This window comes from Sus scrofa, chromosome 18 (assembly GCF_000003025.6).
Source record: "Sus scrofa isolate TJ Tabasco breed Duroc chromosome 18, Sscrofa11.1, whole genome shotgun sequence".
NCBI classification, from domain to species: domain Eukaryota; kingdom Metazoa; phylum Chordata; class Mammalia; order Artiodactyla; family Suidae; genus Sus; species Sus scrofa.
The window spans coordinates 50839305-50961188 of NC_010460.4; the positions used below are offsets into that span (position 1 = coordinate 50839305).

At 57.8% G+C, this 121884-nt stretch overlaps 1 protein-coding gene across 15 annotated transcripts; it reads left to right on the forward strand.

Annotated features, from left to right (window-relative positions):
* On the forward strand, positions 22921-116959 carry CAMK2B (calcium/calmodulin dependent protein kinase II beta). 15 transcript variants are annotated; one of them, XM_021078635.1, is made up of 24 exons: positions 22921-23215; positions 58536-58630; positions 75427-75486; positions 82954-83008; positions 86653-86718; positions 93105-93177; positions 96023-96125; positions 96213-96296; positions 96922-97016; positions 97182-97304; positions 97834-97917; positions 98930-98972; positions 99891-99965; positions 104881-104921; positions 105085-105156; positions 106468-106512; positions 108039-108087; positions 109422-109535; positions 109866-109946; positions 110739-110852; positions 115677-115752; positions 115879-115973; positions 116240-116474; positions 116705-116959. In XM_021078635.1, exons 1-23 carry the CDS (start codon positions 23151-23153, stop codon positions 116470-116472), a joined length of 1941 nt encoding a protein of 646 aa, XP_020934294.1. In that variant the 5' UTR covers positions 22921-23150; the 3' UTR covers positions 116473-116474; positions 116705-116959. The 15 variants fall into 15 exon arrangements, with proteins under 15 accessions (XP_020934294.1, XP_020934295.1, XP_020934296.1 ...); XM_021078636.1 differs by having other exon boundaries at positions 104884-104921; XM_021078637.1 differs by lacking the exon at positions 106468-106512.

A 121884-nucleotide genomic window follows, 5' to 3' on the forward strand; every position in this document is an offset into this window, starting at 1 on the left:
GGTCACCCACAGCACATGGAGCTTCCCAGGCTACGGGTCGATTTGGAGCTACAGCTGCCGGCCTACGCCACAGCCACAGCAATGTGGGATCCAAGCCGTGTCTGTGACCTACACCACAGCTCCCAGCAGCACCGTATCCTTAACCCACTGAGCGAGGTCAGGATCCCGCATCTTCAGGGATGCTAATCGGGTTTGCTAACTGCTGAGCCACTACCGGAGCTCCGGTCAATGGGAGCTTAATGCTACATCGCAACCTCTCCTTCCCTCCCCTCACTTCATCTCATCATGTAGGCATTTTATCATCTCGCATCATCACAAGAAGGGCGAGTACATTACAGTAAGATATTTTGAGAGGGACCACAGTCATACAATTGTCATGACAGTTTTTTTCGTTGGTTGGTTTTTTTTTTTTTTTTGCTTTTTAGGGCCAAACCCACAGCATATGGAAGTTCCCAGCGTAGGGGTTGAATTGGAGCTGTAGCTGCTAGCCTACACCACGGCCACAGCAACATGGGATCCAGGCCACATCTGCCACTTACACCACAGCTCCTGGCAACGCTGAATCCTTAACCCACTGAGCAAGGCCAGGGATCGAACCCTCAACCTCATGGATACTATTTGGATTCGTTTCCACTGCACCACAACGGGAACTCCTATTACAGTACATTGTTGTAATTATTTTATTTAATTGTTGTTGATCTCTTACTGTGCATAATTAGTGAATTGAACATAGGTATGCCTGTACAGGGGAAACACGTATATATGGTGCTCAGTACTCGCTACGGTTTCGGGCGTCCCCGAGGGGCTTGGATCAGGAGGTCCTACTATACAAGCTGCCACAGGGATGAAGCTCGCAAACTGTATGCAAAGGGAAATAAGCCAGATGCGGAAAAAAAGACAAATTTGTATGATTCCACTCATCTGAAACATCTAAAACAGGCAAATTCATAGAGACAGAAAGTAGATTCGAGGTCATGAGCAGCTGAGGGGGGTGGAATGGAGAAGTACTGCTTGACGGCTGTAGAATTTCCTTCTGGGGTGAGGAAAACGTTTGGAAATAGTGGTGGTTGCACAACTTTAAGGGTACGGAATTGTACACTTATAAACAGTTAAGCGTGTACATCTTATGTTACATATATTTTATCACACTAAAAAACAACTTGAAATTTTTTTCTGTGTATTTTGGCTCCAGGGGATAGACTGCCTGGACAAGTTAATTTGCCTCCTTATGCTTCGGTTTCCACATCTGTAAAATGGCAACAGGCATAGTACCTATCCCCTGAGATTGCTGTGAAAGTGAAAGAAGGGAGTTCCCATCATGGCTTAGTGGCAACAGACCTGACCAGCATTCATGAGGATGTGGGTTCGATCCCTGGACTTGTTCAGTGAGTTAAGGCTCCAGCGTTGCTGCCAGCTGTGGGGTTGGTTGCAGATGTGGCTCGGATCCCCAGTTGCTGTGGCTCTGGTGTAGGCTGGCAGCTGCAGCTCTGATTTGACCCCCCAGCCTGGGAACTTCCATATGCCATGGGTGCAGCCCTAAAAAAAAAAAAAAAAAAAAAAAAAAAAGACATAACCCATGTAAGAACTTAACACCAAGCCTGGCACATACGGGCTCCTGAGGTGGGAATCTGTCCTCATGATTTCACATGGGAGAGAAACACGGTCAGTTCTGTGCCGTCCTTTCCTTGAACTTCACTTCTAGCTCTGGCGGGGGACTTGGGCAGACCACTGTTCCCACCGAGAACAACTAGAAAATCCAGCTGGGGGAAAAAAAAAGGTTTGAAGGCATCAGACAGCTGCAGAAAACCAGGAATTGAGGAGCCAAATTTCCAAAGAAAAGAGACTTGGACAGATGTGGGCTGATACTCTGCATACCACGTACCCTTCCAAGTATTAACCAGTTATGGGCTTAGCGTGGCTAGGAATCTGAACATCGGGCTACCGCTGCCAAGAGACAAAGAAGCTAAAAGAACTTTCAGCAAGTTCATGGAGAAGGGGAGAGAGGTTTTTTTGGATTTTTTGTTTGTTTGTTTGCTTTTTAGGACCACACCCGAGGCCTATGGAAGTTCCCAGCCTAGGGGTTGAATTGGAGCTGCAGCTGCTAGCCTACGCCACAGCCACAGCAACACTGGATCCTTAACCCACTGAGCAGGGCCAGGGATCAAACCCGAGTCCTCATGGATCCTAGTCGGGTTTGTTACTGCTGAGCCATAACAGGAACTCCAGGGGAGAAACTTTTACTTATAGTGCTGACAAAATAGCCAGGACTCAAGAGGCTGGAATTCCCAAACTCAGAAGCATCTGCCTGTATATTAAATACACGTGGTGAGAGAGGCTACATGCTAGTAAGAGCTGAGCGGAGTTTTCAACAAGCTTGTGGTTATGAAGAGACAAAAATTGGAATTTAGGATCTGAGTTGGGGCCAGGGGAGGGCTAGAGCCTAGGGACGGAATGAACCAGAGACAGAAGGAGGACTGCAATCCTGCCTCCTGTCACTTTGGATTAAGGGAGTGCTGCCTGCAGAGGACAAGGGGACCGTCTCTGGAGCAAAGTAAAGGACCGGAACCTAAGAAGTTGTCACGGGCTGTGTTCAGTGTTCAAGGATAAATTATAGACATGCCAAGAAACCCTCGGATGACACAGATTTTGGAGTTATCAGACAGACTTAAAATAAGTTATTAAGGATTTCCCACTGTGTCGCAGTGGGTTAAAGATCTGGCTTGTCTCTGGGGAGGTGTGGGTTCGATCCCCAGCCTGGTGCAGAGGGTTAAAGACTTGGTATTGCCACAGCTGTGGAGTAGGTTGCAGCTCCAGCTCAGATTTGATTCCTGGCCTGGGAGCTTCCCTACACCACAGGTGTGGCCAAAAAAAGAAAAATAAGATAGTTTATTAATATTTTGAAGAAATATTAAAGATGTTATATAAGGTGCATTTCACCAGAGAAATATATATTCTAGAGTTTCAACACAATAATTGATATTTAGAACACAATCAGTGGGCTTATGATGGGACACAAGAGAACAGAGAATTAATGAGATTTTATTGATTGGATTAGTAGAAGGTAGGGCAGTAGAAATATCCAGGCTGATGCACAAAGATGGAAAAAAGATGGAAAATACAGAAAAGGGCAGGAGAAATACATAGGACACGCTGAAAAATTCGAAAATATGTACAATCGAAGTCCCAGAAGGAAAAAGATATTGGAGCAGAAGAAATGAGAGGACATGATGGCTGATAATTAAAAAAAAAGAATGCCATCAGTCCACAGACTCAGGGTAGTCATGGAACCCCAAGCAGGATAAATACAAAGGTAATCTTAACAGGTATCAGAGTGGAGTTCCCGCCGTGGCGCAGTGGTTAACGAATCCGACTAGGAACCATGAGGTTGTGGGTTCGATCCCTGCCCTTGCTCAGTGGGTCAAGGTTCTGGCGTTGCCGTGAGCTGTCGCAGACGCGGCTCAGATCCTGCGTTGCTGAGGCTCTGGCGTAGGCTGGCAGCTACAGCTCTGATTCGACCCCTAGCCCGGGAACCTCCATATGCCGCAGGAGCGGCCCAAGAAATGGCAAAAAGACAAAAAAAAAAAAAAGGTATCAGAGTAAAAAATAAGCAACTACAAAGTAACTTCGAACACAGCAGGGTTGTCAACACAAATAAGTAATCAGAAGACAAAATATCACTTTTTAAATGCTGGAAAAGAAATAACTATCAAACTAGAAAACTGTAGAATTTGGTAGCAAAAATATCCTTCAAATGTGAGGGTGAAACAAAGGTATTTCAGGAAGAATTTTTAAAAAACTTTAAGAATGAGAATCTTTGTTGGCAGAATAGCTGCACTTAAAAAAAAAAAGAAGAAGAAGACAAGGGAGTTCGTCATGGCGCAGTGGTTAACGAATCCAACTAGGAACCATGAGGTTGCGGGTTCGATCCCTGGCCTCACTCAGTGGGTTAAGAATCTGGTGTTACTGTAAGCTGCAGTGTAGGTCGCAGACGTGGCTCAGACCTGGCATTGCTGCAGCTGTGGTGTAGGCTGGAGACTACAGCTCCGATTCGACCCCTAGCCTGGGAACCTCCATATGCTGTGGGTGCAGCTCTGGAAAAGACCAAAAGACAAAACAAAAACAAACAAAAAGACAAGGAGTTCTTGGTGCAAAAAGATAATCCTACATAAAAAGATGGAAATTCAGGAAGGCATAAAGAGTCCTGAGTGGAAAGGGTAAATCTAAATGGATATTGACTCTATGCAACAGCAATAATAATGCCTTGCGAAGGTCAAAATTTACATGAGCCCATGGGACTACAGGTTAACAATTCTGATACTACTACACAAGCGTGTTGGAATTGAGCAAAAAAAGTACTAATTTATGGTAGACCCTAATACCTGAATAAATAAAGGAGGCATGTTGTCATCAAGGGTAACCACCGAAAGAATAATAGAAGAGTATAAATAGTAATAAAACAATAGTAAAGGAATGCTTACAACACGGGGTCCATAGCCAGTATTTTATAATAACTATAAAGGAAATACCACCTTTAAAAACTGTGCATCACCATGTGCTGCACCTGAAATGCGTGGACTCTTGCACGTTGACTCTACCTCAATAGAAATCTTTTAAATTGTAAAGGAATGCTTGAGTTTCCACTGTGGCACAGTGGGCTAAGCATCTGACTGCGGCAGCTTGGGTCACTGCACAGGTATGGATCCCCAGCCCAGGGCAGTGGGTTAAAGGATCTAGCGTTGCCACAGCTGCAGTGCAGGTCAGTGTAGGTCACATGTGTGCTCGGATTCAACCCCTGGCCCCATATGCTTCGTGTGTGGCCATAAATTTAAAACAATAAAGGAATGCATAACTAACGGGCTAAGAGATGAGGGGATGAAATAATAATAAAAATGCTTAATTTTTGGAGTTCCCATTGTGGCGCAGTGGAAACAACTCCAACTAGGAGCCATGAAGCTGCAGGTTTGATCCCTGGCCTCGCTCAGTGGGGTAAGGATCCAGCGTTGCCGTGAGCTGTGGTGTAGGTTGCAGACACGCTTGGATCCCGCGTGGCTGTGGCTCTAGCGTAGGCGGGCAGCTGTGGCTCCGATTCGACCCCTAGTCTGGGAACCACCCTATGCCACAGGCGCAGCCCAAAGAGCAAAACAAACAAAAAACTTAATTTTTCTTAAAAGATGGAAAAAAGGAAAGGATTAAAAGATGATAAAACAGGTGAGATAAGTAGAAAACAAGAACTCACATAGTGAATTCAAATATATCCCATAGTGATGTCTCAGAGGGAATAACTATATCAGAAAGTACATTAAATGTAAGGGGACTGATTACTGCAAGGTGAAGACTCAGACGGAAGACTGGATCAAAACAAATAACTGAATGTTGCCACAAGAGGCATATCCTAATAGAAGGATACAGAGAAGCTGACAATAAAGGGACTGGCAAATATAGACCAGGTGCTGAGGGCTGGGCTTCCAGATATGGATCTGGGGGGAATACAGCTCAGTTCATAGCCCTGGTCAAATGGACAGAGCCTGGCTCAAGGCCTCGGGAAGAGCAAAATACTCTTTTTAGGCAGGCCTTTCTGAGAACTCAGAAGCTATTTCCCAGAAGCCAGTTAAGGTCAGTCCTGGCTTGGAATGTGCAGGGTTTGGACAAACCAAGCCTGGTGTGTTAACCCTTTACTGCCCACACACCACGCAGGCCCTAACCACAAGAAAGCTAATGTAGCTCTACTGTCATTAGATAAAATAAACACTAAGAACATAAGGGTAACTGGAGAAATAGAGGGACCTAACGATTACAAGTTACACTTGCCAGAAACACGCAAAAATTAAATTTGTATAAACCTAGTAAGTTCAAGAGTTATAAAGTAAAAATTGGCAGTGCTAAAAGGAGAAATTAAAAAAGTCATCTATTAGGGGAGGGAGTGGGATGACGGGGAGTTTGGGGTTAGTGGATGCAAACTACGCCCCTTAGAATGGATAAGCAATGAGGTCTTGCTGTATAGCACAGGGAACTATGCACTTGGGAGAGAACATGATGGAGGATAATATGAGAGAAAGAATGTATATATATGTATAACTGGGTCATTTTGTTGCAAGGCAGAAATCGACAGAACATTGTAAATCAACTACAATAAAATTTAAAAAAAAAATCGGTAGGGAGTTCCCATTGTGGCTCATCGGAAACAAATCTTACTCGTATCCACGAGGACGCGAGTTCTATCCCTGGCCAAGTTCATTGGGTTAAGGATCCAGTGTTGCTGTGGCTGTGGTGTAGGCTGGCGGGTATGGCTCTGACTCAACCCCTAGCCTGGAAACTTCCATATGCCGTGGGTATGGCCCTAAAAAGACAAAGAAAGAAAACAAGAAAATCAGCAATTGGAGTGGGAGACTTTAACTTACCCCCTTCACACATGAGGAAACGAGCAGACAAACATCTCGTAAGGACAAGGTCTGAATGACATGATGAACAGACGTGAGTCCTCCTGTGGCACAGCAGGTTAAGGATCCGGCGTTGTCACTACAGCGGCCCAGGTGGCCGTGGCACCGGTTCCATCCCTGGTCTGGGAACTTCCACGTGCCATGGGTGTGGTAAAAAACCCCAAGCTTGGCATATTTGACATACATAGACACCATACCCAACAATGACAGAATGCAGCCATTTCCAGTGTCTATGGAACACTGTAAGAATTGATCATAGGGTTGAGCCGTAAGTTTCAACACATTTTAAAAGATTTAAATGGCTCAGATCCTGTCCTAGGAATGGCGGGGGGCTTTTGTATTCTGTTAGAGGAGAGCTACGAAACCCTTTCTTGGTGCTGAAATATTGAAAACGTTCCCCCCGAGATTAGAAATGAGGCAGGACAGCCATCATCACCACTCCTGCTCAGCACTGCACTGGAGAGCTTAGCCGGCGCAGAAAGCAGTAGAAAAAGACCGAAAGGGTGGAAAGGTAGGAACGGGGTAGACATTACTTGTAGGTGATGTAATTGTGTAAGCAGAATGTCCGAGAGAATTCAGGCAAGTTATTAGAATTAATATGTGAAATTAGCAAGGTTGTTAGCTATAATGTCAACATTTTTAAAATTGTATTTTTATGTACCAGCAACAATTAAAATAGCTCAAGATCATCATTTAGGAGAGGATTAAAAACACACCAAATGTTAGTAATAAATCTAACAAAAGACAGGCAAAACCTCTACACAGAAAATTATGAGCTTGATTAATAAAGTGCACCTAAATAAATGAAAAATGTGTACCATGCTTGTGGATTGGAAGACAATATTGAAATAACTTCAGTTCTCTGCAAGAGCTGTTTTTATTTTTGTTTTCTTTTTAGGGCTGCACCTGCAGCATATGGAAGTTCCCAGGCTAAGGGTCGAGTCAGAGCTACATCTGCTGGCCACAGCCACGGCAATGTGGGATCCGAGCCACGTCTGCGACCTACACTGCAATTCATGGCAATGCCGGATCCCCAACCTGCTGAGCGAGGCCAGGGATCGAACCCACATCCTCATGGATCCTAGTCAGGTTCATTTCCACTGAGCACTGCAGGAATTCCTGAGCTCTGTATTTATTTATTTATTATTTTTTTTAATTTTTAAAAATTTTTTTGTCTTTTTGCCATTTCTTGGGCCGCTCCCGCGGCATATGGAGGTTCCCAGGCTAGGGGTCAAATTGGAGCTGTAGCCGCCGGCCTACACCAGAGCCACAGCAACGCGGGATCCGAGCCGCGTCTGCAACCTACGCCACAGCTCACGGCAACGCCGGATCATTAACCCACTGAGCAAGGGCAGGGATCGAACCTGCAACCTCATGGTTCCTAGTTGGATTCATTAACCACTGCGCCACGATGGGAACTCCTGAGCTCTGTATTTAATGCACATTACTCCCCCCAGATATCAGCGTGTGTGTGTGTGTGGGGGGGGGTATTGATAAACTAAAATCTACCTGAAATGGCAAAGGACCAAGACCAGATAAAGTGAGTTGAAGGAGGAGGAGCAGAGGAACAGCAGCAAAGCTGGATGACCGCGTCATTGCTCACTGCAGTGCTGAAGGAACCATCCGGTGGTCTAGTGAAGGCTGGCGAGGACAACAGAACCGAGCTGAGTCCAGAAACAGGCCCACACGTGTAGGGCAAAATTAACACTTGCTCATAAACCTGGGGAAGAAGAGTCTTTTCTAAAGTTATTCCTGGCTGGAGTTCCCATCGTGGCGCAGTGGTTAACGAATCCAACTAGGAACCATGAGGTTGCGGGTTCGATCCCTGGTCTCGCTCAGTGGGTTCAGGATCCGGCGTTGCCATCAGCTGGGTGTAGGTTGCAGACACGACTCGGATCCCGAGTTGCTGTGGCTCTGGTGTAGGCTGGAAGCTACAGCTCTGATTTGACCCCTAGCCTGGGAACCTCCATATGCTGCAGGAGCAGGCCTAGAAAAGGCAAAAAAAAAAAAAAAAAAAAAAAAAAAAAGACAAAAAATAAGTAAATAAAATTATTGCTGGGTGAAGTGAACACGTATGGGAAAAAAATCCTGATGCTTATACTACACACGCGCACACACACCTCTAAATCACAAGGATCACAGAACTAATTTGGAGGGACAAATAATAAAACTGTAGGAAACAATAGGAGAATCTTTTTATCTTGGGGGTAGACAGCAATTTCTTACATAGACTATAAAAAGTACAAAGCCACTGAGAAAAAAATAGATCAATTTAATCACATTGAAATCAAGAGCTTATATTTGTCAAAAGACAATTAATAAGTGCAAGAAGGTGAAAAGGCAAGCCGCAGAGAGGCAAAAGACACTTTTTTTTTTCTTCTGTCTTTTTAGTCCTGCACCCACGGCATATGGAAGTGCACAGGCTGGTGGTTGAATGGGAGCTGTAGCCGCTGGCCCACACCACGGCCACAGCAACACGGGATCCAAGCCGCGTCTGCGGCCTACACCACGGCTCATGGCAACACTGGATCCTTAACCCACTGAGCAAGGCCAGGGACTGAACCAGTATCCTTATGGATACTAGTTGGATGTGTTAACCACTGAGCCATGACGGGAACTGCTAATTGATATTTCAATAAAAGTACTTATTAAAAAGATTTCTCCTTCCTGAACTCTGATCCATTCTGTTGCCTTCTCTTTTTTTTTTTTTTTTTTTGCTTCTTATGTAAAAAAACCTTTTTTTTAAACCCTCAAATTTACTCAGCAAAATAGTACAAAGATTACCTACATACTCTAACTAAATTCCCCAATGGTTCAATTTTACTACCCTTAGCTTGTAAGTTTTTCTATGTATTTTTTCTCATTTGATAACGAGCTGTAGGCATGCTTCTGTATGACCCCTTCATGCTCCTGTGCAAAACGAGAGCCTCTCCTACATCAGCCCAGGACACCTGTCCAAGTCAGGAAACTATTCTTGCTCCAACATCACCACCTAATCCACCAACCCTGCGCAAAAGCTGCCCGTGGAGGTAATAACATCTTTACAGGCCCGACATTCAGTCCGGGACCCCGCGTGGCCTTTCGCTGTTCAGCTGCTTTGCAGGATGTCTTTTTCTTTTCCTGCCGCTCTGCTCCTCATACATGATGCAGAGGGAGCCCTGCAGCGTCGGTCTGTCCCACTTCCCGCAGGTCCGCGTTTCCACCGGGCGTCACTGCCTCTGACTATAGCGTGGGTCTTCTGTCAATGGACTCTGGTTTTGTGTATGTGAATTTATTTCAACTTTTTTTTTTTTTTGGCTGCCCTGTGACATAGGGAGTTCCTGGGCCAGGGATTAGATCCCAGCTACGTCTGCAACCCAAGCTGTGGCAACAATGGGTCCTTTAACCCACCAAGCTGGGCCGGGAATCAAACCTGTGTCCTGGTGCAGAGATGCCACAGACTCATTGCTCCACAGCAGGAACTCCTCAACTTTTTTTTTTTAAGGATATTTTTACTGGATAAGAATTGGGGTGGGTAGGTTGACGGATTTTTCTTAGAGCCCTTTGATGAGGTCATCTGTTGTCTGGCTTCCATTGTTTCTGGTGAGAAAGCTCTTATGATTCTTACCATTTTTTCCAAGGTAGGTAACGTATCTTTTTTTCTCTGGCTGCTTTCAGATTCTCCTTGGTTTTCAGAACTTTGTGTGTCTGAGTGTGGTTCTCTTATCCTGACTGGAGTTTGCTGAGATTATTAGATATTTTCATCAAATTAGGCAAGTTTTTGGCCATTGTGTGTTCAAATATTTACTCTGCCTCAATGCTACCCTCTTTCAAGACTCCAATTATATGTGTGTGAGGCCATCTTATATTGTTCTACAAGCCTCTGAGGCTCTACTTATTTTCTTTCAGCTTTTTTTACTCTCCAATCTTCAAATCCGACCATTTCCATTGATCTGCCTTTACATGTATTTTCCACTTAGGGTCTGAGATTTCCAATCCATTCACTGATTAAGACATATCTCTCTTCAATTCTTTGAGCATGGTTGTAATAGCTACCCCAGAGTCTCTAAGTTTTTCTTTTCTGGCTTTTTTGCAATTGAGCGAAAGATTCTTTAAATTCTACAGTGCTTTACAGTTATCCAGTTTCACAACCTGATTTCATATAATCTGATGAGAAATCTTCTTTTTCATCCTCTCCCCTGGGTTAACCCTCTTCCTCTCCTCTCCTCGCTGGTAACACTAGCTTGTTCTCCAGATCCATCAGTCCGCTTCTTTCCCGTTTTATTCAGTAGTTTGTGGTCTTTTTTAGATTCTATGTGTAAATGATACCATCCCACACAGAGTGTCTAAGATCAACAACTGGGTCATTCTGTGTTCAGTTTTTCAGTTTCTGTGTATCACGTTTTTCTTGTCTGGGAATCACGTTCCTGTTTCTCTGTATATGTGATGCTCATTTTTTTTTTTTGGTCTTTTCGCCTTTTCTAGGGCCACTCTCGTGGCATATGGAGGTTCCCAGGCTTGGGGTCGAATCAGAGCCATAGCCACCGGCCTACACCACAGCCACAGCAACGCGGGATCCGAGCCGCGTCTGCGACCTACACCCCAGCTCACGGCAACGCCGGATCGTTAACCCACTGAGCAAGGGCAGGGACCGAACACGCAACCTCATGGTTCCTAGTCGGATTCGTTAACCACTGCGCCACAACGGGAACTCCCATGATGCTCATTTTTAACTGACGACTGGACATTATGGCTGATATGTTGTCAAACTCAGGAGGCTGTTGATATTCTCTCATGAGTTTTGACTCTTGCTTTGTCGGCACTTCAGTCACTGGCTAATGAGCTCGGTTTTGCGCTCCGCTGTGGCAGATCCTGAAATATCCTAAGTGTTTCCCATGGCCTCTAATTTGGCACAACCCCATCCCGCGTGGCCTCTATGCACAGCTGGCTGCTGGCCAAGGACTTGCAGGTCCCCTCCCCACGCAGAGTTGGGAGGACCCGAACCCAGGGCCCTCTTCCCTGGCATCCTGCCTTCCACACTCCCACTGCTCTGCTGTCCCATCTGGCCTCTACCTCAGCAGGTCCGTGTGACCTCTGGGCTCCAGCAATCTGTGCCACAGCCTGTCGCTCAGCGAGAGCCGAGTGGTTACAAGCTGTCCTTCTCTTGGGGATTCCAGCCTGGCCTGTCTGGTCTCCACGGCCTGAAAACAGTTTGGCTCCTACATTCCGTCCAGCTTTGTGGGTAACCGCGCTGGAAAGGCTAGTCTGGTCCTAGCGAATCCATGATGTCTGGATGCTGAAGTCACAAGCAAGCTTCTCGATGGGGAAGGGGATGCTTGGCTCCACCCACTGCCCCCATGCCCTCCCTGAGACACTGCGCCAGCCACGGGCCCCACCCCCCGGTGACATTTCTCTGCCTGGACATGTCTCAACCCTGACTTCCAGGAGGCGCCCCTCAGCTTGCTACGTCTGCTCTTTGACTGCCCCCCTCCTCAGAGGCTCAACGCAGGCCCCCCGAGACCCAAGATTGGCCCTTTACGCTCCTCTGGGTGACATTCACTGGGCAGCGGCTCCCACCCTCCTCCTGACGATCCGCTGGTCTGTATCTTCCGTTTTCATCTTTGCTCCGGCCGTCGAGCCCATTTTCACCTGGCGCTGCAGGTGGTGGTGCCAGGAGGCCCTTTTTGACCCCCTCGGGGCCTTTATGAGGGACCCCCAACATGCACCTCCCTCCAGTGGTCTGCCCTCAGCAGGGGTGTTCATGCAGCCCTGCCTTCCGAATGGGTGCCTTCCGGGCCTGCCAGTGACAGGAGCTATGGTCAGCAGTGTTGATATTAACACCACGAAGCTGAGAATGCGCAGTCTCCGGGGTGCGGCCCCAGCAGTGTCTCAGGAGTTGGGGCCAAGGGGAGGCTGAGGAGGGTTCAGGAGGCCCTGGGTCCTAGAGGGGGACCAGCATCAACCCGGCCCCCTGTAGAACCCAAGGAGGAAGCCTTGGGTAGCAGCTGCTTTGACGGAGACCCAGCCCGGCGGGAGCGAGGGAGCAGCGGTACTGTGAGGGGTGGCCTGCCTGGGACCCAGCCGAGCTGCTGGCAGCACGGGCAGACTGCCCCGAGGAGTCCGGGCCCATCGGGGGGTCTGCCAAGACCCCAGCCGAGGTCCTGCCCTGGAGCTGTTCGGAGAGGGATCCCCTCCTTTTGTGACAGGCGTGTCAGGGAGCCCCCAAGCCCTAGTGGCCTGCCAGGTGGGCAGTGTGGTGCAGGGGGGCCAGGGAGTGGGCAAAGGGGCAGGAGGGCTGTGTCTGTGGTGTGCAGCTTCCTCTGACCTACCAGGAAGGCAGCAGCTGCCACAGGCCAAGGGACCCTGGGCTGGGGCCTGGGCCGGAGCTGGGCCACTCCACTCCTCCAGCCTCAGGGTGCCTCCTGCTGCCCTCAGCACCTGTGGGTGGAGGAGGGCCCAGAAACCTGAGGACCCCCACGTGAGGACGGTCAGGACAGGAGACCCTGCACACCAGGGGTGGGGGCGGGGGCTCAGAGGAGGCCGGAGGCGAGTGGAGGCGGGACTCTGCCCCCGGGATCCCGCTTTTGTCCTGGGAGTGGGGAAGGAGGCCACGCACAGAGGTAGGGGTCGCATCCCTGGGGCCTGTGATCTTAAAGTTCTGTCCCCATCCTTTGGTCCCTTTTCCGGTGGCATCGCTCGACCCGCTGGATCACCTGCCCCGGGGCCGTCGGAGGGCTGGCCTTACCCTCTCCCTACGGCTGTCGCCGCCCAGCTCAGAGTCCAGTGTCCTCATTGGCGAAGGGGCGACGGGACCGCGTGTCCGCCTACGGGGGGCACAGCTCGACTAGACGAAGCTGTTGCCGCCGGGCCGCGGCCTGACACCTGTGAGGGAGCGCCTGCCCGCAGTGTCCCCGAATTACGGTGGCTGTGTGCAAACTGCGTTATTCTTGGCTCCCCCCACGCACGAGGCGCTCGTCTCCACGGAGCTCTCCCCCCCCCACGTGTCACGTGGCCCGGCATCTCCATCCCCTCCTCCGCGTATCTGCCGGGGCCAGTCCCAGCGGGGGGCGATTTGGGTCGTTTCCAGTTTTCTGGGTTATAAATAGCAGCGCTGTGCATGTCTTTATTACAAATCCTTCTTTCCTCCCAAACCCTGAATAGCTGAGCGCCACGAGGCAGCGGTCCCCGGCGAGCGCATCCTACCAAACCCTCCCTGCTGCCTGGCGCCTCCCACCTGTGCCGTGTGGACCCTCGCTGTGGACGGTCGCCTGGCAGGTGGACGAAAGGGCACGAGGAGGGCAGGGCGGCGGCCTCTTCCAGCTTCAAGGGCATGAACCAACCAAACAAAAACTAAAGGGAGGTGCGCCCAGTATTTCCGGGTGTTTTATTCCTTTCAATTTACAAGGAGCTTGTCGTGCACCTGGTCAGAACTGTTGGGTTTGCTTGCTTACCTTTTTTTTTTTGTTTCATTCTCTTGTTGATTTTTTTTCCCCCCTCGGCCACGCCCAAGGGCATTTGGAAGTTCTGGGGCCAAGGTTGAAACCTGTACCACAGCAGCTAGAGCAGCCACAGCAGTGACAGCGGCAGATCCATAACCTGTTGTGCCAGGAGAGAATTCCCGCTTGTTGACTTTTTTTTCTTTTTTTTTTGGTCTTTTTGCCTTTTCTAGAGCTGCACCCACGGCAGGTGGAGGTTCCCAGGCTAGGGGGTCAAATCAGAGCTGTAGCCACCAGCCTACACCACAGCTCGCCGCAACCTGGGATCCTTGACCCACTGAGCAAGGCCAGGGATCGAACCTGCAACCTCATAGTTCCTAGTCGGATTCATTAACCACTGGGCCACAGTGGGAACTCCTTTTGTTGACTTTTTAAAGTACTACAAATAGAATAAGTGAAAGCATTCTTATTGTGCAGAGTTACCATCGTTTTTGCAATTCTTCCATGGTATTTTACTCTTTTTTTGAGTCTATATGAGTCATTTATATTTTCCTACAAAAATTTCCATTTCAACTATGTTTTTCCATTTATTGGTAAAATGTGTGTAGTGGGTTTTTTTTTTTTTTTTTGGTAAAATTTTGTTTTCTTTTCTTTTCTTTTTATGGCTGCACCTGTGGCCTATGGAAGTTCCCAGGCTAGGGGCTGAGTTGGGGCTGCAGCTCCTGGGCTACGTCACAGCCACAGCAACTCCGGTCCAAGCTGCATCTGTGACCTACACCAAAGCTTGTGGCAACGCTGGATCCTTAACCCACTTAGAGAGGCCAGAGATCAAACCCGCATCCTCACGGACACTAGCCAGGCTTTTAACCCACTGAGCTACAATGGAAACTTCTTTTTTTGGTAATCTTTATCTCTTTCTCATTTTTGTCCCACTTTTTGGATTTATTTTGGTTACTGACCAGACTTGTCAGAAATCTGCCTATTTTACTATAAAAGTTTTTTTTTTCAGCTTTTGGTATTACTGGTTAGTTATGTTATTGGTTGCTTTTTATTTCACCAATTTCTGTTTGACTTTTTCAAAGTCATCCTTTACCTTTTTCAGGGTTGTTATTGTCTTCAGCTGCTTCAGCTGTAAACCTTAGTTTATTCTTTGTGTTGCTTGTTTGCTAGTAAGTCAGGCTGGCTTATCTCCTTTGAACACTGTTTGGCCAAATCCCACAGCATGAGAGGCACGGTGGTTTCACTTGTGTCCATTTATAAGTTTCTTTTTTGTAGTTTCCGTAGTTTGTAATTTAAATTTCCTGCTAAGTGGATTTATTTGGCTTTCTTTAGTTATTTATTTTTAATTTTATTGCACTGTTGTCACTGATTCCTGCTTTTCTAGAATTTTTAGAGATGCCCCTTCCTCCTGATACTTGGCCAATAGCTGAGATTCTTCCATGTCACTGAGAATAATTCGCCATGTGTAATGCCAACGTTCTGTGTTATTTTAAAGTTAGGGAGAATTTACATACATAATGACATGTCACTGATTTGTAAATTACATTCACATAAAAATGCATTGAGGGAGTTCCCGTTGTGGCTCAGCAGTAATGAACCCAACGAATATCCGTGAGGATGAGGGTTCCATCCCTGGCCTCGCTCAGTGGGTTAAGGATCCAGCGTTGCTGTGAACTGTGGTATAGGTCACAGAAAAGGGTCGGATCTGGTGTTGCTGTGGCTGTGGTGTAGGCCGGCAGCTGTAGCTCCAATTTGACCCCTAGCGTGGGAACTTACATGTGCTGTGGGCGCAACCCTGAAAAGACAACAACAACAAAAAAAGCATTGATGTGTTTAAGTGTAGAGTTTGCTACGTTCTGGACAAATGTATACACGTGTGTAACCCCAAAGAATTATAGACCATTTTGGCCATCCCAGAAACTTCCCTCAGGCTGCTGGGAGTCAATCCTGGCACTGCCAGGGCCTCCGCAGGGCAGTCACTTCTCTGATTTCTGTAACTTCGGATTCGTTCTAGAATTTTGTAGAAACGGAATCTGGCAGTATGTATTCTTTGTGTCTGGCTTCTTTTGTTCAACTTTAGTTCCAAGGGGGTTCACCCTTGTTGTCAAGTGTATCAGTAGTTTTTCTTCTTCTTCTTTTTTTTTTTGTAATTTTTATTGGGGTATAGTTGACTTATGATGTTGCATTAGTTTCAGGTGGGCAGTAAGGTGATTCAGTTATTCATATACGTTTATCCATTCTTTTTTATATTCTTTTCTCAGATAGGTTATTTCAGAATCTTCAGTAGATTTCCCTGTGCTCTATAGTAGGTCCTTGCTGACTATCTATTTCACATATAGTAGTGTGTATATATTAATCCCAAACTCCTAATTTATTCCTCCCTCCTACGTTTCCCCTTTGGTAACCATAAGTTCAATTACAAAATCTGTGAGTCTGTGTCTGTTTTGTAAATAAGTTCTTTTATTTATTTATTTATTTTTTGGCTTTTGTCTTTTTGGGGCTGCACCTGTGGCATATGGAGATTCCCAAGCTAAGGGGTCTAATCAGAGCTGTAGCTGCCGGCTTACGCCACAGCCACAGAATGCAGGATCCGAGTGGCGTCTGCAACCTACACCCCAGCTCACAGCAACGCCGGATCCTTAACCCACTGAGCAAGGCCAGGGATGGAACCCACAACTTCATGGTTCCTAGTCGGATTTATTTCCGCTGTGCCACGATGGGAACTCCCTGCTTTGTAAATAAACAAGTTCTTTTGTATCATTTTAAAATTAAATCCCACATATAATGACATCACATGATAGTAGTCAGTTTTATTTACGCCCGCTGATGTGCCAACCTGCGCTCCTGTGTATGTGGACATTTACTCTGCTTGCAGGTTCAGGTGCTGTGAAAAGAGCTGCTATAAACACTGTTGTGCAACTCTCTTTTTCCTCGTTTGACGTGCATTTTTATTTCTTTCGGGTAAATACCTATAAGAGGAATTAGTGGGTCATAGGGAAGGTATATGTTTAGCTTTATGAGGGGTTCCTATTGTGGCTTTAGCAAGAGTTCCTGTTCTGGCTCAGCAGGTTCAGAACCTGGTCGTATCCATGAGGATGCAAGTTCAATCCCTGGCTTCGCTCAGTGGGTTAAGGATCCGCTGTTGTGGCAAGGTGAGGTGTAGGTCGCAGATGTGGCTCTGATCTGGCGTCGCTGTGGCCGTGGTGTAGCTCAACAGCTGCAGCTCCAGTTCTACCCCTAGTTCCAGGAACTTCCACATGCTGCGGGTGCGCCCTAAAAAAAAGAAACTGCTAAACATTTCTCCAAAGTGACTCTCCCTAAGCTCTGTACGTTTTCTTTTTATAGTGTTTTATATCTGTTAATAATAGTAAGTCTTTTTTTTGTCTTCTTAGTGCCGAACCCGCGACATATGGAAGTTGCCAGGCTGGAGGTTGAATCGGAGCTGCAGATGCCAGCCAATGCCACAGCCACAGCAATGCGGGAACTGAGCCATGGCTGCCACCTACACCACAGCTCACGGCAATGCTGGATCCTTAACCCACTGGGCAAGGCCGGGGATTGAACCTGTGTTTTTTTGCCTTTTTTTTTTTTTGTCTTTTTGCTATTTCTTGGGCCGCTCCCTCGGCACATGTAGATTCCCAGGCTAGGGGTCCAATTGGAGCTGTAGCTACTGGCCTACGCCAGAGCCACAGCAACTTGGGATCCAAGCCGCGTCTGCAACCTACACCACAGCTCACGGCAACGTGGGATCATTAACCCACTGATCAAGGGCAGGGACTGAACCTGCAACCTCACGGTTCCTAGTCGGATTCATTAACCACTGCGCCACAACGGGAACTCCGAACCTGTGTTCTAATGGATACTAGTCGGGTTCTTAACCCGCAGAGCCACAATGGGAACTTGAACAATAGTAAGTCTTAACACCTATTAGGTATTAGCTCCTGTCCCAAAGCAAACTCCCAGCTAGGGTTAGAATTCGAACCCTGAGCTGGCGTGGACTCAGGCCCCTGCTCTTTTTTTTTGGCCGCACCCATGGCATGCAGAAGTTCCTGCACCACAGCCTCGACCCAAGCCACAGCAGTGACTATGCTGGCTCCTTAACTTTGTGAGCCACCAGGGAACTCCCCCTGCTCTTTCAGTGGCAGTGGGCTTGCAGACATTGGCTCCTTTGGACTGATAGCCAGAGAACTGGTGGGCCACATGCACAGGCAAGACCGCAGGGACCACCACTTGTCCCCAAGATGCATTCTCCCCTCTTCTTCATTGATGGAGAAGATTTTAGCTGGTTCAAGGCCTTTTCCCCAGCATCCTCCGTATCTAAGCGACGTCATGTGATAGAGTCTAGCCAATGGGTCATCAGGGGAGGGTCATGGGGCTGAAAGCTGACAAGAGCCCTCTGTCCACCCTCCCTTTTGCTGTCTGACCACTAGGAACGTGGACGTGATGGCTGGGTCTTCATGTTGGAGCAGCGGGAGGAGGCCCCCCCACCCCAACCAGAGGTGGAGAGAGAGCTGGAGGCAGCTGGGTCCCTGAAGGCTACATGGAGCCCAGCAGCCGTGACCATGACCGCTGGGAGGGCCACCTCTGGATGCTTGGGGAGAAGGGAACACACGTCTGTTTCAAGTACATCCCTGGCCAACGCACGTGGATCCTCTGTACTGGCGCTGGGGACCCCAGGCCTGTAGCCCCTTAGCACACCCTTCATGCTGGTGGGCAGAGGGTGAGCGTGTGAGCCAGGGAGGGACCTGTGACCACAGTCTCCTAACTCATGCCAGGAGCAGTTTCCCTATGACCAGTCCCTGGTGTCCCTGGTGAAGGAAGGAGGGACTGGGCATGGCTCCTTGGCCCTTCCTGGCCATTTGGGACACCAGTATCATGTTGCCTAGCCCTGCTGGCCTGAGCAGCCCTGGGCAACAGAGACGCCTCTGTGAGCACGTGGGGAGGGCGCCCCAGCCAGCCAGAGGCCTGGGAGTGGGCTCAGCAGGGGTCCTTGCACCCTAAGAGTGTGACTCACCTGGACAGACCGAGCTGCCCACCTCGGACCCCAGGTGAGAAAGAAGGGGGTTGGGACAGTCTGTGCCCTCATGTCCTTGGGCTAAGCCCTGGGACAGGCTGGGGGACACTGCCCATGTCCTGGGCCCTACCAATCAGCTTTATTACTCTGCTCGTTAGTCATTTCGGTGGCTCACACCCCCTTCCAGGTCTCAGGTGCCAAGCAGAACACGCAGCTGAACAGATGGCAGATGTGGTGGTGACTTTGTGGGCGCTCTCTGCTCCGTTTTGCATTCCTTAAACACACCCGTTGGTTCCAGCCACAGGGCCTTTGCACGGCTGCCTCTTCTGCCTGTGATACCCTTTCCTTTTATCCTAATGTCTGTCATTCAGAGCTCAGCTGAAATGTCACCTCTTCAGAGAAGTCCTTCCTGGGCACCCCCTCTGAAGTCACCACCCTGTCACCCTCTTTGTTTTAAATCTGTGCAGAGCACATATCACCATTCCATGTTTTCTTGTTTGTTTCTTGGTCTTGGGTGGAAGCCCTGTGAAGGTGGCAACCTCGCCCACCTTGTTCCCGGGTGTGCCAAGTGCCTGGGCAGAGCTGGGCACGCAGCTGGCACACAGTGCATGAACAAGGCCAGTAGTCATCCTTGAGTGGAGCGTAGAGGTTAAAGGCACCAACTATAGAGTCAGGCGGATCCGAATCCCAGTACTGATTTCTGAGTCCAGTGGCAGATCTGCGCCTTGGTCTCCTCCTTTGTAAGAGGAGGCGAGTGATAGCCAGTACCCTGCAAGGTTGCTATGGAGTTTATACCAAGTGGTGGGTGTTGGATCTTTAGAGGAGCTTCCGGCTTGCAGTGGCTGCGTTGTAAACTGCAGCTCCGGCCTCCATCACCGTCGCCGCTTCCTTCCCGCCGTCACCTCCACCACCACCACCGTGACCGTCGTCATTGTCCACCAGCGTCGCCACCACCACTCCCGCCCTCATCTTCCCCCAGGGTCCTGCGCGGGCTGCCATGCCAGGGCCAGGTGACTGGAGACTGGAGAGCCAGGGTCTTCCTGCTGTGGGGCACTGCCGTCTGCTCTTCCAGGCAGATGGCTTGGCCTGGGAGAGGTGGTGGCCATGACACCCCTCCCAAGACAGCAACCCCTGCAGGCCTGGGGATAGGCAAGGCCGTGGCTCTCCCTGGGAGAAGGAGCCCCAGGTGCAGCACTTTTGGCTCTGCAGATGTGATGCCAGTTACCATGGTGACCGTCCTAACAGCAACCTCCCAGAACCAATCTCCCCACACCCGCCCCAGCTGCCACCTGGAGGGAGAGCCCCCCTCCGGGAGGAAAGCCAGCCAGAAAGGAGAAGGTGGGAGGTGGAGATGACGTGGGGTGAGGGTGGAAGAGGGCCCTTCCTGAAGGAAGGCTGGGAGGCCAAAGCCAGATGAGAGGGCTTCTGGGGTCTGGGGGTCCAGGCCTGCTCCCCTCCAGCTTTCACTCTCACTGGGGAGGAACCCTCTAGGTCTGGAGGTGGGGAGTTGTCCTGTGAGTAGGGGTGAGGGGGCCAGGGTGTGTAGGCAGGGACAGTTGGGTCCCTTTGGTGGCTCACTCATTCCCCACGTGGTGTCCTGATCACCGTGCCCTCCTCAGGGTCCCCCAGTGCCATGCCTTGAATGTTCTAGCCCAAAGGAGGGGCTGTCCTGTTGACCTAACAGGTGCTAACAGGAGTAGAGTGGGGGCCTCCAGCCACACCCTTAATGACCCCGACTTCTCTGGTGAACTTGATCCTGGGCAGCCTCCCTATCCAGGGAAAGGGACCTCCAAACAGATGCCCAGAGGGTTGCTGTGTCCTGTCCTGGGGCCGGAGGACACCACACATGTGAGTGTGGCTGTGTGTTGAGTGTGTAGGTGAGTGTGCGGTTTCTGAGTGTGTGTGCATATGTGTGCAGGATGGGCGTGTTGGCCTGAATGTGTATATGAGTGTGTGTGTGTGCATGTGAGTGTACGTTTGTGTGAGTGTGTAAGCGTGGGGTGTGAAAATAAAAGACGACAGCGGCTTAATGGGGCAGTACAGTTCGAGTCCCAGCCATTTCTGGCTGCGTGACGTGGGGCAAGATGCTTCACCTGTCTCTCTGCTGTCCCACCCAGTAATCCCCCTAACAGCGTATGCCTCTTAGGGCTGCTTGCGGATGAAATGAGATCGCCCATGTAGCATGCATACAGCCAATCGGCGTCCGCGGTTATGGTTTTAATGCCACTTTGTCATGGCGTGGAAGGAGTGTATGTGACCTTGGCAGCACTCCGGGTCTGCCGGTAGCCTGGAGAGAGCCTGACTTACCGAGGGGTGCAATTTTGTTTTGTTCGTTTGCTAACTGTATTCTATTGTGCCGAAGGCCTCCTTCTCCTTCCGGGGAGCTCGGAGCTCGGGAGGATGCAGATGGCCCAGCGTGTGTGGGGAGCGGCGCCTGTGGGGCTGAACACAACCCCGAGAGCAAGCCTCGGTGGGTCTGTGGGGGCCCCGGGAGAGGTGGGCGTCTGTGCATTAGGAGGCCCGTGGGCCTGGAGGTGCTCTCCGCTCCTGCCCCGCCCAGCGGCGATGAAAGCCACGCCCTGCGGAGGTCAAAGCCACGCCCCCAGGAGGCCCTCTGTCCACAGCGGCCTTTAGCCCCAGGGTTCCTTGGCCTCCAGCCGTCTGTTGGGTGCGAGTTCCGTCTGACCAGGGCTGGAGCTGGTCTCCACTTGGTCTGCTCATCTGCCTGACGGCTGTGTGCCCCAGGCAACCTGGTCGGGGAGGCCCTGGCATCTGCCTCTCCCTCTAGACCTTTCATTCTAGCTTTTATCCAGGAAGCGTGTATTGTGGCTTCTAGGGCCAGTCCTGGGCTGGCCACCGAGGTGAGAGAGATGAGCAGGACAGGCCCCGACCCTGCCCCTGGGGACCCGTGGTGCGGTAAGTGGCTCCGGTCAGGGCAACCGAATGGCCCACACCCAGGGCTGGCGGCTGGAAACTGCCTGTCCTCAGGGCCTGCCCAGGGTGACTCTGGCCCTTTCCTCTCCGAGGAGGAGGCGGGGGGAGCTGGAGTCCAGCGGGTTGTCCTCGCTGGCTTTGAAGCCCTGGTTCTAGGTGGCAGCTGAGCTGTAGCCCTGAGGGAGGCTCCACTGTGGGAAACGGGTCAGCCCAGCCTCCGCTGCTCCCCGCCCCGCTCCCTCCTCCTCCTCTTCTCCAGGCCAGAGGGGAGCAGGCTGGTGGACTGGGCCTGGGAGAGGGAGAATGTGCCCCTTCCTGGGCAGGGGGCTGTGAGCTCTCAGGACCCTTGAGTGCTGTTCTCTTGATTCCAGGACCCTCTGCCTAAACTCCACAGTCTGTTCCTGAGGCCTCCATTCCAGACCCCTGCGTCCAGTGCTAGGACAGGGAGGGAGGGGCCAGGACCATGAGGGAGGGGGCAGCCTCCACCCTTTCGACTTCCACTCCCAGGGTCCTTGTGTGCAGCCTGGCCTGGGAGCTGCTGCCCGGGGAAACCGGACCGAGCTGTGTGAGTGGTGGAGAGCCGGGCCGGAGGATCTGCTCCTGGGGGGGTCGGGCTGAGGGCTGAGTCCTGTGGAGGGAGGGCTCTCCCCTCCCCCTTGTGCACTTGGGTCTTCTCTCTTGAGGTCCAGGGCGAGGTCGGCCTTCAGGGGAGCAGGGGGCCGGGTTCATTATATGCAGTCCCGTGTGTGTGAGTGTGTGTGTGTGTGTGTGTGTGTGTGTGTGTGTACGCGGGTGCAGGAGAGTCACCAGGAGGCAGCGGAGAATCTGGCTCCGGGAGCCAGCGGTTCCCCGAGTGCGTGGCCCCAGGCGCATGGGCGCGGGTGCGGGTGGCAGCGCAGCGTGTGCAGGGCGAGGGTTGCAGGGCGCGGGTGCGAATGCTGGGAGCGGGAGTGGGTGCGAGGGCGCGGATGCGGGTGTGGGTGCAGGTGCAAGGCTCAGGTGCGGTTGCGAGTGCAGGGAGCCGATGCGGGTGCAGGGCGCGGATGCGGGCGCGGGTGCAGGGCGCGTGCAGGGGGCGGCGGGCGGGGCGGGCGCGGCGGCGGCGGCGGCGGCGGTGACAGCGGCGCCCGCGCTCCCCGCGCGTAGGTGTGCGGCGCGCTCCTGGCGGGGACGGAGCGCGCAGATCTCGCGTGCGCTCGCCGCCCGGCGCAGCCCAGCCCGGCCCCCGCTCGGCGCCGCGAGCCGAGGTGTCGCCCGCGCCCGCGCCCGTGTCGCCGCCGTGCCCGCGAGCGGGAGCCGGAGTCGCCGCCGCCCGAGCGCAGCAGAGCGCACGCCGAGCCCGTCGCCGCCATGGCCACCACGGTGACTTGCACCCGCTTCACCGACGAGTACCAGCTCTACGAGGATATTGGCAAGTAAGAGCCGCGGCGCGTGCGGGCCGGGCCCGGGGCCCCGGAGGGCGCCGCGGGCTGAGGGCCGGGACCCTGGAGACCCAGACCCTCCGCGCCGCCGGCCCCGGGCGCACTGCGGCCCCGCGCGCCCCCGGCTCCTCCTCGCTCGGGGCCCGGAGCGCACGTCCTCGCGCGGCCCCGACCCCCGGGACCCGGGGCCCAGCCACGGGACCTCGGCGCGCGCGGCCCTGCCGGGCCCTGTCCAGCGCGGTCGCCTGGTCGGAGGCCTGGGCTCCGGCCGCCGGGCGCGGGGCGGCGGGGGCGGCAGCAGGTGTCCCCGGAGCGCCCGGCAGACGTGACGCATTTGGCGGCGGGAGGTCAAAGAGGAGCGGCGTGCGGGGGCGGCCGCGGGGCCTAGAGCGCGGGGGAGGGGGCGGCCCTGGCCCGGAGGGTCGTCCCCGCGCGGGCTGTGCGGTCCCCACCCCCACCGAGCGGCCGGGCGCGGGGGCGGCGGGACCTGCTCTGCGCCTGCTTCTCCGCGTGGCTCCATCCGCGAGGGGGGTGCCCGCTGCACTCCGTGCCTCTTGGGAACAGCCTCTGCTGTGGGTCCCCGGAGGAATCGGGGTTCTGGAGGATTTTCCCCCAGATCCTTCTGGAAAGAGGAGTCTGGAGAGCTGGGGCCGAGGTCAGGGAGCTTGGACCAGGTCACTGGGGCGGAGATGAGGGGGTGAAGCGGCACTTGATGGGCTTCTGATTTCAGGGTCCTCGAGGCAGGAGGGGGTTGGATTCTGGAGAGTTTTTTTGGGGGGGCAGGGGGGAGGTACTTCGAAGGCTCGTTTCGGGTAGGGCCTCACCGGGGAACAGGTGGCTCCTGGGCTCTGCTAACCAGCATGAGCGATGCCAGGCCCTGGACCTGACTCTGCCGCCGGGGTCTGCCTCAAAGCCGGTCATGGGCTCCTCTCTGGTCTGGGGTCTCCCCTGTGCGAATCAGGGTGGCTGCCCTGGCCTCCCTAGGTCTGGCTGCAGAACTCCTTGCTCAATCCCCGGGCTCCAGCCTGGCGGCAGCCAGAGACCCATCCTCCTCCACCCTCCTCCGTCCCTCCCGCGTGGTGGGGGCCCTGGCGAGGTTTCCTCTTACACATCCAGAGGCAGCTACCCCCTCTTTATTAAAAAAAAAAAAAAGTCTGTGGTGATACCTTGTGTTGGCGAGGGATGCTGATCATTGATAATTGTGGGTGTGAGCTGGGAGGAGTGTGTGGGTGTGCGAATTCCCCAATTCTCCCTGCACTGGAGGAGGGGGGATGCCAGGCAGGCTTGGGGGGGCTGAGGAGTGAGTTGGAGTGGAGAAAGCCCATGGTGGGGGGCCCTGGGGACACAGGAATTCCCTTCCCTCAGGTGGGGGCTGATTGGGTGCCTGGCCCCAAGGCAGGGGGCCTTGGAGAGCAGAGCAAGGGGGGCAGCCAGCACACAGGCTGTGTGCACCCCTGAGGCCCGGAGGACACAGGCCTGGAGGAAGCTTCCAGGGCCTGCCTGGATCAGGCCTGTGAGGATGGGGTGATGCACTGGCAGTCCTCAGATGGCGGCAGGTGGTTCTCTGAGGCAGAGGGTGGCAGTGGGAGAAAGGCCACCCCATTCTAGGGGACTTTCTTGTTGCTCCTCTACTTCGTCCCAGGCCCTCCTGCCAGGCGCCTCCAGGTCTCTTTGCAGAAGCGCCTCTTGTCATTTCACCCCGTTTCCTCAACCTGAAGCTTGCACCGCTGACCCTGCCTTGACCTTTCTGTGAACCCGCCTGGACCAGAGGCCCCCCCAGCGTGGTCCCCCTACCGCCGCAGGCCTCCGGTTCCAGCAGCAGTGACTGGTTATCCTGGCTGCTGCCATCCGCACCCACACTGGGCAGAGAGGTCCCTGCGGCTGCCCTGGGGGAGGCCCACAGGGGTGGCAGATGCTGCAGTGGAGGCCAGGCTCCTCTCCCATCAGCACAGACACGAGCAGTTTCAGGAAGCGAGCTGCAGGCCTCGGGCGTGAGTGGGGGCAGAAGTCTAGCCATCGAGGGGGACCAGGGAGAGGAGGGGAGCGTGTCCCTGTGAGTGGCCCAGCCCTGCGGAGCCCACAGGGCTTCAGCTCGGCCCAGCACCCCTCAGTGGAGCCCCCCAGGTGCCAGGCCCAGTGAGGGGCACTCAGGGGCCTGTCCTAGCCCCTCTGGGGGTCCTGGGTGGGGAGCAGGCAGGGCCAGGCAGGGTGCGCTGCAGTGGAGCAGGTGTCAGGATGGAGAGTCCGGCCCTCCGGCCCCCCACCGCCTCCATCCAGGGCTGGGGTCCACAGTGGCCATGTTGGCGATTGTTGACAGCGCCTGGCCTGTCCCAGCGCAGTTGGTGTTGCTTCCCGGCCCAGGTGGATGCGTCCAAGTTTATTTAAAGCTGCAGCCCCTGGCACCAGTCAGGCGACACCAAGCTCCCTGCCCGGCCTGGGCCGGGCCACAGGCCCACAGCTGCTTGTGTGAGTGACGTGGCCGCTGGCTTCTGCCCTCCCTGCCTTGTCCCCTTCTCTGCCTCGCCCCACCCTCCCCACTGCTTCCTCTGCTTGGGATCGTTCCCTGGAGGCCGGGACATTGGGTCTGAGGCCCAGGAGAAACTGTTTTCTGGGGCTCTGGCCTTCCTTGCCCAGCCAGGACAAGGAAGCCCTAGTCCTGGGTCAAGAGCCACCTCGAGCCCCAGGCAGTCACAGATCAGGGCAACAAAGCCCTCGGCCCAACGTGGGACAGCCAGCGATGCGATTTGAGCGTTTTCCACATTGGGTGGATTTTTTGAAGGGAGAGAAAACTTTCAGGAATAATAAACACTTGTATCTCTTCCACGGGGAATTGGAAACGGTTCCTCTTTTGTCGTCTTGGCTTTAAGTTCTTTTCTTCACTTGTGAGAAATAAAGAATTGCAAGGACCTGCTAAGCAACCATTCTCCTCCAGCCACGCTCAGCCTTTGCAGGTTACCCTTCCCGACTCTTTTTGGTTCATTTACAGAGAGAAGTTTCCGCCACTAAAACATAGGCCTCTTTGGAGTGTTTTCTTTTTAACTTTCCGTCAAACCCCGGAAACTTGCTCTCTCTCTGGCTCCGTCTTGGCATCTGTGCGTGGGGACGCGATCTGACCATAAGTCGCTTGTGTGTAGGGACCCCTCCTCGTGGCCATCTCAGAGCTGCCAGCGTTCCTCTCTTCCCATCCCGCCCCCTGTTTGCTGGCGCGCAGGTGCAAGGGTTTCCGTGGGGTTTGTCTGCACCCCCCCGCCCCGTGCGCACGCCCACCGGTCCGCCTTACTTGTTGGCTCTTTGCTGGGTAGGCTGAGATCTTGCATTTTGCGTTCAGACTCCCAGATCTTCCACTTTGGAGACTCGTCCCCTTTAAAATACTGGGGTCTCTCTGGAAGACAGCAGCCCAAGACATGGCTTGGGCTAATTCAGGGGTTCTGGACCCCCTCCCCTTCGGGGAAGAGGACCCTCGTTATAATAACCTCGCAGGGTTATCATGTCACTTTGAGCACTGGATTTTATCTGAGTCGAGTTGCCCAGGAGTCCTCACCCCCACCCCCCTGTTTTATAGACACAGAAGCACAAGTCAGGGAGAGTGGGCAGCTGGCCCCAGCGGCCAGGAAGGCTGCCACCTCCAGCCCAGGGCACCCCCACCCCACCCAGCTCCCCCTGAACCTCAGCTTGGCCCCGAGCTGACCTTGGTGAGTCCTTGACTCCAGCCAGTGGCCCCCAGTCAGGGGAGAGCAGATCCTGTCCTGGGAGTGACCCCGGGCTGGGAGGATGGCCGCGGGCCTCCCATGCTTTCTCAGCTTCTCTCCACCACTGAGCAGCCTGCTCGGTGGTTAATAGATAAGCCCAGGAAATTCAGAGCAAATCGATTGTGAGTCTCCTGAGCGCCGAAGCCTGGTTGCCAGGGAGGAGAGGACGGGCTGGAGGAGGCCTCTGTGTGTTTGCTCCCTCCCGCCCTCAGGCCGGCGGGGCATCCTGCCTCAGGGCCTTTGCCAGTGCTGTTCCCTCCTCCAAAGGCCACACAGCTCATCCCCCTGGCTGCTCAGCGAGGCCCCCCCGTGCCCCCTTCCCGCCTCCTCCCCTCCCCAGCCTCTCCCCACTTTTGTCCTCACAAAGGTGGGGTGCCAGGGCTGCAGCCTGTCTCCTCCAGCGCCTGCACATGTGGGAAGGGCTGGCCCCCAGGGCTGGAGTCTGGATTCCTAATGTAGGGTATTTAGGGAAGAAGTCGCAGATGTAGAGGCTGCTGTGAGCTGCACATGAAGGTGAGGCTGGTTTAGTTACTATTGAACGGTATTTTTATACCATAACCTACTTTGCCGAGAGCTAAGAATATATCTCGCGCTTGCTACCTGCACTCTCTCCTGGTAACAGTCGCGAGCAGTTAAATGGTGCTTCTTCTTCCCTTAAGGTGCTTGATCTGTGACACAGGTCCTGTGATCACACCCAGTTTGGAGAAGAGGTGCCCGAGGCCCAGAGAAGCTCCACCCCGGGCCAAGGCCACGTGCTGGGCCAGGGTTTGAATCCAGGCGGTGGACTCTGGAATCCACCTTCTGCTGATCGCAGAAGCTCATGCCCCTATTCCATTCTGTGCTTTAAAAACTGCTGTCACTCCGCGGGCTGACTCATGGCCCGCGTGTGGTCTACTCTGGCCCCGGGCTCCTTAGAGCCTCCCCTGCCTTAACAGGCTGTTCTCTGTGCTGTTCCAGCACAAGGCACTGCCCTGTGGTTCCTTTTTGTGAAAACATCACTTCCTTTGACGGTCCCTCTGTGACAACCAGCACTCTGCCCACCATTTGGAACCAACAGGGCTCGAATTTTTATTTTTATTGATTAAACAGACAGCAAGGATGATAACTTATAAAGAGAAGTCAGTACGTAAGTATGTGCACTGGATGTGACTCACACACACGTTGCCTCCTTCCCCAGAGGAACCTGGACTGTCTATTTCAGCATCAGTCTCAGGCTGGATACGTGTGTCTATAGACACAGATACCTGGTGCTCTACAGATGATGTTCCAGGCACAGACAGAGTCACCAGCTACGCGGTTCTGCAATTTGTTTGCCTCTAACGCTTTTCCGTGACCGTCCTTCCATGTCAGAGAGACTTTGCTTACAGCGGAGGGCCTGCCAGTTCTCTTAGAAGCAGAGATGGGGGTTTAGGAAGTAGTCATATTTTTAAAACCGCAGACAGGGCCTGTTCCCTGACAAGCAGGACAGAGGGAAGAAGGACGCTGTCCTTGAGGGCGGGGGGGCCCCCAGGGGTATCAGGAGGGCGCGATCCTGGTGGGTGGAGGAGCACCCTTTGTTCTTGGTGGGGACCTGGGGTGGGGCATCGGGGTCTTGTTCAGAAAGAACCCAAGGACATCGTCCTCTCTTTTTGTTGGTTTTTTGGGTGTTTTGAATTTGGGGAATCCTCCAAGAGCCTGGGGGAGAGAGATGCAATGTCGGATTTTCTCTCTTCCACCGAAAATGAAATTCTAGCAGAGATGGTTCCCTCCGAGAGTCCATATTGAGTTGCCTGGAATTTACCAAGTGCTTTAATAAGAAAGACCAAGCGGAGGTGACACCAACGGCGTCTGCTCCTTGGAAACGTCCCGTCCCTCCCACTGCTCTCTGAGGCCACCTGGTCCAAGGCAAGAAATGTGGCCTTTCTGGAGATTTCAGATATATTTTCAAAACTGTTCATTCCCTCTCCCCCCGCCACCGTGGAATCTGATTTGGTTATTTTTAAAGCGTCTTTCACAGCTGCAAGTCACTTTGTTAGTGGAGAAATGTAAAAATGCATTATGTATCAACTTGGTTTTCCAAAAATTATCATATTGGCATGTTACATAGAAATGTATATTTTATTCAAATAAAGACCCGAGTCTGTTTAAAAGGAACACTTCCTTATTGGCAGCTAGGGGTGTTCCTAGGTGCCTAACTCTGGGTGGCCTTTGTCTCCTTAGGTCACTAGCTCGCTCAGTGGCTGCAGCTTGGTGGACATCGTTCTTTTGGCATTGACAAAATCATCCGAAAATAACTAAACTTAGGATTCTTTGTTAAGCCAGATACAAGCTTTTGTTGAATTCTGCAACAGATTGGCAGTAGCTGGGCATAGCTTTAAGAATCTTTTTTTTTTGGAGAACGCATAATCTACACTGGTCTGTGGGCCTAATTTGAGAACTACCATCTTTGCCCACTTTCTGAGCAGCCGGTGAGGACTGGGGGAAGGAGATGCTGTGACTGTGACCACGAATGTCCTGTCTCCCATGGCGTCAAGCACGTCCACACCGGTGCTGATGGCCTGCGAGGAGCTGAGGGACAGCCCCGGACTCTCTGTCACTCAGGCCACACTGAGTTCCAGGGCTTAGATCCCACCCGGCGTGCAGTGGGTACCCAGCAGAGTGGCCTTGAGTCACTCCGTAAAAGATGGAGGCCTTGCAGGTGGGGTAGGAGGTGCTGGTGGTCTCCTGAGTGGCTGCCTGTCCTGTCACCTGGAGAAATGTAGTGGCAAGGCTGGCACGCATGACTTAGGTGCTGGCCAGGGAGCTTGGTGCCAAGGGCTTTGCAGCATTCTGCCTGTCTCTTAATACAATTCTTTGTGTGGCTTTGGTTCTCGTACATGGAGGTGCAGCCTGATTTTCAAAGTTGTTGGTTTGACCCGGGCCATCTGTCAGGTGCTTTCTGGGCAGAGTACTGGTCTAGCCGTCGAAGGAGGTGCTCAGGGCGATGGATCTCAGCCCCCCGGGGACCCCACCCCAGGTCAGCTGAATCATTCATGAGGGATGATGGCGCCGCACAGATGTGATCCAATGGGCAGCACAGATGTGGACCCAGCAGGGGCCTCTGCTCTTGGGACCAGACCCTGCTCCCTCCCTGGGCTCTGTAAGAGCCTTGCCGAACTGTGCATTGGAATGTGCCTTCCTTTTTCTGTACACTCAGTGACATGACCCTCTGACCCCATCCAGGTCACCCTGGAGCAGACCCACGCAGAGGAAACAAAACTTGAGCCACAAATGTGAGGCCCATGTGTAATTCAGAATTTTATAGGATGTAAAAAACAAAACAAAGCTAAAAAGAAACAAGTGAGGAGTTCCCATATGGCTCAGCAGGTTAAGGATCTGGTATCGTTACTGCAGTGGCTTGGGTCACTGCTGTGGTGTGGGTTTGATCCCTGGCTCGGGACTTCTGCATGCCATGGGCACAGCCAAAAAAAAAAAAAAAAAAAAAAAAAGAAACAGGTGAAAAGAAAAGAACTTAGAATAGTATATATATTCAACTAATAGATCCAAAATATTATTTCAACATGTAATCAATAGAAAAATTATTAAGCTGTTAAGCTTTTTATATTTTAAAAATATTGTGTTTTTGAAATCTCTGTGTTTTACATTCATGGCTCATCTCAGTGTAGATCAGCCACATTCAGGTTCTTAGGGCTACACGTAGGCCGTGGTCACTGTATTGGATGGTGCACGTCCAGAGCTTAAGGTCATTTTTCTTCTTTTAGGATTTTCTGCAACTTTTCTGCTTTCTTTTGCCCTCCTGCAAACCCCATCACTCATTCAGCAGGTATTCCTGCACACTAATCACTTCCCGCACATTCTCTAGGTGTTTAGAACCAGTGAACCACGTCAAAGGGTGCTTTTGCCCTTGGGGAGCTTATCCTGATGGGAAAGGCAGGGAATAAGCACGTGTCGGGTCGAAGGTAAGTCATACTTCTGCTCTGGCAACAACTGAGGAATCTCCAAGAGGGAGTTTGCGGTTATAGGGAGGGTGGTCAGGCCGAGGAAAAGCAGAGGAGCCTCATTCTGCTAAAATCAAGAATGAAAAAGGGGACATTACAGCAGATCTCACAGAAGTAAAAGGAGAGAATTCTCTGAACAACTGAGTGCCAAGAGATGACCTGGACGAAGCAGACCAATTCTTAGAAAGACACAAATGACTAAAATTGACTCAAGAAGAAATAGAAAATCTGAATAGACCTGTAACAACTAAGAAGATTAAGTAATAAATTAAAAGCTTTAAAGTATCCCGCAGGAGTTCCCATTGTGGGTGCAACAGGATTGGCTGCATCTCTGCAGTGCTGGGATGCAGGTCGGATCCCTGGCCTGGTACAGTGGTAATTTAAGGATCTGGCATTGCCACAGCTGTGGCATAGGTTGCAGCTGCAGCTCAGATCTGATCCCTGGCCTGGGAACTCCATATTTCATGGGGCGGCCAAAAAAAGAAAAAAAAAAATCCCACCAAGAAAAGTCCCTCAGGCCCAAATAACTTCACTGGTAAATTCTTTCAAACATTCAAATAAGAATTAATACCAGTCTTTCACAAATTTTTCCAAAAAAAATAGAAGATGAGGGAATTCTTTCCAATTCATTCTATGAACTAGTAACTACATGGGTACCAAAACCAGACAAAGATGTCTTAAGAAAGCTACAAACCACTATTTCTTATGAATATAGATGCAACATCTTCAACAAAATACTAACAAAACACATCTAGCCCCATGTAAAAAGGATTATATAGTATGAGCAGCTAAGATTTATCCAGGGAATAAGAAGTTGGTTCAGGAGTTCTTACTTTGGTGCAGTGGGTTAAGAATCTGACTGCAGTGGCTCAGGTCGCTGCCGAGACATGGGTTTCATCGCTGGCCTGGCCCAGTGGCTTCAAGTATCCGGCATTGCCACCTGCAGCACAGATCGTAGCTGCAGCTCGGACTCACTCCCTGGCCTGGGAACTAACATGTGCAGTGGGTGTGGCCATTAAAAAAAAGGTGGTTCAAAATACAGAATTCAGTCCATGCGATATACTGGGTTAGTGGAATAAAGAAACTGTAGATCATCTCAATAGATGCAGACAAAATCGAATACTCTTTCCTGCCAGAAACACTCGACAAGCTAGCAGCAGAAGGGAACTTGCACAACTTGATAAAGGGTTTCTATGAAAACTCCACAGCAGCATATTTAACGGTGGAAGACGGGACGTGCTTGCCCTCCGACCAGGAGCAAAATCATGGTGGTCACAGCTCTCTTGCTTCTGTTCACCATGGTGCCAGAGGTTCTAGCCGGGACTCTTAGGCAGGAAAAAGAAATAAAAGGCACCCAGATGAGAGAGGAATAGGTAAAACTCCCTCTATCTTTTTACAGATAACATGATTTTGTATGTAGAATATCCTAAGGGATCCCCTGAAAGTCGTTAGAACAACAACAACAACAAAAAAACAAGAACAAACAAACAAAAAATAATTTGTCAAAGTTGCAAGATACAAACTAGAGATAAAGAAGATCCATTATATATCATTACACTAGCAATGTTCAATCCCAAAATAAAGTTAGGAAAAAACTCTTTTCACGGTGGTATCTAAAATAATAAAATACAGGCGTTCCCATCATGGCTCAGTGGTTAACGAATCTGACCAGGAACCATGAGGTTGCAGGTTCAATCCCTGGCCTCGCTCAGTGGTTTAAGGATCTAGTGTTACAATGAGCTGTGGTGTAGGTTGCAGACGCGGCTGGGACCCTGAGTTGCTGTGGCTCTGGCGTAGGCCGGGGGCCACAGCTCCATTGGACCCCTAGCCTGGGAATCTCCATATGCTGCAGGTGTAGCCTTAGACAAGACAAAAGGACAAAACAAAACAAAAAATAAATAAAAAATAAAATAATGACATACAGAGTTCCCATTGTGGCTCAGCGGATGAAGAACCCAGCTAGTCTCCATGAGTATGCAGGGTCTATCCCTGGCCCTGTTCAGTGAATGACGGATCCAGTGTTGCCACAAGCTGGGGTGTAGGTCGCAGGTGCAGCTCAGATCTGGCGTTGCTGGGGTGGTGGCATGGGCCGGCAGCTGCAGCTCTGATTCCACCCCTAGCTGGGAATCTCCATATGCTACAGGTGCAGCCGTAAAAATAAAAAATAAAAGTAAATAAAATACATAGTAATAAATTAACAAAAGATAGTGCAAGACTTCAATGTTGAAAACTATAAACTACTGTTGAAAGAAATTTTAAGATCTGAATAAATGGAAAAACATTTCATGTTCATGGATTGGAAGACCTAATGTTTTTACGATGGCAGTACACTCCAAATCGATGTATGATTCAATGTAATGCCTGTCAGAATTGCAGCTGTCTTTTTAAAAATAAAGAAATAAGGGAGTTCCCGCCGTGGAGCAGTGGTTAACGAATCCGACTGGGAACCATGAGGTGGCGGGTTCGGTCCCTGCCCTTGCTCAGTGGGTTAACGATCCGGTGTTGCCGTGAGCTGTGGTGTAGGTTGCAGACGCGGCTCGGATCCCGCGTTGCTGTGGCTCTGGCGTAGGCTGGTGGCTACAGCTCCGATTCAACCCCTAGCCTGGGAACCTCCATATGCCGCGGGAGCGGCCCAAGAAATAACAACAACAACAACAACAACAAAAAAGACAAAAAAAAAAAGACAAAAAAAAAAAAAAAAAAAGAAATAAGAATAAAACTCATCCGGAAATGCAAGGGACCCAGAAGAACCAGAACAATCTTGAAAAAGACCAAAGTTGGAATTCCCTGCTGGCATGGTGGGTTAAGAATCTGGCTTGTTGGGAGTTCCCTTTGTGGCACAATTGGAAACAAATCGGACTAGGAACCATGAGGTTTCGGGTTTGATCCCTGGCCTTGCGTCAGATCGAGCAAGGATCTGGTTAAGGGGGTTAAGGATCTGGCGTTGCCGTGAGCTGTGGTGTATGTCGCAGACGCAGCTCGGATCCTGTGTTGCTGTGGCTATGGCTGTGGCCGGCAACTGTAGCTCTGATTCAGCCCCTAGCCTGGGAACCTTCATATGCTGCGGGTGTGGCCCTAAAAAGCAAAAAAAAAAAAAAAAAAAAAAGAAGGGAATCTGGCTTGTCACTGTTGTGGTGCAGGTTCGATCCCTGGCCTGGGAACTTCCTCATGCTGTGGTCATGGCCAAAAAAAAAAAAAAAAAAAAAAAAAAAGAAAAAAGAACCACGTTGGAGGACTCACACTTCCTGATTTCAAAAGTAACTAAAAGCTACAGCAGTTGAGACAGAGTGGGTATTATCTGGCATAAATGTGGCGTGAGGACAAACACATGGATCAGTGAAAAAGAATTGAAAGCCTGGAATAAACCCACACATTACGGTCAGTTGATTTTTTTGACCAGAAAGACAAGACAATTCAATGGGAAAAGAATAATGGTCCATCCAACCAACGGACAATTGAGGACTTAAGTGGAAAAGAATGAAAGCTGGAGCCCTGCCTAACACCAGATAAAAAATTATCTCGACATGTGTCATAGACCTCATTGTAGGAGCTAACGCCATACAATTCTTGGAAGAACACAGAGGAGTCAATCTTTGTGACCTTGGATTTGGCAGTGATTTCTTAGGTAAGACACCATGAAGCATAAGCAACAAAAGAAAAATAAGCCGGACCTAATTAACCTTTAAAGGACATCATCAGGAGCACGAAAAGACAATGCACAGAATGGGAGCAAATATTTATCTGCTACGAAACTTGTCTTTAGAATATTTTAAGAACTTACTGCCTAACAGAAAAAAAGACAAAGGACTCAGTTTAAAAATGGCAAGGGACCTGAATCGAGATCTCTCCAAAGAAGATATGCTAGTGGACAGAAAGCACATGAAAAGATGTCCAGTGTCATTCAGGAAAGGCACATCAAACCCGCAGCGAGATACCCTCTCACGCCCGCTAGAATGGCTCGAATCCGTGAGACAGACAATGCCAAGTGTTGGTGAGAACGCGCAATTGGAGCCCTCATTCGTTGCTGGTGGGAATGCAGAAAGGTACAGCTGTTGTAGAAAACAGTTTGACACATCCTCAAAATGTTCCTTCGCTGGGTGTGTACCCAAGAGAGATGGAAACATTATCCGGAGAAGACACGCAGATGGCCAGTGGACGCATGAAAAGATGCTCAACATCACCGATTATTAGAGAAAAATACAAATCAGAACTACACTGAAGTAGCACCTCATGCCAGTCAGAACGGCCATCGTCAAATAAAAAATGTCTACAGATAATAAAGACTGGAGAGGGTGCAGAGAAAAGGGGGCTCCTCCTACACTGTTGGTAGGACTATAAATTGGTGCAGCCACAATGGAGAACAGTATGGAGGTTCCTTAAAAAACTTCAAAATCAAGTTACCATACGATCCAGCAATCCCACCCCTGGAAGGTGTCTGGAAAAGATGAAAACTCTAATTCAAAAGCTACGTGCACCCCAGTGTTCATAGCAGCACTATTAACGATAGCCAAGACATGGGAGCCACGTAAGGGTCCCTCAGCAGAGGAATGGATAAAAAGCATGGGGAAGTATATTTAGTATCTTGGTCATATTCAATATCATATGAACACGTGTTCATAGAAGCTTTGTCCACAACAGCCGAAAAGGAGAAACAACCCAAATGCCCATCGGCTGATGAATGGATGTGCACACGGTGGAGTATTACTCAGGCGTGAAAAGCAATGGAGTACTATGTGAGTGGACTCGTGGTGCCCAAGGGCAGTGTCTAGAGCGCCATGGCCAAGCTGCAGTGCACTGACCCCTTGGGTCCCTTGGCCCCGACCTTCGCTCATTCTCACATCGGGGTGTCTGTCACTGCGCCCAGAAGTCCCGGAGAGCCGCCTGGGAGCCAGAGGCTGGAGGCTGGAGGCTGGTGTGGGACAGACCGCAGGGGACGTGAGGCCTCGCCTCCCTCGGCTCCAGCCCACTTCCTTCTCCCCCGAATCTTGGTGTTCCCTTTACTGAGGCCTGGACTGGCTTTGGGTCTGGAGAGGTCTCAGAGTGGACACAGTGCCATGATGGGGAACAAGAGGCTGCACCCCTACCCTGCCCCCCGGCCCAAATCATGTGCCTGGGCGCAGTTCCAGAAGGTATCATCCTTGCACCCTTCTCCTGGCTCTGACTTGGGGGGGTTGTTCCAGGATGGGTGCTGGAGGGTGGGGCCCCTCTGGGAGCAGGGAGGGTGGGTCCTGGAGGTGTGGTGACAGGTGTGGGTGGAGGAGGAGGACAAGCTGTCACCGTGATTGGCAGTGATGGCAAGGGCTGGAGTGGGGGTGGGGGGAGCCCAAACCCCGAACCCCAGGCTCTGTTATTCTGGGACCTCTGGTCCCTCCTCCCCAGATCTGCCCTGCACCCCTTCGCCGCCTCAGCGGCTGCTCGCCCTTCCTTCTCGCTTCCTTCCCACCCCAGCTCCGGTCCCTCCCCTTACCCCTCCTCTCCTCCGCGGGGACCCTTCTCCAGGCTGCCTCGACTCCCACCCCTTCTGTCCTCCAGGCACCCTCCGGGGAGGGCTGAGAGCCTTGCGGGCCTCATCCTCAGCTCCCCAGCGGAGCAAGGTCCTAGGAGGAGAGCCTGGCCGGGAATCCAGCAGCCAAGTGCCCCCCAGGGTGAGGGTCATCCAGCCCTGGGGAGGCCCGGGGCTGGGGGCTGGAGGGGACACAACACCACGGTCATGCCTCAAGTTCAGGCTTCCCTTCCAGGCACCTAGGAGAGGCCTTGCCCCGCACTCTGGGGCTCTCCTTACTTCTGCCCTGAGTGGCCCCTGGGACTGTCGCATCCAAGATCCCTGGGCTGGGTCTTGGGCGTTGAGGCCGGGGCTGGGGTGTCCCTGTCATTCCAGTGTGGGGCCCTCATCTGTACTGTGCCCGTCCCCGAGGGTCTGGACCCTGGGTGGGGCCTCAGAGCAGCAGTGAGACCTCCGGACCTGGGATGCGACCCAAGGGAGCCGAGCGCTTCCGTGGTGCTTTTGACGATTCCAACGCAGGCTGGAGACCGAGCGAGTTTGTATGCTCACATTTTAATTTTCTGATCAAATGCTCGCCTCCACCGATCTCCCGACTGACTGCCTAGGGCGGCCTGTCTGGGGGGAGTGAGAACCTCTCTTTTCCCGCAGGGGCTCCAGGCACCACCTTGCCCGAGTCAGCCTGGGGCTCCTGGGCAGGCAGACCTGAGGCCTGGGCTCTGTGTGGTGGGGCGGGGAGGCGCATCCTTCCAGCAGGACTGTTCCTTGATGGGGAGGGTGGGTCGGCGCTGCGCCCCCCCCCCCCCCGGGCAGAGCCTTCTTAGAGCCTCAGTCTTCTCATCTGTGGAAGGGGAGTGTCATCATGGGATGAGTCATGTGGGCTCGCAGGGCAGGGCGGGGAGGGCAGTGCCCATGCTCGGCTCCCTTGGGTCCCATCCCAGGTCCGGAGGTCTCTGGTGCTTCAGCGAAAGCTGCACAGTCTCTGGGGTCTTGGGCTTGGGAGGTGGGGGGCAGGGTGCCAGGGGGAGGGGCCAGGGGTGACCATTAAGGAGGACACAGCTCAGAACAGAAGAGGGGGCCCTTCAGGATGCCCAGTGCCCTGTGGTTGGCACTGTGGACCCATCACTTTTCTGTGCCCAGACCAAGCAGGGTGGCTTTGGGCTGGGAGGGGCGAGGCGGGCACCCATGGGCAAGGTAGACTTCTCCACCATGGTCTCTGCCCAGGCCTGACCTGCGAGCAGTGGACTCCACCTGTGTCTGGCTGCGCTGGGGCCATCGCAGCTGCTCATTCCTTTCAGTTTGTGGTTTTCTGTCTGAGATTGTTATGGATTTTTTTTTTTTCCCCTCTGAATGTTTCTTGTGTGTTGGCAGAAGTTAAGGTTTGATTTGTTCTGTGATCCTCAAGAGCTCTTTTTTACAATTCGATTTTAGGGAGTTGCACCTGTGGTGCCGTGGCTCAAGAATCTGAGATTGTCTCTGTGGCAGTTCGCCTCACAGCTGAGGCATGGGTTTGATCCTTGGCCTGGGAACTTCCATACGTTGTGGGTGTGGAAAATAATTTTTTTTAAATCTGATTTTAAAGTCAGCATGACAAGGACCAATTTCTTTGATTTTTTCTTAATGATTTCTTAGAGATACGGCTGCATATCCTACCTACCAGGACTTCCTGGGTGTGTGGCGAAACACACATATAATTTACCATCCTGACCGTTGTTAAGCGTGTGGTTTAGTGGCATTACCACGCTTGTGGTAGCATCACCACCCTGCGTCTCCAGAACGTTCTCATCCTGCAAAACTGAACCTCCGTCCCCATTAAACACTAACTCCCCATCCCTCCCCCCAGCGCCTGGCACCCACCATTCTGCCTTCTGTCCCTGAATTTGACTGCTCTGAATACCTCCGGTAAGGAGAAGCACACAGCATTTGTCCCTTTGTGTCTGGCTTCTTTCATGTAGCATCATGTCCTCAGATTTTATCTGTGTTCTAACATGTAACAGAATTTCCGTTTTTTTCCTTTTTATTTTTTCCTCTTTATTTGGCTGTACCCAAGGCATATGGAAGTTCTTGGGCCGGGAGTCATATCTGAGCTGCAGCTGCGACCCACCTGCAGCTGCAGCAACACCAGACTCTTTAACCCACTGTGTGAGCCGGGGATTGAACCCGGGCCTCTGCAGTGACCTGAGCCGCTGCGGTTGTCTTCTTAACCCACTGCACCTCCTTCTTTTTAAGGCCGAAAAGAATTCATCGCATGGATGGAACACATTTTGCTTCTCCGTTCACTTGTCAGTGACACTTTGGCTACTGTGGTTATTTTAAAGGACACAATACATGGTTTTAACACACCCCCCGGCCGTGACTTCTCAACACGGGGCCTTGGGCCTCCCTGTAACCTCTCTGATTTCACTTTCCCTGTCTATAAACCAGGAGGGTTGGGTCTGATGACATTCTGGGGTCCCTTCTGTCTCCATGCCTTGGCTCTGTGGAAACCCTGCTTCCCTCCTCTGAGACTTGCCACAAAGCTCCCCCGGCAGGTGCTCAGGTGTCTATAAGCCGATCACACAGGTATTTGCGTTCCCAGAGAATAAACTCAAGGGGGACGAAGGCCGATTGACCTGAGACATGAAACAAAGCCCCTGGAGCTTTGATTGATGCACGCTTTGCAGGAAAAGAGAATTGTGTGGCCACGAAGCCCCTCGTTCTGAGTTCCATGTCCCCTCTGGTCTGGGCCACCGTGGGTGGCGGGTCGCAGTCTGTTTGGAGCGCCTGCCCTGGCAGGTGGCGCTGCCTGCATGCCAGCCCACACACCGAGCTCCCCCCCGGGGCTGCCGAGGTCTCTGTCCCTCCTCAGATGCCTGCTCCTGCTTGTCCTCCGTGCACGGTGCAGCCTCGGCAGTAATTTCAGGCCCCCGGGGGGTTGACTCAGCTCTGTCCCTGTCGGTGACTGCCTGGCACTGTGACGAGGGGGGCGGATGCGGCTTTGAAGAGCTGTCTTTGAAGGTCGCTCTGTGGGGCTGGTGGCGCACAGACCCAGGCTGGAAAGGGAGGCCCAGCTGGCGTTTGGTGGGGCTGCAGCCGTGGCCGTGGCCGTGTGTGCGTCCAGTGGGCCCATGGTCACTCCAGGGGGGCAGCCGTGTGGATCACTTTTCAGGGCGTGCCAGCCCTTAAAGCTGCGTTGGGGTCCCTCCCAGGTGCAGAGCTGCGGAGCTGGGCGATGTCAACCTCCAGCGTGGCTGCTGAGCCTGAAGCTGGCAGATGGAGGTGCAGCCCGGGAGGACCCGCTCTGCGGGCCCCGGGCTCAGGTCCTGGGGGGCTCTCTTAAGAACGCGGTGGCCCGGAGGTGATGTCAGTGGCACCACTTCAGGACGGCAGCCTGAGCCTGCGATGGGCAGGCGGGCGGGCTGCCTCGGACCTGAGCCTTGGGCCCCAGCCGACGAATGTGAGCTGCTGCTCCTTGTTGGAACCTCTTGTGTGGCTCCCTCGGTGCCTCTGCTGGGCCTTCCCATGCCCACGTGGCCTGGCCATCCGTGGGGGGCAGCTGTCCATGGACAGGCTCCTCCGGGACATGCGTCCCCAGCCTCTGGCCTTGGGGGTTCTCTCTGACACCCCCAACTGTGGTTTTCCTTTTGGATCAGAACTGGGGGGTGAGCCTTTCCCCTTGAGGTGAAAGACCGAGACCCAGGCGGGGCCACACCTCCGTCGCCACCCAGTTCCGTCGCCTTTGTAACTCAGGTGGATTTCACTTTCTTCCTGTAATATATTCATGTTTGTGAAAATATAAGTGTTCACAATTATTTGCTGGTGAAATGGCTTGGCCCTCTCTGTCCAGGTGTCAGTAAGAGGGAGGCCCGCAGTATGACACCCTGGTTTTGTCCAGAGCACCCAGACAGCTGCAGTGAGGGCAGGTGTGGGGGTCCAGAGCGGCCAGGGCCTCCCTGAGCCGGAAAACAGATGACAAGTCAATACTGGTTCCGGGTCGTTGGTCTCTGGTAATTCAAGGTGAGTTGACCTCAGCGTGATGGGCAGGCGAGGGGGGCGGGCAGGCACCCCAGGCGGGGTGAGGGGCCTGGGGAAAGGAGAGGAGGGGTGGAGATCCAGGACGAGGGCCTTGTGTAGGGTGCCCCCAGCTCGTTGCCAGCCAGCCCCCTTCGATCAGCTAGACCCCTGGACCGTTGGGATTCTAGGGGCAAACAGGAGCGGACGCAGGTGCTGCCCTTGAAGTGTCCATGTCTATTTTAGGGGACAGCAAAAACGTGTGTTGCCACCTCTCTTCCGAGCAGGTAGCAAGCCTCCTGCTCCTTGCAGACCAGCCGCAGGGGCTGAGTGGCAGAGTGGGGGTCGCCTTCACATGTGAAGAGTGCCTGTGGGTCAGTAAGAAAAAGAGCCCAAATTCCAGTGAGACGTGGATGAAGGACGTGAGCAGGCAGGTCACAGGAAACGAAATCGAAACCCTTTCAACCCAGGAAAATACAGAGATTAAATCAGAAGAACAGAGGTTAAATCAGAGCTGGTACCCCTGCCCCTGAGATCACCTCGGGCTGTGGATTTGGGATGGCTCTTCCAGGTGGCCCATGGGCTGCTGAGGCCACCTCCGTCAGCGCTCCCGAGGCTGATGAATAGAGGCCCAGGGCGTGGGAGGCCCCGGGACGGCCGGGCCTCTCTGTGTAGGCGGGAGAGGAATTCCAGAGATGCGGTGGCCTCCTCCTCCGGTCCAAGCTGCGCTGTCCAGCTGCAGGAGGTCCTGCTCACCCCTCCTCCTGCTCCCTTCCCCATTGTCCTCCCTGCAGGGGGCCCTGCGAGCCAAGTGGGGCCGCAGTCTCCCCCTTGGCCACCCCCAGCCTCTGCAGAGGTCACCTGGTGGGAGGAGGAGGTGCTGGGCGTGGAGGGGTCCAGGGCGGGGCTGCGACTCTCACCTTCCTTATTTTGGTCTTTGTTTAATGCAAACCCACCTCTTGGGTCATCTCTGTGGCTTCTGGGAAGGGTGGGGCGGGTCCCCACGTGCTTGTGCTGAAGATTGTTCCTGAGAGAAGGGGGGAGAGTGAGACAGACAGACACCCACACGGGGTGGGGGAAGCGGGGGGGTGAGAGTGAGGAGCACATAGACTTGAGCCGGACCCCCCCAGGGAGCCCAGGAATAGCGTGTGCACAGGGCAGGCTGCATGTGAGGGGCGCTGTGACCAGGTGTCGCCCAGGAGCCCTCTCCTGGTCCCCTGGGACAGCAGGGACGATCCACCCTCATGAAGCCTCTGGGCTGGCCAGGATCTCCTCCCCCCTCCCCTTCCCCCACCCGCTGCCCCATCCGCAGTGGGGGAGGGGAGTGGTGACATTTAGGGTGGGCAGAAGAGGCCACACTGTCCCCTGTTGTGGTCCCCTCTCTAGTGATGTCTGGTAAATGTTAATGACTGGGCAGGGCGGGGGGATGCTGATGCAGAGTGCTTGCCCGTTCCTGTGCGCCAGACCCCTGGGAGCCCCAGCCCCTGAGCCCCTGCCCTGGCTGCAAGCCCCTAGCCCGTCCTCTCCTTGCTGGGAGAGAAGCTCTGCCTCTGCTTGGCTCCCCTTCCCGGACTCAGCTTCCCTGCTCTCCCCCTGCCCCCCCCCACCAGAATATTCCATCCATCCAACCCCGCCTTTGTCCTGAGCCAACAGAGGGCACCTGCCAATTGAAAATAGGCCAAAGACCTTAACAGAGACTTCACCAAAGAAGATACACAGATGGCAGATAAGCACTTGAAAAGATGCTCCATATCATGTCATCAAATGCAAATTAAAACAACAAGGAGGTACCACAACCTATTTGAATGCCCCGAATTCAGAACACTGACACCACCCCAGGCTGGTGAGGATACGGAGCAGCAGGAACTCTCACTCATTGCTGGAAGCTCGCTCTGGTCGGTGGATGAGCAGGAAGGTGGGGGTGTCTGCGTTCAGGTCCCGGCTCTGCCACTGACAGAGCTATGAGCTCAGCAAGGCATTTGGTGCCCCCAGCCGGCTCCGTCTTTCACGGGGGTCCCGAGAGCCCAGCGGGAGAGTTTGGAAACAGGGTGTAGTCCCAGGTGCTGTCGGATCTGGAGCGTGTGTGACACCCCCAGCACCACCTCCTCCCATCGTGTGGGTCCTTGGTCGCACCAGAGGTTCAAGGTTTCATTGTGAGTCTTATATTTCGGTATTTTTCTTATGCTTTTCTGCATGTGGTTAAAAAAAAATCCCCCAATCCCCACCCCGTCATAAAGATACTTTGTTTTCTTTTTCTACTTTAAAAAACACCTAATGGACTTTATTTTTTAGAGAGATTTTACGTTTACAGAAATATTGGATGGAAAGTAGAGTTTCCACTGGAGTTCTCACTGTGACTCGGCAGGTTAAGGACCCAGCGTTGTCTCCGTGAGGATGCGGGTTTGATCCCTGGCTTTGCTCAGTGGGTTGAGGGTCTGGCATTGCTGCAAGCCGCAGTGTAGGTCACCAATGCGGCTTGGATCTGGTGTTGCCGTGGCTGTAGCGTAGGCCTCAACTGCAGCTCTGTTTCAACTCTTAGCCTGGGAACATCTGTGTGCCGCAGGTGTGTCCATTTGAAAAAAAGAAGAAAACAAAGAAAGTTGACCTCACAGCCTGGCCCCAGTTCCCTTTCCCGTTAACGTCTCGCATGCAGGCGTGGTACGCTTGTGGCAAGTGACGGCCACTATTGCTATGTTAAAGTTAACTGAAGTCCAGCTTCCACAGGGTTCACTCTGTGTCACTCAGTTCTGCGGGACCGACAGAGGCATGATGTGCATCTGTCATTACAGGAGTTCAGGTCCTCTGGGTTCCGCTAGTCACCCGCTCATCCTCCAGAGCTCCAGACAGCTGCTTTTTACTGTCTCTATAATGTTTCCTTTCCCAGATGGTCATATAGTTGGAATTACACAGTATGCAGCCTTTTCAGATGGGCTGCTGCTGCTTCTTTTATTTTTTTTGTCTTTTTCTAGGGCCGCATCCACGGCATATGGAGGTTCCCAGGCTAGGGGTCTAATCACAGCTATAGCTGCCGGCCTACACCACAGCCACAACAACGCAGGATCCAAGCTGCGTCTGCAACCTACACCACAGCTCACGGCACCACCAGATCCTTAACCCACTGAGTGAGGCCAGGGATCGAACCTGCAACCTCATGGTTCTTAGTCAGATTCCTTAACCACCGAGCCATGACAGGAACTCCCAGATTGGCTTCTTCCCCTTGGTACCACCCATTTAATGTTCCTTCACATCCTCTGGTGGCTTGATAGCCCATAGTGCTGAATAATATTCCATTTCTGGATGTTCCATAGCTTATTTATCCATTCAGTCTACTTCTTGGGCATCTTGGTTGCTTTTAGGTTTTGGCAGTTTTGAATACAGCTACTATAAACATCTATACGCAAGCTTTTGCATGGACATAAATTTTTGACTCCTCTGAGTAAATACCAAGGAGCATGATTGCTGGATCATATGGTAAGAATGTGTTTACTTTTGTTAGAAAGTTCCAGAATGGCTATACCATTTTGCATTTTTTCCAGCAATGAGTGAGAATTCCTGCTGCTCCATTCCTCACCAGCCTGGGGTGGTGTCAGTGTTCTGGATTCGGGGCATTTAAATAGGTTGTGATATCTTGTTGTTGTTTTAATTTGCATTTGATGACATGATATGGAGCATCTTTTCATGTGCTTATTTGCCATCTGTGTATCTTTGGTGAAGTGTCTGTTAAGGTCTCTGGTCTATTTTCAGTTGACTTTGTTTTATTATTGGTGCCCTTTAAGAGTTCCTTGTATATTTTAGATAGGAGTCCTTAATCAGATATATGTTTTGGAAATATTTTCTCCCACTTGTGGCCAGTCTTCTCATTTGCTGAACTCATCTTTCAAAGAGCAGAAGTTTTTATTCTAATGAAGATCAGCTTACCACTTCTTTCATGGATCATGCTTTTGGTGTTGTATCTGAAAAACTTATTGCCAAACCCAATGTCATCAAAATTTTCTCCTATGATGTCTTCTAAGACGTTTACATTTTGCATTTTTCATTTGGGTCTATAATCCATTTTGAGTTAATTTTTGTGATAGGTGTAAGGTCTGTGTCTAGATTCTTTTTTTTTTTTTTTCATCTGGTTGTCTAGTAGTTACAGTAGTGTCTTATACTATTTAGTCTGCTGTAGTTGAAATACCACAATCTGGGTGATTTATAAACAACAACAAACATTTATTCCTCACAGTTCTGGAAACTGGAAGTCCAAGATGACGGCTCTGGCCGACTCAGGGTCTAGTGAGACCTGCTGCCTAGACGGTCATCTTTTCTCTGTGTCTTCACGTGGCAGAAGAGGTGGGAAGATTTCTCTGGGGTGCTTTTTTGTAAAGCATTCGTCTTCCTCATGGAGGCTCTTCTCTCATGACCTAATCACCTCCAGAAGGCGTCACCTCCTAATACTGTCCCATTGGGGTTAGGATTTCAGGATATGAACTTGGTGGTAGGGGTGGAGGTGAACGCAAACGTTCAGTCCATAGCAAGCATGACTTTTTTTGGAAAGACTATCTTTCCTCCCCAAAATTGTCTTCCCAAAATTGTCTTCTCTTTTGTCAAAAGTTGGTTGGCTGTATCTGTGTGGGCCCATTTTCATGTTCTCTGTTCTATTCCGTTAATCTAGTGTCTGTTCTTTTGCCAAACCACACTGTCGTGATTACCATAGCTTTATCGTCTTGAAATCAGGTAGTGTCAGTCCGCGTCCTTTTTTCTTCTCATCAATACTGTGTTGGCTATTCCAGGCCTTTTGCATCTCTGGATAAACTTTAGGATCAGTTTGTCCATAGCCACAAAATAACTTGCTGGGATTTTGATCAGGATGAATCCACAGAGAAGGTGGAAAGAACAGACGTTCTGACAATAGCGAGTCTTCCTGTCCATGAACGTGGGATATCTCTCCATTTATTTAGTTCTTTGAGTTTTTTTCATGAGGATAGATTTTGTACATACTTTGTTGATTTATACCTAAGTATTTCATTTTTTGATGCTAATATAAATAGTTTTATGTTTTTAATTTAAAATGCCATTTGGGGAGTTCCCGTCGTGGCACAGTGGTTAACGAATCTGACTAGGAACCATGAGGTTGCAGGTTCGGTCCCTGCCCTTGCTCAGTGGGTTAAGGATCCGGCGTTGCCGTGAGCTGTGGTGTAGGTTGCAGACGCAGCTCGGATCCTGTGTTGCTGTGGCTCTGGTGTAGGCTGGTGGCCACAGCTCCGATTCGACCCCTAGCCTGGGAACCTCCATATGCCGCAGGAGCGGCCCAAGAAATAGCAAAAAGACAAAAAAAAAATGCCATTTGCTCATTTATGATATATAGAAAAGCAAATGACTTGTATATTAATCTTGTATCCTATAACCTTCCTATAATCACATTACTTCTAGGAGGTTTTTTTGGGCAGGTCTTTGGGAATTTCTACATAGATAATAATATCATCTGGGAAGAAAGACAGTTTTATATTTAACTTTCTTTTCTTTTCTTTCTTTCTTTCTTTTTTTTTTCCCCCGCTTTTTAGGGCTGCACCTGTGGCATATGGAGGGTCACAGGCTAGGGATCAAATCAGAGCTACAGTGGCTGGCCTACACCACAGCCACAGCAATGCCAGATCCGAGCCATGTCTGCGACCTACACCACAACTGTTGACAATGATGGATCCTTAATGCACTGAGCGAAGCCAGGGATTGAACCTGCAACGTCATGTGCACCCCGATGGGAACTCCTATATTTTATTTCTTAATCTGTAAATTTTTTATTTCCTTTCCCAGCATTAGCTGGAACTTCCAGTATGATGCCGAAAAAGAGTGGTGAGAAGGGATATTCTTGCCTTTCCTTGTTTCTGATCTTAGTGGAAAAGCACCTACTCACTCAAAAGTATGGTGTTAGTTGTAGTGTTTTGGTAAATACTTGTGGATGGAATTGTGTCCCTCAGAATTCGTAGGTGAAGCTCTGACCCTCAAAGTAACTGTATTTGGAGAAAGGATTTTTTGGAAGGTAGTTAAGGGTAAAAGAGGTTGTAAGGGTGGGGCCCTGATCTGATCTTTGTAAGTCACTTGATGCGATGGGTTACATTAATCGGTCTTCAAACCATCAAACCAGCTGGACTTGCATTCCTGGGATAAATCCTACTGGGTCATGGTGTATAGTTCTGTTCGTATGTTGGCGGATTCAGCTCACTAATGCTTTTTTGAGGATTTTTGCATCTGTGTTCATGAGAAATGTTGATCTGTAGTTTTCTTTTCTTGTATTTATTTTAAAATTAATTCCTTTATTAAAGTATAGTCGATTTAGAGTGTTGTGCCAATTTCTGTTGTACAGCAAAGTGACTCAGTTATACATATATAAACATCCTTTTTTATATTCTTTTCCATCATGGAGTGTCCCAGGAGACTGGATATAGTTGCCTCTGTTATATAGTAAGACCTTGCTGTCTGTCCTTTCTAAATGTGATAGTTTGCATCTACTAACCCCAGAGTCCCAGCCCGTCTCTTTCCCTACCTGCTCCCCCTTGGCAACCACACGTCTGTTCTCTATGTCTGTGAGTCTCTTATCCTGTATTTATTGATTCAACTTCTTTAATAAACAGGTCTATTTAGATTGTTTCTTTCTTTCTTTCTTTTCTTTTTTTTTTTCTTTTTGCTATTTCTTGGGCTTCTCCCGCGGCATATGGAGATTCCAGGCTAGGGGTCTAATCGGAGCTGTAGCCGCCAGCCTACGCCAGAGCCACAGCAACGCAGGATCCAAGCCGCGTCTGCAAACTACACCACAGCTCACGGCAACGCCGGATCCTTAACCCACTGAGCAAGGGCAGGGACCGAACCCGCAACCTCATGGTTCCTAGTCGGATTCGTTAACCACTGCACTACGACGGGAACTCCCTAGATTGTTTATTTCTTCTTCTTTTTACTTTAAAAATTGATGTAGAGTTGATTTGCAATGTAACATTAGTTTCAGGTGTATAGTATAATGATTCATAGTTTGAATAGATTATACTCCATTTAAGGTTATTATAAAATTTTGACTGTATTACCTGAACTGTACAAAATATCTTTGTAACTTGTCTATTTTATACATAGTAGTTTGTAATCCTCTACCCCTATGTTACCCCTTCCCTCTTCCCTCTCCCCGCTGGTAACCACCAGCTTGTTGTTTATATCTGTGAATCTGTTTGTGTTTTGTTATGTCCATTTGTCTGTTGTATTTTTTTAGATTCCACACATAAGCGATAACACACGTTATTAGTCTTTCTTGTCTATTTCTGCTTGTGAGAGTTTTGGCAGATTGTGTTTTCAAGGAATTGGTCATTTCATCTAGATTTCATCAAGTTTGTGGACATAGAGTTATTTAACGTATTCTTTTATTATCCTTTTAATTTCCAAAGGATCAGTGGTGATGGCCCCTCTTTCATTTTTGATATTTGTGTCCTTTCGCTTTTTTTCTTAGCTTGGCAAAAGGCTTATCAACATTATTGATCTTAAGAATGAAACCAAAGTACCAGCTTTTGGTTTCATTGATTTTCTCTGTTGATTTCCTGTTTTCAATTTCATTTATCTCTGCTCTTTCATATGTCTTTTCTTCTGCTCAGCCTGAATTTAATTTGCTCTTCTTTTCCTAGTTGGCTAAGGCGGAAGCTTCAATTATTGATTTTAAATCTTCTTTTCTAACACATGCGTGCAATGGCATACTTTTTCCCCAAGCACTGTTTTTTTTACTACATTCCGCACATTTTGGTAAGTTTTATTTTCATTTTTCATTCAGTTGAAATATTTAAAAATTTCTGCAGAGATTCCTTCTTTGAGTCATGTGTTGTTTAGAAGTATGTTATTTAATCTCCATGTATTTTGGGGTTTTTCCAGCTGTCTTTTCGACTTTCATTTCCAGTTTAATGTCATTATGATCTGAGAGCAAACTTTGTATGTTTTTTTTCCCTATATTTATTAAGGTGTGTTTTATGGCCCAGAATGTGCCCTACCTTGGTGAAAGTAGATGTGAGCTTGAGAAGAATGTGTGTTCTGTTGCCATTGGATGCGGTTGTTAATGACACCCAGTTGATAGATGGTGCTTTTCCGTTCAGCTGTGTCCTTCCTGAGCTTTGGCCTGCTGGCTCTGTCCATTTTTCTTTTCTTTTTGATGGCGGCATGTGGAAGTTGTGACATATGGAAGTTCCGGGGCCAGGGATTGAATCTGAGCCACAGCTGCAACCTACGTCACAGCTGCAGCAACGCTGGGATCCTTCAACCCACTGCACTGGGCCAGGGGTCAGACCCGTATCTCTGCAGAGACCCGAGCTACTGCAGTCTGGTTCTTAACCCACTGGGCCACAGTGGGAATTTCTAGGTCTGTCCATTCTGATCAAGTGGTGCTGACGCGTCCAACGCTAAGAGTGGATTCATCTACTTTTCCTTACAGTTCTGTCAGTTTTGCCGCATGTAGGTTGACAGTCTGCTGCCGGGGGTACACATGTGAATGATTGCCAGTCCTTGAGAAATGACCCCCTTGTCACCATGAGACATCCTGCTTTATCCTTGGTAAATTTTCCTTGCTCCAGTCTGCTCTGTCTGAAATCAGTAGAGCTGCTCCTCCTTTCTCTTGATTGGTGCTAGAATGGTATATCTTTCTCCATCCCTTTACTTTTTACCGTAATGTAAAACGGACCATTTTAACCACCGTTAAAGGACTCGCTTAGTGGCATTCCGTATATTCTCAGTGTGTCACCGTCACCAACCACTGACCATGTCCAGAGCTTTGTCACCACCCCAAACGATAACTCTGCACTCATTCAGTATTCCCAGTGCAGCCCACTTCCTTCAGACGCCATCAGGTCCCCTGGGGTGGCATCCACCCTCTTGTGCCCCTTGAGCCCTCCAGGAAACCTCTCAAGGTCATCTGTAGCCAGAGGACCCCAGTACGGTGGGAAGGGGTGGGGAGCCTTGCTGGTTTTGAGGGTGATGGTGTGAGGTGTGAGACCTGCAAGAGTTCGGTGGAACACAGTCTCATGGACACGTGTCAGAGTCGGGCTCGCTCCTCCGTGGAGGACTCACGAAGCGTGATGTGACTGTACAAAGTAATGACATTAATTCATGTGAAATGCCACGGGTGACCGTTTGTGGTCATTTACACCTAAATCTCATTAGGATGCAGGGTGCGTTTTGTCATAAGCTATATGGGGTCAGGACACACATGGCTCTGCTCCTGCGGGTGTGCCCTCTCCTCTCAGTGTTGTCAGAAATGTAAAGGAAGTGTCCTCTCTGCATTCTCATGCTAGGTGAATTAAGTCAGAAAAAGACAAATACCGTATGGTATCACTTGTATCTGGAATCTAATATATGGCACACAGGAACCTATCTGCAGAGCAGAAACAAACCCCTGGACGTAGAGAACAGACTTGTGGCGGGGGATGGAGTGGGATGGACGGGGAGTCTGGGCTTGGTAGAGGTAAACGGTTGCATTTAGTTGGATAAACAGTGAGGTCCCAGGGTACAGCACAGGGAACGACATCCAATCACTTGTGATAGACCATGGTGGAAGATAACACGAGAAAAAGAATGTATAGGCGTTCCCGTCATGGCTCAGCAGAGGACGCAGGTTCGATCCCTGGCCTCGCTCAGTGGGTTAATGATCCGGCATTGCGGTGAGCTGTGCTGTAGGTCACAGAGGCGGCTCGGATCCTGAGTTGCAGTGGCTGTGGTGTAGGCCAGCGGCTGCAGCTCTGACACGCCCCCTAGCCTGGGAACCTCCAGATGCTGCGGGTGTGGCCCTAAAAAGACAATAAATACATAAATAAGCTTCAAGTTTTTTTTAAAAAAAAAGAAGACAAGAATGTCTGTATGTAGAACTGGATCCCTTTGCTGTACAGCAGAAATTGACAGAACATTGTAAATCAACTCTAAGAAAACATTTTAAAAAATAAAAACACTTTTTCCTTTAAAAAAAAAAAAAGAAACTGTCCTCTCTGAATTGACATTCTTGGCTCCTCCAGGTGAGGCCCCGCCTCCCAGGGCATCTGGGAAGAGGTGGGACCTGGCCGTGTGTGTGGTTGGGGAGGGGGTTCCCGTGGGAGGGGCGGCAGAGAGAAGGGAGGACCACGCTGAAGTTTTCTCCATCCGAGGTGCACCCCTAAGCCTCCATGGGCATCCCTGCTTGTGTTTGGGGGCGTCCTCAGGTGGCCCTGACCAGGGCTGTGTCTGTCCTGCCTTCCCCGTTTGTTTCTTTGGGGTTGAGGCCCTGGACTCGAAGCCCTCCCTGCCCAGACTCTTGACCCTCATGAGCCTTCTGTGGATAAGGATTTCTCTGGTCAAATAAGTTAGGGAAAGGCCGCAGCTCACATTCACTAGTTAGAAATTCACAGTATGGATTCCCCTGTTAAAGGCCCTGAGAAGTCCTGCAATTAAAAAAAAAAAAAAGAAAAAAGGAAGAAGGAAGGAAAGGCAGGAAAACACTGTTTAACTTACTGGTTTCCAGACTTATCCGCAGCCCCCTTTGTACCGAACATCTGTCGGCATCCTGTGGAGCTAATATTTGAGGGTGGCAGTTCGGGAGCGGTTTGCCTGGGACACCCAGTGGCGCATTCATTAAGGCAGAACTGGGAGTCAGCATGTGCTATGGGGTGAATCGTGTCTCTGCAAAATTCATATGGAGTCCTAACCCCAGGACCTTGGAACGTGATCTTATTTGGAAATAGGTCGTCGTAGATATAAATAGTTAAGATGAGGTGGAGGAGGGGCCCTCACCAGATATGACTGTTCCTTCTAAAAAGGGGACACTTGGACAGAGGCACACAGGGACAATGCCCCGTGAACACGAAGGCGGAGATGGGGGTGATGCGTCTGCAAGCCGGGGAGCCCCGCCGACGGCCAGCAAACCCCCAGAAGCTGGGGAGAGACCTGGAGCAGATTCTCCCTCGCAGGCGCCAAAGGAACCAATCCTGCCAGCACCTCGATCTTGCACTTCTCGCCTCCAGAACTGTGAGACACAGTTCCTGTGGTTTAAGCTGCCCAGTCTGTGTACTTCGTGGTGGTGGCCCCAGGACCTTCGCACAGCCTGGATGAGTTAGGATTGCGTTTCTGGCGCAGGCTCAGAGGGCTGAGCCGAGGAGCTGTCAGGGATTCCAAGGAAGGATCGTGGAAAGGCCGGGGCGGGATGCTGGGGTGATGGCAAGCGCAGGCGTTTTCCTCGCCGGTGCGGTTGTAAATCACCCAGCCATCGTGCCTTTGGAAATAAACTCTCCAGAAATAACCGAGATGTTTACGGCAGGCATTTATGAGAAGGGAAACTGGAACCATCCCAAATGCCTGCCGATCGAGGAAGCCCTCGGCGGTCTGGGGAGGGAGCGTGCGCTGCTGTGAGGTTGACAAGTATGTGATCTATTAGGTCAGAGAGCGGGAATTGCGTGAGGAGTGGTGTGAAATATAAAAGGCAACGCACAAAGCGGGGACTCGCACGCCCATGAAAGGCACGCCGCAGGGCTGGCGGAGGCCTCGGGGCTTCGGCTGTTTACAAAAAGGACTAAATGTTGTCCAGCTCTAGTCTTGAGTCCTGCTACTTCAGGCCGTTTCTGGAACCCAGGATGTTCCGGACCCTGGCAGGCGTGGGGCACGGTCCTCTGAGCTCTGTCTCCCCGCCTGTTGGTGGATGATGGGCGGCCCTCATCCGCCTGCGCCCCGGACGTCACGCCTGCCCTGGGGCCTCATGTTCCTGCCCAGATCCCCTCGGAGCCGGCACGCTCCCCATGGCTCCACCCCCAGGGCTGGGGAGCCTGGGGAAGGTCACAGACCCTCCCGGTGTCCCCGGACGGGCGTCCACCAGGGAAGCAGGGTGTAGCTGCCAGATGGTGCTGTGGAAGAGGTGCTGGCCGTGCGGGGAAAATGGTGAGAAGGAAAAGCAGTTTATACACTGCAAGAGGCTCCTGAGTGGGGGGGGGGAGCCTTCCTGTGGTGTAGACCTCAGGAGGCACATCGGAGCTCCGCGGGATGCCACCGACAGGTATCAAGGTGGAGCCGCTTCAGCTTGCTCTGTTTAAACCACCTCATTTTACTCCGTTTTCTGCCATGAGTGTAGATTCTGGTTTTAAAACTGTTACGGAGCTCCTGTTGTGGCTCAGCGCTAATGAACCCGACGAGTATCCCTGATGATGGGGGTTCGATCCCTGGCCTTGCTCAGTGGGTTAAATATCCGGCATTGCTGTGAGCTGTGATGTAGGTTGCAGACAAGGTTGGATCCAGCGTTTCTGTGGCTGTGGCACTGGCCAGTAGCTGCAGCTCTGATTCGACCCCTAGCCTGGGAACTTCCATAGGCCGCTGGTGTGGCCCTAAAAAAAAAGACAAAAACAAAACAAAACAAAACCCCAAAACCCAAAACTGATATTAGAAGCAAGAGAAACCCCCAGACACCCTCCTGGAGAAGCCCTGTTTCCTACCAAATTGCTTCGGTCTAGATTAAAAATCAAAGGTGGAAAACAGTTTATGCCCACCCGCAAATAAGCGGCAGTTTGATTTCGTTTAAGTCCAAACATCCCAACAAGCGAAGGGCCAGGCGTGGTGAGTGAGCTGGGCGGGCCCCGCCCTGAGTGCTGCCCCAGGCCCTCCTCAGCTGAGCCCACGGTGGGGGGGCACCAGGCTGGGCAGGGTGGAGGCGCACAGTCCTCAGGCTGGTTTCAGAACATCCATTTGTTGAGTTACGTGGGAAATAAAACTGTTGGACCAGCCAAGGGCATCTGCTGCCTGTTCAGCCTGTTCCAGAAAAATCTTGGGCGGATCTGCCTGGGGAGTGGGGGCGCCAAGAGAGCCGTTTTGCCCCAGACCTCTGTGTGCCTGACTTGTGCAGAAACCTTTACAAAACAGATACACAAGGCCGTGGCCCTTTTCTTTTACTGGATGCTCCAGCTGTTTTCGGCTCTAAAATTTAAGAAGCTTCTGGAGGCTAGAGGCCTCTTCTAGGGGCTGTCGTGGGCCCTTGGCTCTGGCTAGTTGGCAGGAATCCTCAGTCCTGAGCATCTGAGTTAGCAGAGTGTGGGCAGGACCTCTGGGTGGTTCAGCCGCTGGGTGTATCTGCTACTGGGCGGTGCGGTCTCAGGGGGCCCACAGCCCTGATGGCAGCCAGGACAGCACCTGTGAGGCCAGGATGGGGCAGAGAGCCAGAGTTGGGGTGCGGGCCCCGTGCTCCCCTGGACCACAGGGATGGGGATTGTGGAGAGAGAAGCAGAGAGGAGGTGGTTCCCTAAAGCAGGTGCAGTGGGGGCTCCGTGGGGGCTCCAGGTAATCCACGTCTGGGGCAGGTTCCAGGTGGCAGCTGGGAGTCCGGCAGGCATGGGGGCAGCTCAGAGGCTGGCGTGTGGAAACCTGGGGCCAGACGCTGCCCCTGAGGGCCAGCAGGCTGTCTGTCTCTGTGGGAGGTGGCAGGCAGAGGCCACAGGTTGGATGGGGAGGAAAGAGAAAGTAAATGCGACAGGAAGCTGCTCTCTGGTCCACGTCTGTCTGGCGTGATGTGCAGGTTTGGCCGCAAGCTTGGGGGTTGGGGGGGGGCGGTCATCCCCTTTGCTGGTGAGAGACTGACCCTTGAGTGTCACCATGGGCCCACGGGGCCACAGCAGTGCTTGGTGTCTGCACAGCAGTCCAGACCCCACGCAGCTCTAGAGTGAATCCCCTGTCTGGTGTTACGCTCCGGTCCGGGTCCCACCCCAGACGAGACAGCTTCCAGAGCCGCCAGCCAGCAAGGACTGAAAGAGTGTTTCTTTCTGTAATCAGTTTGGGCGCCTCCTGACCCGCACACATTATGCAGATCACTTTTTCTTTTTTCTTTTTTTCCTTTCCTTCCCCATTTTTGGCCGCCCTTCGGCATATGGAGCTCCCAGGCCAGGGATCAGATCTGAGCCACAGTCTCGACGCAAGCCACTGCCTTGGCGACACCAGATCCTTAACCCTCTGTGCTGGGCCAGGGATCAAACCCGCATCCCCGTGCTCCTAAGACACTGCCGATCCCGTTGTGTCACAGTGGGAGCTCCACGCAGATGACTTTAAACTGGAGTTCAGCAGCACGGGCTGTAGGGGGGCATCGCGTGGCGACCTCAAGGTCCAGAGTGGTTCCCCAGCCAGGCCTGCCTTCTCCCCAGCCCCCCTCCCTGCTCTTCTTCCCCACCCAGGCCCCCACCTCCCCTGAGTCTCCCCTACAGGCTGCGCTGGGCCGTCTTGCTCTAGGTGGCCTTCCCGACCCCGCAACTGGGTGCCACCTGCTGTGCCATCCAGGGACCGTTGGAGCAGTGGGCATTGCAGGCCGGCCCTACTTAGATGCAGTCCAGGCATCTGCTCCCCACTGCCTGGCCTGCCGTCTGCTTCCACAGCAGCGCACTGTCTTTGTGCGGGGTGGGGGTTCTGCCAGGCCCTGGCCACACCAGTGCTCTCCTGCTCTGATCAGGGGGCCCCAGGCCTCAGCCCCACAGAAGGCGCCCCCATCCTTCCACAGACACTGCCACCACCCAGCAGATGCCTCTCCAAGGAGGTCCCCCTCTCCTGCTAACTCACACTCTGGAGTCTCGTCCCATCCCAATCCCTCCCTGTCTTTCCAGAAGCCTCCCCCTTCTCATCCCATTGGCCTGATGTGCTGAGGCCCAACACCCGCACCCTCACGGTCAGCTGGTGGTGCTTGGAGTCGGTTCTCCTCCCATATCACAGTCTGCACACTGCCTGACACCAGCATTGCCTGTGGAGAGCCTCAATGGAGGGGCAGAAAGGAACAGATAAATAATTGTAATCAAGTGGGCAGAGTGAGTCTAGACGCATGTAGAGTGCAGAGGAGACCGAGCTGACTCTCCGCAGGAGCTGGGGAAGATTTCCAAGAGGAGGTATGGAATTGGGTGTTGAGGGATGCATAGGAGTTTGCCTGGTGGCTGTGCTAGGATACAGATCTGGGCCCTTTGTCTGTGTTGTTGACTCTCAATGATTCTAAGTTTCTGGTGGGCAGATGCTGTGAGTTCTGAGGCGGGGTGGCGCTGGGGCGAGCCTCATGGTTGTTTGTGATATCCAAGATGTTAGGGGCCCCAAGGCCGGGGCCCACAGGGCACATGCTCAGTGCGCTGGCACTTCTGGGGGCTTCCTTGTGCTGGGTGTCAAGCAACTGGCTGAGCTTCCAGGAAGGGGGCGGATGCCTAGGGCGGGGTCAGAAGGCGACTAGGCGATGGTGGTGACCAAGAGGCTGGCTTCAAGGTTGGGAGAGGGGTCCTGAGGGCCTCCCAGCTTCCTTGTGCTCTCACGGCCGCCACCTCTCCCTGCGGGTAAGTCGCAGCGAGTCCTCTAACCCGGGAGCTGCTCCAGGCTTTCTGGGCAACGTCCACGCCTCTTCCATTGGAAAACTGAGGGTTCCTGTGGGGCCCTGCTCCAGGCACGGCCTCACGGTGCATGGGCATTGGGTGCAGATGCCTGGGCACAGACTAGAGTGGGGCGGGGAGCCAAGGAGTAGGGCAGCTCTTTCTAGAACTTTTCTTCAGGCCTGGCAGTTAGGGCAGGAGGAGCCCTCCCCCAGCGGGGTTTCCAGAGCTGCCTCCGCCCAAAAGCCCACAGGCAGGACCCCGGAATTGGGAGGCCTGTGTCCTAGAGCAGCTCCTTCTCCAGACCGGGTGCTCCCTGTGAACTCCACTATTGAGCGCTTGCTGGATGCTGAGCCCCATGCCTGCCGCCTTCCTCATTCCCCCCAGCACAGAGCATCCCTTGAACCTGTCCTGCTCCTTAGATGGGTGGGGAAACAGGCTCAGAGGGTGCAATCCAGGAAGGGACAAAGCAGGACTTGAACCCAGACCTTTGCTTTTTGCTTTTTAAGGCTGCACCTGCGGCATTTGGAGATTCCCAGGCTAGGGGTTGAATCAGAGCTGCAGCTGCCGGCCTCCACCACAGCCCCAGCCCCAGCCACAGCACCATTGTATCCAAGCCACATCTGCGACACCACAGGTCACAGCAACGCTGGATCCTTAACCCCCTGAGCGAGGCCAGGGATGGAACCTGCAACCTCATGCTTTCTAGTCAGATTCATTTCTGCTGTGCCACGACAGGAACTCCTGAACCCAGACCTTCTTGGAGCCTGTTCTTTGTCCCTCGCCCACTACATCCCAGGCCAGAGTCACGGGTCGAAAAAGAAATCATCCTTTCTTTACTTTTCTTCATTTTCTTGCGTTGACTGCGTCTGCAGCATGCGGAAGTTCCTGGGCTGGGGATTGAACCTGCACCACAGCAGTGGCAATGACAGGTCCTTCACCCACTGAGCTACCAGGGGAATTCCCTTTACGTTTGTTTTCTCACAATAAAAGAATATTTTGAGAAGGGAACCCATGCACAGAGTGAGAAAATGACAGAGGGCAGAGGGTGTGGAGTGACTAGTGCACCCCCAACCCAAGCCCGGGCCTCCCCGCCCCCAGGGGCAGCCACTGTCCCTTCTCCTGCCAACACTGAAAAAGCGAAGACAGGAGTTCCTGCTGTGCCGCAGGGGGTTAAGCTAAGGACCCGTGTGGCCGCAGCTGTGGTGTAGGTTGCATCTGCGGCTCAGATTCAATCCCTGGTCTGGGAACTTCCACATGCCTCAGGTGCAGCCAGAAAAAGAACAAGAAAAAACAAAGATACATGGCTAACGACCTGGGTCATTAAGAAAATGTTCAATTAGGGAAGTTTGTGTTGTGGCTCCGTGGGAAATCTGACTAGTTTCCATAAGGATGCGGGTTTGATCCCTGGCCTCTCTCAATGGGTTAAGGATCCAGCTTTGTTGTGAGCTGTGGTGGAGGCCAGCAGCTGTAGCTCTGATTCGACCCCTAGCCTGGGAGCCTCCACATGCCGCGGGCACGGCCCTAAAAAGCAAAGAAAATGTTCAATTAGATTTAGTGTAAGATTTTTTTTCCAAGGAAGTGAATTGTACGTCTTAATGGAATTTTTATTTCAAAAAGGATTAGAGCAAAGAAATGTTCTCTGTTTAAGATGCTGCTTTCCGGCCACCCAGAGCCCGGGCTCGGGGCAGCTGGCGGGCTTCTTGGGCTCTCTGGGCAGAGGAGAGACTGGCTCCCAATGAGGGCTGTGCCTGCGAGGCCTCTGGGGAGAGAAGACAGAGGAGGCGCCTGCAGTCAGGGCTGTCCCCAGCCTTGCAGGCTGCGTGTGCTCAGCCAGATGTGGCTTTTGTGTGCCCACCCCTCCCTGGCGGCCTCCTGTCTGGACTAAGACCCTTCCCAAGACATTTCCTGTTGCGGCTGTCTCACATATGCCCGCTCTGATGTTCTTCGAAAATGACCTGAAATCAAATTAAACCAAGGGTGGTGACAAGTTGAATACCGAGGAGGACCGTCTGATGGACCCCAGGCTCCCTCCGGGCTGTGCCCCACACCTGCCCCGGACCCACACAGGCCTGCTCTCTGGGCGCCGTCTTGCTCTGTCACCTCCTGCAAAGCTTCCTCTCAAGGACCAGAGTTTGGGGGTCACCCTCAGGACCTCTGCATGGCTGCAGTAACCCCGCTCCCGGGTTTCTTTCTTGGCCCTCCAGGGTGCTCCCCACCTCTGCTTCTCTCTGAAAAGCACTAACGAGGTGGGCATGGAAATGTCTTCTCAGCGGTGGGACGTGCAGCCTCCGACGGAACTCGGGACAGCGGTGCTGGAGGTTCTGGGAGGGGCCCTCGCCTCCAGCTTTGCAGCTCAACCATGCGAGGCTTCTCCCTCCCTCCAGACCCTTCACGGAGCCCCCGCGGGCTGCACCTGTTTGTTCTGCCGTCTGGAGCCAGACCAGCATTCCTTGCTCTGCGAGGGCTCGCTGGCTCTCACGGACTTGGCGTAGAGTGGGGGAGCATGCAGGCTTAGACCACCCCGGAGGGCCCTCGGTCCAGCAGGCCCAGGAGGATGCGGAGGCCAGGGGCCTCCCAGGAGCAGGGGTGCCGGTCGGCGAGGCTCTGACAGCCGCCAGGAGAGGGGGGCCCCTGTCGGACTGGCGCCCCGTGGGGTGGGCTGGAGCCGTCTGGGAGGGGCGCCCCTGCCTTGTGCAGATCTCTGCCTCGTGCCTGGGTGCTGGGGGTTCACCGGGGCATTAATCGGCTGTCTCTCCTCCTGTTCTCTCCCAGGGGGGCTTTCTCTGTGGTCCGACGCTGTGTCAAGCTCTGCACCGGCCACGAGTACGCAGCCAAGATCATCAACACCAAGAAGCTCTCGGCCCGAGGTAGGGAACACGGGCTGCGGGCTGGGGCTTGGCCGTGGCTCATGGGTGGGCACAGAAGGAGCGGGATCCGTGGCTGCAGTGGGATGTGACTGGAGCCTCTAACCGAATGGGGCCGAGAGGACCGGGCACCTGCACCCCCTCAGACCCAGAATGGTACTTTTGCTCTGGTTGGGAGGCTCTGGAAGCCCCAGCCTCGCCTCCCCAGGGCTGGAAGGGGGGAGGCGTGCAGCAGCCAGGTGGCAGAAGTGGTCAGATGATGTCACCTGCCCAAGAACTGTGGGCCAGAGGAGGGCTTGGTGACCTGAGGACTTTGGGTGACCAGGGGATGCTTGAGGGGCAGTGTGAATGGCATGTTTCCTAACTCAGCCCCTGCTGGTCCTCCAGCTGCGGGGAGGCACGCGAGGACTCACCTGCCTTTGCTGGGGTTGGGGGCTCGGTGGGCCTGGAGGGGTAGGCGTGGTGCTGGCCCTGGGCATGTGGCCTCACCCTATCCAGCGCCTCCTGAGCCCTTGCCAGGCGACAACCGTGCGATCTGACGTGTTCCAAGTGGTGCGGGTGCAGCGGGACCTGGGGGCAGGGGATGACGGGGGTGAGTGACTGTGACGGGGCCACGGCAGAGATGCCACCCTGAGCAGTGACGTTAGAGCACAGAAACGAGGGGCAAGGGGCAGGGAAGCAGGGGGTTGGCAAGGTCCCCAAGGTGGGGGTGGAAGGCTGGGCCGTCCCAGAGAGGTGGCAGCACTGCCACACCCTAGTGCCTTGCGGATCCCATGGGTCTCCGACCCCAGGGTCAGACAGGAGGGGCGGGTGACCCCTGGGCAGGGGAGCCGAGCGAAGCCCTGGCCTGGTGCCCTCCCACCTCCCAGACCCCAGTTAGTGTCGACACAGATCTGAGCTATTGAGAGGCTCCTGGGCAAAGAGGCCCTGCCTCTTGGCAGTGCTGGCCTGAGTCCCTCCCCGTGGCGGGTGCTGAAGATGCCCCATCTGTGGGGTCTGCGGTTTCCAGCCCAGCAGCTTGCAGGGGCGGGTGGCTGAGCCCCAAGCCCCTCACTGAGCTGTGTGTAGGTGTTCGGGTGCCTGCCCTGTACCAGGCAGGCCCTCAGGGCTGAGTGCCTGCAGGGGCAGGCACATCTGTCCCAGCTCAGGTCGAGAGCCTGGTTGTGCCCAGGCTGGGTCAGTCCTGCGTCCTCCTTTTTGCGCTGGTGTTGGGAGAGGACACTGCGGAGAGAAGCCTGAGGGCCTGGGCATCCCTGGGGCGTGTGTGTCCCACAGCCAGGCTGGGATAATAGTGATCGTGCAAAAGCTAATATTTACTAAGCGCCTGCTGTATGCACTGTGCTGCCAGAACAAAGGGAAGCTTCCATGTCCTCTGATGCTGTGTGGGTGGCACTGGTAGGATACGGGAGTCGGATGTGTCCGTATATGTGGAGCTCCTAAGGCAGGAGGAACATTCCCTCTCCTTCCACAGGCTTGTGTCAGGCTAAAGGGGGAGAGAGCCCACCTTCAGATGTCCCCTAGACCAATGCGGGAGACCCTCACTCAGCCACCAGGTTTACCCAGCCCCTCCCACGTGCCTGGTACCAAGGACAGGGTGATGGGCAAACACATCCAAACAAGCCTTGACAGCCCCAGGTGCAGAGTGGGAGCACAGGGGCAGGCACAGGGAGGTCGAATGGGCTTTGAAGGATGAATAGGAGTTTGTGGACTCAAGCAGAAAACCACCTGGTATGTTTTGGTGGATTCATGCAGCTCTTTGCACGTAACCTCAGGCTCCCCTGTTTATAGCCCCGACGTGTTCTACACAGTGGGAGGGTCAAGAGTAGTGGAAGTCTGAAATTCCCGGCGTGTTCCATCATTACCATCTGCTCTTTCTTCCGCCCCTGCAGTAGCAGGCCTACTGCCCACTTCCTGACAGACAGCCTGCTTTCTGCCTCTGAGGCCTGGAGGCAGGGCCCCTGGAGACGCCTCTTAACGCGCCACTGCGGAGCCGTGCAGACCTGGGGCTCTGGTCAGCCCTGCTCCCGGCCCCAGTTTCCTTGCCGGGCACAGCCTGGGTTGGATGGTGGACGGCAGGGCAGCCAGCCAGGACTGGTCTGGAATTGAAGCAACGGGCTCTCGCCTGTTGTCACCTTCTTGTGGGACCATTTCCTGGGCCAGGGAAGGCAGGACCCTCCCGGCTTTGCCTCCACACCTGGGCCTCTGCGCTGCCCAGTGCCGCGGGGGTCTAGGGCATTCCCCCCTTGCCGTTTAACTTGCTGTCATAGGAAATGTCAAACGTCCCCAAGTTCAGAGAAAACGATGGCTCGAGCTCCCAGCTTCACCACCACAGTGATCAACTTTCTGGCCATTCGGTGTCCTCTGTGACCCCCGCCTCCACCCCGACATCTCGCAGCGCATCTGAGACCGTCCTGTTTTCCCCCGTGGCCCTCGGCATGGCTCTCTAAGAGGAAAAGCTTCACGATCCACTGGCCACTTCCCTGTAAGGGGCCCAGGGATCTTCTGACCCTCCCCTGCTGCTTCGGGGCCTTCTGAGCCAGGTGAGCAGCAGGGGGGTGGGGGGAGAGGGTCTCGGGCCCCTGACGCTGGGCCTCCACGCTGACCACAGGCCAGCAGGGGGGCAGCCAGGCGGGTGACTTTGGTTTTGCCGCTACATAGCTCTGACTCTGCCTTGCTCATTGTATGACCCTGGCCGTGCTTCTTAGTCTCCCTGGACTTCAGTTTCTGCAGCCGTAAAATAAATCTGGCGTCTAGCTCAGAGGGGCCTTGTGAGGGAGAAAGGCGGAGGAAGGGGCTTGCAAGGAGCCAGCCAGATGTAGCGCTGCCAGAGGCCTCCCCTCTCTGCCTTCTTCCCCGCTTTCTGGCCAGACCGGCCTGCCCAGCCTTCCTTCAGGTCCCAGGACTCCTCCTCCAGGGAGCCTCCCTGGGTCCTCCCACCCAGCTTGGAAGCACCCAGGCCCTGAAGTAGTCACCTTAAGCATTTCTCCATCCTTCACTTGCCCCTTGCAGGCAAATGCAGTTGGTTCATCTCTGAGCCTTCCCAGCTCCCCGCCCAGAGCCTGGGAAACACACACAGGAACCTCACCCTCTCCTTTAAACCCTTCGGGGGTTGGCTATGCAAAACCCCAAGTTCTCACCTGGCCTGACACTCTGCCTTCTGGTTCTCCCTCCCTCCCAGCAGCTCTGCTCAGGCACTTGGCTACTTCTGGTTTTGTATACCCCAGGGCCTTTGCACCTGCCTTCTCTCTGGAAATGCTTTTCCTGAACTCTGTACCTGCTTAACTCCTGTTGATGGCACTTTCTCAGGGGGGTCTTCCCTGAGCCTTCAGTAGGAATCCGGGACCCAGGCACTCTATGTTGATTTTATGGCTGTCTCTCCCACCAGACTGGCAGGCCGTACGGGCAGGACTTCATCTGTTTGGTTCACCACTGTATCACCCCTGCCCTGATAAGGGGTGAGCGCTCCATACATGTTTTTAAATGAATGCATGCATGGTTTGGGTGAATGGATTCTGAAAGAGCAGACACAGAGTCTGTGCTGGAGTCAGGTTAGTCTCCCAGGCACGATGCTGGGGTGGGGACTGGGTGGAGCCAGGTCTAGAAGAAGAGGGTTTTGTGCTGCAGGCTCAGGTTTGTAGGGGAGGCCCCTGGTCACTGAGCCCCGGAGCACTTGGAGGTCCAAGTTCAGGAGAAGTTCCGCTGCAAAGCCTGAGGGTGGTCGGGAAGCAGGGAGGGGAAGCCTGGAGCCCACTGCTCCCCCCTGGGTCCTGGTGATCACTGTGCAGGGTCAGTCATGCAACAAGCAGAGTGTCCTGATGCCAGACTGGCTGCCCCCAACCCCCAGGAGGGCCACTGCAGAGATGCTTGCTCTAGCTGTTGTCCTGGAAGGCGGGGGTGGAAAGGGGGCCCATGGATGGGAAGGAGGATGCCAGGCAAGTGCCCTAGAAGGAGGGAAAGTGGGGAAGTGGAGAGGACCCAGAGGCTGGAGGGGAAACACCCCCCCACCCCCCGCTTCATTTTCAGGGCAGTGTGGAGGGGCCTCGCTCAGCCCTGCAGGGAGGGGCGTCCACTCCTGGGCCGAGCAGACAGGCTCAGTCCAAGGCTTTCAGTGATAAAGAAAAGAGCAGGAGGAGGATGCTGGACCCGGAAACCCGCCCCACCTGATATGCCAGTTCTTGGGGCCATGAGGACACTGCAGGTTGCAGCCAGCTTGTGCCAAAGGCTCTACGAGTTCGATTTTTAAAAATTTAACACTTAATTAAATAGAGGGTTGAGAGTCATTCAGAATCTGTGAATGTGCTCAATAATTAGAGATTATTACACGACTGTTAACAAAAGCAGTCAGAGGACAATTAATTGACGGGGGGCTGGAGGGTATGGAGATCATTAGGCACATGAGTCTTTAAAACATTTTTGGGAGTTCCTGTTGTGGCTCGGCAGAAAGGAACCTGACTGTTATCCATGAGGATGCGGGTTTGATCCCTGGCCTCGCTCAGTGGGTTAAGGATCTGGGGCTGCTGTGAGCTGTGGTGTAGGTCACAGATGTGGCTTGGATCTGGCGGCTGTGGCTGTGGTGGAGGCCGGCAGCTCCAGCTCCCATTCGACCCCTCGCCTGGGAACTTCCATATGCGAGGGAGCAGCCCTAAAAAAAAAAGAAAAAAGGAACTTTCTTGTTCCTGCCTCCTCCCTGCCCCCCATCTTCTTCTCTCCCCCGCTTCTTTCATTCCCTCCCACCCCCCATCTTTGGAGCCAGTTTGGTAGGCTTTAGAGAGCACCCTGTGGAGTGAGTGCTGTGAGTCTGGGATAGGTGTCCCAGAATGACCCCGGTCCGTGGCTGAACTCGAAGGGAGGGAGGAGCCTGCACAGGAAGGGAAACCGAGTCCCACAGAAACAGAGAGACCCACAGCCTGATGAGCAGAGCCTGGGACATGGGCGGCTCTAGACCTCAAACAGCTGGGGGGGGGGGCGGGGAGGGCTGCGATCAGGTGTGGGGCTCATCTCACAGGTGCCCGGCCGACCTCATGGGTGGGGGACTGAACTTCTAGGTGGGGCACTGACTTCACAGGTGGGGTTCACCGTGCAGGTGAGGGACTCACCTTATAGGCGAGAGGTTCCGGCCACAGATAGAGATACAGGGGCTCGCTTCTGAGCCTCCTCTGCCCCCAGGCTGATGGCCAGTTCACCCCGGCCCCGTTCACCTGGAGCCACCCTCTCCGCAGGGTCTGTGTGGCCCCTTCTGCCTTGGGGACACCCTTGCCTAGGGTGTGAGAGGGAGGAGCTCTCTCTAGGGGGCTCTGGGGCTGAGCCTGCCCCCGACCCCAGACGAGCTCTGGACCCTTCGCGCAGCGGGAACCAGGGGCTCCCCGGATGCAGTCCGCCCGCAGCTTTCCTGTCTTCCCCTACGTCCTACAACCGGGAAGACGACCCCGACTCAGAGGATAACGGGCCCAGGAATCCGCGGAACTGGGTTACGAGAGGACGCGGCGCCGCATTGCAGCGGCGGCTGAGCATGCGCACGAGGCGGCGGGCGCCGGCCGCCCCTCCCCTCCCCTCCCCTGCCCTCTCCCCCCTTCCCTCCCCTGCCCTCTTCCCCCTCCCCTCCTCTCTTCCCCCTCCCCTTCCCCCTCCCCTCCCCTCCCCTCCCCTGCCCTCTCCCCATCCCCTGCCCCCTCCCCCTCCCTCCCACTCTCCCCTCTCCCCCGCCCCCCGAGGGCACTACCCCCCCCCCCCCGCCCCTCCTGGGCATCTCCCAACGCCCCAGGGGCGGAGCCAGGGCTTCACTGTGTAATGTCCCAATTTCAGATAAAAAATAATTTTTTAGATTATGTCTCAAACCTGAGTCAACTTTTGGTCGACCCTGCCCTTGAGTTGAGGCTCCAGGGGACCCTGGGCCGTGTGGGAGGGGTCTCCCTGGCGCCCTGGACGGTGCTTGGGGTGGGGATGCCTTCCTTTGCCCCAGAGTCGGTCCGAACCCTCCTGGGTTCTGTTGTCTGGGCTTGGGTGTATGGGGAAGCTGGAGGTGCCATGGCGCAGGTGGAGAGGGAGCAGGAGGGAAAGTTGGGGGAAGCCCCCCATTCCCATCCCAGGGGGAGGATGGGGGAGCAATGAGAGAACCAGGCTGGGGTTGCCAGATTTAACAGCTAAATTCGAATTTCGGATGCACAATGAAAAATATTTGACAAGTGTATCCCACCCGAATGAGATGTACTTATACTAGAAAATGATTTGCTGTTTATCTGAATCTGGGAGATACTTATACTAAAAAATTCTTTTTGCTTAGCTGAAGTTCAGATTCCTGGCCATTTGTGTCTTCTCAGACAAGGATGAACAGAGCTGTTGCGAGAACAGGTCTTTGTCATTAATTTGTCAGTCGAATAGGCTAAGGCAAAGCTTCCTCAAACCGGAGAGAAGACAGGGCAGAAGGAAAGGGGTGAGGGCCAGGCTCTGCGGCTGGGGATCCTGGGGAATACCCGCGCCGTGCTCCTGGTGGCCTCACCTGTGGGTGTGCAGCTCCGTGGCCCTGCTCACGGCTTGGGGAGGGGGGTGGCTGGTCTGGGGCAAGGCTGCCCTGTGAATGCTGAGTTCCATGGCCTTTGGGGCCTAGTGGCCCAAGTGACAGAGATGCCCTGTGAACTCAGGCCACTGCAGCGCCCACTTCATTGGGTCGTGGAGGTCGAGAGAGGGTGGGGAGGTGGCAGCCCCCAAAAGGTGGACTGCTCCCGGGTGACTGAGAGGAAGCGTCCAGGAGCCCCGGGGCCTCATGTGGCTGTTTTATCAGCCATTCCTGTCATTTCCCTCATCTGGAGGTTCCTCCCACCACCCCTGCCCATGCCATGTGCACCAGGAGCCCCCTGGAAGTGAGAGGAGGGTCAGGGGGACGGCTGCAGGATCCGGGTTCTGGCCAGGTGGCCCACCCTCTGGCTCCCTGCAGGCCACCTCCCCGTCTCTGCACAGCGTCTCAGAGCTCGGGGGCGGGGAGTGGGGCTGGTGCGGGATTGGAGAGGGGGTAGGCGGGGTGCAGACCCCTCTTGTTCTCCCTTCCTGAGCCCAAGCCTGTGCTTTACACATAGTAGGTCCCTAATGAACCGCAGGGATGGAGGGAGCAGAGAGCTTTCACCTTAAGAACTCAGCCGGGCGAGGGGCTGGTCCGGGTAACCAGTGACTGCAGACCAGCAGGAGGAGGCTGGGGCAGGAAGGGGAGCACGCGGGTCCCGGGGGTCTTGCTGGGTCTGTGTAGGACCCTGACAGGGTGAGCCCTGTACCCTCCGGGGCCCATGCCCTAGCCTGGAAAGCACTGCCAAGAGCATGTCTGGGCCCTGGTGCTGCGGCAGCGTCACGGGCGCTGTCTTGGGATGGATGAGACCCTACCCCAGGCCTAGGACCTAATGCACTGGGACGGGGCAGGAAGTAGGAAACAAGGCCGCCACGGGTGGGATCCATGCCCTACTGACCCGTTTCACAGTTGGTAAAACTGAGGACTGGAGAGGATAGTGCTTTTTGGTTCATATTGCCTCTTTTCTACCCATTAGTGAAGGTAGAGCCTGCCCTGGGCTCATGGGCATGACCAAACACAGGACAGGGACTCCAGAGAGCTGGATGGTTAGTCGTGGATATGACACAGGCTCAGAGCCGGGGGAGGACACACATGGCACACGGGTGCACTGGGGACAGAGTTGGCAGTGGACTGAGAGAGGCAGGCTTCGTCATGTCGAGAGAGTGGGGTGCCCTGGTTCCTGCAGGGGGGTGTGGTGGGCTTGTTGGAACAGTTCTTCACTGGCAGGGAACAGAGGCTGCTACGTGGGGCTAGACCAGCTCTGCGGGGGTGACAAGGGCCGCTGGGCAGGGGGAGCGGGGTGGGGAGGGGAGCCTATGGCTAGGCCTTGTCGGCCCTCGCCGTTTCCCGGACGTCAGGGTAGCATGCCACATGCAGCCTCAATTTCAGGCCTTGTGTCTTGAGATGCCACCTCTCTTTCAAAGCGGAGCAGTCTTATGTTGGGTGGTGATGGCTCTGAGCCTGCAGAGGGCGCCTCTGTCCCCCCGGAGGGCCAGCTGAGGTCCCACAGGGACCTGGAGCGAGGGCTCTGGGACCACGCGACCAGCAAGTGGCTCCGAGGCCTCAGAGCTGTGGTGCGGGGAGAGGGCAGCAGCGGGATGCTCCCCAGTGCACCTGGCAGCAGGTCCGGGCCCCTTGCTTTGTTCCTGCGCTGCGGCTGCAGCTCTTCCTGGGCTGGTGTGGCTGCCCGTGACGCTGCTGTGATAATTGCTGGTTGCCATGCTGCCTTTTTAAAACAAAACAGGCACAAGAAGCTACAGTGGGAGCCGCTCTCTTCATCGTCATGGCTCTGCGGGGCTGCAGCGTGACCCTGGGAACCCCTGAGCTGGACCAGAGCAGGACGCGATGCCCCCAGGGCCCTAAATGCTTCCTGGGCGGCGGACTGGGGTCAGGCACATCAGCCCATTGAAGGCGACGGGATGGCAGGGGCCTCCATGCCAGCCCCCCGGGTGGTGGCCCAGCTCCACTCCCCGCCCCCCGGCCTTCCTGTGCCCATGCTCCCTCTGAAAGTGGGGGGTCATGTTAATAACAGCTCTACCTCTCAGGGAACCCGTAGCAGCTCTTGGGCCCTCTCAGGAGCCAAAGAGCCAGGACTGCAAACAGCAGGTGCTAATCGGAGGTGGACCCGCAGGCAGGTGCTAGTGCTCTGGAGCAGAGGACCCACCAGGATCTTAGGGCAACGCTCCCCTGTGACCTCCTCCAGCGCCTGAACCAGCTTGTTCCCTGTGACAGTGACATGATGGCTAAGGGACCCTGCACTGGCCCTGGGGTTACGCTGGTTTGTCCCACGTGCTCCGGCTCCGTGAGCCCAGTCAGGAGACAAGAGCTGACGACGGCCTTCCTGGGAGCCGCATCCTCCCCTGTAGCCTGTCCGTCCTATGCCCAGAAGGGGGACAAAGGCGGGATCGGAGCCTCCAGGGTCAGCAGGGACTGGTGCTCACCTTGAACTGGCCTCCGTCTGGCCCTGGGCCACCCCCCAGGCCTGCCCAGCCCCTTCCTGGACTCTGAGGACAGGACTGTAGGCGGTGGGGTGAGGTGCCCAGGCTGGAGGTCGCCGTGGGCTTGGCCCTGGACTCTGCTGGTGGCTGTGAATGGCCAGGATGTTCTTTCAGATTCTGACCCAGCATCTTGGAGCCACGAGGGCTGCCAGCCTGGGTTTCCATGCTCTGTCCCTTGGGACTTTGTAAACTCTGGGACCCGTGAGTGAAGGAGTTGATGGGGGGGAGGGCAATGATTGGCTTCCGTGGATATCTTCTGTGGATATCCGTGAGCGTCTGAAAATTCTAGAACACTCTCTCATGGCATCCAATGGCATAGGTGGTGGAGATGGGTGGGAAGGAGAGGAGGGAACCCCTGGTGGTGCATCCCAGGGCCCTGTGGGGGGCGTCACCTGGGGACAGCAGGTCCCCGTCCTCCTCGCAGCCACTGCCCCCACTTCCCTTTGGAAGAATCGAAGCCCCAGGAGGGGACAGTGGAGACAGCTGCTGGGGGCCTGAGTGCCGTGTCGGCCGGAGGCTGGAGGAGAAAAGCAGGATGGCGAGGATGACGGGCCGGGTGCCCGACTCTGCAGGGCAGGCTCCTGGGGGGCCCGGCAGCAGGGTTTCCTCTCTTCCATGGCTTCTCTCTGGAACACCGCCCCCCAACCCCTTCACACATGGGCCCCTGAGACACGGGTACCAAGGCTTGGCCCTGTTCAAGGCCCTGTGTTCAGAGTCCCCATGGCCCCTGAGCCCGGCCCACAGGCGAGCCTGCCCTCCTTCAGCTTGATGGTGTTGGTTTGGGTTCACTGCTGGTGTAGCCTGGAGGGAAGGGGAGCCTGGACAGTCCCCACCCTGTGGAGCCAACAGCTGGACACACAGGATAGGACGTGGAAGCTGGCGCCCCCTGCAGGCTCCAGCCCTCCTGAGCTCTCCCAAGGCAGTGGGCGTGGGCATTTGGCCTCCCCCAGACAGAGGGGGTGGGGGGCAGCTCTGCCTCTGGCTGGTGCAGGGCCCCCAGCCTTTGGTCACCAGCACCCGAGGTAGGACGCATGAGGCAGTGGAGGGCGGGCAGCTGCCTGCACTTCCCACAGCTGCCATCCTCCGCCCGCATCCCCCCATCGCTGCTCCGGGTTCAGGCAGGTGATCCTATAGATGTGTCACCCTCCGGGGCCTGGCCACATGCACACCCCCATACCCCACCAACTGAGGGCCAGCTCTCCCCACCCCTGTTCTCCTGTGGGGACTCAACCACATGGGCAGGAGTCTGTGCTTTGGGGCAGAAGTGGACAATAACCCTGGGGTGGGGGCCTGACCCCAGTATGATGCCCAGAGCCCTCCTGGCTCAGTGCCCAGAAGCTGCATGTCTGGCGGGGTGTCCCAGGCAGCAGGTGCAGTGCCCACCCCCCGCCACTGGTGCCCACCCCTGTCCCAGGCCAGAGCCCCAGCAGATCCTATGCCACCCCCTTGTCGCCAGCTCTCCCTGGCCAGGTTGCCCTCCGGCTGGGGGTGGGAGGGTGTGTGGAAGCCAGCAGAGACCCTTGCGTTGGTTGGCGCTCCCCAGTGAGCACAGCCCCCCCAAACCCAGGGGTCTGTGGGGGTCCAGGGCCACCCTGGGAGGAGACAGCGTTCCTGAGCCCCTTGCACGTGCGGGGGACTCACTATGTAGAATTTCCTGTTGGGGACAGTAACCTGTCCTTATTCTTGACTTCCTGAGACATCGTGGCCTCACTTGTCCCAGGCAGCGCCTCGGGGAGAGGATGGCAGCCCCTCCTGCCCAGTGGGCTTCCTGTCCCCCACCCCCGCCCCGTCCCTCTCCACCCCCACCTGGCACCTTGCGGGTGTCCTTCTGCTGGTGACAGCACTATTGCTGCTCCTGGCAGCTGGCAAGGGGCCAGGCGCCCACCCACGTCCCTCCTGTCGCCCTTCTCCTGGCTCCTTCCACCACTGCCCCCCCCAACCCTGCCATTCTGCTGTGAGTCACCCACAGCCAGGGAGCAGGTGGGGGCTGGGAAGGCGGCTGTCGCTGGGCGGAGGGGGGAGTCTGCGGGGGAGGTCACCAGCCGCGAGTGGAGTTCTGGCCTTGGGACCTCTGAGCTTCTCCGGCTGCCTGTTTCCTCGACTGCGACTGTGCTCCACCCTGCAGGGTGCAGCGGGGCCCACGAGCATCCTCTCCCACCTCTGCCCTCAGCAGCCTTCTCTTCATTCTGGACTTAGCTTGGGGTGCCCCTGTCTCGGGGAATCCGTCCCACTGATGAGTTTGGGGAGGTGAAGGGCTGGCTTAAGTGTCCCACTGCCATTCCTTAGGGCATTATTCCAGTTTGACATTTAATGCCTGAGCTGTGCAGACAGTGCCTACACGTGGTCATCTCTTTCTGCCCCTTGGGGCTCCCTGCTTATATCCTTGGTGGTGTGGATGCCAGCCATGGCTCGGCACAGTGACAGTCTCAGGCGGGTCCCTCCCTGGCTCCTGTAGGGTCCTGGGGTCTGGGATCTGCCGTCCCGTCAGGAGTGTGCACCCGTGTGGAGTGTGCAGGTTTGCACAGGGCCACCTGGAGCTTGGGGACCCCCGGAGTACAGGGCGGGCCTGGCACAGAAATCAAAGCAGAGTCACCCAGAAAGCTTCCAGGCCCCGTGTGGCCCCGGGTGTAGGCTGTGGGGCTGTGGGATGGAGCCTGCAGAGCTGTGGCTGGAGCTCAAGCAAGGGGCAGGCTGGTGATCGCAGGCCCAGGGTAGCTGGTATCTTTGAGTAAAGGTTTTTTTGTTTTTTTTTTTGCCACCCTGTGGCATGTGGAGCTCCCAGACCAGGGATCATATCGGAGCCACATTCGTGACCTAAAGCACAGCCGCAGCTATGCTGGATCCTTAACCAACTGTGCCAGGCTGGGGATTGAACGCGTGTCCCAGCGTCTCCTCAGATGCCACCAATCCCATTGTGCCACAGGGGGAGCTCCAAATAAAGTTCTTTTTGTTTCGTTCTGTAATCATTTTTATGGGGTGTAAGTGAATGGTGTGTTTTATTTGCAGGGTGTTTAACTGGCAGGAGAAATTAATAGCTTGTTTTCTGCCTCTTTCGGCCCCTTCTTGGGCGCAATGGAGTGTCACATGATGTGTCAGGTTGCCCCAGACTCAGCAAGCCAGTCACCTTTGGCTATGGGCCCACACCCACTTGGGCTGGTTTTCTTGTGGGGGTGCGGATCCATAAGAAGGCTGAGCATTTAAGAGATGGCTGACCGCGGGTCTTCTGTGTCAGAGCCTCATGTTGGAGAGGGTATGAGATCCGAGTTTGTCCCCCCATGAATGGCGGGTTCCTCCACAACCTGACTCTGGTGTCGCCTTGAGTCTCCCACAGGCATCATCAGGGCCCCCGACCCTGCTCTCCTTGGGACCCATAGCACTGCGGCACCTGCTTCTTGGGACCCAGGACTGGTGTCCCCTGGGTCCCTAGGAGATGGTCACTGCTGGCTTCAGTTCTGCAGGTGAGAGGAAGGCAGAGGCCTCCCCTTGAAGGGGTGGCATTCTGAAGGCTGAGGGCGGGGCTCGGCTAATGCCCTCACTCCCTGCCCCCCATTCTTCCGCACCCCATTTCGGAGGTCACCCTCAGTCCCCTCTGTGGAAAAGTCCCTGGTGCCAATGCATGCAAGGGTTGATGCAGGGACTGACCCTGGAGAGGGGACCCAGTGCCATCTGGAGGCAGGATACCTGGGGGTCTCTGCGGGTGGATTCTTGGGCTCACTCGTCCTTGGTTTCAGGCCTGCACCGGTGGGCATACCTTCCAAGACACATACTGATGATCAGTCACAAAACCTTAGCCGACATGGCAGCAGGGCCACAAGCAGCAGGTGCCTGGGCCCCAGGGCAACTCCAGGCACCGGGCCACAGCCCTAGGAGGGCCTTTTTGAGCCTCTTGGCAGGGTTAAAAGCCCCTGGGGCCTCCACAGCCCTGGAAGGAGCTCACTTGGCCCCTCCTGGGGTCTCCCGCTGCCCACCCAGTCAGAACATCGCTGTCGTGGGCAGGGCAGGGTCTGGCTGCTCAGGAAGACTCTTGGAACCCCCCCCCAGGAAGGGTACTGGGCTGGGGGCCTCAGGTGCTGATGGGCCCTGGGAAGGGTGGGCAGTCTGACTGAGTCCCCCCGACATGCCAGCCCGGTGGTTACTGCCCTGGTCTTCTGAGTCCAGGCAGGTCCTTGGGGCCAGAGCCCCGGGAAGAAGGCAGACTGGCAGGGAAGAGCAGATGAGCAGCCCCGAGAGGTCCCAGACCCTGCTCAGCATCGCTGGCCTGTCCCATGTCCTGCTGCCCGTCGGGGACGAGGTGGGGGGAGTGATGTCCTCCCAGGTTCCCACTGACAGTTTAGGGCCGGGACACACTTCTTGTGAACTGGACTGGGGTCAGTTTGACTCCCTCACCGTGTCTGTGATGGGTTTTATGATGTTAATTTGAAGTTCAGAAATAATTTCTCAGCTCTGTAGAAAGAAAATCACAGGGTGGGGCAAAGTGAGGGTGCTGGATTCTTCCTCCCATGGCCACGTGCCTGGATGGGCCTCTGGGCCGGAGAGGACCCGCCTCGTCCTCCAGCCCCTCTCCCGTGGCTTCTGGTTCCCATCCGAGCTCCTGGAATAGCAGCTTCGATTTTTAATTCCGGGGCAGGTGTTACCAGCTTTCGGACACACCCCCCCCATCATATTTACCCAGCAACTTTGTGCTCACCAGAGACAAGATCAAACTTAACGAAAAAACCCAGTGTTTTGCCCTGTTATAAAAGTAACACAAGTGGGGGGAAAATATAAAGAAGAAAAATCACCTGTAATTGTGCCACTCCGAGCGAAGCAGTTACCGTCTTGATGTGACGAAGCCTTGCCAGCTTGGAGAGCGTGTCGTGCTGCGGAGTTTCAGAGCCACTCTGGCCGAGTGCTGCTGTGCCTGATGGAGAAAGGGGACAGCCCGAAAGGTCGGTGACCTGGGTGGCCGTGGGTCGGACACTGACAGGCACCTGGGCTGGGCAGCCTTGTGTCCCTTCTTGGTCCCACAAAAATAATGTATCTCCCCAAACACACTCAGGAGTAGGTCAAGATTTGGGGGGATGGGGCTCAGCCCTTGGTGATGAGTTTCGGTAATAAAACAGATGTTTGAGTCGTCTGCTTCCCAAAGGTGGCTTCCCACATGGATTTTTCTCGTTTTTATTTGTGACTGCCCTCAGGCAATTTCTCCAGAGACAAGTAGCCCTTCTCCCACCCCTTTACCCTCCTGGGCGCTCCCTGACCTCAGCCTGGCTCCAGCCCCGCCCACATGCCCACTTGCTGTCCCCCTGGGGGCGGGGAATTGGGGATGACATTATGGGGACAGGGACCAAATTGGAATGTGGACGCCAAGTGAGACTGAAGACCAGATCCGCATTGGATTTAGCGAGTGGGGCAGCTGCACGGAGATTACGTAAGCGAATGTTCTTATTCTTACAAAGCGCACGCTGAGCTGGTCCCCGGTGAAAGGACGTGGGGGGGGGCTTACCCTCGAAATGCGGCAGAGGAAGTCCGTGTAGGTGTAGGAAGGACCATGCTGTCCGTTGGTACTTTGTATTATTCTCACAGCTCGAAGTTTGAAAAATGTCAGGCAAACACAATGAAAGAAGACGACCCCGGGACGCCGTCACCCGCACCTCCAGCCCTCCCGGGTGGTGCCAGGACCACTGCCCTGCTTCTCTCTAGAGTGGGCCTCACGTATATGCACACACGCTACCCCCATCGTTATGTTTCGTGTTGCCTGTTTTTGAGCTTCATCCTATGGAACAGGGGAACCCATGCTACTTGGGCTATTTTCCACTTATCCTTCCTTTTTTTCATTTTTGGCTGCCCCACGCCATATGGAGTTCCCAGGCCAGGGATCAGATCTAAGCTGCAGACCCAACCTAAGCCACAGCTACGGCAGTGCCGGATCCTTAACCCACTGTGCCGGGCTGGGGATCGAACCTACGTCCCAGTGCTCCCAAGATGCCGCCAATCCCTTTGCGCCACAGCGAGAGCTCCTCCCCTCGTCCCTCCTAATGGTGACTCTCGGGCTGCTTGGTGTCACTGACACGGCTACTTCCTGTCTGCTGATGCCTTACCTCCCTCCCCTCCAGCAGGATGGCCCCACGAGTGCTTGCTGCGTTGGGTGTGGGGGTGAGGGGGCCAGGGAGGGCGTGAGGGACTGTCCCGAGGGACCAGCCCCTGCCCTGCAGTACTGCTGGGGCCCTCCCAGTGCCAAGGGGCCTGGCCTGACAGGCGGGAGCCAGGTGGGCAGCTCAGGGAGATGATAGCATTTTCGGGAAGCTTGAGTGCCCATCCTGAGAGGAGGAAGAGCCAGCTGGGTGCCCGACGTGTTCCCAGAGAGATTCCTGTCCGCAGGCATGACTTTCCCACTCACACGCGATCGCAAGTAGGCCCGGGTTCAGGCGGCCCAGGGGGCGCTGACCACAGATGGGTTGGCAGGCTCCCTTCCTGCAGGGGGACCTGTTGGTGGCTGGGTCTCTTGCCCCAGCAGAGGCAGGGATGGCCTTCGAGGGGCTCTACTGCCTCGGAGGACACTTTGTAATTAACGCATTAACCGTGTCCAGCAGTGAGGGCTGCCGGGAGTTCCCGGGGGAACCCAGCGGTCCTGTGGTCTTGTCTGGTGTATAAATGTTCTCCCCAGGCCCTTTGCTGTAAGGGGCTCAGTGCAAGCAGGGGGGGTGTGGGGGGCCCCAGGCCGCAGGCGCCCCCCCTCTCCAGTCACATCCCTCTTTGGGGCCGCCGCCGTCCTGAACTCAGAAAACCCCCTCCTGTTCTTGCTGTCCGGCCACACGTGTGCCGTGTGCACTGACCTCGACCTGAACGAAGCGGAGTTTGGCTCTTCCTCTGTGTGCGGCCTTTCCCGCTCAGCCTCCCGCGGGGAGGTTGGGGTGATGCACACGGGTGGATGGGTGTGTTCCACGGTGTGATGAGAGCCACACTTATTTCTCTCTTCTCCAGTCAGTGGAAATGTGGTTTTTTTTCCAGGTTTTTTTTTTTTTTTTTTGGCTGTAACAATCTTCTAAAACCAGCCAGCTTCTAAAATCCTCCTGGCACCTCTGTTTCTTTGAAAGGTACACTTTCTGGCGGATAAGTCGCTCAGGCCTTGAGGGGGCAGCCTCTGGAACCCAGGGCATGTGCCTCTCTTGGTGGACGGGGGACGCCAGGTTTTAGGGGCTGAGGCTTGCCGATGTTGCATAAACTACCAGGGCCCCTCCAAATGCAGGCCGGTGTTTTGCAGGTTTGTGCATGGGGCGAGGGGCGGGTCGAGCACCCTTTCCCCACGTGTCCAGCCAGAGTCGCAGACCCCGCACGCTGCTCGGCCGGCCCCACAGCCGCCTCCAAAGAAAAAACTAGGCCTCTGCTGGAAGCTCCGCTGGAGTCTAGAATGAGGACAAATAAGTGAAGGATGAAATTGGTGCTGTCCGTTCTGTGGCTGCTGGATGGCCTTTTCCTGAGTCATCTGGGGAAACTTCCATTCCTGCCTCTGGAGGTCCTCTCCTCCAGGCAGGGGCAGCTGTTTCTGACCCCAGCGCTGCCCGCCGGGGGTCCAGGTCGAGGCAAGAGGGCACCCCCTGATGGGTCCACGGGGCAGGCGCCTGTCAGCCGGGGCCACGCTGTGGAAAGTGGCAGCCACACCCTGGCTGTGAGCCCCGTGGTGGCGGCCTGTCCAGCGTGCAGTCGGGCACTGGGGTGCTACTGGCTGCAGGGGCATGAGGTGATGCCATGTCCCTTTCTGTCCCCAGATCACCAGAAGCTGGAGAGGGAGGCTCGAATCTGCCGTCTTCTGAAGCATTCCAACATCGGTGAGCGGCCCTCCGAGGGGGGTGGGGGCGGGGGCCCAGCTTTCCTGTACAGCCGGCAGAGGGACCCCAAAGGTGTCCCAAAGGTATCCCTTTCCTTCCCCACAGAAGGGTCCTACCCCCAGGGTCTCTGTCTCCTCCTTCCTGCAGAGGCTTTGGGGCAGCCCCCTGGGGCGGGGGATCAAGGCTGGGCTCCTCCTGGCCCGGTCCCCGCCCACCGCTGTGTAGCTCTGAGCCCTGATTCTGCTGAAGACACACAGGGTTCTCACGTTCTTTGGCTTCAGAAGAGCCACAGGGAGCTCCCGTCATGGCACAGTGGAAATGAATCTGACTAGCATGAGGACGCAGGTTCGATCCCTGACCTTGCTCAGTGGGTTAAGGATCCGGCATTGCCGTGAGCTGTGGTGTAGGTTGCAGACTCCACTCCGATCTGGTGTTGCTGTGGCTGTGGTGTAGGCCAGCGGCTACAGCTCCAATTTGACCCCTAGCCTGGGAACCTCCATATGCTGTGGGTGTGGCCTAAAAAGCAAAAAAAAAAAAAAAAAAAAAAAAAAAAAGAAAAGCCACAACAGTCTGATTATGGAGAAAAATGTTTGTAAAGCAAAGACTAGGCAGAGACCATGCCAGGCGCAGTTCCAGCCTGAGGTCTGAGGTCTGAGGTCTGATTCTGGGGACCATCTGTTGTATCCCCAGCCAGGGGCCCCAGAACTGCTGTCTGGGGCAGGGATCAGCTGTCCTCTGGGGGCGCATGGAGCCCCGGGAACGCGGGTCTTGGTTGCCCTGCCCGCCAGTAGTTCCCTTCTTTTGAAACCCCAGGCCAAGTCCCTATGGGCAACACAACGTAGGAGCTGCTGGGACCCCAGACCCCGGAAGCTGTGCAGATGTCCTGGGGCCTCTCAGCCTCCACCCGTCCCTCTCAGTGTGAGGCCCTTGTCCCCACTGTACAGCTGCCGGTCCTTCTCCACCTCTCTTCCCTTTGGGGACTTCAGGGACCCAGACCTTGCTCATGTTTGGAAGCCACCAGGAGGCACAAGGGACAGTGGGCAGCTGAGGAGCTTGTCAGGGTGGATTCCTGGGCCCCTTCTGCCAACATTCGGGTTCAGTTGTTCCCCGATGGCCCTGGGGACTCTGTTTAAAAGGAAAGCCAGGCTGTGCTGAGCAGCCAGATCCAGGCCACTCCCATCCCAGGGCCTCGGCTGCGTGAAGGGGCTGGCGGCCCTCAGAGCTGGTCATGGGGAGCTGGTGCCCTCTGGCTGGGACCGCACCAGTCGCTGGTCTTCTCCAGCTGTCCTGGCCCGGACGGCAGGTGCAGGGGAAGGCAGATCTCCTGTTTCTGGGCAGGTCCCTGGGTCAGGGCCACGGGGCTGCTGCAGCCCTGGTGCCTGGGCCCACACTCTGTAATCACAGCCCACTCAAGGCTGAGTCTGTGGGAATCATGGCCTGTGGATGCCTGCCCTGCCCCCAGAAAGTTCAACTCAGAGGCCTAGAGCAGGCCCAGGAGTCGGAGTCTTAGCCAGCACGCCAGGCAATGCTGAGACGGGGGTCCACAGGGACCCCCACCCACTCTTCACTGGCTGGGGCGTGTTTGGCAGAAGTCAGGCTCCAGTCTGCTCCCCCCACCCCCCCGGGCCTTTGTCCCTCTGCCCGTCCAGGTCTAGCCCCCAGGCCTGGGATGACCCTCTCGCCTGGTGCTTCCGGCCGACACCACCCCATCAGCTGCTGTACCCACAGCCCCTCCTGGTCAGCCCTCTCCTCCGCGTCCGCTGAGCACCGAGCGGGCGTGGGGCCGCCTTCTGAGTGACTTTCAGGAGCCCCTTACTTAGTGGAGAAGACGCAGGTGTCCTTGGGTTGGTGTTTGGGGACAGTTCTTCAACAAGAAGCCCCTCCTCCGCCTGGGCGCCCAGTGTGGTTCTGGCTGGGTCCTGAGTGGTCCCAACTAGTATCCGTGAGGATGTGGGTTTGATCCCTGGCCTCACTCAGTGTTGTCATGAGCTGTGGTGGAGGTCGCAGACACGGCTCAGATCCAGCGTGGCTGTGGCTGTGGCGTAGGCCGGCAGCTGCAGCTCCGATTCGCCCCCTGGCCTGGGAACCTCCATATGCTGTGGGTGTGGCCCTAAAAAGACAAAAAAAAAAAAAAAAAGACTTCCTAATTCAGTGTGTATTTACGGACACCCGCCCTATACTGGAGGGCGCCCAGAGTGGAGACGCAGCTCCACCCTCACCTCACTGGGGGGTCAAAGGCACCTGGAAAGGTTGCTGCTTAGCAGGTGAGCACGTCCCAAACTTCCGTCACTGCCCCCAGAGGCTGAGGGTGACAGAGATGAAGCAGAGCGCACTGTGAGCAGCGTATTCCACAGCGCTGTTAAAATGGGCCCCGCTGGGAAGTAAGCAGAGCCTCGATTCAAATAGTAGCCTTCAGCCTGCCTCCAGACTCCCTTCAGCCTTCCTTTGGCCCCCCTTAGCCTCCTCCCAGCCTCCCCACCTCCCCTCAGCCTCTGTCCAGCCTCCCCTCAGTCCCCTTTTAGCTTCCCCTCAACCTCCCCTCCAGCCTTCCTCTAGCCTCTCCCCAGCCTCCCTTTAGCTTCCCCTCACCCTCCTCTCAGCCTCTCTCCAGCTTCCCCTCAGGCTCCCCTTAGCTTCTTTGCAGCCTCCCCTCAGCATCCCTCCAGGCTTCCCTCAGCCTCCCTCCACCCTCCTCTCCAGCCTCCCTCTAGCCTCCTCTTCAGCCTCCCTCCAACCTCCCCTCAGCCTCCCTCCAGCCTCCCCTCAGCCTCCCTCCAACCTCCTCTCCAGCCTCCCTCTAGCCTCCTCTCCAGCCTCCCTCCAACCTCCCCTCAGCCTCCCTCCAGCCTCCCCTCAGCCTCCTCTCAGCCTCTCTCCAACCTCCCCTCAGCCTCCCTCCAGCCTGTCCTCAGTCCCCCTTTAGCCTCCCCTCAACCTCCCCTCCAGCCTTCCTCTAGCCTCCTCCAGCCTCCATTTAGCTTCCCCTCAGCCTCTCTCCAGCCTCCCCTCAGGCTCCCCTTAGCTTCTCCTCAGCCTCCCTCCACCCTCCTCTCCAGCCTCCCTCTAGCCTCCTCTTCAGCATCCCTCCAACCTCCCCTCAGCCTCCAAACAGCCTCCCCTCAGCCTCCCTCCAGCCACCCCTCAGCCTCCCTCCATCTTCCCTCAGCCTCCCTCCAACCTCCTCTTCAGCCTCCCCTCAGCCTCCCTCCAGCTTCCCTTCAGCCTTCCCTCAACCTCCCCTCAGCCTTCCCTCAGCATCCCTCCAGGCTTCCCTCAGCATCCTTCCAGCCTTCCCTCAGCCTCCTTCCAGCCTTCCCTCAGCCTCCCTCCAGCCTTCCCTCAGCCTCTCTCCAGCCTCCCCTCAGCATCCCCTCATCATCCCTCCAGCCTCCCCTCAGCCTCCCTCCAGCTTCCCCTCAGCCTCCTCTCAGCCTCTCTCCAGCCTCCCCTCAGCCTCCAAACAGCCTCCCCTCAACCTCCCCTCCAGCCTCCCTTTAGCTTCCCCTCACCCTCCTCTCAGCCTCTCTCCAGCTTCCCCTCAGACTCCCCTTAGCTTCTTCGCAGCCTCCCCTCAGCATCCCTCCAGGCTTCCCTCAGCCTCCCTCCAGCTTCCTCTTCAGCCTCCCTCTAGCCTCTCCTCAGCCTCCCTCCAGCCTCCCCTCAGCCTCCAAACAGCCTCCCCTCAACCTCCCCTCCAGCCTCCCTTTAGCTTCCCCTCACCCTCCTCTCAGCCTCTCTCCAGCTTCCCCTCAGGCTCCCCTTAGCTTCTTCGCAGCCTCCCCTCAGCATCCCTCCAGGCTTCCCTCAGCCTCCCTCCAGCTTCCTCTTCAGCCTCCCTCTAGCCTCTCCTCAGCCTCCCTCCAGCCTCCCCTCAGCCTCCCTCCAGCTTCCCCTCAGCCTCCTCTCAGCCTCTCTCCAGCCTCCCCTCAGCCTCCCTCCAGCTTCCCCTCAGCCTCCTCTCAGCCTCTCTCCAGCCTCCCCTCAGCCTCCCTCCATCTTCCCTCCAGCCTCCATCCAGCCTCCCCTCCAGCTTCCCCTCAGCCTCCTTTCAGCCTCTCTCCAGCCTCCCCTCAGCATCCCCTCATCATCCATCCAGCCTCCCCTCAGCCTCCCTCCAGCCTCCCCTCAGCCTCCCTCCAGCTTCCCCTCAGCCTCCTCTCAGCCTCTCTCCAGCCTCCCCTCAGCCTCCATCCAGCCTCCCCTCCAGCCTCCCTCCAGCCTCCCCTCAGCCTCCGTCCAGCCTCCCGTCAGCCTTCCCTCAGCCTCCCCTCTGCACACTGACCCTCTCTCTCCTTGGCCTGGCTCACTGATGGCAAATTCCCGCCTCCCGGTTCTGGGGCCGGAACTGCCCTCCCCTGCAAGACTGTCCACCCAGGAGCGGGCAGTGGGCACATGGGGGAAGATGGCCCTGGGAGGACTTCCCCCAAGGAGGCCAGTGCGGAAGGGGAAGGGGGAGGTTTCCAGTCTCCAAATGTTCAGGGCCTGCCGCCGCCCCGCAGCGCCTCTTTCTCGAAGCTAATCATATTCTGGGGGTGCAGGGACGGGCTTGGGGCTGCCGGGGAGGAGCAGGAGGACCCCGCAAGAGTCCTTTGGCCTGGGGTCCTGTCCCTGGAGAAGCCATGGCCCCAGCAGTGGGGGGCACGTCCCCCCCCGGCCTCTTGTGGACGTCGTTGTCCCCAGCGCAGGGCTCCCCGGGCAGGACCCTCTCAGGTACTCCCGGGACTCCATTTGCCGCCTCTGTGCCGCCCGCGTCCAGAGTTATGAGTGCTGTTTCCCTACTGCTTTTGCTGTCGTAGATGCCGTGACAATTCGCTTTTTACTGAGCCCTGTCTGAGGTCATGGGTCTGATGTGCTAAGGAGGTTCTCTTCATTAAAACTATGCATGACTTTTTTAAACGTTAAAAACATTTAAGAAAAAAAGAAGGGTGTCTGTGCACCTGGCCTTGACCCGCATGTCTTCCAGGGTGAGGGGGAGGGCTCTGCCGCAGGACCTGGGAGCCTCACCCCTCGCCCCTGCACTGGGGCAGGGGTGGCCTCCACCTGGAGGAAAGCCTAGCAGGACCCCAGATTTATGGACCCCTGGGGCTCCCAGGGAAAAGAGAGTCCCCTGCATGGGAGGAGAGAGAGGCCCCCGGAGCGTCCCTCTGTGGGTGCTGTCCAGAGGGCCGGCAGGGTGGTGGAGGGTGGACCCCTCCCCTCCGTGCCCCCTGCCCACCTGGGGTTCTTCTTTTAATCCTTCCTTTCTTGGCTGCGCCCTGGCATACAGAGCTCCCGGGCCAGGCATCAGATCAGAGCCCTAGTTGTGACCTAAGCAGCAGCTGCAGCAATGCTGGATCCTTAACCCACTGTGCTTGGCCAGGGATCGAACCTGCGTCCCAGCGCTCCCAAGTTCCTGCTGTGGCGCTGATCGCATTGCACCACAGCAGGACCCCCACCAGGCGGGGTCTTTCTTTGCTTGGAGCTTCAGGGCAGGCAGCTGGGGGCGGGGGATGCTGCTCAGAGGGGCGGACCTGTGGGACCCCCGCCACCAGAAAGGAGGGAGGAGAGATTTTGTTCCCTCCTGGGGCTTGTTGGTGGGCCCTCGAGGAGGCTGCACCAAGCTGGGGGTCTGCTGTCCGTTAGGCAGATCTTCTGCCTGGGTGGAGTTGGGGTCCCGGCTGGAGGGTGTGAGGTGTTGGGCCCAGGCCTGGGTGGGGCGAGGGCAGAAGGCTGTGACCCATCGGGCCCTTGAGACCGAGCAGGCAGCGGGAGGGAGCCAGCGAGGGAAGCAGGTGTGTGAAGTGAGCCACTGCAGGGACCTGAGGCCCTGACCGCTGCTCAGGGCAGGTGTCTGCCCCTGGGGGCCGCTGCGGCCACGCTGGGGCTCCTGGCGTGGGCTCCCTGCTGGCCGGGCCCTTGGAGGACCAGAGCTGGGGCGGGGAAAATGCTGGCAGCAGCTAGAAACGAGGGCAGCTTTGAGGAGCTGGGGGTCGTGGGGCCTGGGAGAAGCCCCATTCCTGACCCTTTCAGCGCCGGCAGCCCCATCCTGTGGGGTGGGGGAGAGGGAGCCCCCCCAGAGGAGAGGCCCAAGGAGCGGGGGGCCAAGCGGGCCGAGGCTGGCGGAGCGGCCGTCTGTGGGGGGTTCCGAGCCCCTGTCCATGCGGCTGCTCGGCCTCTCGCGCGAGCTGTGTGACCATCAGCCCGTCACTTACCCACTCTGCGCAGCGGCTTCAGCTTCGTAACCTCTCGGGGTGGTGGGGATGGTTCCGGAGGAGCGCCCCGCGGGCTCCTGACACGCACGGCAGGCTCCGTCTCGTGGGGGGCGGTGTCCAGAACGAGCCGTTCCTAGAAGTCCCTGCTGCTGAACGCGGGCGCGGCTCCAGCTCGACAGAAAGGAGACGATGGGCTCGTGTTCTTTGTGCTGAAGTCTGCCTCGCTGTCCACTCCTCGTTCCTTCCCTCACTGATCAAACCCCAACCAGCACGACTCTGGCCCGGCCTCATGCTGGGCTCAGGGAGATGAAGAAGAGTGATTAAGAGTTCCCGTTGTGGCTCAGTGGGTTATGAACCCGACTAGTATCCATGAGGATGCGGGTTCGACCCCTGGCCCACCTCCATGGGTTAAGGATCCGAGCGCTGCGGTGTAGGTCAGATCCTGCGTTGCTGTGGCTGTGACATAGGGTGGTGGCTGTATCTCCTACTCCACCCCTAGCCTGGGAACCTCCATATGTCGTGGGTGCGGTCCTAGAAATAAAAAAATAATGATAAATAAATATTTTTTTGGTTTTTAGGGCCACACCCATGGCATATGGAAGTTCCCAGGCTAGGGGTCGAATGGAAGCTGCATCTGCCAGCCTACACCACAGCCACAGCAACACCAAATCGGAGCCGTGTCTGCGACCTACACCACAGCTCCCAGCAATGCAGATCCTTAACCCACTGGACGAGGCCAGGGATCGAACCTGTGTGCTCAGGGACGCTAGTCAGATTCATTTCCAGTGAGCCATGATGGGAACTCCAATAAATAAATTTTTAAAAAAGAAAAATGACTACAGCAGGGTGTGTGTGGCCGTGGCGCGATCCTGCTGACCCTGCCGGGTCTGGACTGGGAACCCAGGTCTGAACCTTTGGAAGTGACGCCTCACTGGGCCCTGGGCGGGTGGTGCTCCATCCAAGGGTCCTCCCTCAGCCTGTGCCCGGAGGCTGGCGATGGAGCGCCCTCTCCCGTGAAGCCCCGCAGCGGCTCTGCTGCGTTTGGGAGCAGGGCGCGTGGCCCCGAGTTGAGAGGGGCCTGGGTCTCCCTCCGGCAGAGCAAAGGAAAGGCCAGACCCGCAGGCCCCTGGACGCTCCCCTGGGGTCAGTTCCCCAGCTCGGGGAGGGGGTAGGTGGGCTCCTTCCCTGGCCGGGGGCCTGGACGGGTGTGGAGGCCAGTGGGTGGTGTGGGTGGCCGGCTGCTGCCCTCGGCTCACAGCCCCTCCTGTCCCCGCAGTGCGACTCCATGACAGCATCTCGGAGGAAGGCTTCCACTACCTGGTCTTCGACCTGTAAGTGCCCGAGCCCAGGGGCCCCACCCTCGTCTGCTCCCCACGCCGGGCCCGGGCTGGGACCCTCGGCCAACGGTCCCCCGACTCCCGGGTCGCCTCACCCCCAGCCGCATCCGGCCAGTGGGGGCTGGAGGCCACAGGCGGGGGGTGGGGGAGGCGCCCCAGGAGGACAGGCCCTCGTCCCTCACCTTCCTCCCCTTTGGCATTCGTATCAGAGCTGCACCGGGGCCCACTGGCCGGCGTGAGCATGTGCGTGTGTGCATGTGTGTGTAAGAGTGTGTTTATGATGGTGTGTGCGCACTGATAAGGAGGCTGCATGGGTGTGATTTGTGAGGGTGTGTATGTGTGTTCACATATGGGCACATGATTTGTGGGAGTGTGTGTGTAAGAGTGCCTGTGCTGTGGGTGCCTGTGTGCACATGTGTGTTTATGAGCATGAGTGTGTGGATTTCAGTGTGTGCGTGTGACTTATGAACACATGTATTGTGTGGCTTGTGCTGTATTCACCCATGTATCTGTGTGGTGTGCATGTGTACATACGTGAATGTGTGTGAGTTGGGCGTTGTGGACATGTAGGGTGTGGACGAGTGTGTATGTGTGTGTGTCAGCATGTGAGAGTGTTGTGATTGCCTGAAGTGTGTGAGTGTGCAGGTGTGACTTGGGACGTGTACCTGTGTGCGTGCATGTCCAGGGTGCATGTGTGCACACATATGTGGCTTGCAGGTGCACACGTGCGTGCGTGCCTGTGTGTGATTTGTGAGAGTGTGCACGTGTACACAGGTCCGCGTGTGGTTTACGGGAGTGGATACACTGTGGTGTTTTGTGTGTGCGTGTGTGTTCATGTGCACGTGTGTACATGTGTGTGCGTGCCCGCACAGTGCTGAGTGAGAGCGCGGCTGGGGCCTGTGCCGCCTCTCACTTCCTGCTGGATTTAGAAGCGGTGATGTCATCCCCTCGGCTCCCCGCCAGCTCCCGCTGAGCGGTGCTATATTTAGGCCATCTCGAATCATCGGGACCCTGGGGTGGGCAGGGGCCGTAGGTCTTGGGCGGCTCCGTGTGGCCTCCAGGAAATCCAGCCTGTGGCCGTGGCCGTGGGGACGGGACATGCCTGCGTGGGGCGCCCCCCTGTCAAGGACAGATGCATGAAGGCCTGAGGAGTCCCCAGCCTGCTTGGGATCCCCTGGTCACAAAAGGCTGGAACTGGCCCTGCAGGGGCTTGGCCACTTCTCAGTACCCTGTGTCCCACAAGACACCACTTCAAGTCATCATCCAGGCGGCCAGGGCTGATCCGTGATGCAGCTGCCGCTGCCGGGCCGAGGTTGTGCCCTAAAAAGTCTGTCCCATCGCCCCTGTGGAGGTGGCAGGCTTGCTGTCACCGCTGTGTGCCCCTAGACCCACCCAGCTCCACCAGCCTCTTTTCTGGGAAATACAGAAGCCACTAGGCTGAAGGGCGGCCACGCCCCAGTCCCTGAGATCCCTGGCAGCCAACAGGTGGGTGTGTGTGATTCAGAAGCAGACAAGGGGAGAGACGTGTCTGTGTGTGAGTGTGTGCGCGCGCGCACTTGTGCACATAAGTGCCTGCACACGTGTGAGAGGGTCTGGACTGTCCTGGCCCACGCAGGAGGCAGGCGTGGGGAGAGGCTCTGAGAGGCACTGGCAAGAGGAAGTTGGCTGGTGGTTTTGTTGGGAGGGGGAGGACCTGGGCCTTGCACTGTCCCCCTCAAACCTCTGTGCTCCCCGGGCCTGTTGAAGCTTCTGCTTCGGGGGCAGCCAGGACCCTCCTAGGCCTCAGTGGCTATTTTGAGGGGGCAGGGAGGGTCTGCGCAGGGGCTGCAGTGGGAGGGAAGGAGCAGAGATGCGGCAGGCAGGCCCTGCAGCACCCCCGCCCCCACCGCAGCCTCCTGGGCCACGTGGCAGACCCTCAGCGACTCTGTGGCCCCAGGATAGGGGAGATGTTTCTGGCCTGGGTTGGCATCACCTCCAGGAGGCCCCAGGCCCTTTGGCTGTTTGGGGGCTCTGTGGATTTGGAGATTGACAGGTTTCCCATCCCCACACCTCACAATGTCCTGTGGTCCTGGGGACCAGGCCCGGGAGGAGAGGAAGGGGCACCCTGGTGGGCCCTGGCTGCAGCCAGGATTGGCCACATGGCCTGGTCAGGGCCCGAGGAACGGGAGAACACTGGTCCCCAGACTGGGCCCACCCCAGCCTGCTCCAGATGCCGGCTTCCAGAAATCAACTCCCTGCCCTAAGCTCTGGACCATAAGGTCCCAGAGGCCCGTCTGCACCCCCGGAGCCTCCTGTGGATGCAGGGACTCGGAGGGCCTGTCCCCAGCCTCTGGCAGGGCCTCCTGGGGACACCCCCTGTGCCCCTGCTGCAGCCCTGGCCAGTGCCCGTGGCCTTTCCCCCCTCTGCCCTGTGCTTGGCCTTGGGCTCTGCTGACCCGACCAGAGGTAAACAGGGGGTCCTCCTCTTCTGGGCTGGACCGCGAACCCCATCCTGCCCCACAGGCACATGACACTCGTCCCCTCAGGAGTCAGCCCTGCTGAGCAAAGTGGGATTCTGAAAGCTCCTCACTCCAGGCTTGTGGGGCCAGGGGTGGGGTCCGCAGGATCTGAAGGCAAGCATCCAGCCTCGAGAGGGGGCACCCCAGCACCCCCGGGGCACCTCCGGTTTTTGTGTTTCTCCAGCACTAAGAGAAAGCCCGTCCACATCAGGGCCACTGTTCAGCAGCGCCTGTGCACATGGTCGCCATGGACCAGCCCGGCCCTGAGTGCTGCCAAAAAATGAGGCCAACTCAAGCCCCAACTTCGAGAACTAACGGGAACCGAGGTGCAGACGGAGACATCATAGCGCGTGGGGCCAGCGCTGGAAGGAGGGTGCCCCTTAGAGCCCCCACAGGATGAAGGGGGGGGACTCTGGACCACGCAGGGGTAGAAAGCTCTAGATGGAGCGTTCTGGTGGACTCAGAGCTTGCCGTGTGGGGTGGAGGGCTTGGGCAGCCTTGGGATGGCCCCCTCTGCCCCCTGTGCTCCCATCCCTCGTCCCTGCTTCTCACCTCTCTGTCCACGCCCAGCCTGCTCAGCCCCCGGGGGATCGTGGGCAGCCTGGACCCCTTGGGGCCCCCAAGGCCCTCCCAGCAGTGGCTCCTGCTCCTCGGGTCCATCCTGACCGTAGGGCCTGAAGGCTGCTCCCTGGCCAAGGGACAGATGGCAGGGTGGTGTTCGGACAGGGGTCTCTCTCTCCTGGAGAGGGGACCTTGAACCCCTCGTGACCTCACCCACCACGGAGGCCAGACCCAGGCACCACCTCCTCTGGCCCCTCTGCTCTGGGCGGGGTCGGAATCTCTGGCCCGGGAGGGTTTGAGGAGGGAAACGCAGATTTCCTCAGGCCCAGAATTAGTCACGAGGCCCGGGTGACACTGCAGAGGCCTGGGCTGCCCACTCTGGGGACGTCACTGGCATCACTGAAGGTCAGGGCTCAGTGCCGCCTGTGTGAGGAAGCACCTGGCGAGCTGTTGGTCCAGGGGACAGTGGACACAGGGCGGAGGTGGGGGGTGACGACGGGCAGGAGGTGGCCATTGTGCTGGAGGGGACAGGGTGACGGCGGTCTCTGGAACCTGTGACCTTCGTGTGCTTTTTCCCAGGGTCACTGGCGGGGAGCTCTTTGAAGACATCGTGGCGAGAGAGTACTACAGCGAGGCGGACGCCAGGTGGGTGCAGCGCCCTGGCACTGTCCTGCCCCCTCTTCTCCTGCCCAGCTGCCCTCCCAAAGCCTGGCCCATGCCCCTCTGGCCCCCATGTGCCCCTGGTCTCTAACCGGGCAGATGGGCAACCAGGTGGCAGTGCCAGACTGCCCGCCTGATGTATGCCCGGCCCAGCTCTGCTGGACGCTCTTGGGCAGGGCTGAGGCGCAGGGGCAGCTTGTATGTCCCAGGTCGCTCTCCCTGCACAGAGGGGCTCTTCTTGGGGTGCTGATGGGGGGAGAGCAGAGAGTCCCCTTGGGCGGGCTGTCTGTCCATGGCCCACAGTGGACGCCCTGACCTCTTCACAGAGATGCGGTTTCCAAATGCTTTTCCCAAAGACAGGCCAGGAACCCTTTTCTGTGACCTTGTTCCAGGCCACTTTGGAGGCAGAAAGGGATGCAGTGGGGGCTGTGCTGATGGGAAGGTGCCTGCTGGCTCTCCTTCCTGGGGTCCCGGGGGGAGTGGGCAGGAAGCCGGGCTCTGCAGGGTTGGGCATGGAGGGACTTAGCCAGCCCTCATGGGGGTCAAAGGCGATGATCTCAGAGACGTCTGGAGCATGGCTGCTGGGAGGTGGCAGGGCCCCCCTCCCTGGAAGGGTAGGTCCTCTGTGATCTGCTCTGACCCGGGCTGTTGGCCAGAGGTCACCCTGACCCGTGACAGGTATGTCACTCTGGACAGTGCATCTCAGCTGGGACATGGCTAAGGGCCCCCACTCCCTGCCCGCCTGCCCTGCCCGCCTGGCTCCCATGGAGACAAGCACTGAAAAGCAAAAGAAAAAAGGTCGACAGTGGCCCTCTCTAGGCTGTAAAGATGCTTTTTAATTTTTTTTCCTTTATGGGTCCATGCCTACGGCATAGGGAAGTTCCCAGGCTAGGAGTTGAATAGAAGCTGCAGCTGCCGGTCTACACCACAGTCACAGCAATGCCAGGTCTGAGCCCTGTCTGCGACCTGCACCACAGCTCATGGCAATGCTGGATCCTTAACCCAGTGAGCAAGGCCAGGGATCGAACTCGCATCCTCGTGGATGCTAGTCAAGTTCATTACTGCTGAGCCACTGCAGGAACTCCCAACTTTTTAATTTTTTAATCTATTTTAAAATTTTTCCTTAATGAATGTGTGTTCCTTTTTTAATCAAGAAAAGGAGCATTATTTTTAAAGGTAGGTTTTCGTGACTTGCTTCTCCACCCTGGGCAGCCTTGCCCGTCAGTGACAGCCTGAGTTCCCGTGAGAAGGCGGAGCGGGTTCCTGGTGCCCCCTGGGTGCTCACTGAGCTGGGTGGCAGGAGGCCAGGGACGTTAGAGGAGGGTGTTGTGGGAGGGGTGTCCGGTCTGGGTTGAGGTTCCCCCTTGGCCGATCGCCTGAGGGGTATCAGGGTACTGGCTGCTTTTCTGCGACTCCGCAGGGAAGGGCTGTCACTTTGCACAGCCGCCTGGGAGTGACCTGTTCCCTCTGAGAACAGGAAGACTCCACTTTGATCTTCTACTGATAGAAAAAGAAGGAGGCAGAGCAGAGCCACCTCCTCCTGCTCTGGGATGCTCGAGTGAGCTTGTCCCAAGTGGGTGCCTGCCTGCTGGGCCCCCCAGACCTGGCCCATCCTGACACATGCCAGGGCAGAACAGGTGCCTGGCCAGGCCAGGAAGGAAAGTCCCTGCTGGCTGTCCCCAGCTCAGACCCAGGGGTCCACAGTCAGGGCAGCGCCAGGAGGAAGAGGGTCACCTTTTGGTTCTGCCCCCAGTGTCTGGGCGCCGCAAGGGGGCACTTGCCCTCACTGGCTTCCTCCCCACCCCCCAACCTGCTTGGAGCATCCTGCCAGGGCTCCTTGGTCCTCAGTGCCCTGTCCTGGGCTTGGCCCAAGGCCTGGTACCCGTCCTGCACTCTGCGGTGGGTGGTCTTGCCTGAGGAGGGTCCATGGCCCACAGTGTAGCCCCGCTTTTGGCTGGGAGACCCCTGTGCCCCATGACCTCGTGCCCCATCCCCACACCCCCTCCCCCGCCCATGCCCCCGATCCTCCCAGCACCTGTGGCCTTGGTTTCCCTTGCCCACCCTCATCACTTACTTGCCTCTGGCCTCATCTTTGCCCCCACCCCAGCCCCTCCAATTCTGTGGTTCCTTCTTGCCTGCCCAGATGGCAGGCCTCCTGACCTTCCTGCCCGGGTCTCCGTTGTGGAGGGCGCCCAGCCATTGGGGCCCCGTCCACAAATGCCTAGTTTCCTCTCACAGACTCTGCCTAGCTCATAGCCAGACTACTGTGGGGGTGAGAAGGAACGGGGGACACTCTTGGGGAGCCCTTCCAGCTGGCCCGGCTCATTAAGCCCATGCCTCTGGCTGCTCTGGACCCTGGAAGCATGCGTTTGACCTTTGTGTGGGTGCTTAGCCTTCAAACAAGAGGGCCTGCTGAGTCTGACGTGGATGCCCATGTGGGTGGGCCACTCACAGGCATTATCAGGTATGCTGGCAGGCGCGGTGAAGGCTTTCTCCCACCCTGGCAGGTTGTTTCCCCACAAAAGGGGGTCTGGGCTGTGGTGAGGCTGGTGGAGCCTGAGACCCCTGACGGGGGTGGTGGGCGCCTCCTTGGCCAGGTGCATTAGCCGCCCTTCCGGGGGCCTGCTGGGGGATGTGCTGCTCAAAGCTGAGTGTCTGATGAATTTCTGACATGTTATGTCTTTAGAGGAAGAGTAAGCAAGTCAGGAGCTGCTTTTCTGAACCATTTTCTAACCAAGAAGGCTGGAGATTCTTCTTAGCAGGAAGTGAGACCTTTATTTTGGAGTTTGTGGGGCAAATGAGGGGTCTTTTTTCCAACCCGGAAAAGCAAAGTTGAAAATATTTAGAACCCACTTTTCTTTCTTTTTTTCTTTGGTCTTCTTGTCCTTTTTAGGGCCCCACCATATGGAGGTTCCCAGGCTAGGGGTCGAATTGGAGCTTTAGTCACCGGCCTACACTACAGCCACAGCAACGCCAGATACGGCCCCGTCTGCGACCTACACCACAGCTCACAGCAACACTGGATCCTTAACCCACTGAGTGAGGCCAGGGATCAAACCTGCAACCTCACGGTCCTTAGTGGGATTCATTCCCGCTGCGCCACAACAGGAACTCCTAGAACCCATTTTTCAAAACTCTAGAAAGCAATATGGCTCACGGGAGATGGTTAAAGGGAGACCGGGAGAGTGCTGGCTGTCCCAGCAAGGAGGAAGAAAGGTGACAGCCTCTGAGATGACAGCAGAGCCCAGAACTGGGAGAATAACGCCCAGGACCTGGCCAGCGTCTGGAATGCCTCTTGGGAACAAAGCTGACAACAAAAGTGGCTTTCTAAATAGTTCAGAAAATGACCAAAGGCCCCACGAAGAAGGGCAATGAAAAGGGAGGCAGAGGAGAGGTAGGACCTTGTGACAGGCCAGGTGGCCTCGTGTCCTCCAAGGCCATGGCCTCAGATTGGAGACCAGGGCGAGAGCAGGGTGAGGAGAGCCCGGGGACTGGTCCGCAGAGATCCCTGGAGGGCGGGCTGCCTGGAATGGGCCACTCCCCAGGCAGGCAAGTGTCCCGTCCACTTGCAGGCTGCAGAGGCTGTTCCCATGTCAGTCCCAGAGCTGCCGTGAGGAATAAGCCCTGGAGACAGGCCAGCACCGGCCGTGGGGAAGCCGGTGGTCCTGCAGGTTCGTCTTGGGGAACTTGTTGCTTGGCCAGCTCTTTTGTGCACAGCGGGGGCTAAGCCAGCAGGAGCCTCTGTCCTGACAGCCCGTCTCCCCATCTGGGGGGCCATGCGCAGGGCCTGTGGGATCGGGGGACCGGGGCTGTGGCAGAGCTAAGGGCTCGATTCCAGCAACACAGGCCAAGTCCTGTGAAGCTTGAGGAGAGAAGCAGACTGGGTGTTGGCTCAGCAGGTGTCTCATCTCTGGTGCCGGTTGGGGGCCCTGTGACCCCAGGAGGGGACACGGAGGAGGGCAGAGGGCACAGCCCACCCCCATCTGAGCCGACATATCAATCAGTGCTGCAGCAGATGGATCCCTGGGTCCAAGAAACATTTGGGGGCCACATTCCTGCAAGGCGGGGCAGAGGACACGTGGAGAGGAAAGAACCCACACATCCTGGCGGTCCTGGAGGCCACAGTGCAGTGCAGAGACGGATGCTGCCCAGAAGCCCACACAGAGCGCGGAGCCACCCCGTGACAGCCGTGGGGACCACGTGGGTGCCTCACACTCGCTCAGCACAGAGGAGAGTCCCGAGAGGGTCCTGGGGTTGAGAGCCGAGGCAAGGTCCTGAGGGTGAAGACGGAAGATGGGCTTGACCCAAAGCTGAGATCAGGACGGGCCGGGGTCTCTGCAGGCCCCAGGTTGGAGCTAGATCATTCCAGGGCTCTCCGGGAGGAGCCAGTGACACAAGAGATGCCAGCCTGTGGGCTGGGAAGCTGCTGATGCTCTGGAGGGAGGATGGATTCCGTGGAGATGGTTGGGCACACGGTTCGGACAGGTGGCTCCCGGGGCAGAACCAGGGTCTGGCCACAGCAGCACGGGCAGCGGCTGGTCTGCAGGAGGTGGCTAAGCCCCTGTGGGAGGTGGGGCACTGTGATGCGAGGTGGGTCGGGGGATTGCAGCTGGACTGGGAAAGCCAGTGCACCCTGCCCTGGGCACTGGCTCAGTGGCTTCAGCTGCAGGGGCTGGAGCCTTCATCTGGCTTCTGCCTCCGCCCAGGGGCCTCATGGCCGAGTTCTGCCCACAGGGAAGGAGGCCCCTGGATGAGCTTGCTGTGGTGGGTCCGTCTGTGGGGGCCGAGCCTGTGCCTGTAGTAACGGGAGGGCTGGTAAGGGCTGGATGGAAGCTGGACATGGAAGGATGGGGGTGAGGACCAACCCCTGGATTTTTCTGAGCAGATGAGAGGGATGCGGGAGGGGCAGGAGCCCTGGGAGCAGGGCGGGCAGAAGAGCTTTGAGCATAGGATGGGGGTGGGGTTTCCAGCCCTTGGGTGCATCTAAGGGGAGGGGCCGCTGGGAGACTGCCTCCCTTAGGTTTGGGCCTGGCTCCTTCTGACCCCTGCCCCGATCCCAGGAACCTGTCATCATTAGGACTCTGAGTCTAGCCGTCTGCAGGGCGGAAACTCAGCTTCACGTGTCTGTTCAGCGAGCGGTGTCCAGATGTGGCCAGAGCCATCTGAGGAAGAGGGCAGGTCCCCCATCCCCTGTCCGAGTTTGCTGCTAGGAAAACAAAGCCCACCCCTCCAGCCGACCTTCAGTCACCAATACCCTCCCCCAGAGGCTCCAGCCACGGCTGGAGGGGTCCTGAGGGATCCACCTGTGCCTCCCCCCACCCACCCAAAAGGTCTGTGACCAAGAGCCTTGGTCAGGGGGTGGGCTCCAGGCAGCCCACAGCCCTCCTGTCCCCTGTGGTTGGTAATGCTGCAGGGATGCTGTGGGACCCCAAGGGGTCTGCGCCTGGCTCTGGGGACAGCTGGAAACTGTCCAGACCCCTGGGGCCCCCTGGGGAGGCAGGTTCAGGCCACAGGGACTCAGGGCCATCCCTGAGTGTGCACAGGGGCTGGGGGCATCCAGGTCTATGTTCAGGAGGTATTCCTGAAGTACAGGTGTCAGAGGCGCCTGAGGAGAGCCTGGACTGCTCCCTCCAGCAAAAGGCTCGGGACTTCTCCTGGATCTGGAAGGAGGTCCCTGGCTCGGGGCCCTGGGCAGTGCCAGGCTGCCCCCTCACCAGGAGAGCTTCTGGGACCCCAGGGCTGCTATGGAGCTCGGCCGTCTAGTGTGGCAGCCAGCAACCGGTGTGAAGTTCAGGTTTATTAAAATGAAATGATCTCATTTCACATGAGTGACAGTGGCTGCAGCGTTAGCCCTGCCCCAGAACAGAGAGGGGCCCTGGTGCCCAGGGCGTCACTCCCACCCTGTTGCACTGGCCTGCCCCCTCCCCCTTGCCCTTTCACCTCTGCTTCCCGCCCCCCCTTCCACCCTCCCCCATCTCCAGCCTGTTTTGCAGAATATGAGCTCAGCCTTGGCCTCCCTCCTAAGCTCAGGGCCAGGCTTGGCCAGCATGAGCCTGGGGGGGGTGTGCTGGGGACAGGTATGTTTCCTCTGAGCATCACCTCCATGGGCCTGGCCAGAGGGGAAGGCAGGGCTGGGGGCGCAGCGGGCTGTGCCTCGTGCTGACCTTCGGGGGTGAGGAAGGAGCCCCAGAGGCCCTCCTCCTGGCCAGCATCTCCTCTCCCCTGTGGCAGGCAGCACCTCGATCCCCTGCTTCCCCGCAGCCCCCCACCAGGCTGCGGACCCCACTTCAGTGCCACACAGCACCCTGCTCCTGCACCCCCGCCCACTCCTCAGGGGCCCCCTGCACTAATGCGCCTGCTGTTTGCCGCAGTCACTGCATCCAGCAGATCCTGGAGGCGGTTCTCCATTGCCACCAAATGGGGGTCGTCCACAGGGACCTCAAGGTGAGTCCCCCACCCCGCTCTGTGCCAGGTGTCTGTCATCCGTAACTGCATGCCGTGTTTCACAGGAGACTCTGGGGTGGGGCAGTGAAAGCGCCAGGAGATATTGGGTGCGTGGGATGTGTGCGTGCACAGGCATTTGAGCGTGAAGTCGCGTGCATGGGAGGATGTGGATCTGTATGCCCAAGCGTATGGGTGTGCACCTGCGTAGGCATGTGTGTATTTGTGCTCACGTGCACATGTGTGTGCAGCTGTGGGAGCATCATGTGCACGTGTGTGCAGATGCATGTGTATTCATGCATGTGTGTGACAGCATGTGCCTGGGTATGTGTGCGCACAGGTGTGCGCACGTGTGTTTGCGTGTGTGCATGCATGCATGCGTCTGCACACGTCCCTCCCAACGCCTCTAGGCTCCAGGGCTGAGGGGACAGTTGTCAAAAATCAGCCTGTTAGCACGTCTCCACCCAGGGGCCGCTTTCTGGGCTCTGGTAGGGATTCAGATCTGGCAGGTGGGACACAGGCCACGTGTGGGAGGTGGGACTGATGCCTCAGGGGCAGCGGGTGAGGGGCCGGCCCAATGGTCTCTGCAAACTCCCAGCCCTTTCTCCTGGTCTCTGGGGCCCTTGGCTCAGCTCTGGGCAGCGGAGCCACTGACCGTTTCAAATCCGGTTGGTTTGCCAGCTGCAGGGCTCAGTGCGGTGGGAGGCCCCCAGGAGGCACTGCAGCCTCCCCGCCCCTTCCTCCCTCTCCCTCTCCTTTCTTTGACTGCAGCTTTCTCCAAGGCTGGGTTTGGGTCCGTTTCTTCTCTTGTTGGGGTGGGGGGGACCCCCAGGCTGGTCATCCCTGCTCTGAGACCTGCTGGTGGCATTGAGACCCACCTTCCCACGGTGCCAGGGCTGACCAGGGCTCGCTGAGGGGTGTGTGCGTGAGCTGATCTTTGCGGAGCTGCCCTGGGGATGATGTCCCCCTAGAAGCAGACCCAGGACCCTCTCCTGTGCCCTGCCCGTGTGCCCTTCATTGTCCCTGCTCCCTCTCTGCATGTGCCGTGGGGTCCCCTGTCTTTTCACGTGCTCACCCAGGCCTGCCTTGTCTGCCTGTCCTATGGATCCCCTGCTGTCACCAAGTCTTGTCCGAATGGGCCTCTCTCGTGGGCCTCTGGGAGGAGGGGCCACGCGGGAGTGGGCACGCACCCCCCTCCTGGTCCCGGACCCCACGATGCATAGCTAACTTTGACGCAAAACACAGACATGGAGAAGGATGCCCCCCAGCCCAGGTGTGACCTGGAGGTGAACAGAACCCTTGTTGGAAAAAGCCAAAGGGGGCAGGATGAGTTGGGGAGAGCCAACTGTCCCTCCTCCTCCAGGGAGATACCCCACCCCGCGTCGTCGTGCCTGAGCCCCCCAGGAGCGGTCCGGTGGTGGGTCTCCTCTCAGCCAAGTGCGGAGGTTGGACAGAGCATCTCAGGGGGCTGCCGCGGAGCCGGGTTTGAGCCTGGGGGCTAGGGGCTGGCATTGCTCAGCCCAGCTGGGTCGCCTCCCTCTTCTTCTGGGGGCCCCCAGCCTTCCTGCCCAGCCCTTCCAGCTCCTTGGTCCCCAGGAGGAGGGCTGGTCTGTGCCCTTGAGGGGGGGTGGAACTTGAGCTGTAGAAATCAGGTCGTGTCCCCAGCTGCAGTCCCTGACCCCTACTCATTCAGACTTCTTGATGTTGGGGTCCCCCTGACGTCCAGGGGCCTCCGGGCTGTGCTGGGCAGACAGGGCTGAGTGCCCCCAGCCTGCGTCACCTGGAGCGTCAGAGCCTGGTCCGTCTGGCTGGGTGCGGCCCGGAGGAGCTCTGGTTTCTGCCGCCTGGGGCTGGCGTATTTCCTCTATTCCGCGGGTTGCACCCTAACACCTCAGGTGTACAAGCGGTGTTAATTCAGTTTGGTTGGCGACGTTTGTCTCTTCTGGCAGCACTCCCGCTGAGGGTGGTCTCAGAGGGCCTTCCTGTCGGGAGGGTGGCCTGGCCAGGGGATGGAGGGCCTCGGGATGCGGAAGCCCAGTGGCTTTGACCGCTGGGAGGTGCTGAGGCCGGTGGAACAGGCCAGGATGGGAGAGGCCCAGCGAACAGGGTCCCCCCCTGGCCTTCCGGGCCAAGCATCCCCAGCCAGGGGCCAGCCACCTCCTCGGCATTCCAGGGGAACAAGAATGAATGTCCTTGCAGCTTGAGCAGGAGTGCTGCGCCCCGAGGCAGGGAGTGTGTACGGGGCCTTTCCTGCCTGTGGACACTGGATGGGCAGTGATCAAGGCAGGCCCCTTCCACCCGGCCCCGGGGCCGCTGGCACTTGGATAGACGTCCTCTGCTGCCCAGACCGTCGGGGCCTTTGGTCCTTCCTCCTTGCCCTTTAAGGGTCACTGCCCCATAGGAAGTGCCTGAGCCCTCGAGCAGGCAGCCCCTGACCAGGTTTCTGTGCAGCCAGCCGTGGGGAGGGGCGGGAAGCCCCTCTGCCGGTGGAGGTCCTGGCCCCCTGCACCTGCCAGGGCCTGTGGGGTATGCTCAGTTTTGGTGCCAGTGCCCCGAGTTCATTGCTCTTGGGCATGAGGCATCTGGGCTCTCGCTTTGAGAGCAGCTTCGCTCTGCTTTAGGACTCTTGTCCCTGCCCCTGGAGAGAAGGGGGACAGGCTGTGGGGTGCAGGCCCTGGGCTCTGGGGTACACCCAAGCCAAGGGCATCAGCCAGGGGGACACCCACGTGGTGGGGGCTCAGACCTGTGCACCCCTGCCTGCAAGCTGCTGTTCTGTCCCCCTTCCTCCCTGACCCCCACCCCCACACTGTGTAAACCACATGCCCTCGGGCTGATCACCTCCCTGCAGCCCGAGAACCTGCTCCTGGCCAGCAAGTGCAAAGGGGCCGCAGTGAAGCTGGCGGACTTTGGCCTGGCTATCGAGGTGCAGGGGGACCAGCAGGCATGGTTTGGTGAGTACCTGGTGGGCGGCTGGGAGCAGGGTGGAGGGTGTCAGCTGCAGCCGTGGCCCCTCACATTGCCCTCTCCCCTCTCGCTAGGGTTCGCTGGCACGCCAGGCTACCTATCCCCGGAAGTCCTGCGCAAGGAGGCGTACGGCAAGCCGGTGGACATCTGGGCGTGCGGTGAGGCTGGTGTGCAGGGCGGGGCGGGGCCGCAGGGCAGCTGTGCTGTTCCAGACCCACCCCCGGGCTGACGGGGGGCGACTCCAGCAAGGAGCACCCTCCTCGGCCAGGCTAGAATTGCTAATGGGACCCTGGCAGTTGCCGAGAAGCCCACCGCCCCAGGGCCTCCCTCCGCAGGGAGAGCTGGAGAAGGAGCAGGTGCATGGATGGCGGACCAGTGCTGGGGGCGGGGGTCTCGGGGGAGGGGTCTTCCGCACTCTCCAGCAGTGGAGCAGGCCAGCCTCAAACCTCCCCTGCGACGTGGGGTGGGGGCGGGAGCTCCTCCCACCATTCTGCCAACACGAGGGTCTCCAGACAGTGACACCAGCTGACTCTGCCTGCAGTGGGGAGGTGGTGACACGAGGACTCCTTGGCTTTGGGTCAGGGGGAAGGCCCCCCCCAGCTGAGGCTCAGAAACTGGCTGAGGGTCCCCTAGCTGTGACGTGGCAGAGCATGGGGGTCACACACCTGACAGCACGTGGCCGTGTCCGAGTGTGGCGGCGCTTGTGGGCTTCTCGGGCCGGGGCTGGGCTCTGGGCGCAGGCGTGGGGCAGCAGTGTGAGCCCGTGTGCCCGGCTCTCCCCAGGGGTGATCCTCTACATCCTGCTCGTGGGCTACCCGCCCTTCTGGGACGAGGACCAGCACAAGCTGTACCAGCAGATCAAGGCCGGAGCCTATGACGTAAGTGCAGGCACCCCTCCTGATCGCTCCGCCCCCAGGGGGGTGGCAGGCTGGGAGAGGTGGGGAGTGGGGTGGTGCCAGCTGTTTCCAGATGAGGTCCCGGGAGAATGCTGTCTCCTGCTTGCAGAGCGCGTCAGGCTCCGTGTGCATTGTGTTCCTTCTTAGTTCCCGTCCCCCGAGTGGGACACGGTCACTCCTGAAGCCAAAAACCTCATCAACCAGATGTTGACCATTAACCCTGCCAAGCGCATCACAGCGCACGAGGCGCTGAAGCACCCGTGGGTCTGCGTAAGTGGCCTCAGCCTCATACCTGCCCCCCTGGCGAGTTGACCCTGGGGCCCTCTCCTCCCAGCCGATGGGTACCCTGGTCTCCTGGAGGCTGCGTGGCCTGTGGCTTGGGACATGCTGGTGGGTTTAAAGGCCCCAGTCCCTGGCAGACAGGCGCTCCGTGGGAAGAAGGGATGAAGTGGCAAAGCGGGTCGGGGGACAGGTGTGCAGGGCCCCAGGCTGCGGGTGAGGGAAGGAAGGGGTGGGCAGGGCCCAGGCTGGGCAGTAGAGGTGGGCACAAGGAATAGGTTGACCAGGGACAGGTGATGGTGAGGACAGGTGGTGGGGTGGACGGGCCATGAGGAGTGACGGGCTGGGGAAATAGGCAGGCAGGATCGGGGACAGGTGACCTCCAGCTGCAGTGGGTGGCTGGTAGCTCTTGGCACGAGGGCCCCGGGCGTGTTGCTGCCCTGAGTCTCCCCCCAACCCCTCTTTCGATCCCGCTTTGGGGACAAAGCTGATGCCCCCTCTCCCTGCCCTCTCCCCACAGCAACGCTCCACCGTGGCCTCCATGATGCACAGGCAGGAGACGGTGGAGTGCCTGAAGAAGTTCAATGCCCGGAGGAAGCTCAAGGTGAGACGCCGAGCCCAGCGTGCACCTTGGGTGCCTCGCCATGAACACATGCTCACCTGCCGGAGGACCTGTGCCCCCATCCTGAGGGCCCCACCCCAGGAGCAGCCAGAGGGGCCCCAGTGGCCGGCAGGGCGGGGGTCCCAGTGGCACAGGACAGGCTGCTCGTCCGTGCTGTCCCAAGCAGATGTGTCAGGTGGACTCAGTCCCTCCATGGCAATGGCTCCAAAGGTGCCCAGGCACAGAGCTGGCCCCTTCTCAGCCACTCAAGCCACCTGGGGGGCTTTCCAGGGGCTCCCCTGGGGGACGGGTGCCCTGTGGTCAGCCATGCTCTCTGGGTGGGAATGAGAACCTTCTGACCTGGGCAGGTTTGTCAGGAGAGCAGCCAGGCTCTGCTGCTCGGGTGGACAGGGGCAGGTCCGGAGGGAGGCCATCCAGCACCAGGCCCACTGCCCGCCCCCAGGCCGCCCTGTGCTGAGAGTGACTATCCAGGCCTGGTCAGGGCCCCGGCTGGTGTGCACTGCCGATCAGGGGCCGTCGGGAGAGGCAGACCCAGGAGCTGAGGTGCCCCGCGGCCCCCGGGGGTCTTGGAGCACTTTAGAAGCTGGACTCTCAGAGTTCCCATCATGGCGCAGCAGAAATGAATCTGACTAGTGTCCATGAGGATGTGGGTTCAATCCCTGGCCTCGCTCATTGGGTCGGGGATCCGGTGTTGCCGTGAGCTGGGTGTAGCTTAGCTGTGGCTGTGGTGTAAGCTGGCAGCTGTAGCTCCGGTGGGACCCTTAGCTTGGGGACTTCCATGTGCCATGGGTACAGCTCTAAAGACAAAAATAAAAGAAGCTGGGCTCTCGGTGGGCAGCTTAGAACCTGGGTGTGTCACTGTTTTAATCCTGGACGTAGGTGGCTTGCCTGGGTGCAGCTCGGGGTTGTGCAGAACCCTGGCCTCTCTGCACAGCTGTGACCCGAGGTCCGGGCGGGGGTCCCCGCTGGGCCTCAGCTGAGTGTCTCTCCCCAGGGCGCCATCCTCACCACCATGCTGGCCACACGGAATTTCTCAGGTGAGAACAGCCTTCTCCAGGAAGAACAGGCCTGCGGCGGGAAGGCTGGGCAATGACCCGCCGCCAGCCACCTGCCCTCCACCCCCGCTGCTGGCCCGGCTCGGCCTTCCTCGCTCTGAGGCCTGCAGGCCGCGGAGGAGCCGGGCTCCAGCACCCAGGCCCGCCCCGTCCCTGCGTGTTGGGTCTGTGTCTGAGCTGCCCGCCGCCCGGGCCGCAGCTCCGTGTGTCTGTCCAGGCGTTGGTCGGCACCTCTGTGGCCTCGTTGTTGTCCTGAATCCTCTGAGCACCGTTCTGTGTGGGGGGTGGTGGTGAGAGGAGGCTCCGGACACGCTGGCTGGCGGCTGCCCGTCTGGGCACCCAGGGTGGGCAGGGCGGGGGGGCATGCGGCCGCTCCAGACGGGGGGCGGGGGGGGGGGCAGTCTGTCGGCGACCCTGAGGTCCCAGGCCGCCGCAGGCCCAGCGAGGACAGCGTCCCCCAGCGGGGCCGCCGCCCCCTGGCTCTCCCGTGGCTTGTCTGTCGCCCGCGACGCCGGTGTGGGAGCGTCTGTGGTCCGTCCTCGTTGTCCGTTTGCATCAGCTCCCGCCCCGTCCTGTTACTTTTGCTGTGATGCTGTGCTGCCGGGAAGGGGGGCATCTGCTGTCACACCAATACTAATAGGTCGTGTCCTGTCCACGCGCCCGGCCGGGCACCCGGAAGGCCCCGCTGGGGTTTTCCAAGGAGAAAGGAGGCAAATGCTTTTCCAGTGTCAATCAGTCTCATCTTGTTTTCACGCTCCTGTGGAAGGGATTCTGGAACCCTCCGTCACCTAAACTTTGACTCTAATCTTCTTCTGCTTCCTTTGTCTCTTCTCTTCCCTCACCTCGCCCACCCCTCGTCTGTGTCCGCCCCTCCCCTCGTCTCTAACCCGGTGCTAACAGTGGGCAGACAGACCACCGCTCCGGCCACAATGTCCACCGCGGCCTCCGGCACCACCATGGGGCTGGTGGAACAAGGTAGATGTCCCGCCTGTCGGCATGCAGCTCCCCTCGCTGCACGCAGCCGCCAGCTGGGCCTTGAGAGTCACCCCAGAGGCCCCGGGAGCCCCTGCTCCCGCCGTGGACACGTCCCACAGAGCCCACCCTCTGGGCAAGGAGGCGCCCCCCCCCCCACCTTCCCAGTGACCGCAGACCCCACCTATTTAAGGCGGGGCCAGGCTAGGTGACCTCCGAGCCGTGTCGCCCTACATGCATTTGCTTGAATTCCCCGTCCTGGTTCCTGAGTCTGGGGGTCAGGAGACCCCTCTGAGCAGAGCCCTTTGCTCTCTGAGACTCAGTCCCTGCCTGCCCATCATGACCTTGACACCACCCCACGGAAGCCTCGGGGCTGCTGCTGGGGGTTTGAGACCTGAGTGGGGGCCCTGGGGAGTAGGTCATGGGCAGATAGCCTGCCCCGTGAGCGCCCCCTCGCCACCCCTTCCAACCTGGCTTTCACGTGCCCCCAGGGACGGCACTGCGCTCCTGGCCACTTGCCCGGAGCCGGTGGTCTGCAATGAGTCCCAGACACACCCTGTGAGCCCCAGGACGGGGACCCGCGAGAATGACTCTGAAGGCCTCCTCTTGGTTCTTTCTGCGAGGCCCCCACACCTTGTCCTCAGCCCGTCATGGGAGAGGCTGCTTCTGCCAACCTGCCGCCCCAGTCTGGGGGGGCAGACCTCCCAGGAGGCCCAGGCCAGCTCCTGCTCCTCAGACTGTGACCTTGGCCAGCCCCCATGAGGCTAGCAGACCCCAAACCTCCTCGTGGGCCCACGGCCTGGGCCCAAGCCAAGGGTGTTACGAGTTTAAGGTGGGCAGAGCCAGCCACAGCTCGGGGCCCATCCGTGCTCCCCAGATGGAGCTACGGGGCCCAAAAGAAGCCCGGCATTTCCTGCCGGTGCCTTGAGAGTCAGCTGGAACCGGGCAGCCACCCAGGCCCAGGCCCGTTCTTTCCTCCTCATCCAGCATAGCTCTTGCCCCGCGACCCTGCAGGGGTGCAGCCCCGCCTGCCCGCCCAGAGGCCTCTGGCCACTGCCTCCTGGTGCCCAGGGCAGAGGGGTCCTCAGGCGGGAGGGTGTGTTCCTCCTGGGAGCCCAGTGGATAGGCCCCCGGGGTGTCCCGAGTCAGCTTCATTTTCTGGGCCTTTCTGGAGCCCCCGAGGGAGGGAGGGGCAGAGGGGCTGGGGAGGGCGAGACTAGGGGCCCCTGGGGAAGCCCAGGGACGGCGAGCGAGGCAGGCTCCCGCCTCTGCCCGGGGCTCCCGCCTGCCATGGCCGCTGCCTGCAAGTGGATGCGGAGCCACGACGACGGTGCATGAGGCTGTGTGCATGCGCGGCTCCGTCCTGGGCGCCGAGGGCCGCTCTGTCCCCGGGGTGGTCCGTGCATGTGGGCGGAGCCCGGCATGGCTGTCCCTGAGCGAGCTAGGGGACGAGGTAAAGGCTGGGCCCTGTGGGCTGAGGCCCCCGCACCCCTCCCTGCTAGGTCAGCTCACCTCGGCCAGGGCGCTGGACCCAGCAGACCCGGTGGGCGGGGGTCTCGGTCCCGGGGCCATGGCGTCCCTGTGGATGCTGGCCTCTGGGGCCAGCTGAAGACTGGGTGTCTGGCGATCTCTTGCGGTTCATCAGTGTTCTAGTCGGTCCTGCTTGGCCTTCACCGAGAGGTGACTCAGGCAAACTGCCGGGTGGCAGTGATGGCCTGACCCTGAGGACCCGGGGTGGGGTGAGGCAGAGGGTCTCTGCTTGTCTCTCCGGGGGATCTAGGGTGCTTGCTTGGTCCACCTTGGCTCCTGCTGCATAATAATGCATTTGACTTGAGAAAACACAACAAGGCTTTGACTGCTAGTGTAGACAAGAGTCAACAGGATTTTGGAGTCAGTCCCAGGGATGTGAATCAGGAGGAAACACGGCGGCCAGGAGCCGCACTCAGAAAGGGTGCAGCTGTGTGTCCACCCTGTGCCCAGATGTGCAGGTGTAGACTGAAGGGGATTCCTAAGGAGGAGTGTTTGGGAACTGATTGAAAAAGACAGGTGTCTGCTGCAGGACTTCCGGGAGCCTGGACCCTGGCGGTGGCCGTCTGAGTCCCCAGGGTGAGGTGGGGGCTGCGAGGGAGCAGAGCTGATAGTCTCGAGTGGCACAGTCTGGAATGCGGATTTGATGGAATCGGGGACTGAGGGGGCCCCTCTTAAGACCCAGGACTGTCCCAGCATTTCCACCTGCCTCCGCCCAGGATCTCACCCAGGGGCCCCCTCTCCTGCCCAAAGGAGGAGACCAGGCAGAGCTGACTCTCTTCCCACCAGGGCCCTGGGTGCCCTCGGCTGAAGTAAGACCAGCGCTGGTTTTAACTCAGAGCTGGCTGGGAATGCCGCTGGCCAAGACCGTGTGAGGGGGTGACTCTCCCCAAACTCAAATTGGGGGTGGGGTCAGCTGTCAGGACACGTGTCTTCAGGTTGAGCTGGAGGCCGCTTTCCCTCAGGCCGCTGGAAGGAGCCCTTTTTCCAGCTGCGTCCAGCAAAAACAGGGCGCCAGGGCTCTGTGACCTCACACGACTCCCACTTCAGGGGTGGTGGGGCTCTCCCTGTGCCCTGGAGATGGGAGGGGGACGAGGTCAGTGGGGAGGTGAGGGCCGTGCTGATCAGGCATGCGGCTGCTGGCCCTGGAGGCCCAGGGTTTCCCGTGTCTGCAGGGCTGGCCTGGTCCTCTGGGTAAGGTACAGGGAGGCAGGTGTCGCTGCCACCGGAGTAGGTGTTCACTGTCCCTGCAGTGGGAAGTGGAGGGGGCCCCGAGAAGGCCACGTTTCTGGTCCCATGATACCCGTGCCAGAGCTTGGCTGGGTCCAGCCTCAGCAGTGGGGCCTCACCCGAGGCGGGTGGACAGGTAGAGCAGCTCAGCCTGGGGGACAAGGAGAGGGATGGCCTGTGGTCCCTTCACTCGCTGGGATCCTGGGATGCGCCTCAGCGGGGGGGCCTCTCCCCACCACACACGCGGGCTGGGCTGGGAGTCAGGCTTCTCGTTAAACGTGGCCCCGTGGATCCCGGGAGGGAAACGGAAGACCCGATGGGTCCCTTGGGGAGGAAGCTGGGAACCGGAGCTGGGCTCGGTGTAGCACTTCTCCGACGGCCACGCGGGCCCTCTGGCTGGGGGCAGCCGCCTGTGTCCCCGCGCAGAGCCCAGAGGCCACCTGAACGGGGAAAGGAAATCAGCAGGCAGTGGCCCAGAGGCCTGGGACTGGTCCGGTCGCCGCACTGGGGAACTTGACCAGTGGTTCGCAGACGGGAGCCGTGTCAGGATCCCCCAGAACAGAGGAACCGCTGATCTGATCGGCTGCTGAGCCCTCGGGAGGTCTGGGGCGGCCTCCTGGGCCGTGCGGTGCTGATGCGGCTGGTGGGGGACCCCACTTTGAGAACCGCTGCATCTCGCTGGGTCTAAGTGCCTGTCCTTCTGACCTGCTGGCCTGAGTCCACGGCCCCGGGGATGTTCCCAGCAGAAAGGGTCCCCTCGCAGGCCTGCCGCAGGCCACCCCTGTTCCTCCGGGCAGGCAGCGCCCACTTCAGGGCTGGCCAGCCGGAGCCTCAGCCTCGGGAGCCGGCGCCGGGGGCTGTGCCGCCTTCCCTCCGGGGCGAAGGACCCCGCCCTCCGGCCTCCGACCCCGGCTGCTTCTCTAACCCGCACCGGCCGTCCCGGGGCACCGCTTGGCGGGAGCGCGGGCAGGGCGGGCGAGGCGGGGGCCGCCGTGAGCCCGGGCTGCAGACGTGCGCGCTGCCTGGACCTCCACAAATCTTGTTTTCTCTCTCTCTTCCTTCCTTCCTCACTCCCCCCTTCCCTCCTCACCTTTCCTTTTCCGTAAGGTAAGCTGACTTCCTTTCTTCCTTTTTTAATTTTTTCCCCAGTTCTGTATTTAAAACTAACCGCTGTGGAGGGTGCAGATGCTGGGGGGCGCTAAGGGCCTGTAGGGTGTGGCGGGTCAGGGCCTCCGACGATGGGCGCACGAGAGGAGGGGGCAGAGCCGGGCCGCCCGGACCTGGCGGGGAGAGGGTGCGGGTTGGGGTGAGATGGGCCGTCTGCGGGGCCGCAGGCCGCCCTTTGGAACCTCCCCAGGTGTGTCATCCTGGTGTCCTCACTCAGAGCTCCTTGGTGGGTGGCGCCGAGGCCCGCGGTGGCCCCGAGGCCCGCGGTGGCCCCAGTCGGTGCTAGGTGGCCCAGAGGCCAGGGCTGCCAGGTGGCTTAAGAGGGAGAGGGAGGCCACCCCTCCAGCGCTCTGGGCCCGGAGGCGCTTCTGGAACCCGGTGGTGGAAGCAGACCTCTGAGTCCTGTCCGCTGGGGGGGGGCCAGGAGGCCCAGAGCAGAGGGGCACCTGGGCTTGGGACAAGCTCCTCCCTATGTGGGTGGCCAGTTATGGCCCCCCGACCCCTGCCTGAGGACATGGAGCATTCCTGAGGGGTGGCCACCACCCCAACCTAGTACCTGTCCTGTGTCTCCCTCTGGGGTGAGGGGCAGCGCCCTTCCTGTGTCCCCCTCTGGGGTCAGGGGCCGTGCCCTGCCCGCCTGCCTTTTAGGAAGGCCTGCGTGCTGCCCAGAAACGGCTGGTCCCAGGTCAGAGGAGTCTCCGTGTCCTCCAAGGTCGTGGAGGATGGCTGGGGAGGGCCCTGTCCTGGGGACGAGGGTCCTTGGGCAGCCCTGGCCAGGCCTCGCCCAGGGCAGCCCTGCTCAGCACTGGGCACAGACCCGCTCTGACCCCAACTGGGTGCAGAAGCCACCCCTGCCTTGGGACCTTGGGCCACCCTCTTGTTCAATCTTGGGGAACCCAGGCCCCTCCCAGGCCCCTGAGGCTGCCTCGCTCTGAGGGGGGGGCTGCAGGGGGACCTGGGCCCCCGCTCATCATGCCTGTTTCCTTCAATGCAGCAGCCAAGAGTTTACTCAACAAGAAAGCAGACGGAGTCAAGGTGAGGCGCTGGTTCAGCTCCGGGGGCGTCTGGGTCCCTCTCCCCTGAGTCTGCGGCTTTGCCCAGTCCCCGAAGCTCGCCCTCGGCCCCCTCCCCTCCCAAGGAAGGGGTATGACCCCCGCCCCTAGTCTCTCCCTAATGGCTTCTCTTCCTCTCTCTGCAGCCCCAGACGAATAGCACCAAAAACAGTGCAGCTGCCACCAGCCCCAAGGGGACACTTCCTCCAGCTGCCCTGGTACTGAACCCCTCAGCCCCCCACTTCCTGATCCTCCTGTACCCTGGCTGTGTGGTGCTGCCTGTCAGGGGTAAAGGTGGGGCCTGCCTCCCAGCCTGTCTCTGGCAGGCGATGCCTGGCCCTTCTAGCCCCACTGTTCCTCAGGGGTGGGGGTGAGGCCCGACCTCGGTTCAGGCTGGGCCGAGGAGCTCCTCTCGGGGGCAGGGGACAGGCCCGTGCAGAGTTGTGGGTCAGCAGTGAGAGCCCCTTGGGGGGCGGGTGAGGCGGGGACCCAGACGCAGGGCACCAACCTGGCTCAGCTCCTCCGCTCTCAGAGCTCAGGCCAGGCTGGTTCTGCAGGGGTGTGGCCTGGGGCAGAGGGGACTCCTGGGACACAGGGGCTTTGCTTTTGCCCCAGAAGGAATGGGGGGGGGGGGCTGGTCTTAGCTTCAGAGCCCACCCAGGGATCTGGAGGGAGACAGGTCTCTGGGTGATTTCCCTGCTGATGGCACAGCCTGGTACAGCAGTTCTCATCAACGTCTGCAGCCTGCAGGCCCCGAGGCGGGCGGTGGACTTTGATGAGAACTGCTGTCCGGGCTGCGCCGGGGGGCTCCGGCTTCCTGCTGGGGAGGAATGGGTGGACACCAGTTAGAGGGACCCGCCCGCTTGTCCTGGTCCAGGAAACCCCACAGCGGGTGGCACAGGATTGTGGCTGGTGGGTGCTGGCCCTGCTGCCCAGGGTGCTGGGTACCCACGGTGTCCCAAGAGGCTGGTCCACAGATTCTGAGTTGGCTGAAAGCACCTGTGTGTCCCCATGGGGCCCCAGACTGCCCCTGGGGAGGCTGGCTTTGCCAGATGGCCATCCGGCGAGGGGGGAGGGCAGCCTCGGCCCGGGGAGGGGAAGGTCCCACACGCCGCCGGTGTGGCAGCCAGCCCCGTCTCGGACCCCGTCCATCCCATGTGCCACCCCACTCCAGCAACGTCTTCAAACCTGTGCCCCACCCACCCCGGGCCTGAGGGGCCGGCAGCAAAGGGAGCGGGGAGAGCGCCTGAGGCAGGGCGCCCAGTGCACCGCGTCTCACCACCGCCCTCGGCCCTGCTCTCTGCATCGCTGTCCCGTGCAGGCGCCCCTGAGGCCGGGCGGATCTGCTTGCTGCATTCACATTGGTGCCAGGTCCCTCTCCAGCCGCTCCGCTCCCCGCTGGCCGCCTCCCTCCATCCTGCTCTGCTGCCACCCTCTCCTCTCCTCTGCCAGGCTCCTGCTGTGGGGCCTCCGCTCTCCTCCTCTTCTCACTTCCCTCTTTCCTTCCTCTGTGCTTCCTTCTTCTGTAGGAGCCTCAAACCACCGTCATTCATAACCCAGTGGACGGGATCAAGGTATTGCGCCTTCCTCCTCACCCTCTCGGGAGCTTCTGCTCAGGCAGGAGGCAGACTGGGGCAGGTCTGGGACGCCGAGCCGGCGAAGTATTTGTGTCCCAGTGGGGGAGAGCTGGGCAGTGACCCCTACCGAGGCAGGACAGAGCCCCCCAGCTCCAGAGATGCTGCCCTTGGAGGCACGGTTGTACCAAGTCCATGGTGGACTCCTGCTGGAGCCTAGGTTTCCTGGTGTCCCGAGCAGGGTCTCCTTCTCAGACCCTTTCCCTCCTGCCTGGCAGTGGTAGGGCCAAGCACAGTCAGGAGCAGCTGCCTGCAGGGCCCACTTCAGGGGCTCAGGGTGCCAGGAAGAGCCTGGGTGTCCTGTGCAGCTTGAGGCCAGGGCTGGGTGTTCCAGGGAAGAAGAGCCGACGTGGGCTGCCCAACGCATCCCCGAGGGTGGGGCAGGGAGGAGGGAGCACCCCAGACCCTCCTGGCCTCACCGCTGCCCGCCGTGCCCAGGGCTTCTGCTGAGCTGACCTCTCCCTGCGCCCCCTCCCTGCTCTGGCATCCGCTCCCATCCCATTGGCATCTTCACCCCGGGGCCAGGGAAGGGGCTGGCTCTCTGGGGTGGTGGTGGGGGGATGAGTGGGCAGCCACGCGGTGTTTCTAGGACTGGCACCACCCTACCCGCACCCAGCCTCCCCGCTGGGCCTGGGCTCCTCAAAGGGTCCCCACGTGGCCCAACTACGGACCATGACCAGGGTTGCCGTGGGCCACCGCCTCTCGGCCGACCCGGCCTCCCAGTGCTGGCAGGAGTCTGGGCGTCCCCAGGGATGGGTGTTCCTAGGACCCTGTGTCTGGGGTGAGGGTGCTTTTTTCTCCTGTGAGGAGATTTGAGGCAGCGTTTTGGGGCTGCTGTGTGAGCCCTGATCCCACGCTCTCTAGACACCCCCATTTGTGGCCTAGGGGCCCAAGCAGTGGGTCCGGTCCGGGGGGAGGGTTCCCTTGGGGGAACAAGCAGGCCCTCTGGGAACGTGGTGACAGGTTCTATCCGAAGGGACAGTGAGCCATGAGTGAGGTGGGAGGTGCTGGGCCTTCTCTCTGCCCTTAAAGCCCCTGAGAGGTGAGGCCAGGCCTGGCTGGCTGGTCCAGGCCTGGGAAGGAGGTGTGGGCGCTGCTGCCCTCTGCTGAGCCAGGCCAAACTTCCCGAGGGGGAAGCTTCCCTAGCTGTCAGCCAAAGTGCACAGGCTGCGTTTGGATGCCTTTCTGCTTTACCAGGAGCCTTGGAATTTCAGAAAGCCCGGTTTTGTTTTTGTTTTTTCCTGTTAAAGAGAGTCGTCCGAGCGCAAGGAGTCCTTCCACTGGGCGTGTCTTGTTGGGAGAAGGGACCTTGGGGTCCTTGGCTGTTGGGGACATGGGTGGCCCCGCCTGGGGATCGGTGACCCCTGGGGCCAGCGTGAAGCCAGTGTGGGTTTCTGGGGCCGGGGTCCAGGCCCTGTAGGGGCAGAGGCCACGCCCTCACTGGCTGCCTCCCCGTGTCTCCCCAGGAGTCATCTGACAGCACCCACACCACCATAGAGGATGAAGACACAAAAGGTACCTGAGCTCCCTGCCTGCGGCGGCCGGCGGGGTGGCCACTGGGGGGCGGGGAGCCGGCAGAGAATCAGGCCGCAGCTGGCACCGCGGGTGTGTCCCGCGGGGCTGGCCCTGCTCAGGGCCACAGGCCCCCCCGGAGCCTGGGTGACCGGCGCCAGGCAGTCTTGGGCATAGCGTCCAAGCAGAGCTGGATGGGACCTGGGCATGGTGACTGGTGAGGACACTGCACCGGACCTGCCATTGCTCCGGGGGCCGTGCTCCCGGTTCTCGTGGCGGATGGGTTCCTGGGTGAATATGCAGCTTCTTCTCTCAAAGGTCCTTAAACCTGTCCCTGCCTGGCTGGTGGTTGATCAGTGGCTGGGCAGCCAGGGGCGTTTCTGAGCTCGCTGGGGGAGGGGTTGCTGAGACGCATGCTTCAACCCACGCGCAGAGCTCCCGGGCGAGCTGGGCCAGGGCTCAGGCTGTGCCCGACAAGAGCCCTAGGGTGCCAGACACTGAGTGCTCACCCAGGCCCACCTCTTCTGCTCTGGGCTCACCCAGCCACCCCAGGGAGGGGCTCTGGTGCCCATTCCACCCAGGCCGCCCGCTCCCACGCCAGGGGGCTGCGTGACCCTCTCGGCCACACACCTAGGTAGGTGAGGGCTGAGCACCCTCAGGACTGCCTCTGGGCCCGAGGGCGGCCACTCTGCCCGTTTGGGGGATGCGGTGACCTTGCACTGAGCACCCCACCCCCCACTCCAGAGTGGAAGTGAGCACAAGGCTTTGGCCTCTGGATGCAGGGAGAGTGGACGTTCGCGTAGTTTCCCCAGACCACAGGCCCCTGGCCATCGCTGGAGCTCACCTGGACCTCCTCAGGCTCTGCCCTGGCGGTGCTGCCACTGCCCCCAGCGGGAAACAGCCAAACCTGCAGGAACGTAGGGGAGAGGGCCAGCCCGGCCAGCCTCGTCCCAACCCTTCGTCTGGCGGGGAAAGGCTGGCCAGATGCCCCAAGGGCCTCATGAGGCAGCGCAGGCACCCGCGTCCTGAGGGGCAGGGCCCTGGGGGTCTCTCACCTCAGCTGTGTCACCTGTCAGATGCAGAGACGCCCCAGTGGGTCCAGGTCTGGGCTGGACACAGCCCACTCCCCTCCCCTGGAGGCCCGAGTCCAGCCCCGCACAGTCGTGCGTCTGCCTCACACACCTGCTGGGACAGCTCAGCCCTGGGCTCCCCGGCTGACGGCTCCCCAGGACCCACCGCGTGGGTCTCCTCCTTAACCCCCTCGTCCTGCTCCTGCACGGCCCCCTTCTCTCCTGCGTGTCTTCACCTGCCTCGTGTTCACGTCTCGTCTCACCCAGCCCCCAGGGTCCCCGACATCCTGAGCTCCGTGAGGAGGGGCTCGGGGACCCCAGACGTCGAGGGCCCCCCGCCCTGCCTGTCTCCGGCTCCCATTAGCCCCCTACCCACCCCATGTAAGTAGCCGGGCCCCTGTTGTAGCTGTGGGGGTCTCCTAGAAGGGCCTGTGGCCCCTCTCAGAGGGGACCCTCGAGAGCCAAGGGCCAGCTGGGCTTGGGCGCCCACACAGCCCCCACAGCCCCCACACTGAGGCTCCCCAGGCCTCTGCCCCTCAAGCCCGCCTCTGTGTGGGGATCCCCCCTGGCCTGTGGGGCCGCCGGGTCTCAGGACCAGGCTCCTTAGTGCTGAGCCAGGCCCCGGGGGCGGGAGAGAGCGGGAGGCCCTGCTCCCTCTCCTCCAGCCTCTCCCTGCCGCGTCCTCACGCGTCTGCCTCCTGTCCACCCCAGCCCCCCGGATCTCTGACCTCCTGAGCTCCGTGAGGAGGGGCTCGGGGACCCCGGAAGCCGAGGGCCCCCTGCCCACCCCATGTAAGTAGTGTCCCAGGCCTGCTGCCTCTGCTGCCGAGTGGCTCCCTGCCTCCTGCCATGCACGGCCTCAGCTGCCCCCGGGCCAGGCTGCCAGGCGCTAACTGTCCCAGCCTGGCTGGGCATTGGGGCGGGCACACGCGCTAACTCTGCCAGGCGCCCCCCCCACGGCTCCTCCCCCTCCCCCTGCACTGCTGTCTGGCCCCAAGCTTCTCCCCCAGAGGGTCTCCCTGACCCGGGGCAGCTGGCTGGGCCCCTCTGAGGCCGTGTGCTGTGACCCCACTTGGTGTGGGCCCCACACCTGGTGCCCAGCCAGGACCCCAGGGACCCCAGGCACCAGGAGCTATTCCAGAAATCCCTCCCAACCCCAGGACTGTGGGTTTAAAGGGAGGAGAAAGGGCCTGGCCTTCCTGCAGAAATGAGTCTCAGAGGGCCCAATGGAGCACTGCCCCAGGCGAGCTCCTCTGGCCTCTCCTGGGCCAGGCTGCCCTTCCTAGGAGGGCACCCTCTGCCACAGCAGCTTCCCGTACCCTCACCTGGTCAGACAGGTGCCTCTGCCTGAACGTCCCTGGAGCCTCCCCCCGGTCTTCCCCGCCCTTCTGTCGGCCCTGTCCCCCCATTCCACTGCACCTGTGTGTCCCTTCTCCATCCCCCTCTGTCTCCCGCCACCCCCATGCTCCCTCTTGACCCCCTCCGTCCCCCCACTCTCTCTGGCTTGGCTCATCAGCCCGTAGGTTTTCTCTCCTGCGTGTCCCCCGCCTGCCTCGTGTTCACGTCTCGTCTGTTCCGCCCCAGCCCCCAGGATCTCTAACATCCTGAACACGGTGAGGAGGGGTTCGGGGACCCCAGAAGCCCAGGGCCCCCCACCCTGCCCGTCTCCGGCTCTCCCAGGCCCCCCACCCACCCCGAGTAAGTAGCACCTTGAGTGGCCCTGCTGGCTGCCCCGGGGGGCTCACCGGGGTGTCAAGACCCCCAGCTGCCGTGTGCTGCCCCTTGGCCCCGGGAAGGGGCCAGCCTGTGTGTGTGTGGGGGGGGCGGGGGGACAAGGGGCGCAGGTGTGGGAAGAACCAGGAAGCAGGTTCCCGAGGACCAGGGCGTCACACTCCTGCTGCCTGCGGGGTCTTCTGTAGCGATGATGGGGCAAGTACCAGCTGGGGTGGCATCTGAGTGTGGAGGGGCAGTTCTCTGGGGGGCAAGGAAGAGAAAGGCCTTCTCGGGGCCCAGGGGCCGGCCGGGGCTGCGGGGCTGGCGCTGAGCTGGGCCGCCTCCCCAGGTGGGGAGGAGCCGCCGGGCGCTGCAGCCGGTCTGCCGACTGCCTGCCGGTATCACTTACAGGGATGGATGACACCCCAGGGCGGCCGCCACCCCCGCCTCCGGGGAGACACGGCGCTCTCAGAGGAGAGGCTGCGGGGCCGGGGGCCGGGCATGGCGGGGGAGAGGCTGGGTGAGTCTGGGCCAGGCCTGGGGGCCAGGCAGAGCGGAAGGGGAGGGAGACCTGGCAGCAGTGGGGTCGGGGTCGGGGTCGGGGTCTGCAGCCAGCATCTGCAGCCAGCATCCAGGCGTGGCTAAGGGGAGCGGAGCCTGGGGGAGTGGTCAGAGCCCCCTCCCCATTTGGCAGCGTCTTACCAGAGATGTCTCCTGGACGGACCGTCACAGCCCCCAGTTTCACAGATGAGAAAGCTGAGCTTAGGAGTTGGGGAGGGTGGTGCCCGAGGGGGCCGCCTGCAACGGGACCCCGGCCCAGGGCTGTGACCTGCCCCTGGGGTACACACAGCCCAGGCGGGGAGCTCTGAGAACCGGGCTTGCCCGGTTGGGTGGGGGGCCCGCTGCACAGGAAGCAGGTTCCCGAGGACCAGGGTGTCACACTCACAGGTTCGCCCCTTTAGGGGTCTGTCCTGAGCTTGACTCGGGAAGGTGGGGGCCACAGAAGGCGCTGTGACAGGATTGAAAGAGGGGCCTAGGGGCCTGGATGTGGCAGCGTGCAGGGGCGGGGGCTGAGAGCAGACTCAGAGTGGGGGGGGCAGCGAGGGAAGGGGGTGGCCCCCATCCGTGTCTCTCAGGGAGTGGGGTCCTTGTGCTAGATGTGCGCCCCCAGCCCAGAGTTCCCAGCATCCCCAGCCCTTGAGTGTGTGTGTGTGTGTGTGTGTGTGTGTGTTGGAGGGGCCTCAGGGGAGGGGGTGTGGGTGGGGCCAGCCCATTTGGGGGTGAGCTCTGGCTGAGAGTGTGAGTGCCAGAGCCGGGGTGCCCCTCTCCACCTCCAGGACCCGGGTCCACCTCTCCCAGCACTGAGACCCAGACCGCAGAGGGAGGGCCGTCGCTGGGGTGGGTCACGGGCAGCCCCCTTTTTGGTGAATGTCCCTGCCAGCTGTCGCCATGTCTAAATGGGCCTGTGTTCTCTATAATCGGATTATGCACAATCCAGGCTGATCCTGTGCAAGTGCCTCTGGGGTGGTTGGGGGCATCCCTGTGCCCCTGTAGCTGCCAAGGGACAGGCCTTGAGGTCACCCAGGGGTCACTGGGGCTCCCCCACACCCCAAACCCTTTGCCCGCGGCTGGGCCTCCCTGGCCTGTTAGCTTGCCCCGAGAGAGCGGCTGTGGGGGCTCCTCCCAAGCCAGAACCGTACCTGTGAACCTTGGCTCTGTTCCTGGAGTTGCCTGGTGGCAGCAGCTTGTCCTCATGCTAACAGGCCTCACCCCCCCTGGGGCCTCCCTTGGCGTAGCTTTGCTGTGGGGGGCGGGGTGGGGTTCGGCCTGACCCATAGCTGCTCCAGGGATCAGGAGCGCCCGGCCCAGTCCTGGGCTGTGACTAGGCCTGTATGGCCTCCACTTTCCCATCTGCAGAATGGACGTGGTGGCTCTTTCCCAGACTTCAGACTCTGCCTGTGTGCTGTGACCGGGATGTCTCTGGTGTGCTTAATCCTTCCTCTGTACGCTGTCTCCATCTTCAATTACACTTTGTTTAAAAACGCTCAATATGACTTTATTAAGTGGAAGGTGTGGGTCACTTACCACGGTAGGGTTAACTGTGAAATCAGAGTGGGCTGAAAACAAAACAGAAAAAATGTCACTCCGTTCCAGCTGCAAGGCTGTCTGCCGAGGACTTGCGTAGGCTGGGGACAGGTCCCCACGTCTGTGAAGAAGGGGGATTGACGGGTGTCAGGGTGGGTAGATGACCTCCGGGTGACATCAGCAGGATGGCCCGGAGCTGAGGAGTAAACCCCAGGTAGAAGGTGGGGGCCCTGAGCAGAAGCTGGACCTGGTGCCACAGGAGGTAGGTGGCAAGGGCCCACGGGTGACAGGCCGCCTGGACAGGGATGGGAGTGGCAGGGGCTGGAGGCTGCCTTGGAATGAGCCCAAGGGACCTGATTCTCTGGACAGCATTTGGTGGGGGAGCTGGGCTGCAGTGGGAGGAGATGGAAGTCACCTCCGCGAAGGTGACAGGTGCAGAGAGGATGGGGGTGGGTGAGGTCCCGGAGGAGAGGGGGCCATTCAAAACTGGGAAGCGTGCGGGCAGAGGGTGGCGAGGTGGGCAGGCTGCAGAGGAAGCCGAGGGGGAAGAACTCAGTCCAGGGGCAGGTGTGGAGGCGGAGCTGTGAAGTAGAGAGTGAGAACAGCCAGCCTGTGTGTGTCCGTGTGTCTGGACAGAGCTCTGTCCCTGCATGAAGCTCTGCAGGTGGACATGAGGCATCTGGGAACCTGGGCCTGCAGCTTCCCCTCCTGGAAGCCAGCTTCCAGGGGCCACCCGCATAGGTGGGGCCTGGGTGCTGCAGAGATGGCCCTAAGCCCAAACCCCGATGTGGTCCAGGTGTGAGGTTCAGTGAGAAATGGGAAAAGGATGCCAGCAGAAGCACAGCCGGGTCCAGAGAGAGGGTCTCTTCAAGATAGGGGAAGCCTATGTGAGTTTGCGGGGTGGGTATGCACACGCGTGCGCGCGCACACACACACACACACACACTCTCAGCCCCTCAGGCATCATGGAGCTCAATCCCCAGTCACTGTCCAGAGCCAGTGCAGCACAACCCAGGCTCCCAGCTCACACACAGGCACGCCTGGGCTTGCACACAGCACGCAGTGTCTTCTGCCGTGGACTCTGTCTGCCCCACGAGGTGGGCGCCTGGGCAAGTGATGGGAACCTGCGGCCCCACCACGGGCCCTGGGCACATGCTTCCAAATGCTATATGCACGCATTTGGAGCTGGCCCCTGCGCTCTGGGACTTTAGCCCCAGATCAATTCCCACACGTGCTGTTCCCAGCTGGCAGCTGGCACTGGAGACCTGCAGTCACCCATCACTGGGCTTGGCTGTGTGAGGATGCCCATCGCCCAGGAGTGGCCGTGCAGAAAGCCTGTGGTCCCAGTGTGCTGCTGGCAGCGAGGGACACGGGTGTGGGGGCTGAGGGTGCACAGACGCATGCAGCCGTGGAGCCGTGACCGGGAGGGAAGTGTGAGCAGAGAGCTCCTGAGATCATGCTCTCAGGGCCCTCCTTGGGTCTGAGGTTTACCTCCGGCAGGTTCCTGCTTTACGGCGTCAGCCAGCGTGGGTGTGTCTGTGTCTGTGCGGGTGTGGATGTATCTGCGTGGAAGTGGTTGCGCACCTGACTCGGGGCGGAACTCTGGGGAGAGCGGGTGACGAGCAGGATTGAGGGGAGCACAGGCCTCTGCATCTGTATCTGGAAGGTTTCATTTCTTCAAAAGAAATCTAGGCGTTCCCATCGTGGCGCAGTGGAAATGAATCTCCCTAGGAGCCATGAGGTTGTGGGTTTGATCCCTGGCCTTGCTCAGTGGGCGAAGGATCCAGCATTGCCGTGACCTGTGGTGCAGGTCGCAGACATGGCTTGGATCCCACGTTGCTGTGGCTGTGGCGTAGGCCGGCAGCTGAGGCTCTGATTAGACCCCTAGCCTGGGAACCTCCATGTGCCACGGGCGTGGCCCTAAAAAGAAAAAAAAAAAAATCTAAAGCAAATAGGAAAATTGTTCAGATTTGAATCAGTAGGGCGTGGGTTGTAGTATTCTGCTTTTTCCATGTGTTTAAAATGCTGTGCATGAAAATAAATTGCAGTGAAAGAGACCAAAGGGGGCCCTGGGTGAGCACAGGGCCTGTCTAGGCCCCAAGGTCAAGTGGGCAGGACCCCAGAGAGACTGTGGGCCCAGGACTTCAGGTGGGGGATAGGATGGGATGGGCAGCTAATGTCAGAGGACTGGCCTGGGAGCCCAGGACTGCAAACAGGTGGAGGCTAGAGGAGGCCGCGGGCTTCCAGGGAGAGAAGGTGGTGAGGCCCACACTGCTTCCCTCTGGGCCCTGCTCCCTGGCCTTTGCACAGAGGCCTGGCCCTGCAGCCACGGTCCTCTCCCTGCTTTGTGAGCCGACCCTTAGGAGGCCCCCGCCTCCCCAGGAGTTGTCCGATGCTTGAAGAGCTACGAGAGAGCAGTGCCGGAGCCAGGAAGGCTGGTCACAGTGTGTCAGCTGCTGAGGGCCCGGGGGATGCGGCCGGAACTGGGGGGTGCAGAGTGCTCGTGCTAGGCTTTGTGCAGTTTCCATTTCTGCCATTCAGGGGCGTTGTATTTAAGATGGAAGCTTGTCGCACTTGGAAACCGGGAAGCCGTTGGTGGCCGTGCAGGGCGCGGTCTGCGCTGGGCAGTGTGGGCCTGCTGGTGGGGGGACGGGGTGCTCTGCCGGGGACCCTCGGGGCCGCAGGGGCTGGTGCGGAGGTCACTGGGCGGCTCTCTCCCCGCAGCGAGGAAGCAGGAGATTATTAAGATCACCGAGCAGCTCATCGAGGCCGTCAACAACGGGGACTTCGAGGCCTACGCGTGAGTCGGGGGGCCTGGGCCGGTCCAGGGGCGGCGGGGCGGGGGGGGGGGGGCTTCCCCGAAGGGTGGGGGCGGGTGGCGGCAGCGGGTTCTGGGGGCCCCTCCTCACCTGGGTCTGCCCCCCAGGAAAATCTGCGACCCAGGCCTGACCTCCTTTGAGCCCGAAGCCCTGGGCAATCTGGTTGAAGGAATGGACTTCCACAGATTCTACTTTGAGAATTGTGAGTTGGGGGCCGGGGCAGGGAAGAGGGGGCGCCCCCGGAGAGCCCACTGGGCACCCCCAACCCCGTTGGCCCCAAGGAAGCCCTGTCGCCTCTGTGCCCAGAGCTGGTTGCCCCCTCCCCGCTCCCCACCCCCCCACCCACATGACGGGGAGGGGCGCGGACACCCTGGGACCAGGGCCGGGGACCTGGGGGGTGCTCTTGGGGATGCTGGGCTGGCAGAGGGGCGTGAGGGGGCGAGGTGCCAAGCCCCTGCCCGCCCACAGTGCTCGCCAAGAACAGCAAGCCGATCCACACAACCATCCTGAACCCGCACGTGCACGTCATCGGCGAGGACGCCGCCTGCATCGCCTACATCCGCCTGACGCAGTACATCGACGGGCAGGGCCGGCCCCGCACCAGCCAGTCCAAGGAGACCCGCGTGTGGCACCGCCGAGATGGCAAGTGGCAGAACGTGCACTTCCACTGCTCGGGGGCACCCGTGGCCCCGCTGCAGTGAAGGTGAGCACCCGCCGGGGGGCAGCGGGTGCGCTGGGGACTGTGGCCGAGAGGGCTCCTGGGCCCCGAGGCCAGGCTGGCATCAGGGGAGCGGTGGCACCGGGCAGGGCCTCCAGGCCCCTCTCCGAGCAGCCCTGCAGGGGCCCGCCTCGCAGGCAGCCAGGCCTGGGTCACACGTGGAGGGTGGCTGTCCCGGAAGCTGACCTGCCTGCCCCGCGCCCGCCCCGTTTCAGAGCTGCGGCTGGTTTCGCGGGACAGACTCGGTGTTCGGAGCCCAGCTGCCCTCGGGCGCGGCCTGCCTGTCGCATGTTTGTGTCTGCCTCGTTCCTCCCCTGGCGCCTGTGTCTGCAGAAAACCAAGACCAGATGTGATTTCTTTTTAAAAACCAGATGATGACGACAACCACACACACACACACACACACACACACACCTGATGTTGGATGAAATGGGAAAAAAAAAAAAAAAAAGAAAGAAACAAGGGAAAAAGCTGTAAAAATCACTGGCATTTGTGGGGCTTCGAACCTTCCGGCCGCTCCCCACTCAAGCTCCACGTGTCCGTCTGCTCCTGGCCTCTTCTGGGGACCGGCCGGGGCAGTGAACTTGTCCGCTGGGGCCCGTCACCCGTGGGAAAGTGTTTGCTAGATGGCGCCCCGCCCCAAGGCGTCTGCATCCTCCCTGCTGTGCATGGCTCCCTGTCAGGAGTGTCAGGTGCCGCCTGGAGAGGGGCTGGGGGCGCCGAGGGGGCCCGTCCTCCCTCCGGCTTCCCTTCCCTCCTCTCCTCCCCGAGAAGGCGCCCCTGCGTGGGTGAGCGGTGCCGAGCTGGGCCAGCCCCTCTGGGAGGGTGCTGAGCCATCAAAAGGCCCTGGGCCCTAGGAGGTGTACTGGTGGGGGGCACGCAGCAGGCGCACCTTCGTTTCGGGCCTCACACCTGGAAAGAAGGGGGCCCCGAGAGGATGTTGGGCTGCAGCCCAGTGGGGAGGCGCCCCTGGGCTGGGCTCCCTTCCGTTGGGCACCTCTCCCTCTCTTCCTGCCTTGATGTGCACAGACCCTCCCCCCCCCCGCCTGTGTGGCCACCGAGGGGTGTGGACCTTGCGCTGCCAGGGCTCTGGGCTTGGTTGTGAGGCAGGAAGGAGAGAGGGGTCAGAGGCAGGCAGGCGCGTCTGGCTCCCGGGCCAGGGCCGGTGTCTGCGGAAGAGGCTGCGCTCTCAGAGTCTGGGCTCTGAACAGCGGCGAGCAGAGAGGGCTGTGCCAGGCATTGCGGGGCAGAGCAGGGCTGACCCCACCAGGCCTCCCAGAGACTGCAGCGTGTGACGGGGACCCCCAGGGTGGGGAGAAGGCAGCCTGGGCTCGCGTCGGGAGGTCCCTGTGTGCTGGCGTGCCTTGGGGCCAGCTACCAGGACGGCCCATGTGGTCAGATGGAGGCAGAGAGGGCCGAGGGCAGGCAGCGGGGCGCAGGGCTGGGTCTGACCCAGCTGGGTTAGGGTTGGGGGATGGTCAGGGGCCGTGCTGGCAGAGGTGCAGGACCCCCCCGCCCCCCCGCCCCAGGACCTGCCCCCTTCAACTCATGTTTTCAACAAGGATTTTCTTTATCTTCCCCCACATTCAAGCCAAGGGAGGGGTGCGGAGTGGGGAACAGGACACAGGATGCTGATCTCCAAGGGGACTGTCCACCGACAGACACTCAGAGTGGACACTCACCTGCCCATCCGTGGCTGTGCTCAGGACAGCTGTCCCCACCCAAGGACACAGGGTAAACATCCGCCAGGCTCCCTGGGCCTCAGGCAGCGGCAGGGCCCATCATGGACCGCGTGTGGCCTGGCCTCCCTCACCTCCTGGGGCCTCCTCCCCTCCTCTCCCGCTCACCCGTTATCTCCACGGAGCTGCCTGTCTGGGATCATTTGGGGACTTTTTTTCTGGGGGATAGTTCTTTTGCATGACCCCTCATGAGCAAGCCACACCCGCCTTTCTAGCTAGGTGTCCGCCGTGTGGCGCCGGCCGGCCACCCTGCAGAGGGCCGGCTGCCCGCGGCGCTGGCTGGCCTTTCCTCTTCTCTCTTTTTGCTGAGTTTCATTGTCTTTTCTTTCTGAGCCTTGTAAGTGTACAAAATTATTATTTTGTTCTGTCTCGGGAAACTGCAAATAAAAGGAAAACAGGACAAATTGCCTCCAGCGCATCTGGGTGCTCTCTCCCCCACCCCCAAGCCCCGCGGCCCGGCCCTTCTCCCGCCACACAGGCCCCAGGCGGCCCAGGCTGCAGCAGCCCTAGGCCAGACCTCCCCAAGCCCGCCTGGGGCCCCTCCGTGCAGCTGCAGGTCACAGCTCTGCACCTCGTCCCCATCCCCACCTCTGGTGCCCCGAGGCCTCTGTTTGACGCCCTGAGTCCCAGCCTCGCCAGTCACCCTAGCGGCCTCCAGAGATGAGGCCGGGCGGGCCGTCTATGTGGGAAGAGCCCCAGGACCGAGCCCTGCTGCCCCGTTCATCATGCGTGTTGCTTGGGACACGTGCCCACAGCCCCTGGGCCGCTCCTGTGGTCCTCACGCTGGGTCGTGTAGACAGCACTCGGGCCAGCCCACGGGTCAGATGCCGACATCAGGAGCAGAAGGGTGGCGGCTGCTGGGATGCAGAGGTAACACCGCAGGCGACGGCCACAGGGGCCGGGAGAGGCTCCTGGAGGAAGCCCAGACAGCAGGTGCCCAGAGCAGAGATGGGGACAGAGAGATGCCAGGTACAGAGGCTGAAGACGGCCCCAGACAGAGGGGAGGGAGGACCCAGGGCTGGCACAGCCAGGTGGTCCCCACCTGGTCTGCTCCCTGTAGCTTATGGAGGGACGTGTCGCCCAGCTGTGGACTGCACACCCTCGGCGCAGGGACACAAAGCCTGCTGGGCCTCCCTTGGGAACTCTCCTCCTGTGCCAGCTGAGTCAGTGCTGGCAGCACGGCCGCCTGGCCCCATGGCTGTCTGACCACCTGACCGCATGGCCACATGAGCACTTAGCTGCACGGGCACACAGGTGCATGGCCGCCCGGCCCTCTGGGCATCTCACGGCCAAGGGCTGCTGGGGCCATGTGTGCTTTGCAGGCCCTGCCGGGGCCTCGCGGCCCTCCGCCCGCCCAGGCAGACCCTGGGGAGTCCTGCTGGTAGCCCAGCCCCATCCTCCCGCAGAGGTGGGTGGCCTCCCCTCCTTGACCCAGCCACAGGCCCTGCTGCCTCTTTGTCCCTCACGCCTCGAGCTTTCCCAGGACAGAAATATGGGCTTCAGAACAATCCTACACCCCAAGCACACCCACCCCACGGGTCCAAGTGACTTCTGCTAAGACGGATGCCACCGCAGGCCAGCACAGGCCTGTCCACTAGGGTGGGCCGGGCCTCCTCCTCTGGCCTTGGCATCTGGTTGCAGGCACCTTCAGATGAGCCAGGAGGCCCCAGTGCCAGCTTCTCGGCCCTTGTGGGTGGCTCCTGGCAGGGGTGCTCAGGTGCGGGCGGAGGGAGGGCTGCCCAGGAGCACCTTGGCAGATCTGGGTCCGAGAGCCGGATGCAGAGAATCTAGGACAGAGCCTGCGAGTGGAGAGTCTGTCGCCGCAGTATCTGGGGCTCTGCTCACCTATCAGCTGTAATCCGAGCAGCCTTTCCAGGCCGGGCCTCCCTCCTCTGGGCACCTGCCACCGCCCCACCCCACCCCCACTGCGGGTCCTGAACCCTGAGGTGGAGCAGCAAAACCCCGAGCAGGGCCAGAACGGCAGACAGAGGGGGGCCAGTGAGCGGACCTTTCCTTAGTCATTTTTAAGTAGCACCTACTTTGGGCAAAGCTTCCTGGGGCTCGGGTACAGCCCACGTCCTAGGGGGTCCTCCCAGCAGGGAAAGCCAGAAATCCCAAGCCAGCAATGGAACAGGCGGAGAGACATTGGCAGAGCCGGTAAGAAGTGGCCGCTGAGGTCATTCCCTTAGCCAGGACCAGAGTTCCTGTCTGCAAAGACCCAGGGGCGCACACGACTGCCGCTCCGGCTCTCCTGCAGAGCTGCCCATCTGTGTGGCCCTGGCTCTGAGGCTGTGAGCTGGCCTCCCAGGCAGGTTTCCCGGGTGTGGTGAGGATTAGGCCATAGGATTCTACTCTGGGGCGCCCTCCCCTGGTCTGGGCTAGAAAAGTCTGAGAGGAGGCACAGCCTGGGCCCAGTGGGGAGGGGAGGGGGGGTGGCTACGGCAGCGGCTGCTTCCCTGGACCAGAACCGCCCCAGGGCTCCGGTGGAGCCACACCCCGCAGGTGCCCAGCACAAGGGGGCAGGGGTCCCGAGGAACAGGGTCCCTGTGACTCAAACAAAGCACAGGACTATTTTGGGATTTCAAAAGACAACTTTATCCAGATAGGAACCTCGCCAACAGAACAGAGAGAAAAGTTAGGCAGCAGTTATTAAAATACACTCTTTGCCAAATGATTTACCGTTAGAATACAACAGGAGCTGGGGAAATGCTGATGCCTGGGCCAGCCCCTCCCCCCCCGGCCCCCGCCCCCCCAGTATCATCCAAAGTGGGAGGAGTCAGTCAGACAAGGCTCAGTCTTTCTAAGGGGCGGAGGGGGGGTCACGGCCATTTCAGATGCCAGGGTCCGCGTCTCAGGGGCATCCACGGCACCGGGAAAATCGCATGCGAGGCCATGTCAGGGGCCCTACGTCCTCCGGCCGGCACAGCACCCAGGGGAAAAGGGCAGCTGGGAGGCCCACCTCTTTGGGGTGGGGTCCTCGGAAGCCAGGTGGTTCTTGACTCCTGGCCCAAGCAAGGGAATCCAGGGCTGTGGCACTTCCTGGACGGGGCTGGAACAGTGTCCTGGATGGGGACGGACACCTGAGGACAGAACCACGTGGTTGACGCCACCCGGCAGGGGCTTCCCTGGAGACTGAATCCCAAGGGCGCATCTTGAACGTGGGTCTTAGGGAAGCACAGCAGGGCACGAGAAGGCAGTGTGGAACATGGCAAGAGGGCTCAAGGGGCCAGAGAGGCCAAGAAGCACCCAGAACCTCTTGGGCCACTGCCTGGGTTGCTGTGTGTGTTTTCGGGCTGGGGGGCCTGGGCCTCGTGCTGCTCTGGGTGGGGGGTGGGTTGCTGGTGGATGGGCTGGGATGTGGGGGGCTCAGGCCACAAGTGGAGTGTTGGGAGCCCCCGACTGGCTGGCACCTGTTCTGGGTGCCCAGAATGGTGGCCACAGGAAAGGCCACTTGCTAAGACATGCAGGTCCCAGGTGATTGTCAGGACAGTTTTGTCACCAGACAGGCAAGTGAAAACCGTTCACGAGAGACTATGGCACACGCTGCTATGACCTGGATGTTCAAAACCAAACTGCAAGTGAGGGCAGGGCCCTGCCCCTACTGCCAAGGCATCTTTGTGGAAGGTGCTGGGTGGGCACTGCAGGAAGTCTCAGCA

Bases quoted from the DNA above. Each gene is read 5' to 3' on its own strand.
- CAMK2B (XM_021078635.1), top strand. From the start codon at position 23,151: ATGGCCACCACGGTGACTTGCACCCGCTTCACCGACGAGTACCAGCTC. The intron at 58,631-75,426 runs GTAGGGAACACG...TTCTGTCCCCAG, and splicing joins CAAGAAGCTCTCGGCCCGAG to ATCACCAGAAGCTGGAGAGG. The intron at 96,126-96,212 runs GTGAGTACCTGG...CCCTCTCGCTAG, and splicing joins GGACCAGCAGGCATGGTTTG to GGTTCGCTGGCACGCCAGGC.